Source organism: Schistocerca gregaria, unplaced genomic scaffold, assembly GCF_023897955.1.
Source record: "Schistocerca gregaria isolate iqSchGreg1 unplaced genomic scaffold, iqSchGreg1.2 ptg000228l, whole genome shotgun sequence".
Lineage (NCBI taxonomy): Eukaryota > Metazoa > Arthropoda > Insecta > Orthoptera > Acrididae > Schistocerca > Schistocerca gregaria.
In genome coordinates this window covers 67944-212122 of record NW_026061747.1, presented here as the reverse complement: position 1 = coordinate 212122, position 144179 = coordinate 67944, and positions in this window count along the sequence as shown.

The window sequence follows — 144179 nt, the reverse complement described above, 5'->3', positions numbered from 1 at the left end:
AGCGGAGGACGTCATCAAAACGAAGGCGTTTTTCGTTGCGGCGGAATCTTCTCACGGAATTTCAGTCATTAACTTTCTTCTCCGAACGTGAAAATATTTTGTTAACGCTGACCTACATAGGGAGAAACGATCATCATAATAAAATAAGGGAAATAAGAGCACGCACTGACAGATATACGTGTTAGTTATTCCACCACGCTGTTCGAGATTGGAATAATAGAGAATTATTGTGAAGGTGGTTCGATAAACCCTCTGCCAGGCACTTAAGTGTGATTTGCAGTCTACCCATGTAGATATAGATGTAGACAGTGGACGCTCATATCAATAAAAGTACCCCGTAACTCAACAGGAGAAAACGCAAAAATCACTGCATGAAGGATTATAATTAGTGTGTTTATGATATGTTGAAATGTCTGTGTAGAGTCGCTTCATAAGACTGTTGCCCTGTTTGATTCTGTTTGTCTGCAGTTGGTTCTACTAACTCTCCCAGAAGGACTGAGAAGTTTCAGTGATAATCTGACGTTAAGTGCAAGCCACTCGTTCTGCGCATCAGTATGTCAGTACTTTAAGTGATCCATTAATATTCCATGTGTATTCGTCCATTAGCCTCCCTTGTGTGACCAGGTCTTTTTATGTGTCTTTTCAGGTTTGTCTTGAGTTTGGTACTTGAGCTGCTTTTCGTCTGCTAGAAGCACAGGATAACCAATTTTGTACCTCTTACGTGGGCAAAGAGGTCTATCGGTGCTGTTCGACAGCTTCGTGGTTGTCAAGTTGGTATTGTCCGTTTCCCGTGTGGGCTTTCCATGCGCTCCGAGCCGAGCGGTGGCTGTCGGTGGATGTATGGCTCTGAGCGCTATGGGACGTAACATCTGAGGTCATCAGTCCCCAAGAACTTAGAACTACTTAAACCTAACTAACCTAAGGACATCACACACATCCATGTCCGAGGCAGGATTCGAACCTGCAACCGTAACAGTCGCGCGGTTCCGTACTGAACTCGGTGGATGTAGCTGTGCTCTTAAGTGAGCCCTCTCCTGCCAGTGATGAGATAGGTCGTAGCTTCAAACGCGGTCTTCATGCGTGGAGCCGTTCGGAAAAGCTCTTGGCCTGAATGAAGTGTTTCTATTACTTCTTGCTTTATATTGCTCTTGATAGGCAATGCTTGAGTCTATGATTTTGTCAGTGTCCGGAGTTTGCTTTGTTCCTTTCTACTATTGTGGTGTCAATGCGCTCTACGGGATATGGTTAGCCTGAGTTAATGTGCTTTAAAGCTTTGTGAATATGACAGAACTTGTGTTTTCCTGTATGTGCGATATTTCTTTTTATGTATTGTAGTTTATCACATGTTCTATTTTCTGCTGTGATCTCGAGTTGTCTTTATTCTGTGAGCGTTGCGCTCTATTACTGAATCTCAATAGTTTGTCCGTGTTATTTTAACTGATAAGTGATGGGTGAAGATTTGCGTTACTGCATTTCCGTGTTTTGTGGGAACGTGTAGCAGCTGCCTTTGTTTAATGATGGCTATATGTTTCTCGAATCATTGGGGCCTTCCGCCTTGATGGTTTTATTATGAATTCGGTGTGATTCATGATCTATTCGTTCATACAGTGGTGTACTCTCATTGATTTATACATTTAGCGATTTTCACTCACATCTGTTTGAAACAGTTGGATGTGCAACTCAGGTGACTTCTTTCCATGATGCTTGCGTGAATTCTCAGGTGGTGTATTTGCTGTAACAAGATGCTTCAATCGGTGTAAACCCTTTTGATGTTAGTGCATGCAGGCAATGCAGGTAATGTTCCTCTGAATTTCGTCGTTTTCGTGTGAAGCTTGATTGGATAACTGAAGTCATATGTTTCTGTTCCCTTTCCTCTCTTTTCCCTCACGTATGCATAGTTAAATTGCGCTATGTAATTTCTTCTTGCCAGATCAGATTAGTTTATTTCGTGTTCAGGCACAACTTAAGTATATCTACAGATTGTCCACCCATAATTCTTTGTGGCTATGTTTGAATAAATGTGTTTCATGAAAACTCAAATCGTGTGTCCTCTAACTACTTCAGAACGCACCAAATAGCTGCCAGACTTGCAACTCGATGCTCTTAACGGCTTCTTTCTTTGAAATATTAGCCTGATTTTTATATGCTGCACAAAAAGACAGTGATAACGAAGTACCCATAGAGAGGAATGAGTAGAACTAATGTGCCAAATTCACAATCCATTGATTAATTATACAGGTTCATTTAACGATGTTATGTACTATGGTTAGATTTAGTATTCCATTAACTGCATGCAAATTTTTTTTCCACTATGCTCAAACAACCTCTGTGCCGGTTGGTGAACTCACGAAGGGACTGAAGAGAAATTTAATGAGCCGAGGAAAGTGAATGAAAAGCTATTTGATGACTTAGAAGCTGCGAATCTTAAGCTCGAACGGAACGTGGAAAGTAAAGCGAATGACTTTAGAAGATGCTACGGGATGAAATAGCGATCGAGTTAGCGAAAACGTCGAGGGTCGTCGAGAAGCGTCTGTGAAGCTGAAAGCGAGCAGTTGCCGCTAAACAGAGTGCTCGAAGAACAGGAGAGCAGGGTTATGGCGACGTTCGTGGCTGTCCCAAAGTGAACGCGTAGAGCTACTGTCCCGAGCTGAGAGAGCGGCTGCCGGGCGTTTGGAAGCCACGAAGGGTCAGGCAGAGCAGAGAATCAGCGCGATACGTACTCTGTCTTTTGCTGCGCCCGAGTTCCTGTTCCTAAGAGCTGCCGAGAGCCGGGAGTTAACGTCGCAGAGACAGCGAGCACCAGTTCGGCCGCAGGCGGTGGCGATAAAGCAACAGACTGCCGGCTATTGTGAGCAACACCCAGGTTTGGTCCAGAGGGGACGATACGTAGCTCGTGACTTGAAGAAACGTGTGGCTCACCTCAAAGCAGGTTGTCCCGAAATTGAAGTAGACAGTTCCTGCGAATTAGTATGCACAGAGGACATTCTTGGCAACCGGAATCAAATAATAACTGGATCCTTTTACCGACCTCCCAATTCAGATGATACAGTAGCTGAAAGGTTCAAAGACGAGTTGAGTTTAATTTCAAACGCGTACCCGACTCATACAGATATAGTTCGTGGTGCCTTTAATCTATCCTCGATATGTTAGTGAAAATACATGTTTAATTCCGGAGGTACGCATAAAACATCATCCGAAATTTTGCTAAACGCTTTCTCCGACAACTATTTCGAGCAGTTACTTCATGAATAGTAAAAGGTTGTGAAAACCGCGCTTTACCTGTTAACTCGGAATAATCCTGAACTAGTAACGAGGATTAAAACGTATACTGGTATTATTGAACGTACCCAGACCCCCAAGTCCTCCACAAATAAACGAAATATATACCTGTTCAAAAAAGCACATAAAAATTCACATAACATCTTCCTCCACTCCTTCCACATTAATAATGTCACTGCAGACCAGATGTAACTTGAATGCAAAGAAATAGTATCGGCGGCAATTCAGAGATTTACACCAAATAAATTAACAAACGACGCAGTTCATCCTCATTGGTACGCCAAACGCGTCAAAACACTGTTGCAGAAACAACGAAACAAACATGCCAAATTTAAACGGAAACAAAATCTCCAACATTGGCGATCTTTTAAAGAGACTCGAAATTTAGCGCTGATTTCAATGCGACATGCTTATAATAGTTTTCACAACGAAACTTTATCTCCAAACCTGGCAGAAAATTCAGACAGATTCTGTTCGTATGTGAAGTATGCTAGCAGCAAGACACAATCAATGCCTTCTCTGCGCGATAGCAATGGAGATACTATCGAAGACAGTGCTGCCAAAACAGAGCTACTAAACACAGTTATCCGAAATGCCTTCACAAAGGAACACGAAGTAAATATTCAAGAATTCGAAACAAGATCAGGTGCCAACATGAGTAACGTCGAAGTAGATATCCTTGGAGTAGTGAAGCAACATGAATTACTTAATAAAGGCAAGTCTTCTGGCCCAGAGTGTATACCAATTAGGTTCCTATCAGAGTTTGGTGGTGCAAGTCATCGAGTAAAACAGAAGTGATTCCTGGCGTTCTCCAGGGTCCTTTGCTGTTCCTCATCTCTATAAACGAGTTGGGAGACAATCTGAGCATCCGTCTTTGATTGTTTGCAGATGACCCTGTCGTTTATCGGCTAATAAAGTCATCAGAAGATCAAAACAAATTGCAAAGCCATTTAGAAAAGGTATCTGGATGGTGCGAAAATTGGCAATCGACCCTAAATAACGGAAAGTGTGAGGTAATCCACATGAGTGCTAAACGTAATCCGTTAAACTTCAGTTACACGATAAATCAGAAAAATCTAAAGGCCGTAAATACCTAGGAATTATTATTACGAACAACTTAAATTGTAAGTAACACACAGAGTATGTTCTGGGGAAGGCTAACCCAAGACTGCATTTTACTGGCAGGAGACTTAGGAAGTGTAATACATTTGCTAAGGAGACTGCCTACACTATGCTTGTCCGTTATCTTTTAGAATACTGCTGTTCGGTGTGGGATCCTTACCACATAGGACTGACGGGGTGCATCGAAAAAGTGTATTGTCACGATATAGGGGAGAAAGTGTCACTGAAATGTTGGAGGCTTTGGGATGGAGATCATTAAAACAAAGGCGTTTTTCGTTGCAGAGGAAGCTTCCTACGAAATTTCAATCACCAACTTTCTCCTCCGAATGCTAAAACATTCTGCTGACGGAGACCAACATAGGAAGAAACGACCAGCATAATAAAATAAGGGAAACCAGACCTAGCATTGAAAGATATATATGTTCGTTTCTTCTGCGCTGTATACAAGATTGGAATAATAGGGAATTGTGAAGGTTGTCCGATGAAATGGCTCAAACGGCTCTGAGCACTATGGGACTCAACATCTGAGGTCATCAGTCCCCTAGAACTTAGAACTACTTAAACCTAACTAACCTAAGGACATCGCACACATCCATGCCCGAGGCAGGATTCGAACCTGCAACCGTAACGGTCGCGCGGTGTTCGATGAACCCTCTGCCAGCCACTTAAATATAATTTGCAGAGTATCCATGTAAATGTAGATGTATAGGGGCTGATCGAGTTGGAGCCTCAGGGAATAAAGTGCAAAGAGGGTCTCGGAAAGCGAGGATAAGTGCGATTACAGGGAAAGCAATGTTGCGGGAGGTTCTCGCGGCGGAGGACAGACCTTCGCGAGAGAAAAGCAAAGCTTCTGTTTTAAGCATTTCCTTTCACTACGTGAGTTTGAGTTGTTCCTGAACTCGGTTAACTGAATTCACCCTATGCCTGGTCGGAACTGTTCGAATTTGTGCTTTAACCAGTGTGGCCCAGCACACACAACTGAATTCGTGCGTTGTTTCTTAGCAAGGGAACCTGCCATGCCAATGAGGATCAGATCGCGGCGTTGTGAGACAGTAAGGGAATTTCGGCAGGCTTTCCTTTCAGCGCCGGGCGGAGTAGCCACGAGGTTTGAGGCGCCATGTCACGGATTGAGAGCCCTTCCTGCCGGAGGTTCGAGTCCTGCCTCTTGCATGGGTTGTGTGTTGTTCTTAGTTGGGGTTAGTGTAAGTGATGATCTCAGCAGTTTGGTACTTTAGGAATTCACTCACACACATTCCTTTCAGCCTACTAGTCGGAGGCTGCACGAGCCCACACAACACTATCGTAATACTCTTCCTTAAATATTCTGGATTTACGAGCGCCGCCCGTTTGCTCGAACACATGGTACAGGCTAATCAATTTTTATTTTATACGTTCGGAGCAGCAGAGCTGATCAGTATTTGCCTGACTATAATGCCAACCCACATGTGTCACATCATCCCAGCTGCCAAATGCAGCCGGCCGGTGTGGCCATGAGGTTCTAGGCGCTTCAGTGTGATGTCATTTGGTTAGTTAGGTTTAAGTAGTTCTAAGTTATAGGGGACTGATACCTCATCGTTTTGCAAAATGAAAGGATGATGTGGAAGCATTTAAAGCGGTGCAATAAGAGTTCGAGTACGATTTGGGGGAGTATCTGTCTAAGTATACGATCTAGTCACGCGGTGAGCAAACGCACGATTCCAGTTGCGGGCGCAGTCGAAAACCTAGACCAGAGTGACTGACTGTACGCGGCCACCCTAGTTCCTTTGGGAACAACTGGGGAATAGAAAAACGTAGGGTAAATCAGTACACGAATGAAGGGGCACACGTACGCGGTCACGAGAACCCTGGAAGCAGTGGGATCAAAAACCATTTTTATGCATTTCTGTCTGTAAAATATCGGAGTGTGCGTGCGGAACGATTTGAAGTGGAATGATCATATAAAATTAATTTTTGGTAAGGCGGTCACCAGGTTGAGATTCATTGGGAGAGTCCTTAGAAAATGTAGTCCATCAACAAAGGAGGTGGCTTACAAAACACTCGTTCGACCTATACTTGAGTATTGCTCATCAGTGTGGGATCCGTACCAGATTGGGTTGACGGAGGAGATAGAGAAGATCCGAAGAAGAGCAGCGCGTTTCGTCACAGGGTTATTAAGCGTGATAGCGTTACGGAGATGTTTAGCAAACTCAAGTGGCAGACTCTGCAAGAGAGGCGCTGTGCATCACGGTGTAGCTTGCTGTCCAGGTTTTGAGAGGGTGCGTTTCTGGATGAGGTATCGAATATATTGCTTCCCCCCGCCTATACCTCCCGAGGAGATCACGAATGTAAAATTAGAGAGATTCGAGCGCGCACGGAGGCTTTCCGGCAGTCGTTCTTCCTGCGAACCATACGTGACTGGAACAGAAAAGGGAGGTAATGAGAGTGGCACGTAAAGTGCCCTCCGCCACACACCGTTGGGTGGCTTGATCAGTATAAATGTAGATGTAGTAGCGACAACAACGGGCGGTCGTAGTGAGTTCGATTACGGGGCTGGAATCAGCTGAGTGGTGATAGCAATAACGGGTGGCGGTGATTTGGGAACAATTGGGGAATAGAAAAAGATAGGGCAAATCAGTACAGGAATGAAGAGACACGCGAACGCAATCACAAAACCCTGGAAGCAGTGGGATCAGAAACCACTTTAATGCCTTTCTGTCTATTTAATTATTCGGGAGCTGACCGTTTGGTTTTAAACTTTGTTTTCTGAGTTTAATTTGGTTGGGTAACCGTTGAGATTAAACTTAACATATACGTGGATGGACATGAGAAATGAAAGGTGTAAGTAGGCTGTTTAGGTTTTTATGTTGGTAACGCCACATAGCGCTCTGTATGAAAATCACTGATTGTGCTATGTGCAGTCTGTGGCTGGTTGGCATTGTTGAAATATTCGCTATTGTAGTGTTGGGCAGTTGGATGTGAACAGCGCTTAGCGTAGCGCAGTTGGAGGTGAGCCGCCAGCAGTGTTGGATGTGGGGAGAGAGATGACAGAGTTTTGAGAGCGGATGATCTGGACGTGTGTCCATCAGAGTAAATTTGTAGGACTGGATTTCTACTTAGTGCCTTCAATAGTGAGAATCTTTTATGTAGCTGGCAGTACTGGCGCTCGCTATATTGCAGTAGTTCGAGTAAGGAAGATTTTTATGAGGTTAGTGATTCGTGAAAGGTATAGGTTATTGTTAGTCGGGGCCATTCTTTTGTGGGGATTATATAAGTCAGATTGCGTTGCGCTAAAATATTGTGAGTCCGTTTAGTGATGATCAGAGTAAGTAAAGAGAAATGTCTGAGTACGTTGAGTTTTGCTCAGCTGTTTGAAAATCAAATAACGTAAAGGAGATTATCAGCACAATCATTCATAAATTTTTCTAAAGGGAGGTTTCAAAGGTTGCAATAAATTTTTCATCTATGATTATTACTTTACATATGAAATATTCTATTGCAGATTAATAAAAACGAATTTCTTTGAATGTTCCCAAAATAATGATTCAAGTTTTATTTTTATTCAAGAACTACAGCTGTTTGTACAAGAATGAAAATATAATTTTCCATCGAACTTAGCAAAGATTTTCACGTTGCACTGGATTTTTGTTTACTGGATATAGCCCGACTAGCTTTGAAGCATAAGACTATCTTTACTTTATGAATTCTTTTTTATATTTCTAAGCTCTCCTGAAGTATTATCCACTTTTAAATACACTTCACGTTATGTTCAGAATTTATCACTTTTTGAATGAAAATTTAAAAGAGCTGCAGCTTGTATCCACTTGTGAATGCACAAGATAAAATCTACTGTCTCTTTGTATTCTGCCTATGGAATGCTGTGAAAAGAAACACGTTTTTATTTTCGTTCACCTCTACATGTACCCTTTTTAGGATGTGGTCGTTATTGCGATGGTATATTTTAATCTGCCGCTGTTCCAGAATGCTCGCTCACGGTGCAGCTCCGTACTGCCAGCGATATCCAATAAAATGCTGGAAATTCTAAAATAAAATGGGTAATGTCCGGTGCGAACTTTGCAGTAATTGTGACAAACAGATTTTACTAGATAAATATATTTTAACAGAAACAATTAAAATCTTTACACACCGTTTACAATCCCAGCTACAAATGGCGTCGATCATCGACTTATGACAAATGAAGACTACGTAAGAGCCTAATGCAACGTTACGGGTTCCTCTTCCATTCAGTCTGTGCAGAAGGCAAGCGATTCTACTACAATATATTGCCAATTTATATCTTACCTAATTTTTGTACAGTCTTTGTCGTTTTTGATAACATATCCTTTCTTCTGTAGCGGTTTTCACATCCTCCGCCACAGATAGTATTTAACAGTCTTTGAATAATCATTTATAATAGCAAAATTCATAATTATCTTTTAAATGTCCTTTTGAAATACAATTAACAGAAATACATATAAATTATTTGTTGCAATGAACATTATACATCGAAATGTTCTTTTAACTTTCACTTTGGATGCATGCTGCCAGAGAACGTTACACCACGAAAGCAGAGACTGCTCATGAGGGGACCGTGAGCAGAATAGGAATGCCTTGGTGGGACCACCACAGTTGGAGAAAATCGAACCCGCTGATCCACAACATAATCCACTTAACGACAATGAGTGGCGGGAACTCTCGCGACAGAATGGTGCGGAACAGGACGGATCTCTGAGCAAGGTAAGTGCGAATGTTCTACACGTGGAAAAATCCAGCACACGGGACGATTTGTTACAGGAGGCTGCAGGCAGTAAGGTTTCAGCTTTTATGCCAGATATCACCACCTCTATTAGAGTATCAGTACCCAGAACGCACTTGATCTGCATCTGCCTGTGTTCTATTACATGTGAGGCAGTGTTTCGTAACTATGTGTGGCTACAGAGGCAGCGTGCAATATTTCTGCAAGGGACTTCTATCGACTTTTTGAGTACACGCCACACGGAGATGATGCTCTGTACTGGGTGAAACGAGGTCCTACACGATGCTACGACGTGCTCCGTGACTTTTGCTACTTCAGTGTCTAAATGTACCGGATGTCTCTCTTAAAAGTCTTCAGGCACATTTCTTCTGGTTTTTCAGTAGATATTTTAAATGTGTAGATGCAGTCAGTCCAAACGTGTACTGGTTATCACGTCGACGAAAGCTTAGGTTTGTTTCGGTTACACGCGAAATGCTGTTTGAAGCGGAATTTTATATTCTCATTCGTTAGAGCGGCCCGAGATTAGTCCAGCTTGGTATTCGTTTTAGCGATACGTATTAGCAGGAAAACTGGAAAACGGAGAGTGGCGGTAGCTATCAATTTGGGCCAGGGCCTTGTTGTCGCTGTTAGAGTATCGGTTATTCTTAGAGTTTTCCCGCTCCTGTTAATACAAATGGATGAAGCGAATGACGTTGTAGACTAGTTTGTGGCCCGTCCATCCGAATGGGTACGTGAAATTCCGCTTTGAAAATAAATTATTTATTTTTTTTTTAACGGGGAACAAACCGACGCTTTGCGGCGACAGTGGCACATCATGACAGGCGTAATGAACAGTATTAATTTCGACTGACTCCACCTACACATTCCAAACACGAAATCGAAAATATCTGTCGGAACACCAGAGCAAATGCGCCTCAAGACTCTTGGGTGGAATACCTACACAGGATATTGGAGAAATAGTGGCAAATATTTTGATAGGTGATACCAACCACAAGAACAAGAAAAAAAAACCTTGAACGTGGGTCTGGAAATGCATACTTTGTGAGATCTCTACACTTGTCCATAGTGGCTGAAGACGTTCGGGTGTGAATATGTCCGCCTGACACACAAGGTAGATATTAAATAAACAAGTGATGTATGGCCACAGGTGCTGCCCCCATGATCCGTGAACCGAGCGAGGTGACGCAGTGGCTTGCACACTGCACTCGCATTCGGGAGGACGACGGTTCAATCCCGCGTCCGTCCATCCTGATTTAGGTTTTCCGTGGTTTCCCTAAATCACTCCAGGCAAATGCCGGGATGGTTCCTTTGAAAGGGCACGGCCGACTTTCTTCCCCGTTCTTCCCTAATCCGATGAGACCGATGACCTCACTGTCAGCTCTCCTTCCCCAAACAACCGAACCCCAACCCATGATCCGTCAATAGCGTTCACTACTCTACGTGTCTTTCCGTATTGACGTACTCCAGTGTACACAAGTCTGAGCACTGGGTAATCTACAGGCAGTTGTGTTGCATGTACTATAGTTTTAGCGTTGTTAGTGTGTGTTATTTTGTAGTAAATTGCTTTTAACAATAAGTATGTATCGCATTTATTTATTCAGAGTATGGCATTTAAGTACATTTCAGAATTGCATCACGTTATTCTATATTACATGCTTTCACAGACAAACATCTAGTCCCTGTAAGTCATATCGCAATGTTTACTGTCACTGTGATATTTGTACTGCACTGTGCACGAATGGGTTGGTAAATTTTCCATTTCTCTTCTGCTTGTTAACAATGGAAGCGTACTACTCATAAAGTAACATGACGGATATAATTATCTCCTATGGGTTAGCAATTGGAAATAGGCCGTAAGCACGTTCCCACTACGCAGAAAAATACCCACGTTGCAGAGTACCATGCGATAAGTTGTTGACCCAAAGTTTTCTGCTTCTTAAGGACACGGATTTTCTAGCTTCCAAAAGACGAATAGTGGACCGAATGAGTCAGTTCACACACCTCAGATGCAGGAAGACATACCAGATTTGCTGGACGAAAGACGTGCAACAGCAGTGTGGGGATTTGGCGATTGACACCAACAGAAGGCATAAGTCATCCTGTTGTCCGGCTGGTACTGCTTGAGCTATTGCTGTATCCGTAACACCTTCAACACATCGAGGCACTAATGCCAGAGGACCACGATAGCCTATCATAGTTGTGTCACTGGCCCATACAGAAGCGTGCTGCAGGTCCACTGTTTTCGACGAAGAATTTATTTCTCTGATCCTGTGCGGTTCACAAAGGGTCGTGCTGTGAACTTCCATACACAGCACGTGTGGCCTTACGAAAACCCCTATGCTGCTGTACAAAGAGTACATCAACCTCATTTCTCCGTCAACTAATGGATAGACATTCTTGGTGATAAGTTACTAGGGCCATATATCCTACTCCAAACATTTAATGGAGCTCATTATCGTCAACTTCTTGTTAACATTTTGCTTACCTTGTCTGAGGAGGTACCACATCAGTAAAGACTACCGATGTGGTTTATGCATTATGTCACATTTCATCTGCAATGTGTGTGAATATCGGATGCTGACGCTTCATGTCTTTTGGAATGGTTGGGGCGGAGGGGGCACACCTTGGTCCCCTGTTCCCTCGACTTCAGTCCTCTGTAGTTTTGGTTATGGGAACAGTTCAAGGCGTTAGTCTTGCAGTACCACATGTATGTGAAATTAGAAATCGTTACCAGAGTCGGAGACTATTTAGACTCTGACAAATCCCTTTAGATACAGTTTTGATATACATAATACAATGGAAATATGCTACTTGAAATTTGGCCTTTACATGAGGTCCTAAGGTGAACAATTTGTATAAAATTACTTAATAACTGTATTTTAAAAACAATTAATAATGCAAATCAAATGAAAGGAACACTAAATTCTTTAAATGAAATTCAAGTAAAAAATGAACTGGTGATTTATTGCAAAAAGTCTTCTTCGTACACAAGAAAACCAATAGACTAACTGTCTATCATGTTAGACTAATACTGACAATCAGCAAAAGCATAATGTCCAGGGAAGGATAATGTGTTCACGCTGCACATTCCCTCCACGATGTTGAGGCGGAATAAATAAAAAAATTAAATTTCTTGGTTTTTTGTAAAGAGGAAAAATTGTGGACATGGAATTGTAACTTCAGAATTTTTGAAAGGCCTTTCTCTTTTTACGGGCCGCATTGACCAGCTTGAATGCGGACAAATTCAGTGCTGCGTGAAATATGCCTGTAATATAATTTACCATTCCGATTAATTACATTTTTGAATTCTACGTCACTGTTGATTTAATCAGAGTTCTCACCTTAGACGTAGAATTAGTCCTTCTGCCACAATATTAATTCATTAGTCGCCCTCGATGTTCTTCTCTTTGTTGACCGTGTGTACCTTCCTAAGTCGGCATCGGTTCACTTCACGAAGACGGTGGAAACCAAGGAAATACAATGCTACGTCACTTTAAAAAATAGTGAGAAGTATCGAAGTGTTACGAAAATTATTTATTCACAAGACAACAAGACTTGCTCTGCTCGTCGCACAAATCATGATTACTAACAACATGGCTGCCTTTCCGCACAGTCCGAAATTACGTCCGTCCTCCACAAGGCAACAATCGAAAGTGTCTCTCAGCTCCTTCTTGGAGTATGAAACAAAAGAGAATCCAATTTGAACATTACAGAGATTATATTCTACATCCCTCTCAATTTGATCTTTGGCGCAGCCTTTGAGGTGTTGTATGTCTCTGCGTCGGAATGTGTCATTACAATGTGAATAAACCCTACGAATCTGAATTTTACTATGTAGTGGTTCCTTGTCGGGACTAAAATGAAAAGAACCTCTCTTCGTATCCGGAATCTTACGGTACTGCTGTGGTGTACAACTATAAAATGGTAATCTCCCAGGCAAATTGGTGCCGCTACAATGTTCTCACCAATCACTAGCCATCTCGATCTACATCCACATCTACATCGATACTCTGCTAATTACGTTGAAGTGCCTGGCAGAGGGTTCTTCGAACCACCTTCAAAATTCTCTATTCTCCAAATGTCGTATAGCGCGCGGAAATAACAAACACCTACATCTTTTTCGTACGAGCTCTTCAAATGGTTCAAATGGCTCTAAGCTCTATGGGACTTGACATCTGAGGTCATCAGTCCCCTAGACTTAGAATTACTTAAACATTAACGAACCTAACCACACACACACATCCATGCCCGCGGCAGGATTCGAACCTGCGACCGTAGCAGAAGCGCCGTTCCAGACCGAAGCGCCTAGAACCGGTTGGCCACAGCGACCGGCTGTACGAGCTCTGACTTTCCTTATTTTATCATAGTGATCGTTTCTTCCTATCTAGATCGGCGTCAACAAAATTTTTTCGCATTCACAGGAGAAAGCTGGTGACCGGAATTTCGTGAGAAGATTGCTCCGCAACGAAAAATGCCTTTGTTTTAATAATCTCCATCACAAATCCTCCATCATTTCAGTGACACTCTCCCCCCTATTTCGCGTTGATGCAAAACATGCTACCATCTTTGCACTTTTTCGATGTACCTGCTAATAAAACGCAGTGTTGGGTCAGCCTTCCCCACATGATTTTCTGTGTGTTCCTTACAATTTAAGTTGTTCATAATTGTAATTACTAGGTATTTAGTTGAATGTATGGCCTTTAGATTTGACTGATTTATCGTGTGACGGAAGTTTAACGGATTACTCTTAGCACTCATGTGGATGACCTCACACTTTTCGTTATTTATGGTCGTTGCAATTTGTTTGCCGGCCGGTTTGGCCGTGCAGTTCTAGGCGCTACAGTCTGGAACCACGTGACAGCTACGATCGCAGGTTCGAATCCTGCCTCGGGCATGGATATGTGTGATGTCCGTAAGATAGTTAGGTTTAAGTAGTTCTAAGTTCTAGGGGACTGATGACCACAGATGTTAAGTCCCATAGTGCTCAGAGCCATTTATCTATTTCTTTGCAATGTGTTTTGATCTTCTGATGACTTTATTAGTCATCTGCAAACAACCTAAGCGACTGCTCAGATTGTCTCGCAAATCGTTTATACGGATAAGGAACAGCAAAGGGCCTGTAACACTAAGATGTGTGCGTCAACACGAGATCTGCGCCCCCATGGAACTTGTGGACCGAGTTAAGTTGTCAGGACGACTTCCCAGTGCGGAACACCAGAATGATCGCCCCCCCCCCCACCCCCTTCAGCGATCGAGCACGAGAAGTCTCCTCTACCCAAGAGTGTTCGATCATCCACATCCAACTCCTCAGTTTGGGCCGTCATGGCAACAAGCATGTCAGGTAAAACGTTATGTACTTCTGTCCAATGACAGCAGTCGAATCAGAGCCTTGTATAAACAACTCAGAATTTCCAACAAGCCAAGCAAACGCCGCTGGAACCCCACCAGGTCAGGTTCACACAGCAGCAGGCCGCTCCTCGTCAAGAACTGGTCAGTTCTCTCCAGATGTTACCGGGTAAGACACTGAGCGTCAAATTCTGAGCTTCCTGGTGTCGTGACTCGTGACGTCACTATGTGTGCCACTGGATGTCAGACTCGGAAAAACTTTCTTCTTCAAGGCGTGAAAATGACTGTAATGCGTGAGTTATTGCCGGATTTGTTATGCGCTCTGTATGTGCTTTCACCCTGCTCAGACAGCAGCTGGTATAGATTTTACGCTTGTGAGGGTATATATACGTTGTTATGTGGCTAGCGGAGCTTGTGGACTGGCCCTGTTCGATTTCCTTTACGTACATTTATGTAATTCGAAAATCTGTGCCCAGACATCAGTTTACTAAAACAACGTGACAATTTTAAAAAACGCAAAAATGTTAATTCTAAAAAAAGGGAGATATTTTTCCGGCTCAGTTAAATACAAATCTATTCATAAGTATTTGAGTTTCATATTGAAACAGTGTCGAGGTTAGAACCTCATATTCAGCATTTTTTTTAATTGTATGAATATTGTATTTTTTTGTCAACTGGAAATACTGAATTATAATATTCTAATGAAAATACGATTTTATTTGAGTCAAATCAAATAAATTAAAATTTGATTCAGACATGTGAAATGACTTGTCTATACTAATAAAACTCCCAGAAAGAATATCACTCTGCAGCAGAGAGTGCGCTGCGATGAAACGTCCTCTCAGAACTAGAATAATCTGCCAGAAGGTTCCATCAGTAATACTGGTGCGCTTTATATGTTCGCTTCTCCATGTAATGGAGAAAAAAGAATTACTCGACATTCACAGTGACTAGAGTATGTACAAAAAGGGCAATCAATACACATTTGCAGTTGACCAGCAGATCGTTCTGCACATACAGTCTATCCTTTTGAATTTTTAAGTACTAGAATCTATTTCTGTGAAGGATGCTTATCACGATATTTATTTGCTCTTTCACTTTATTCACATGAACTCTGAGAGTTTTATGTGGCTATATTATTTTGTTTCTGCAAACATAATTCGTTCCACCAAAATAGCTGGAAATCCCACAGCAGATCAGTTCCAGTCATTCCACGAGTAAGGAGGTACACGGCTCGTCTTGTCTGTAATTCAACCATGCCTAGACGGTCAATACCGTATTCTATCGCGTCCGCATTGTTACTTCGTGCCAAGAAGGTCTCTCAAGAAGGGAGGGGTCAGGCGTCTCGGAGTGAACCAAAGCTATGTTGTTCGGGTATGGAGGAGATACACAGAGAGAGAGGAAATGCCTCGTTCAGACCGTCCAAGGACTACTACGGCAGTGGATGACCGTATCCTACGGATTATGGCTCGGAGGAACTCTGACAGCAACCCCACCATGTTGAATAATGCTCTTTGTGCAGCACAGGACGTCTTGTTACGAATAAAACTTTGCGCTACAGGCTGCATGATGCGCAACTTCACTTCCGACGTCCATGGCGAAGTCGATCTTTGCAACCACGACATTTTGCAGCTCGGTACAGGTGGGCCCAACAACACGCAGAATGGACCGCTGAGGATTGGCATCACGTTCTGTCCACCGATGAGTGTCGCATGTGCCTTCAACCAGACAATCGTCGGAGGAGGATGAATGCCTCAAGATACACTGTCCAGCGAGTGCAGCAAGGTGGAGGTTCCCTTCTCTTTTGGGATGGCATTATGGAGGGCGGACGTACGCCGCTGGTGGTCATGGAATGCGCCGTAACGGCTGTACGATACGTGAATACCACCTTCCGACCGATAGTACAACCATGTCGGCAGCATATTGGCGAGGCATTCGTCTTCATGGACGACAGTTCGCGCCCCCATCGTGCACATCCTGTGAATGACTTCCTTCAGGATAACGACATCGCTCGACTAGGGTGGCCAGCACCTTCTCCAGACATGAACGCTATAGAACATGTCTGGGATAGATTGAAAAGTGCTGTTTGTGGAAGACGTGACGCACCAACCACTCTCAGTGATCTACGCCCAATCGCCGTTGAGAAGTGGGACAATCTTGACCAACAGTGCCTTGATGAACTTATGGCTAAAATGCCACTACGAATACAGGCACGAATCAATGCAATAGGACGTGCTACTGGCTATTAGAGGGAGAGGTGTGTACAGCAATGTTGACCACCACCTCCGAAGGTGTCCCTGTATGGTGGTACAAGATGCAATGCCTGACTTTCATTAGCAATAAAAAGGGTGCAAAGGATATTCATGTTGATCTCAATTCCAATTTTGTGTACAGGTTCCGGAGCTCTTGGAGCCGAGGTGATGCGAAACTTTTTTGATGTATGTACATTTTTACTTTGTCTGTACAGAACTGTATACACTGTTAGCGTAAATAGCGCTAGGGAGGTGCATTATAGATTCAGTAAGCGTACAATACTTCAAAACTCGTTTACTACCTCATTTTCCGCAATTTGATCTTACGTTCTTGCCTCAGTGTCAGAGGTACAACAACAGAGTTTGCGCTTGGCTGTCATCCATTCGTATGTTCCGCTACATTTTTGGAGAGAAACCCGGTTGCCGCACAGTCGCGGCGTTGGCCTCCCCCCCCCCCCCTCTCTCTCTCTCTCTCTCTCTCTCTCTCTCTCTCTCTCTCTCTCTCTCTCTCTCTCCGTCTCTGGTGCCGACTCGCTGAGTGTGACACCTAGCGGCAGCACTGGGTACCTTTGGCGCGACGTCGCGAGTCACAATCCCAGAAAGCTAAGGAATTAACGCCGGGTCTTGAGACTCAGACCTGCTAGCCGCCAGTAGCGCACGCAACACCAAAGATCCCACCCTCCTCCAAACGGCGCGTGACCCCTGCGGGCCCCTATGTAGCTGCCCTGCCGGACTTATAACCGGGGACTCAATGCTCTGAGCGGTGAGCAGGCTGTCCCTCCCTTATTCCCATTGTTGTGTGCCTCGGATGTTCTACAACTCTTGGGGAAACGAACTCCGAGGTTCCCACGAATTCTCTCAGCTGAAGTGATGTATGTTAAGACACACAACCTCTGGAATTTTTATCAGGCACAATAGTGAAAATCAAGTATATTAATGAGAGTTTAATAAAGTGATGAGAATCGTGTTCCAGCATTTCTCCGTCATAAGGAGCGGATGGTGTTAGTTTATCAATGGATGGAGCAACCCAGATTGCTTGTAACATTTCAGCCGACGCCACGCCGGTCAATGATACCCAGACACTACAGGATCGCGTCTTCGACGCAACAACGAGCAAGCGTATTTCGGTTAGTGCGTGATCTCTTAAGCTGAGGATCAGAGCGATACATTGCCATTGGAGGAACGTCACGTTGAGCACCTCATATGAGAAATGTCATTAACGGATATCAGGATGGACGGCTCCTATGGACAAGTGTGCAGATCACAGAAAGTATGCGTTTCCCGATCCACGTTATAACATCCCAGCTTCCTCAACCAAATTATAACGTCCCAGGACTTTCTGCACCAAATTATAACTTTTCAGCTCCTCAACACCAAGTTAAAACGTTGCATTAGGAGGCGTCTGCTTCGTGAAAAAGGTCTTGAGTTCATATTGACGACAACAAGTAATTCTTCATTACAGACGTTTATTTACAAGCAGAACTGACAGACTTCACAGACTCAACAACTGACTCTCCGAGCTAACCGCACTGCATATCCGAACTGGCAACTGACAACTCCTAGGTGTATTAATATCTTTCCAAACAATGAGAGTCTTTGATAATGTTTTGTTTACAATACGATAGCAATTCACGACTTAAAACTAAATTAGACATCACAGAATTTTAGTACAGATTAAAGTAAGTAAAAGGATCAGTACATATAAATTCTTACAAGCATAATTTCCAAATAGATTTTATAACATTTTTCTACCAGCTTCTGGATAACCTTCACCAGATTTGTACCGGTGTTTCCAGAAATATCTTGACATTTGATTCTGGATATTTCTTGAGTGATTTAGAACAACTATTTATATGTAAAATGATTTAAATCGTGTTTCAAAACGTAAATAAATCTTTTTAGCAATATTTCTTGATACAAATCGTCTTTCGAAATCAGGTTATGAAACGGTTTTCACAAGTTTTCGTATTTTTGCTATCATAATATAGAATTTCTCCATTGAAAGTTCTAGAAGTGTGCATTATACGTTCATTTACAGACTTTCTCTTTAGCTGGTGAGTTTTTAAAAGTATCTTGTCCATATTATACGAAATAATTTAGCTCAAAACTGATAATTTATACTATTAATCAGAACTACAGCAAACAGTGAGTCTTTCTTTTACAAAATGAAATATAATTACAAAATTGAATGAAAATAGGTTACTACCACTAATATATATTTACATTAATTCTATTTTTGTTCTTTCTGTTCAAAATGTCCTAATATTGACACAGTACAATATTTAAACATCACCAAAGTTTCCCTTTACATTTTGCATATCTGTATCGACATCCCCTAAAAGTCTACAGTATCGAATACTTCAATATGTCCCAATATGTCCTGTAATGTTACACAACCCCCCCATCAGCACTTCCACGTGAAACACGGAAGGGTTGATGTCCTTACATTACAAAACAGAAAAGTTTTACACATATCTTTGGTGTCTTCTTTCTTGAAGACCGGTGATCTTCTTTCTTGAAGGTCGGTGATCTTCTTCCTTAAATGTCGGTGTACCTCAATGCCGCACACTGTATTTCAGTCTCATCTTCACAGTCCGTATGGTTTCCATATACACTGCATGCTATCACAGGCTGCAATAGCACAGTCCGCTATGAATATACAGCACACAGTGGTCAAACCCAGTTAAACATTAGCAAAAGCATTTAATAGTTTGTGCACCGGTTTTTAAGGACACAGAAATTTGAATTCTCTAAAGTCTAATTACTCAAGAAAATTTACTCTAAATAATTTCTTAAAGCTAAGAGAGGATAGACTGACAGGTGGAGAAAATTGATTATACAGGATCACAGAATAAGTGTGAGATGCAATGCCAGAATACGAACATGAAATATGACAATTGCATAGCTAGGGGACCTAGTGCTCGCCAAACACTTAGCACACAAAGAATGTATGCTCCCCTGAGGAATCAGATAAATACAACATAACAAAGTATACAAAAATATCCTGGTAAGATTACATATAAAAGTCTATAGACATCTATTATCTAAAATACTTTTTACATTTTTTTAGACAATTTCAGTTCGATCACGTTTCGTAGGCCAAACAGTCTGCCAGAATTTGGATAGACTAGACGGTAAGCATTCGGATGAGGATTGTCCTGAATCTTGAAAGGTCCAATGTATATGTCAAAAAACTTTTTTAATTCACCACTGATGGCTTTAGACTTCTCTTGTGTTTCAACAAGGACCAAGTCTTCAATTTTAAATTGAGTAGGCTTCAATCTTTTGTCATGTCTACATTTCCTCTTATCACCTTGAGATTTCATGGTCTTTCTCACTATTTCCTCTCTCTCTTGAGTACTTCATGGTTTGCAGACTGGAAAATCAATGAAATCACTAATTGGATGTGGTGGTTTGCTATTATACTGTATTTCATACGGCGAAAACACTAATGCTGTAGGCTGTTCACAACATCTTCGAATTTCTCAACATAGTCAATCCAACTAGCATGATCAGTATTGCAGTAGGTTCTAAAGAATCGCCCAATTTCCCTCATGTATCTCTCCGGATGGTTTCCTGACAGATGATAAGCTGAAATAAGAATGTGACTTATATTTTCATCTTCAACAAAATCTTTCCATACTCCAGAAGTAAATTGAGTCCCATTGTCTGATAAGATTTTCTGAGGTTTTCCAACCCTGCCAAAATAGTCTCCTCTGATTTTTGAAATAATGCTCTTACTGTTTGCCTTGCGAAGAGGGTATGACTTAATGAATTTTGAAAAAAACATCAACCATAACAAAAATGTAGCAATAGCCTCCTCTGGTCTTTGGTAATGGTCCATATAAGTCGACAGCGACAAACTCGTGTTGTTCTTTCGGTAAGATGTTTTGAATCAATCCTCGACAAGTTTGGTTGGATACTTTTACTCTTTGGCACCTGTCACAACCCGTTAAAATTTTTCTAACCCTCCTGGCTATGTTGTTAAAGTAAACATTTTCTTGGATTTTCTGGATACACTTTTGAATCCCACAATGACCAAAACTTTCATGAATGTACTTGATGAGTACATTGATGTACTATTCAGGCCAACATAATTTCCATACATCGCTATCTACACTGTTTCTCTTGAATAGAATCCCTTTGTAGATTTTGTAATAATCTCCCACTTTTTCATGTCCCTTTTTCCCTAATTAACTTTTGACCAGTTTACAGTTCTCATCGTGTTTCTGATTCTGTTGGATGTCATTACAAATGTCTCTGATTTCTTGTTCATTGTCCACCCCTCTTAAATACATAATTTTGAATTCTTTTTCACATTCCCCACTGTCATCTTCAAAGTCAGCCCCCACAGGTAGGCTAGATAAAGCATCAGCAACTACATTATCGGGTCCTCTAAGATATTTGATTGAGTAATTAAATTGTTGTAACAAGAGTGCCCACCTGGTAATCCTTCCATGATGCAACCTACATTCTTCAATATAAATTAATGCCTTATGGTCTGTGTAGACAACTACCTGGTTTCCCAATAAACAATTTCTGAATTTAGAAAATGCCCAGTAAATGGCCAAAAGCTCTTTCTCGGTAACAGTGTATTGCCTCTCATGTTTTTTCAAGGTTCGACTAGCAAAAGCAGTAGACCTGTGTTCTATTTTCCCATTTATATTTACTTCTTGGAAAAGGTGAGCACCTAGGCCATAATCACTACTATCTGCCATAATGCAAAAAGGTAAACTTAAATCAGGACGGTACAAAATTTTACTGTTACATAACTGTGTTTTTATTTCTTCAAAAGCAGCTTCACATTCCTGATCCCAAACCCACATTGCGTTTTTCTTCAGCAATCTGTTAAGACTTGGAGCATTTAGAGCTTGGGTACTAATGAACTTTCTGTAGTAACCGCACATCCCGAAAATTGACTTGAGTTGTTTCTTGGTTTTTGGAATTGGGAATTTTGCAATTGCCTTGAGTTTTTCAGGATCTGGCAAAATACCTTCCTCAGAAATACTGTGCCCCAGAAACTTCAATTTTTTCATACCAAACTTACATTTAGATAATTTAAGTGACATTCCCCCTTTCCTTAATCTATTGCAAACCTCCCTCAAAGTATTAACATGTTCTTCCCAAGTTTCTCCAGTGATCAAAATGTCATCTACATACACAGTTAATTTTGATAAAAGATCTTTTCCCAAAACAAAGTCAATTGCTCTAATGAATTCGGCTACTGAGACATTCAGCCCAAATGGTACCACACAATACTGGTAACATCTTCCCCCATACAAAAAGGCAGTATACTTTTTGGAATCATTTTCTAATTCTACTTGGTGAAATCCTGGTGTGAGATCTAAACTGGTCATGTATTTCATTCTTTCAAATTTATGAAGTAGTTCGTCTATATTCTCGAGATGATCGGTCTCTCTTTCCACATACTTATTTAGGTGTCTTGAATCTAGTACAAGCCTGACACTGCCATCACGTTTTGCAACCACTACCAAAGGATTATTGTATTGGCTCTTACTTCTCTCAATGATGCCCCACTCTTCCATCTTTTGAAGTTCCTTTTCTACATCTTTTCTCTTTGCAATGGGTACACTATAAGGTTTTATAAAGAATGGCTCATGTGGTTTTAACCTGAGTTTACATTGGTAATTCTTTACTCTGCCAGGTCTATCATCAAAAACATCACAGTAATTCCACAATAATCTCTCTAACTCTACCTTCTGTTCTTGGTTCAAATTATCTGATTCCCGTAATTTTTCTTGAAGTATATCCCCATATTCTCCATCATCATAATCCTCAGTAATTTCCTCTACACAATAACCACTGTCTTTAGAAAATGTAACGTCCCTAATTTCAATTCCCTTATGAGCACAGTTTTGAACCGACATGTCAGTACTGGAACATACTCTCGTCTTAGGATCAACAAAGGTAAACAAACTCTTTTCCCAATCAAATGCTGCATTAGCTTTTAATATCCAGTCCATACCCAACAGTACATTCTCATTTAGGTCACTTATTACAGGACATCCTTGAGTAAACTGTACATCATTTATACTGAAGGACAACAACATCTTTCTATTAACAATTTTGCTCAGTTTGCCAGTAATGCCTCTAATTTTTATTCCAACAACTGGTAATTCTACAAAGTCAGGATCATGGTTAATTATATCTCTTAATTTGCTTGAAATGGCACTAATTGGACTCCATGTGTCAATCAAACAATATCCTTCCCAACCTGCAGCTTTAATTTTTATGTATGGACAACCCATAGTGGTGTTTTCCCTTTCTTCCTGTTCTTCATACAAAAGATCTTCTGCTATCTCATCATACCTCTGTTCCATATTTAGGTTTTCTTTATTAGGCAATACTTTCTTCAAACTTCTAGGTCTACTGTAATTTACTGGAATGTCTGGATTACTATTTAACTCACTCACATCCTGACTAGTACCCCGTTTGATGATTTCATTAGGCTTAAAAGCAGAAACTGGTTCACAAATTTCCCTTAATTTGATCTTAACATCATTGTCATCACTGTAATCTTTAAATTTGTCCCAAACAAATTTCAAAATAATCACAGATGCATCAGCACAATCAACCCCCCTGTCTCCCGATGTATTACTAAGCTGAACTGGCACAATCTGATTCTCATGTGGAATGTAGTTAGAGTTCCTGGCACAACTATTCTCAACACTATTGCTTATAACATCCTCCTTAAACTCAACATAAACTATTCCATCCAATTCACCATCAAAATCTTCTAGTACATAATCACCATTAGCCTTAACATCAACATTATCATCATCATTGCCTGAGCTTACACTACAAACACTACTAGTATCACCAACATTACTCACAACACCATCTTCACCAACCACATCCACATGAATATCAGACTTTCCAGAAACTTCAGTATGAACATCATTATGACAACTTACATCTAAAATATCACCACACATAAGTTTGTACAATCCAAAATTATCAAAGTTATCCTTACCTCTCATTTCAGCATTAGGTGCTTCTTCTTGATTATATAAATTTGCAATTATATCATCTTCTAGGCCTACTTCATCAACGGTAGCCTGGTTCCTATTACAGTTGTTTCTAGTATTTTCTCTGATGACATTCCAAAATTTCCTGTCAAATTTAATTTTTTCATTACCTCTATCTACAGATCGATCATAGCATACTGTCTATACCGGTTAGGTCTCTGATTATAGTGCTGTCTGTTCCGGGTGAAATTAGCCTGATTTTGAAAATTCCTTGCCCCAAACTGACAGACTCGCAGTGGAGCATTTAGTCGTTTAAAGGCCTATGTCTGTCGTTTACCTGCCTCGGGTTACCTTCTCTCATGTCATTACCCCAGGACCTGTTTCGATTTTCCCATTCTCTGTTTGAATTAAAGTGCTGATCATTCCTACCAAAATTTCTTCTGTCATTGCTATTATAATTATCCCTGTTGTTGTTAAAGTTTCTTCGTTCACTATTACTGTTATTATTTGCACGGTTCGGTTCCCACCCTCTGTGTGATGAACCTACAAAGTCGTTGAATGTGTTGTTTTGTTCAAAGGCTCTATCAAGTTTGTCCACATATTTCAAGAATTGTTCTATGGACTCATCTGGACCATATACTAAACCCCATTGTACTCTTTTCGGAAGTCTCCGGTTTAGAGCATCAATCTGAGTTAGCTCATCAAATGGCTTATCCAGATGCACTAATTTTTGCAACTGTTTCTCACAATAGGCTTTCATTGACCCATCAGATTCTCTGTAACTAGGACCATTCAAGAATTCACTTTTGATTCGAGCTTGCTCAGTTTCAGACCAAAATTTGGTTAGAAAACATTTTTCGAAATCTTCAAAGGACATTTCCGCATAACAATTCTGATTGGCCCACGAAAGCGCCTCACCATCAAGTAATTTCTTTACAAATTTTATCTTAACACTATCTGTCATTATGGACGTGAACTGCTCCTTGCAGAATTGCATGAAGTCTTTTGGGTGTATATTCTTGTCACCGGGATAAGTTTTAATTGGAAAATTTCCCCATATCCCATTACAACTATTACTAAAACCTTTTTGAAACATAGTTTCTTATATTTCTACAAATTTTCTGTCTGCAGTTTTTTCGACATTACCTACTCTACTACAAATTTCTGTGACCTTTTTGTCCGTATCAGATTCCGTATCAGATATGAAAGATTCAATTTCGTTTTCAAAAAATCGTTTTGTCTGGTCAAATTCATTTCTCAATTGAGAATTTTCCTCATTTACAAAATCAACAACTTTTTTTAAGTTTTGACTGGTTATTTGAAATTTCGTTACTTAAATCAGTTTCAAGGACAGAAATTTTGAACTCAACCGTGTCCACACGACAACTAACTTCTTTTTGGTTTGACTCAAAAGTAATTCGCCATTCTTCGAGAACCTGATTAGTGTGAGCAATCTGTTCTGTATTTGAGTTTATTTCTGATTTTAAATCACACACAGTCTTCGAAATCGACCTGTCCATCTGTTGTTGTGTCTGTTCAATTTGTTGACGTAATTCGGCACGAGAATCGTCCATCTTCGAGTTTAACTCTGAAAACATTTGTTTTAACATTTCCAACATTCCTACACTGTCAGAAGCTCTTTCCCTAATAGGTGTACTCGCTACACCGCTGTCAATACTGAAATCTGCGTCTTTTTCCATTATTTTAGGAAGCAGTTACTTATCTTAGTGTCCGTCGGCGGTCGTTGGTGTCCGTGTTTTGCGAAATTTCTTCAATTCCAGGATGGTTTCACTCGGTTGATTCACTTCTCTTCTTGTGACCCCAGAATCGACGTATTTACTTCTTGTGATCCCAGAAGAGACGTATTTTATTTTGAAGAATCACTGGGTGGTCGTCAAATCGTCTGCTTCCTCCACCAAATTAAAATATCCCAGCTCCAGCGCCTCCACCAAATTATGACATCCCAGCTTCCTCAACCAAATTAAAACGTCCCAGGACTTTCTGCACCAAATTATAAAATTTCAGCTCCTCAACACCAAGTTAAAACGTTGCATTAGGAGGTGTCTGCTTCGTGCAAAAGGTCTTGAGTTCATATTGACGACAACAAGTAATTCTTCGTTACAGACGTTTATATACAAACAGAACTGACAGACTTCACAGACTCAACAACTGACTCTCCGAGCTAACCGCACTGCATATCCGAATTGGCAACTGATAACTCCTAGGTGTATTAATATCTTTCCAAACAATGAGAGTCTTTGCAATGTTTTGTTTAGAACACGATAGCAATTCACGACTTAAAACTAAATTAGACATCACAGAATTTTAGTACAGATTAAAGTAAGTAAGAGGATCAGTACATATAAATTCTTACAAGCATAATTTCCAAATAGATTTTATAACATTTTTCTACCAGCTTCTGGATAACCTTCACCAGATTTGTACCGGTGTTTCCAGAAATATCTTGACATTTGATTCTGGATATTTCTTGAGTGATTTAGAACAACTATTTATATGTAAAATGATTTAAATCGTGTTTCAAAACGTAAATAAATCTTTTTAGCAATATTTCTTGATACAAATCGTCTTTCGAAATCAGGTTATGAAACGGTTTTCACAAGTTTTCGTATTTTTGCTATCATAATATAGAATTTCTCCATTGAAAGTTCTAGACGTGTGCATTATACGTTCATTTACAGACTTTCTCTTTAGCTGGTGAGTTTTTAAAAGTATCTTGTCCATATTATACGAAATAATTTAGCTCAAAACTGATAATTTATACTATTAATCAGAACTACAGCAAACAGTGAGTCTTTCTTTTACAAAATGAAATATAATTACAAAATTGAATGAAAATAGGTTACTACCACTAATATATATTTACATTAATTCTATTTTTGTTCTTTCTGTTCAAAATGTCCTAATATTGACACAGTACAATATTTAAACATCACCAAAGTTTCCCTTTACATTTTGTATATCTGTATCGACATCCCCTAAAAGTCTACAGTATCGAATACTTCAATATGTCCCAATATGTCCTGTAATGTTACAACGTGTAATGGATTTTTTTTTCTTGTTTTGGTGGACAGTCCCACCTCTCGAAATATTCGACACTTTACACTACAGGTTGAAAGAAGAGTGACGAACATAAGATGCCTTCAATATTTATTAACGTTGTGGGTGGTTCTCTTGATTTATGCTAACTTTTTTCCACCCTACGCCTAGATCTGGTTTTGTTCCCTGCATATAAAATTATATGCAAGCGTTTCTATCGCACCAGAAAGGATGGAGGAGGTTTGATGTAAGATCTATTCGTGGTTTCTCCCTTATCGAAATGGTTTCCCATAAGAATCCAAGCTACATCGTTAGCCTCGTGGCTATTGAGGTTGATCCTCAAAAAAACGTAGTACTAATAGTTCAATCCAGAACGGTTTAGGTAGCCTAATGGTAGTTGGGTATAGCTGTGTGGTTGGTATCCGAACAGACATCCGAAGTAGTGTGGCGGTAATGCTTCAATCTGTCCGAAAAACAGTTCCAGCTTTATAAATGTAGCCAGAAGTGTATCGTGGATAATGGAGTTGATCATGAAGACCGATTAAAGTATTTTCCTAATATATTTTGTTGCCCTTATTTTATAAAACCATTCGGTGGCTTTCTAAGAGGTACTTTGTGTTAGGAGTACGAAACGTAAATAAAATTACATTTTCACACGTTTTACTTCAGGCAGAATGAGGTAATAAAGCCAGTCGATACCTATCGTATAGTGCAACGACATAGTTGCTTACTGGCTGAGTATTTTTCAAGAGATCCTCTCACACAGACTGGTAATTTACACTGTTTTTAAGAGACACTCCGAGTGCGCCGTATCAGTCACTCTTTAACCTGTTACGTAAGGCGATTCGTTCCTGCTGTTATCTTTTGCGTGTATTCAGTCCCACAACCAATAACCGTGCATTCGGGCGGTAATCAGTTATCGGTGCGTTATTGTAGTCTAAAAACTGAATCCGTTATAGTAACTCTTTTGTTTACTCACTCGGGGTCCCACCGTTTTGTACACAACTGAGGTGAGAAGTAGTTGTGACGTTCTCTACGGCGACATCAAAAACCCATTCTGAGGTGGTGCCGTCGAAAGCGTAAACCGAAGCAATCGGTCTGGATTCGAATACATCTTTCGAAAGCGAGTACAAAAGAATATTATCACAGGACTTTACAAACAGGTTTTTCAGAAATACCTACCAGTTCACTTACTTAAATTATTTAATATTGCAACGCGTTTCGAGCTATCACCTCTTTATCAGGCAAAATATGACAAAACAAAAAACATTCAAACAGAATGGACATAGACCTTAATGCAAGTATTTTTTCAGTCTTGTCGTTTGTTGTGGCTTTCCTGCAGAGAAAGTCAAATAGAAGCCGTATGAGAGCGCGTTTACTTCGTTTTCTTGTCTGTAGATGAATACTGGAGCACTCCGTTCATCAGAAAAGGCTGCCGTCTTGTGGCCACTGTGGCTTTAAATTGTAAGCACACCACGTAGCTCACTAGGAAAACATGAATAACTGATCTGGCTACTTCAGTATTATGGGCTTAATTTGTATTATTAGTTCACTTTTCTCGGACATGAGCAGACATCCACAAGTAGCAAATAATGTGACCGTGGCTTCCAAGTTAAGGTTCTTCGGTTAATCACAAGGCGTCTATTTCGGTAATAATCTTGCTGGCATTTCGATGATCTTTCTTGGGATTTCTTCATGATTCATTACATTCTTGCACGTGCTACCTTTTTATAGTTTTATGCACAGTGAGATATAATATCTAGCGATTTTAAAAAGCGAGTGAATCAAGCTGCGTCGGATAGAGGTGGAGGGGATAGCTTCAGTTACGTTTGACGCGAAATAGCATTTAGTCATAATGGAGCGTACACTGTCAAAGCATTTTTATCAAAACGGTAGTTCGTACCAGCTAGCACGTCGTGCAATCCGCAACCACTTCAGCGTTAATCGAAATTGGCCGCTGCACCTGCCTGGGCGATTAAAATGTGGCTGGGGAACATTGAGGAGACGGCGCCAACTGGGAGACCAAAAACTGTGCGCTCGCCTGAAAAACATCGAACGTGTACGCCAAATGAAACGCGTATAGCACGTGTGATTTGACACGACACTACAGCGCGACACGCACGTGCCGCACGAGTCGAGCGGCTGCAGTGCATATTGCGACACGTACACCGTACTTAGCACGCGCCGACTGGCGACGCTCTGCGCTGACAGAACCGTAGGGCGCGCACCTTTTTATCTTTCTCTAATAATTTACAGAAACTATTCACTGAAAATATTTGATTTTTTTCCGTACTTGTGGCTTTACGTGTGAACTTCTTGGCCAAGTGCCTATCATCTGGCTAATAGTCATGCTTACTGTGATCTACACATTTTAGTAAGTCACTACGCAAAACTCAAAAAGTTTGCAATGAAAAATAGAGGGCGCTATGATTTTGCGTTCGGTGCGTATTACACCATATGTTTATGAGTATGAAATTCAGCTAACATATAAAATTTTTGTTTAGACTTAGGAGGAGGTCTCCATCTGTCTTCGATTTCGAGAAAATGGATCCCATGTAGAGCATTCACTCCCAATCTTACGCCACGGGAATGAAATATTCCTACATCACTGGTATTTCCTAAACCGCTCGAGACATCGAAACAAGATTTTGGTGAATGATGACACAAGGAAGAGAGTACTTTGCCACGCCGGCCGGTGTGGCCAAGTGGTTCTAGGCGCTTCAGTCTGGAACCGCGCGACCGCTACGATCGCAGGTTCGAATCCTGCCTCGGGCATGGATGTGTGTCATGCCCCTAGGTTAGTTAGGTTTAAGTAGTTCTAAGTTCTATGGGACTGATGACCTCAGATTGTAAGTCCCATAGTGTTCAGAGCCATTTGAACCATACTTTGCCACGTCGTAAACACACTGAGCTTTCTTATCTATCACGGTATATCAGTAGTTACACTTCCCTATTTATTTTTTTTTTCATTCCACTGTCTATTTTTTTTAGAGTTATCGACAGCTAGTGAGACAAGAGTGTCCTAATATGAAAGTAAACATGAAATTTCTTCTCTTATGTTGCCACAAACCGTCACAATGAGTTTTTTGGTAAGATATTCGGCTCTCTGGTCGCCAATTACTTGTTTAATAAGACAGATTTCTAAAACAGTGTGTCACAATAACTGGTGCAAAAATGAGTTTATCCAAATCATATTGTGTTTTGGCAAAAGAAGTGCTCTCAAACCCTTCAACAAGAGAAGTGTGGCCGTTACTCGCAAATGGTATTGCATCTTCGAATGAGAAGAGGTTAACAGCTCACACGAAAATAAATCGCTAATTCTGTTGGAATTTTTGTTGAATCCCACAACCCATTTTATTTTTAACACCAGCGACTGAAATGGAAACTTACCAAAGGAGTTTTATTCCTTTTCTTTATCTGAGCAATAGCAAAGTAATGAAGAGCGTGGTCTTCAGGCGGGATACCACGCACACTACTGATGACGGTTCCTCACCAACGCCTTGCCAAACTGACAGTCCGTGGTTCGCGAATAAAATAGTTGTTACTGAGAAAAGTAAACAACTGATACGTGGCACAACACAATGGCCAGTGTATCGTCAGCAGCTGGGAATAAATCGCGCGACAGGATTGTGGAAGCCAGCAAGTGTGCTTTGTGAGAGGAAGAGTTCACATCGTTCCGAAAACATTGTCACCATTACATTTCTACATATCACCACACTCTTTCAGGGTATTCCTACTTTTATAATAGTACCGACCACTAATTCCTTTGTGTAGCCTGTTGTGTAATTAGTTTATTAATGCTGATAGCGTGTATGCAACCACTGAAATACTTTTCCTCGTCACGACGAGCCGATTAAAACATCGTTATTTACGAGGGCTTCTCGACTATTTCGGGCTTGCAATGGAAATGTCACGTCCACATGTACGAATTATAACGTCTCTTATTAGACCCATATCCACATGATGATATGAAGTACGTAAGTTTTACTATCTCGGACGCTTTTTACCAGGAGCGCAAAGGGGTCATACCTGTGGAAATTATGCCTTTCCGACTTTTTGTAATGGATCGCAGAGATACTTCAGCATAAGAGGCAGCAAGTAGGTAACCTTGTTTTACTTTCCTGTCTTGCTTCTAGATGACACGATTTTATAATATTCCTTACTTCCTTATTCACTACCCTCACGGTAAATCGTCTGTCCCTTCTTACGTTCTGAAAAAATTGTGGAGGCAGACGATATACTTTCAGTGGCTAATGGCTCACCGGTTATTGAACTGTGCATTGGGTTTTTTGACAAAGAATAAACAAAACAAAAGAACTGTACATATGTATGTAAATGAAAACTATTACGTGCTAACGAAAATGGACGGAGCGCTTAAACAGCGAAAAAAAGAACACTGCTCAGTGATAGAAATCTTCAGTTTACATTACAGGCCGTACTCTTCGGATGGACAATACTTCCACTGCCCGTATGCGCCATGCCGAAGTGAGTATATGGCAGAACTGCCCTCCCGCTCCCCGCCTCACACATCCGTCAGTACCCGCGTGACGCGCGGCGCGAGAAACTGCGCCGCTACCACAAAGCCGCGCGACCTGGCGCAGGCGCGTGTCGCGTCCCAGTCGCGTCGCGTCGCAGTTTGCGCGGTCACATTTGAACCTGTGAAGTTGCAAAAGCGCGCGCTGCGCTGCGCCTAGCCTTTAGAGTTGCCATTGAGAGACACACTCGTCGCTCAGTTCGCCGGCACAGCGCTACACTTGGGATTTCAAAGAGAACGGTAGGAAGGATTTTACCCCAGGATTTGCACTTTCACCCCTACAAAATCTAAACGGTACAGGTCCTTAAGGGAATAGATTATGTGATCCGCAGCCGCTTCTGATTAAAAGTTTTGGTCATGATTATTCGGGACCAGGACATTGTAAACCGTTTGTGGATGAGGGATGAAGCTCACTTCCGTCTCTCCAGTTATGTGAACAAGCAGAACTTTCGATTTTTCAGTGACGTTAATACTAGAGAACTGCATCAGCAACCACTGCACTGGGCAAAAGTTACTGTGTGGTTCGTAATGTCTTAAATTAGGGATCATAAGGCCAAACGATTTTTAAGTTGTAACAGTGACTTCGCAGAGATACGCTAGTAAGCATGAATATTGTCAGTCGTTTGTTTCCAAAGATATGGCCTCCCGAAATGGGTACATTGCATGGCCCTCTCGTTCACTGGACGTCACATGTTTGTGACTTTTTCTTTGGGGTTATCTGAAGCGGAAAGTTTAGCAAGATAACCCACCTCGAACAACTGAAGCCCTGAAAGAGTGGATGCGACAGGAAGTGTGATGAGCCAGTACAAGGTCTGGCTGGAGGAATGCGTGCTTCTAAGCGGACGCCATAATAAGACAGTTATCTTGAAAAAGTAACTGAGGAGGAGGAGGACATTAGTGTTTAACGTCCCGTCGACAACGAGGTCATTAGAGACGGAGCGCCAGCTCGGGTGAGGGAAGTATGGAGAAGGAAATCGGCCGTGCCCTTCAAAGGAACCATCCCGACATTTGCCTGAAGCGATTTAGGGAAATCACGGAAAACCTAAATCAGGACGGCCGGAGACAGGATTGAACCGTCGTCCTCCCGAATGCGAGTCCAGTGTGCTAACCACTGCGCCACCTCGCTCGGTGAAAAAGTAACTGACGTTTTTCTGTTACAGAAAACACTTTTTCGTATATTTTAAGATTATGAAATAGAAAAAGTGTCTTTATTTAACAGCTTTTCAAAAATCGCTCTTTATTATGCCTCACCCTGTAGTTGAAACTTTCTTCTTCATTTAGCTCAGGAGGCCCTCAGCTTTAAAAGAATTTATTGTGTCGTAAACACAGTACTATTTCAATATGCTATACGAGCTTATTTTAGGAAAGACACACGGGAAATATATAGTGGTAAATGCGAAAAACAAATACAGAACTAGTTCTCTCACAAATGTTATGACTACTCTTATTTTTTATTTGGGGGACTTACGAAATCTGAATATTTTCGTAGTCTCCATGAAATAGCTGTGTTAATCTTAGATAACGGTGGGTGTGATTAACGTCTCTGACTGGTGGTGTGGAACTGTCTCAAGTGAAGGACAGAAGGAATTGGGTTATTCAGATACACACAGTAGACGATTGTAACTGCACTGTTTACGTGGAAAGAACCCACACATATTACAAAAAATTGATGTATGTACGTATGTGGCACATCTCCCCCTAGACCACTGGACTGATATGGACCAAAGTTTGTGCACATACCCCTTACTGACAGGTAACAATCATAATTCAGGAGGTGCGGCATCATAAACGATGAGATGCATGAAAATCAGCCGCACCATGCCTGATGTTGAAATTTGCTTCTGTACTACTAACTCTATTCGTAACAAATTTCACAGACATTCGCAGCGAAAGGCACATACAAAACTATATCATGATGCTACACATGATTCGGGAGATCCGACGTCATGAACACCAAGATGTGTGAAGAACTGCCGGAGTGTGCCTAATGTTTATATTTATCCTTGCTGCTCACTCTGTTAGCAACATATTTTGCTGACGGTATCGACATACGCCGCTGAATGCGCCTACATGAATGCATCGTTTTAGGACACTTTACTGCCGAGCCACTCGTGCAGTCGAGTAAAGTGACTCCAGGCAGCGCTTTTGGCAGCTTTCAACTATGAGGCGCAAACGGTTGTAGGCCTCGCCACAGAGGCGTGCAGATACTCGAAGCAGCTGTGCCAAGCGCATCATCCCACGCCGAGCCTACTGGCAGGTGTGCGTGCAAGGTTCCTCGTTGTGGAAAACTAGCAAAGTGAACACCCCGACCGACAGTGCCGGCTGTCAGCTAGTGTACAATAAAAACATTATGACAGGTGACAGACTTACGTCATTCAACAGTCTCTGGTCAATGAATTAGTTCTTTCTTATGATCTTAATGAATTATTGTCAATGTAAACAACAAGACACCAACAGAGATAGTGATAAATGGTTCAAATGGCTCTGAGTACTATGGGACTTAACATCTGAGGTCATCAGTCCCCTAGACCTAGGGTAGTTATGTTTAAGTAGTTCTAAGGACAGCACACACATCCATGCCCGAGGCAGGATTCGAACCTGCGACCGTAGCAGCAGCGCGGTTCCGGACTGAAGCGCCTAGAAACGATCGGCCACAACGGCCGGCAAAAGCGATAAATGAGGTATTAGTGAAAGATACTGGCTTATTAACATGGCTTGCTTCAAAGTTTCAGAAAATGTAACTGATTCGAATATTTGACTAACGTAAAGCCTACCAAAATCGGCTGTATAGTTACGTTCATAGTCTGCATATAACTTTGCGGTGCACGGCCGTTGACCCTGATAACAAAGTGCGAGTGCACCGCCCTCGTGGATAACATTGCGCCCCCTAGAGTGTGCAGCTGGAACACTGATAGAGGCAGAACATTCCCATTCGTCTGGTGCGCTCTCAAGTGTCATTGATACCTTCTCTGACAATGATCTCTTACCTTCGCCATCAAAATGGCCTACCTCACTGGGAACGCATTTCTGGCCATATATCCGCATGACCTTTTTTGCTCCTTTTGCTGTGGAAGCTGTGATCTCTGTATCTTGAAACAATACAAACCAAGGTAAAATCGAAATCACTATCTCTCGCCAATAAATAAACGATCTCTATAATCATACAACACGAGCGAATTGTGTTAAGTAACTGATCGTTCATTTTGGCCGCTGTGCACAACGCAAATACCGTCTCCTTGCGATGAACAGCTTACGAATACAAGAGGCTATATTTATTATTTGCGGGTCGCCTTCCCCTCAAAAACAGGAGGACAGTAAGTGACCTTGAAATTCGGCGACGTTCCTGGGTGCATTACGTGCTTCCACTTCTGGCCATATCAGGGTACGACGAGAATTCTCCATATAATCGTTCCGATGCGCTCACGTGTTATGTTTTGGAGAGGCATACCGTTGGTTGGGCAAATTGATCATGGTACACTCGCAGGTCAGCGGCATTGTGACACTGCATTCGTTTCCCATGCGTATCTTTTCAGGCTGTATGCGACCCTCACTGTACTTTTAAGGACGACAATGCGTGATCGCATCGAAAGCACTGGTGTAGGAGGTCTTTGAATGAGTGCATGTTCGGCAAACTTAAACCCCGTGGGCCACGTCGTTATGCATTGGGGATGCATACCGCAGCTCGCCTACATAGTCCAGCGACCATCCAGAGTTTTCAGTCAAACTTGTTGAGGAATGGAACGCTCTACCACATTTCCTTACCAACCTCGTGCCCAGCTTGGGAGCTGGTTACAGAGCACGCACAGCTGTGTTTGGTGATCACATGCTTTATGGAGAACACGTTCCGCCTTTTGCAATGTGACTACTGTCTTTGAACAAAAACGTCAGTTATGTTCGTATCATTGCATGTTTCTTTGTTACCATCTGTACCATGCAGCAGCAATTATTTCTATTTTGCTTGACAGTGACACAACATGTGAAAGTTACTTTGGCCCGGAGTTTCGCAAAGCACTATAATCGAAAACGAAAAAGGTCTGTCGGGGTCTATTGGGGTGAAGTGAGACCACGGGGGCTGATTCCATACCACTGTGGCGGCTGCTTTATTGTATGAAGGACAGAATTTAGTTGAAAGTACTTGATCTTCATTTCTCGAGTATATGCTGAAGATTAAAGTTAATCGCATGTGAACCGGTACTTTCAGAGACTAAAATAAAGAGCTCCTGCAAACGCTATTTACTATTCTAAAGAAATGTGACTGGGATCCTAGAATACGAAACTGACTACAACTGTATGTAAGCAATATCTGTTTCTGGTGCTCCATTTATGACAATATGAGAATAGGGGGGGGGGGGGGGGGGCATAGGATAGTGTACCTACAAACACATCTTCTTTCTTGGTCGGTGTTTCAGTTAGTCACCGATTTTAGAACTATATGAAGCAACGCGTACTAGAGGACCCGGTAAGTAGTTCCTGGCATTTTCGACTGCTGCTGTTGTGGGGCCTGAGGTTTTGTTTTCTGCAGGGTTTGCAAATATAACGAGTTCTACATATTTAGTGTTGTGTAATATATTAAAGATATTTGGAGGATACTGTCTGTTCTATGGTTAAAGAATTTTGTGGTGAATAAAATATTGTTAAATTTTGACTAGTTACATAACGTGTGGATGAATAAGTTATAGTTCGTGAGTCACAAACCATCTCGTACCTTCAAACGGAAGACCTTGCACCATGGAGTATATGAGATTTGCAAAAGAAGTAAGTTTATGTAATGTATTAACGAAGTTACCAGTCTCGAAAAGGGAAATTTGTGATAGCTGCAACAGCTTCTATTTCAGATCGTTGTTAACTTCTAACTGGTTTTTGATAAAACGATTGATTTCGCTTGCTGATTATTCTTGTGTAGTAGAGTAATAACGTAAGACATTTCTCATAGAGAAATACACTACTGACAAAATTTTTTCTCGATTGCAGCGATTTGAACTGATATTTGTACATAGGAACATGACCATGTTGTATCTTGGAACAGTCTCTCATTTGTCAAAAATCTTACTTTTCCGGAGTAGTTGTAATTTCAGAAAGAAGGTGCACCACTCCTAAAGTGAATGCTGTCATTTCAAAATAGAATAACAAAATGGAGTAAAGGTCTATTAAAGTGTGAAAGTCTGAAGTGTGTTCCACGGTAAAACACTTTTCGCTAATAATTGTCAAAACTAAGAACAGACACAAAACGCTGTCCAAGCATATAAACGATCGATAGTCGAACAAAAAATCTGAATGCCAGGTGTTCGGACAAACTTCTAGGACTTGTAGAAGGGAGACAGGAAAGAATATTTTGAGTACAAACCCATGCCCAGGAATGTACCGTTTCAGTTCTACAATGGTTTCAACTTCGATTTTTAACTCATCCACTTCTGTTTGAGGGATTAAATTACGCATAAGGCAATACAAAACAATTCGAAATGAAACATAACGGAACACCTGTTTATCACTTAAGCACATTTGTTTGTGTTAAGACTCCTCGCCCTGTCCATCTGTCACCATATCGTTTGTTCAGATGTCTGCGAACTGCACGATACAAGCGAGTTGGTGCATCATCATGCTTAAACCACATTTCCTGATGGGCAATCAGTGGCACAACTTTCAAGAACGGCCCCAATATCTTTTGTAGAAACATAAGATATGCAAGACCAGTTAGAGTGGAAGGAGGTACGGCCCAGTTACACGACAGTCTGGAATGCCTGCCAACAAACAAATATCCAACAGGCACCGAAGCCTCGGAATGTGCTTAGCATGAGGGTTTTTGGCTGCCAGACATGGCTGTTTAGCGAATTCAGAACACAGTCCCTCCCCAGTGAACTCACATTTGTCTGTGAACAGGAGTAGTTGGGTAAGGAAAGGATCAGCACATTTTGTTAGCGCAGGTTGCCTACATCAGGAGCAAGCATACATTCAGTGGAAAACCTATTGGTCTCTTTTGATTGACAAGTCCTTAACTTACTATTTTGCTAAGTGGATTATGACCATCTGAGGATAATCCGTCATTCCAAGAAACCCTCCACACTCCTCCCTTCCCTCTCTTTCTCCCCACTTCTCCTCCTTCTCCACCACCCCTCTGGAAATTGTCTCGCAATGCAAGCACACTTATGATATGGACCCATTTGACTAATTAATTAAAACGACCAATTAATTAGCCCCTCCCTATTTGAGACACCCCCAGCAGTTCCCCTCCCCTCCCCTCCCCCTCCAGGAATTTGTCTAGAAAGAGACCCAATTGATTGGCTAGCAGGTGGAAAATTGATTGCAGTGTATGGAATATTGTTTAACCCTTTATTTGGCAGTGTTGCTTTCAAGCAACATCACATTTACCTTAGCCTTATGGGACAACAAACTCTTCCCAGTGCATTTTACTGGCATTACTGCCTCCAGGCAACATTCCTTTACACACTACCAACGCCAGTTTTTGTAATAGCTTAAGGTTTTCCACACGAGATAGCAGTTTGTGCAGTGGTGTTACAGAGATCTCCTCGTGTGAGCAACAGAGGTGTCTTATTTTGGTTCTAAAAGAGTGGATTTAAATAGATTGAAGAAAAACTGCTAAGATTACTGGCAAGATATACCCAGAGGTAAGTTTACAGCAGAAATATTTCAATCTTTGTTTGGAAATACGTAAGTAGTATAAAACTGTTATGTTGCCTGTGAGCAACATTGCCTATAGTTGGGACATGTGCCATTAGTATATTACACATGTTTACGGTGTGACAGAGAAGATATTTTTATTTTTACTGGCTTTTTAGCAATGGATTCCAGAATATTTTATGGAATCGAAAAAGCGAGAGGAATAGTAGTTCCACTAGAAGACCCGGCTTTGTCTGATCTAAGTGAATCTGAAGACACTGAACTCGAAGCTTTGGCAGGCTGTAGTGATTCCAGAGCGTCAATATCAGTTCCATAACCAAGTTATACCAGACACTGATTCTGATTTAGGAAGTGAAATCTCAGAAGCTGAACATGTGCAAGGACCTTCTGCAGTGAATCCTTCTAGTGCAAGTGGCAGTCAAGTGAAAAAGTAAATTACAAAAGCAGTCACTTACATGTGGGTAAAGGAAGATACAACTGCTAGGGCAGAAAGTCTCTCTCCTGTGTTTTCTGATGAAGGCAATACACCACTGGGTTATTTCAGAAGATTCTTTGATTCAGAACTAATTGACATAATTGTGCAGGAAACGAACTTAAACTCTGACCAATGAACTACACGTCAGTAAACAGCAATATAAATTAAATAGAACAATTTTTCGGTGTTCTGATATACATGGGTCTTGTTTCTATGTCTTAGTAGACTGACTATTGGTCTCAGTCAATGAACTGTGAAAAATTCACCAGCATTTTCAGTTTGAAGCGCTTTCAGAAACTCCGCCGATACCTGCATTTTACGAGCAATGAGAATGCTGTGAACTGTTCTGAAAGACTTTTGAAAATAAGACCTGTTCTTGAGTCAATTGTATAGAACTGCCGTGAGCAGAAACAAGAGTCGGCATTTTCTACAGATGAGAAGATGGTTGCATATAAAGGTACAAGAGCAGGTAATTTGCGCCAATATATTCAAATAAGCCACACAAGTGGCGTTTTAAGATTTTTGTTCGTGCTGGTGTGTCTAGAGTTGTCTATGATTTTCTTCCCTATACTGGCAAGGGGATGATAACTGATCTTGCTGATGACGTGAAAATAATGGAATTGGAATACTTTTATTTTGACAATTTATTTTGCAGCCTTGAACTTAAAACATACTTAAAAAACATCAAAACATTGAGTCCATGGGCACCATAAGGAAGAACTGAATAAAGAACTGTCCTCTACATGACGAGAAGCGGTTACTGAATGACGAGTCAGCTATGACTACAGGAAGGACAGTCACTCAGACCTCATTTTAGTAAGGTGGGCAGGCTATAAAATCGTGACACTTGCAAGCTCGTTTTTTGGTGTCCAACCACTCTCAACAAGAAAACGATGGGACAGCAATCAAAAAAGAATTGATGTGCCCTGTCCCAGTAATGTACGTCAGTACAACAAGCACATGGGAGGAGTTGATCTTGCTGGTAAGCTGATAGAGCTCTACAGAGTACCAATGAAAACTAGGCGATGGTACATGAGATGGTTTAGATTTATTCTAGATCTGAGTGTTTTAAATGCTTGCCTGCATTTTTCGAAGAGAATCTCTGGACAAAAAGACCTCATCAAAGTCATTTAGGGCAGATACTGCCAATGGTTTGATATTTTCAGGTAAAAGTAAAGTAGGAAGACCTTCAACAGACAAACCACCACCATAAAAGAAGAGGAGGAAGGCAACAGCTCCGACTGTTACACAAGATGTCCGATTTGATAATACGGAGCATTGGCCTGTATACGGTCCCAAAGGTCGTTGTCGTTATTGTCCGTCTGAATATTCTACAGTCATGTGTTCCAATTGCAATCTAGTATTGTACTTCGATCCAAAGAGGAACTGTTTCCAAAAATTCCATTGCAAGAGGAACAAGAAGGGAAAATGAAACAGTTCTATTACACAGCAGGAATGCATAAATGTGTTTATAAATTAAATTATTCACGTACGGCAAACATTTTGCTTCAGGTTATCGGCAAACTCCTTTTTCCTATAATATGTATAAGTGTGATCTACTGCTGGCAATGTTGCTTGTAAGCAACGTTTCATAATTTTCATAATTTTTGTCAAAAATTTCTAAGACTGACTGAATTGTATTTCTTTAAGTATAATAAATAGATATAAGCACTTAATTTTTTTTTTATTTTCACCATTTGCCAAATAAAGGGTTAAAAAGTTTCTCATACACAAGACAATGTGTGAAAGATTCTTTATTTAAACAATTTAAGGGATACAAGGCAGTGTATATCATATAGTTCATTTATTTACTTTAAATATTTAAATACACAAAATTCCATTCCCTACAAATTCTTTGAGGGTGAGAAGATACTTGGTATATTAAACAACTTCGAAATTTTTTTTTAGCCCACACTCCCAAACACTTCAGTGGGCTTGTCATTCCACGTATTACTATATGTGGAGGCCACGCTACCCCTGCTCAGGTCCGTGACTGGCCACTATGAGAGCAGACGTTGCAGTAATCCCCAAACAAAAGAGCTTCTGATGGTGGCTGTCCTTTATTATTTGATTGCTGAGAAATTCCTGTTCAAGCACATGCGCACTCTCTCTTTCCCCTATCCCCCACTCTCTCCCTCCACCGCCCCCTCCTCACAACCGGTCATGTCCTGTAGTGTAACACTGCTAGGACTGCATTCACCATTGGCCATGGTCGGATCGAATCACACACAAAGCAGCATTTACCTAGTAAACCCCCTGTGGATTTCTTAGAGTGACGTAATATCTCCATCAGATTGATTGTCTAATTAATTAAATCGATGCCCTTCGTGTGGGACAGTTTTCCGTTGCTTTCTATTGGTGGATTACTAGGATTAGAATATTTGATGGGATTCGATCCTACAGCTTCCCAATTTCCGAACCCTACTGTTATTTTTTCCCGTTGCCTCCTATTGGTGTATACTGATACAGTTAAGTCATTTATAGAAAGTCCATTAAGCTGGAGGTAGCTGAAAATTTCAAATTTCAGCTCAGCTGCATGCTGTGTCCATAGAAAATCTGTGGAGATTTTGGACTGGTATGTGTGCTCGCAATAAAGCAACAACAATAAATTGATTAAACGGGGATTGGATATTGCGATTGGATTTTTAAACCTTTGTAGAAATCCTAAATTGGTTCTCTCCACTACATTCGGAAGGAGGAGGAGGAGGAGGAGGAGAAAGGGTGTGTTAGGGGATAGGACAAAGACACAGAAAATACCACAATCCAGGCCGTAGCAGTAGTTGTCATGGCCAGATGTTGGATATCGCTGAAATACATCCTGAATGCACATGCCCAGTGTCCACACGTCACTCGCCAATCTCCTCATGAGCAACCAGCGCCAACGCTCAGAGGTCGGACGGCCGTAGCCAGTTTGGTGGACGCGTGTGTCCGCCAGAGTGCACCACCCTGACGTGGAGGGCGTCTGGAAGTGATTGGAGTGGTAGGAATTAGGATGTTATCAACACGTTCATTGCCAACACTTGGCAGTTATCGATATTGAATGACTCAATTTTCCAAGGGGAATACATGCAACACATGCGATCACAGAGACAGCCCAATGCACACTGTGTATTAGTTTGCTGTTTAGCTATCGAAAGGGCACTGTGGCTGGGACTTACACCTGTAGCTGTGTGCAATAACCGACTAGCTGGCCTACTGGAACTTTTCGTTGTAACCACCGATTGCCAGAAAAGCCCATTTGTTCTGGCCACATGCCTCCTCTGGCACACGACTCACATTCGAAACCACGTCGTCCTAGGAAACCAGCAAAATTTATTTATCGCTGTAATTAGAATTAAATATTACACTTGCAGCCCTAATCTCATAACATTGGACACCGACTCTGGAAATATCCCCCTTATAATTGGGTACAGTTTAACACATAAAATGCTTCATCCTCCTTGGGGGTATTGGTGCATTAGTACAATGGACATCCAGCTCACAAAATAGTTTGATTGGGGTGATCATGTGCCATCACTGTGGATTTTTAGAGTATAAAAGGAGGTGTGATAGGAGCAATCGTACACCTTGCATGTTTATTATTACTGGAGAATCTAGACAATATTGGTTGTTGTTTTGGTCTTCAGTCCTGAGACTGGTCTGATGCAGCTCTCCATGCTACTCTATCCTGTGCAAGCTTCATCATCTGCCAGTACCTACTGCAACCTACATCCTTCTGAATCTGCTTAGTGTATTCATCTCTTGGTCTCCCTCGCCGTTTTTTACCCTCAAAGCTGCCCTCCGATACTAAATTGGTGATCCCTCGGTGTCTCAGAACATGTCCTACCAACCGATCCCTTCTTCTAGTCAAGTTGTGCCACAAGCTCCTCTTCTCCCCAATTCTATTCAATACCTCCTCATTAAGTATGTGATCTACCCATCTAATCTTCAGCACTCTTCTGTAGAACCACATTTCGAAAGCTTCTATTCTCTTCTTGTCTAAGCTATTTATCGTCCATGTTTCACTTCCATACATGGCTACACTTTTTCAGAAACCACTTCCTGACATTTAAATCTATACTCGATGTTAACAAAATTTTCTTTTTCACAAACGCTTTCCTTGCCATTGCCATTCTATATTTTATATCCTCTCTACTTCGGCCATCATCAGTTATTTTGCTCCCCAAATAGCAAAACTCCTTTACAACTATAAGTGTCTCATTTCCTAAACAAAAATCCCTCAGCATCAGCCTCGTTTTGCTTTTGTTGATGTTCATCTTATACCCTCCTTTCAAGACACTGTCCATTTTGTTCAACTGCTGTTCCAAGTCCTTTGCTGTCTCTGACGTTCGCCGATGACATTGTAATTCTGTCAGAGTTTTTATTTCTTCTCCATGGATTTTAATACCTACTCCGAACTTTTCTTTTGTTTCCTTCATTGCTTGCTCAATATACAGATTGAATAACAACGGGGACAGGCTACAACCTTGTCTCACTCCCTTCCCAACCACTGCATGCCTTTCATACCCCCCGACTCTTATAACTGCCATCTGCTTTCTGTACAGATTGTAAATAGCCTTTCGCTCCCTGTATTTTACCCCTGCCACCTTCAGAATTTGAAAGATAGTATTACAACCAACATTGTCAAAAGCTTTCTCTAAGTCTACAAATGCTAGAATCGTAGATTTGCCTTTCCTTAATCTTTCTTCTAAGATACGTCTTAGGGTAGGTATTGCCTCACGTGTTCCAACATTACTATGGAATCCAAGGTGATCTTCCCCGAGGTCGGCTTCTATAAGTTTTTCCATTCGTCTGTAAAGAATGCACGTTAGTATTTTACAGCTGTGACTTATTAAACTGATAGGTAATTTTCACATCTGTCCACGCCTGCTTTCTTTGTGATTGGAATTATTATATTCTTCTTGAAGTATGAGGGTATTTCACCTGTCTCATACCAAATGGTAGAATTTTGTCAGAACTGACTCTCCCAAGGCTGTCAGTAGTTCTAATGGAATCTTGTCTACTCCCGGGGCCTTGTTTCGACTCAGGTCTTTCAGTGCTCTGTCAATCTCTACACGCAGTATCATATCTCCTATTTCATCTTCACCTACATCCTCTTCGATTTCGATAATATTATCCTCAAGTACATTGCCCTTGTATAGACCCTCTATATACTCCTTCCACCTTTCTGCTTTCCCTTCTATGCTTAGAACTGGGTTTCCGTCTGAGCTCTTGATATCCATGCAATTGGTTCTCCTTTCTCCAAAGGTCTCTTTAATCTACCTGTAGGCAGTATCTATCATACCCCTTGTGTGATAAGCCTCTATATCCTTACATTTATAGTCTAGCCATCCCTGCTTAGTCATTTTCCACTTGCTGTCGATCTCATTTTTGAGACGTCTGTATTCCTTTTTGCCTGTTTCATTTATTGCATTTTTATATTTTCTCCTTTCATCAGTTAAATTGAGTATTTCTTCTGTTACCCAAGGATTTCTACTAGCCCTCGTGTTTTAACCTACTTGATCCTCTGCTGCCTTGACTATTTCATCCCTCAAAGCTACCCATTCTTCTTCGACTGTATTTCATTCCCCCATTCCTGTCAATTGTTCTGTTATGCTCTCCCTGAAACTCTGTACAACCTCTGGTTCTTTCAGTTTATCCAGGTCTCATGTCCTTAAATTCCCTCCTTTTTGCAATTTCTTCAGCTTTAATCTTCATTTCATAACCAATAGATTGTGGCCAGAGTCCAAATCTGCCCCTGGAAATGTCTTGCACAAATATTGGTAATATAAGTTATATCGAAATAGGTATGATCTTTAGCAGCACGAATTTAAATGTTGTGGTGCCCTAACAGACGATGGAGGGAAGACAGGGGTTTAAGGTCAGTCTACAAGTTCTGAATGGTGAGAAGTAAATGCCGGCAGACAAATATCCAGTGAAGGGAGGTTGATGATTTGGATCAGCGTCAAACGGTGTCACAGGGCATATACAAGAGATGCAGATGTTGAGACTCGATACTTGCAGCAGGGGTCTGATTAGCACATTTGATTTGTGTTCAGACTATCTATTACACTGAATGCTAATTCTAAACATTAGAAAAAGCAAAGGAGGCGATTTGTTGCACAACACAAGTCAATATCTAAAGCCACGGGAGCTGCACTACATGAGTCTGCAGACAGCCTCTCTCATGGATCATATCAGCACATGGAATTGTTTTTCAACGGCTGGCGCGGATGATGGATGTAGTGGAGTCTCATACAGGTACTAATCGACTGCTACTATATTTTTAATGATCGGCCTATCCAAAATTCATGCATGTGGACCATAAGGGAAAGGGCAAGTCTTGGGATTTTTAATAGTTTGGTGTACAATAAACGCAAATATTCTTGTAGAATATCAGACAGTACATGGGATGTCAGCACTACGACCACACCTATGGGAAACTTTGACGAAAAATTGAATAACGCATTATACGAGGTTTTTCTCGAATTTTACCGATTTCATCACGAAATACTGATGTGAAATACGTTGAAATTGAGGGAAATGCGATAAAATATGTAAAATCACGAAAAACTAGTTAAATATACAAAATTAGAGAAGAATGCCATGAGATATGAAGCTAGCGAAATCAATAGGACTGCATATTCTGGATGAGGGTGGTAGAATGGCGCCACATAAAGACACCTTAATAGCGGAGATGGCAATATTATCGTGCACATGAGCAATACAACCTAAAATCGAACCATGACATCTGTGTGCAAGAGGAAGGTTACAAGGGGCAATGGTAAACTGTAGGACTGTTACACATTCTCTGGCACTGCCTGTAGTGCTTATTTCCTTGTAAGATGTCGCTGTTCCTTCGTATGCATTTTTGCCTGCTGACGACCATTTTATGGGACTGTTGTGAAAAGATCACAGTTTCAGAACTGTAATTGGCCTTCATACTTTTACAGAGGTGTATGACACCAGGTGTTTACAAAGTTGGAGTGTTTGTTTTACAAAGAATTAATGCCTTCTTTGGCGTGATAAGTAGTAGTTTTATCACCTTACAGTGCGTCACCATAGTTCACCATAAAGAAACTCACAGGAAGAATGTATATCATGCGCTTTATTGCACTGGAATATTAACAGCGTTGTATTCCAGACGACTCAGAAGTCACAAGCAGCACAGCTCTAGCAATATAGCGTGTTTAATGCAGGACCATGTAGCCCTTGGAATGTGTTTATGTTCCACGATCATTTCTCTCTTTCTGATACCTTACTTGTATGGGCGCCAAACACAGGACCAATAATTTGGAATATTTTATATGAATCTACTGTGCTACCAGTTCTAAACTACATTCGTCTGGAGCTCAATCATGCACAAATTTCTTCTTTACGATCATCTGTTATATCATCACAACACTTTCATATCTATCATACACCGATAAGGGGTGCTAACCTCTTCGACATGTCTGCATCTGGAGATGCGCTGTGAGTACGATTGGTGTAGAATAGTCTCCCTGAACACCTGTTACGGATTCAGCTCTCTCTGTTCCTTCACGAGACCTGGGGTTTAATGGGTATAATAACCTCCTACTTCTAGTCAGTTGAAAATGAAATAGGAGACAGTTTTTAGGGAGGATTGGTCAAAGACAGTGCAAGGAGACCTTTCAATATCCAACTTTATCTAATGAATGCAAGAATAGTCTGTGACCCACATCCACGCAGCGAAAGATGGGCAATCGTAATACTAAATTACGCAGTATGATCAAACTGCTAGAAATATGTAGATAACCTAACTTCGTAAGTAGAGATGCTGTCTGGTCTACTTTGTGCAGTACATCCATTCATCGATAATTCTTGTACATATGCACCAGTCATCTATCTACATTCGCAATGGTACTCGAAAAGTAGAGGGGGGGCAGTTTAGTGATGATGCAGAACCTGGGAAACATGCTACCATGTCACTGGTCAGCGTTGACATTATGGAAAAACTGATAATATTGCTGAAATTGATAGCACCATCAACTGTGGTGCTTATTACAGTGCATCGGTGGCATCTTTTCCATCTACTGGTACATGGTTGGTTACCACATAATGATTGACCGACTCCACCTGTTTGAGAGGGAGAGACTCTTTATGAGAGCAACACGTTCCAGGGATGACCAGCACTGATTCCTTATATTGCAGCTATGTACGTGATATCTGTTTCAATCATAATGGAACACCAAGACGTCTGCTACCCCCATCACTATTGAAGATGAGATTAAATGTACAGGTCATCACCTCTGTATAGCTGTTTGGAAACGCTCCACAATGCCGCAAACTCTTCCAGTTTCCACATGTTGCGATGTTTTCCACATTTTTGTCAGTAAGAAACACCGCCTCTCTCTTATTTCAACCATCCTGTGTGCTGTGAGAACAGCATCATAGTTTACACCATGCAATGTCCAGCTTTCTGTGAGAGCCAATGGATCGAAATGTGTTTATGTCGGTTTAACACCTGACACAGACCTTGAAGTCATGGTGGATAAAAAAAAAAGGTATGGCGGTGTACAAAGCTGCAGACATATACTACTTCGATGTGTTACAGCGGAAAGCAACATATCAAACAAAGGCCCAATGACACTCTATTTTAATTGATAATCTGTGGGATATGGTGGTCCTACAGTGCAGGTCCTGAAGCGACTTCGATCACTGGTTACCTGCTCCAGTCGAGCAGTACCTGTATATTTTCAGTAGGATCTCCACATAGCACACAGACGGTACTTGTTTTTGACATATCGGATAGAGGAACACAGTAACACCTTATCAAATTCTCTATTGGGTGAGAGTGAAGTTTTTATAGCTCATAGTTTCTTTCTATTGGATGGTACAAAATAACGAAGATAGAGATAATGTTTTCGTGACAGATAGAAATGCACCCTGAGGGATGCTGTGCGCTAAGTCCGCCGCTGGCGGCCGGAGTGGCCGTGCGTTCTAGGCGCTACAGTCTGGAGCCGAGAGACCGCTACCGTCGCAAGTTAGAATCCTGTCACGGGCATGGATGTGTGTGTGATGTCCTTAGAACTAATTAAACCTAACTAACCTAAGTTCTAGGCGACTGATGAGCTCAGAAATTAAGTCGCATAGTGCTCAGAGCCATTTGAACCATTTGTAGTTTGAAAACATCCCTCAAAGCTGTAGCAAAATCATTGTCCATCTTCTAGTTGACATATTATGTGGAGTCTACCTAACTTTCCTCATAAACACTACTGTAACTGCTGGTACTGTCTTTCCTACTAGCTTGTGTCGCAGGAGAAAGCTTTGTTTGGCACTGGCTTTACACATTGCACACGGTTAGCACAGCTACGACAAAATGTTCCCATTTCCACCAGACGGTAAAAAGATGGTCCCGTTGCATTAACTCAGCTCTCCGTGTTTGTCTCTCCAACTTCGGCTCAGTTACGACTCAAACTGTGATGACCACATGGACAAGGCTGCAGTGAGATCGTGGCAGAGACCGAGGGAGAGTTACAAGGTGCAGAGGGACTGATTAAAATCACGATGGAGTTTTGCCGTACAGGGTCCTTAGCAGACAGGATCGAAAGAGGTAACTAGTTTTGAGACAGGAGAGTGCCGTGAATATAATCTACCAGTGGCTGTAATCATGAAAATGTGAATCTCGTGTCACTGTGGCCTCCCGTCGGGTAGAGTGTTCGCCGGGTGCAAGTCTTTCTACATCTACATTCATACTCCGCAAGCCACCTGACGGTGTGTGGAGGAGGGTACCCTGAGTACCTCTATCGGTTCTCCCTTCTACTCCAGTCTTGTATTGTTCGTAGAAAGAAGGATTGTCGGTATGCTTCTGTGGGGGTTCTAATCTCTCTGATTTTATCCTCATGGTCTCTTCGCGAGATATACGTAGGAGGGAGCAATATACTGCTTGACACTTCGGTGAAGGTATGTTCTCGAAACTTTAACAAAAGCTCGTACCGAGCTACTGAGCGTCTCTCCTGCAGAGTCTTCCACTGGAGTTTATCTTTCACCCCGTAACGCTTTCGCGATTACTAAATGATCCTGTAACGAAGCGCGCTGCTCTCCGTTGGATCTTCTCTGTCTCTTCTATCAAACCTATCTGGTGCGGACCCCACACTACTGAGCAGTATTCAAGCAGTGGGCGAACAAGAGTACTGCAGCCTACTTCCTTTTTTTTCGGATTGCATTTCCTTGGGATTCTTCCAACGTATCTCAGTCTGGCATCTGCTTTACCGACGATCAACTTTATATGATCATTCCATTTTAAATCACTCCTAATGCGTACTCCCAGATAATTTATGCAATTAACTGCTTCCAGTCGCTGACCTATTTTGTAGATAAATAAGGGATCTATCTTTCTATGTATTCGCAGCACATTACACTTGTCTACATTGAGATTCAATTGCCATTCCTTGCACCATGCGTCAATTCGCTGCAGATCCTCCTGCATTTCAGTACAATTTTCCATTGTTGCAACCTGTCGATACACCACAGTATCACCTGCAAAAAGCCTCAGTGAACTTCCGATGTCATCCACCAGGTCATTTATTGTGAAAAGCAACGGTCCTATGACACTCCCCAGCGGCACACCTGAAATCACTCTTACTTCGGAACACTTCTCTCCCTTGAGAATGACATGTTGCGTTCTGTTATCTAGGAACTCCTCAATCCAATCACACAATTGGTCTGATAGTCCGTATGCTCTTACTTTGTTCGTTAAACGACTGTGGGGAACTGTGTCAAACGCCTTGCGGAAGTCAAGAAACAGGGCATCTGCCTGTGAACCAGTGTCTGTGGCCCTCTGAGTCTCGTGGACGAATAGCGCGAGCTGGGTTTCAAACGACCGTCTTTTTCGAAACCATTGCTGATTCCCACAGAGTAGATTTCTAGTCTCCAGAAAATACATTGTACTCGAACATAATACGTGTTCCAATATTCTACAACTGATCGACGTTAGAGATATAGGTCTATAGTTCTGCACATCTGTTCGATGTCCCTTCTTGAAAACGGGGAGGACCTGTGCCCTTTTCCAATCCTTTGGAACGCTTCGCTCTTCTAGAGACCTACGGTACACTGCTCCAAGAAGGGGGGCAAGTTCCTTAGCGTACTCTGTGTAAAATCAAACTGGTATCCCATCAGGTCCAGCGGTCTTTCCCCTTTTGAGCAATTTTAATTGTTTCTCTATCCCTCTGTCGTCTATTTCGATATCTACCATTTTGTCAACTGTGCGACAATCTAGAGAAGGAAGTACAGTGCAGTCTTCCTCTGTGAAACAGCTTTGGAAGAAGACATTTAGTATTTCGGCCTTTAGTCTGTCATCCTCTGTTTCAGTACCATTTTGGTCACAGAGTGTCTGGACATTTTGTTTTGATCCACCTACCGCTTTGACATAGGACCAACATTTCTTAGGATTTCTGCCAAGTCAGTACATAGAACTTTACTTTCGAATTCATTGAACGCCTCTCGCATAGCCCTCCTCACACTACCTTTCGCTTCTCGTAATTTTTGTTTGTCTGGAAGGCTTTGGCTATGTTTATGTTTGCTGTGAAGTTCCCTTTGCTTCCGCAGCAGTTTTCTAACTCGGTTGTTGTACCACGGTGGCTCTTTTCCATCGCTTACGATATTGCTTGGTACATACTCATCTAACGCATAGTGTACGATGGTTTTGAACTTTGTCCACTGATTCTCAACACTATCTGTATTTGAGACAAAACTTTTATGTTGAGCCATCAGGTACTTTGTAATCTGCTTTTCGTCACTTTTGCTAAACAGAAAAATCTTCCTACATTTTTTTAATATTTCTATTTACGGCTGAAATAATCGATGCAGTAACCGCTTTATGATCGCTGATTCCCTGTTCTGCATTAACTGATTCAAATAGTTCGGGTCTGTTTGTCACCAGAAGGTCTAATATGTTATCGCCACGAGTCGGTTCTCTGTTTAACTGCTCAAAGTAGTTTTCAGATAAAGCACTTAAAAAAATTTCACTGGATTCTTTGTCCCTGCCACCCGTTATGAACGTTTGAGTCACCCAGTCTGTATCCGGCAAATTAAAATCTCCACCCAGAACTCTAACATGGTGGGGAAATGTACTCGAAATGTTTTCCAAATTATTCTTCATGTACTGAGCCCGGGGTCCTATAGAGACGTCCAATTACGATGTCTGAGCCTGCTTTATCCTTGACCCTCACCCAAATCATTTGACAATTCGGATCTCCGTCAATTTCCTTCGATACTATTGCACTTCTTATCGCTATAAACACGCCTCCCCGTTCACTGTCCAGCCTGTCTCTGCGGTATACATTCCAATCTGAGTTTAGGATTTCATTACTGTTTACGTCTGGTTTCAGCCAACTTTCTGTCCCTAGTACTATATGGGCGCTGTGACCGTTTATTAATGAGAGCAGTTCTGGGACCTTTCTATAGACGCTCTTGCACTTTACTATTAGCACATTAATATTGTTATTCCCTGTTGCATTTTGCCTACTCCTACCTTGCCGCGTCTCAGGAGGCGTCTTGTTGGGCCTAGGGAGGGAATTCTCTAACCTAAAAACCCCCATGTGCACTCCACACGTACTCCGCTACCATTGTAGCCGCTTCCGGCCTGTAGTGCACGCCTGACCTATTCAGGGGGACCCTACATTTCTGCATCCGATAGCGGAGGTCAAGAAATTTGCACCCCAGCTCTCCGCAGAATCGTCTGAGCCTCTGGTTTAAGCCTTCCACTCGGCTCCAAACCAGAGGCCGCGATCGGTTCTGGGAACGATACTACAAATAGTTAGCTCAGATTCCGCCAACCGCCTGTACGAACTGAGGATGACCTCTCAACCCAGACGGCAGGAGTCATTCGTGCCGACATGAGCAACAATTTGCAGTCAGGTGCACCCAGTGCTCTCTATCGCCGCCGGTAGGGCCTCCTTCACATCTCGGATGAGACCCCCCGGCAAGCAGAGTGAACACTGGCCTTCTTCCCCGACCTTTCCGCTATTTTCCTAAGGGGCTCCATCACCCTCCTAACGTTGGAGCTCCCAATAACTAATAAACCCCTCCCCCCGTGTGCCTGCTCGGACCTTGCTGAAGGAGCAGCCACATGTCCACTCACAGACAGAGCGGGTGATGCCACACGGCCAGCCTCCACATTGACCCTCCGCCTCGTGCACCGCGAACGCCACTGAACCCGCCACTCCCCTTGCGGAGAGGGTGGCCCAACCGCGCCCGGTACCCGAGAAGATATCTTGACAGCAGGGACAGTGGGTGAAGCATGTAACACCTGGGGTGTACCTTGAGACGCTCCAGACTCCCCACTGCCGCTACACTGCGAGGTAGCAGCCTGAAAACGGATGACCGCGGCCATCAACACGCTCAGCTGTTCGCGAAGAGTGGCCAGCTCCTCGTGCGTCCGTACACAGCAGTCACACATCCTATCCATCCTAAGGAATTAATTTACTGAAGAGACTTAATAAACTTTTAACTAGACTGCTAATTCACTAAAGGCGGCTGATTATTGACTAAACTGTGATTGCTAGCCACTTCTTGTAGAAAACAATGAAAATAGCACTACCCGTCTCTGGACTGTATTGAAAACAAACACTAGCACTACTGGCACTATGGCTCACTAAAGGGACTCTCTCTGACTGTATTCAAAACTAACACGAAATCTATGGAACACTATTAATAGCAGTCGACAATTAAAGCTTCCTAAAAGAAAAAACACACGGTAAAAGAAGTGACAAGTAAGAAAAATACAGTTAATACTTAAATAACGTAGCTCGCTGCACAGCAGACGTGAAGCAGACGGCGGTTAGGACGACATTTTCGGTTTGACGCCACTTCGACGAGTTGCGCGTCGATGGGGGATGAAATGATGATGGTTAGAACAACACAACATCCAGTCCCTGAGCGGAAAAAATCTCCAGTCCAGCCGGGAATCGAACCCGGTCGCTTAGGATTGACATTCTGTCGAGCTGACCACTCAGCTACCGGGACTGGACGCTGTAATCATTAAGACAACGCGATAGGATGCACCCAAAATATGTGGCTGAATGGTACTAAATTCCAGACAGCATTTCTGGCTGAAAGCTTGACACTAAAGACCTGAGAAGTCATGGGATTTTATACATATTTTATGAGGTCCATCTAGTGATGCATTTTTAAGTGATTGCTCATATAACATACCATCCACTGTATGTGATCATTCTCAATCAACCATCAACCTCCCCTATAACCACGTGGATATATCGCAGAACCTCTGTTACACTGTATACATACTATCGATATAGAAGACGCTACAAATACTGTTTGTTAGTGTGACAAATACGTAGCAGCTGCAAGAAGCAGTTACAAATATTGGACTAGTACCATGTTTCTTAGCTGCATCACTTTCTAAATTCGGTGATAGTGTTGATTTTATTACGGGCTTACATTGCTAGCAATGTGCACCTACACTTTCGGTCTGTTAATACAGAAACCGCAATCACTATCCACGTTCAATATCTTGGTATTTGTGCGGAAGACTACTTTATTCAGAAGCACTAGCATACCTCGATTTATAAGGAAGGTATACTTTTCAGCATGGATATCGTTGTTGATACTTGGGTGTCTGTAGAACGAAGACCGATTTTTATGCGGGGTTACAATAACACGGTCTTTGCGATCGTGTTTTTAATATCTGGTAGCTCATAGGACGATTATGCCTCTCTTCCTAAGACACACATGCAAGGTAAACAAATGAGGCATGTCGATCCATTGCGGTTTTCCACTGAATATTGCTTGGAGCCACCAGCATTCAGTTACTGGCAAAGTATTGTACTTAGTAGGCGGTGTGAATGGCAGGATTATAAAGCTAGTTTTGGGGGTGTGAAGTGACTGTGGTTATTGTTTCAACATGTACAAAGAAAACGGCTGTGTCCAGTCATAAGGGAGATATGGGTTTGACATGGGGGATTGCAGTTTCAAGGCATCGATAGCCATAAGGAGGTGCCCAGTCATAAGAGGGTTATTGATATTTCCAGAGCCACAGTCTTCAGGAGGAGGTGTTTCTGTTACTTCGATCTCTTTTTAATGTTATCAGGTTGGGGCTGCAATCGAACTATGTGATTGTAATTACAGTGATAAATACGTCGCTGGTTTCCTAGGACGACAAAGTTCGTCATGAGAAGCACGTGGCAGAGGTAGCCTGTGGCCAGAACAAATGGGTTTGCTGGCTAAAAGCTCTTGCGAGTGGTAGAGACAAAGAAAAGTTCAGGCCAGCGGACTAGTCGTTTTTTGCGCGCAGCTGCAGGACAACTCCCGGCGATTATGCACTCTGGATAGCTGAATAGCGAACTGATACTCAGTACGAGTTGAGCTGTCTTTTCGATCGCGTGTGTTGCATGTATTCTCCATGGACAATTGAACAATTCAGTATTGATCACTGCCAAGTGTTGGTCCTGAACGCATTGATGAAATACGAAGTCCTACAACTCAATTATCCCTGGACTCCGCGCATGGCTTGGATGGTGCATTCTGGTATACACGCACATCCATGGCTGCTACAGTTTTCTCTGGCCTCTGAGCGTTGGCAATGGCGGTGTACGAGGGGACAGGTGCGCTGTGTGTGGACGATCAGGAGGTGGTTTAAGTGTGTCAGGTTTAGTGCTTCTCAATACATCACAGTGATCTCTGTCTTTCAGTGGTATTTGCTGTTGTCTCTATCATATCAGGCAGTAGACCCTTCCTTCTCGTTCTCCTCCATCTCCATCTCATTGTAGCACCAGTACAAACCCTCCACAGATTGTTTATAGACATAGCGTGCAACTGAACTGAACTTCGAAATTTTCAGTTACCTTCAACTTAATGGACTTTCTACCAAATGACGTAACTGTACTAGTATCGACCGATAGGAGGCAAGTGAAAAAAATAACAGTAGGGTTTGCATACTGGGAAGTTGTAAAAATGGCTGTGAGCACTATGGGACTTAACAGCTCAGGACATCAGTCCCCTAGAACTTAGAACTACTTAAACCTAACTAACCTAAGGACATCACACACATCCATGCTCGAGGCAGGATTCGAACCTGCGGCCGTAGCAGTCGCGCGGTTCCAGACTGAAACGCCTAGAAACGCTCGGTCACTCCGGCCGGCTGGGAGGTTGTAGGATAACATCCCATCAAATATTCCAGTTCTATTATCCACCAATAGGAAGCAAGGAAAAACTGTCCAGAAAAAGGGTATCGATGTAATTAATTACTCAATCAGTCTGATAGAGTGCGGGAATATTTCCAAGACATCCACACCTGGGGTTTACCAGGTAAATGCTGCTTTGTTTGTGGTTTAAACCAACAATGACCAACGGTGCGTACAGTCCTGGCAGTGGCACACTACATGACGTGACTGCTTGAGAGAGAGAGAGAGAGAGAGAGAGAGAGAGAGAGAGAGAGAGAGAGAGAGCATGTGCTTCAACAGGAATTTCTCAGGTATCAAATATCGAAACTTTGCCACCAGCTGAAGCTTTTGTTTAGGGATTAGTGCAACTTCCGCTCTGCCAGTAGCCAGTCATGGACCTGAGTGGGAGTAGTGCAGCCTCCGCATGAAGAAATAGGCGAAATGGCCAGCCTCGCGAACTGGTTGGAGGTGTGGTCGCACAGTGCTATGAGGCTGATGAAAAGGATTTTCAACAGTGTAATAACGCTTGGTGAGTTATGTTGATGGAATTCCTTGCACAATTGGGATAATAAAGCGCCACAATTGTTTAAATATTCCGAACTACATTGTCACCATCAAAATTTTCCAAGCTCTCGTAAACGACGGCGAGAAATATTTACAGAAATTCTAAATAATTCTAATCATTCTAATATTTCAAATATTTCCCCCTATGAGTGAATATAAATTGGTTCAAGAATCATGAAAGAAGGTTGTACACATGGAAGAAGCTTAGAGATACTAGAAGGTATCAGATAGATTATATAATGGTAAGACAGAGATTTAGGAACCAGGTTTTAAATTTTAATGACAAAAAAAAAGTTCAAATGGCTCTGAGCACAATGGGACTTAAAATCTGAGGTCATCAGTCCCCTAGAAATGCGAAATAAATAAACCTAACTAACCTAAGGACATCACACACATCCATGCCCGAGCCAAAATTCGAAACTGCGACAGTAGTGGTCGCGCGGTTCCAGACTGTAGCACCTAGAACCGCTCGGCCACTCAGGCCGACAAATTGTAAGGCATTATCAGGGGTAGATGTGGACTCTGACCACAATCTATTGGTTATGAATTGCAGATTAAAACTGAAGAAACTGCGAAAAGGGGAGAATTTAAGGAGATGGGACCGTGGATAAACTGACTAAACCAGAGATTGTACAGAGTTTTAGGGAGAGCATAGGGGCACAATTGACAAGAATGGGGGAAAAGAAATACAGCAGAAGAAGAATGGGTAGCTCTGAGGGATGAAGTAGTCAAGGCAGCAGAGGATCAGGTAGGTAAAAAGACGAGAGATGTTAGAAATCTTTGGGTAACAGAAGAAATATTGAATTTAATTGATGAAAGGAGAAAATATAAAAATGCAGTAAATGAAGCGGGCAAAAAGGAACAGATACGTCTCAAAAATGAGATCGGCAGGAAGTGCAAAATGGCTAAGCAGGGATGGCTAGACGACAAATGTAAGAATGTAGAGGGCTCATCTCACTAGGGGTAAGATAGATACTGCCTACAGGAAGAAAGGAGAAAGGAGAACCACTTGCATGGATATCAAGAGCTCAGATGGAAACCCAGTTCTAAGCAAAGAAGGGAAAGCAGAAAGGTGGAAGGAGTATATAGAGGGTCTATACAAGGGCAATGTAATTGAGGACAATGTTATGGAAATGAAAGAGGATGTAGATGAAGGTGAAATGGGAGATATGATACTGCATGAAGAGTTTGAAAGAGCACTGAAAGACATGAGTCGAAACAAAGACCCGAGAGTGGACAACATTCCATTAGAACTACTGACAGCCTTGGGAGAGCCAGTCCTGACAAAACTCTACCATCTGGTCAGTAAGATATATGAGACAGGCGAAATACCCTCATACTTCAAGAAGAATATAATAATTCCAATTCCAAAGGAAGCAAGTGTTGACAGATGTGAAAATTACCGAACTATCAGTTTAATAAGTCACGGCTGTAAAATACTAGCACGAATTCTTAACAGAAGAATGGAAAAACTGGTAGAAGCCGAACTCAAGAAACATCAGTTTGGATTCCGTAGAAATGCTGTAACACGTGAGGCAATACTGACCCTACGGCTTATCTTAGAAGAAAGATTAAGGAAAGGCAAACCTACATTCCTAGCATTTGTAGACTTACAGAAAGCTTTTGACAGTGTTGACTGGAATACTCTCTTTCAAATTCTGAAGGTGGCAGGGGTAAAATAAGGGGAGCGAAAGTCTATTTTCAATTTTAACAGAAACCAGATGGCAGTTATAAGAGTCAAGGGGCACGAAAGGGAAGCAGTGGTTGGAAAGGGATTGAGACGAGATTGTAGCCTCTCCCCGATGCTGTTGAATCTGTATGTTGAGCAAGTAGTAAAGAAAACCAAATATAATTTCGGAGTAGGTATTAAAATTCATGGAGAAGAAATAAAAACTTTGACAGAGTTACAATGTCATTCGCGAACCTCAGAGACAGCAAAGGACTTGGAAGAGCAGTTGAACGGAATGGACAGTGTCTTGAAAGGAGGATATAAGATGAACATCAACAAAAGCAAAACGAGGATAATGGACTGTAGTCGAATTAAGGCCTGTGATGCTGAGGGAATTGGATTAAGAAATGAGACGTTTAATGTAGTAAAGGAGTTTTGCTATTTGGGGAAAAAAATAACTGATGATGTTCTAATTAGAGAGGATATAAAATGTAGACCGAGAATGGCAAGGAATGCGTTTCTGAAGAAGAGAAATTTGTTAAAACCGAGTATAGATTTAGAAGTATTTGTATGGAGTACGTGGACGATAAATAGTTTGGACAAGAAGAGAATAGAAGCTTTCGCAATGTGGTGCTATACAAAGATGCTGAAGATTAGTTGGGTGGATCACATAACTAATGAGAAGGTATTGAATAGAATTGGGGAGAAGAGGAGTTTGTGACACAACTTGACTAGAAGTAGGAATCGGTTGTTAGGACATGTTCTGAGGCATCAAGGAATCACCAATTTAGTACTTGAGGGCAGTGTGGAGGGTAAAAATCGTAGAGGGAGACCAAGAGATGACTACACTAAGCAGATTCAGAAGGATGTAGGTTGGGGTAGGTGCTGGGAGATGAAGCAGCTTGCACAGGATAGAGTAGCATGGAGAGCTGCATCAAATCAGTCTCAGGACTGAAGACCAAAACAACAACAACAAAACGTGAGTGATTACAATGACTACTGTTAACCAGCTGCCCCACACTTTGCATAGACCCTCTACATACTCCTTCGACCTCCCACCTTTCCCATCTTTGCTGAAGACTGGTTCTCCATCTGAGATCTTTATATTCGTACAGCTGCTTCTCTTTGTTTCCCGAATACCTCCTTAACTTTCCTGTAGCCTAATTCACAGAACAATTTCGGTCGAGTGGTAAAAAGTGAAACAAATGCCTGAAATGGCATCGGCTTTTATTGAAATACTCCAATACTAAATACTCCAATACTAAATTGGTGATCCCTTGATCCTACCAACCGATCCCTTCTTCTAGCCATGTTGTGCCACAAACTTCTCCCCAATTCTATTCAATACCTCCTAATTAGTTACGTGATCTACCCATCTAATCTTCAGCAATCTTCTATAGCACCATATTTCGAAAGCTTCTATTCTCTTCTTGCCCAAACTATTTATCGTCCATGTCTCACTTCCATACATGGCTACACTCCGTACAAATACTTTCAGAAAAGACTTCCTGACACTTAAATCTATATTTGATGTTAACAAATTTCTCTTCTTCAAAAACGCTTTCCTTGCAATTGCCAGTCTACATCTTATATCCTCTCTACTTGGACCATCATCAGTTATTTTGCTCCCCAAATAGCAAAACTCCTTTACTACTTTAAGTGTCTCATTTCCTATTTTAATTCCCTCAGCGTTACCCGACGTAATTCGACTACATTCCATTATCATCGTTTTGCTTTTGTTGGTGTTCATCTTATATCTTCCTTTCAAGACACTATCCATTCCTTTCAATTGCTCTTCCAAGTCCTTTGCCCTCTCAGACAGAATTACAATGTCATCGCCGAACCTCAAAAGAAAAATTCGGAGTAGGTATTAAAATCCATGGAGAAGAAATAAAAACTTTGTTTACTTCATTGCTTACTCAATATACAGATTGAATAACATCGGGGAGAGGCTACAAACCTGTCTCACTCCCTTCCCAACCACTGATTCCCTTTCATGCCCCTCGACTCTTATAAATGCCATCTTGTTTCTGTACAAATTGTAATTAGCCTTTCGCTCCCTGTATATTACCCATGCCACCTTCAGAAAGTCAAAGAGAGAAAACTTTTGACAGTGTTGACTGGAATACTCTAAGGAAAGGCAAACCTACGTTTCTAGCTTTTGTAGACATAATCTATTTTCTAAGATAAGTCGTGGGGTCAGTATTGCCTCACGTATTCCAATATTTCCTAACTGATCTTCCCTGAGGTCGACTTCTACCAGTTTTTCCATTCGTCTGTAAAGAATTCGCGTTAGTATTTTGCAGCCATGACTTACTAAACTGATAGTTCGGTAATTTTCACATCTGCCAACACCTGCTTTGTTTGGGATTGGAATTATTATATTCTTCTTGAAGTCTGAGGGTAATTTCTCTGTCTCATGCATTTTGGTCACCAGATGGTAGTTTTGTTAGGCGTGGCTCTTCCAAGGCTGTCAGTAGTTCTAATTGAATGGTGTCTACTCCCGGGGCCTTATTTCGACTTAGGTCTTTCAGTGCTTTGTCAAACTCTTGATGCAGTATCATATCTCCTATATCAACTTCATCTACATTTTCCTCCGGTTGTATGATATTGTCCTCAAGAACACTGCCCTTGTATAGACCCTCTATATACTCCTTCCACCTTTCTGGTTTCCCTTCTTTGCTTAGAACTGCGTTTCCATCTCAAATCTTGAAATCCATGCAAGTGGTTCTCTTTTCTCTAAAGGTCTCCTTAATTTTCCTGTAGGCAGTGTCTATCTTTCCCCTAGTGACTATCACGACAGCTGTCCCGCAGAAATATGTGGACGGCAATCAGCGCAAAGCGTGTGGCACGTGGTGTCCACTCACAAGCAAATATTCTGTTAGGCCAAATTATGGCAATGGTATGATGCACACAGGAGTAAAAAACAAACCAGTTTGAGATGGGCTATAGTACCGTGTATACACGTATTCTGGGTCTGGTGCACGAGCCATGGACTACTTGGGTTGAGCTTAACGTGAGCTACTGATGTGTTTGGCTTTATTTAGGGCTGTCCACATGTTTCGCTTTCGTTCATAAGTACAGTGTGCCTGGTGGTTCATAAAGAAAGTTAGCTTCACTCCAGACTTACGTCCATTGTTATTCCGTGGTCACGTGATAGGACGACATGCTCATATCACTGAGGACTGTATGCCCTCAAAATGCACTCCTGTGAGAACATCATTTACCGCATTCACCAGCTAGTAGACATTGTAAATAGATTTCATTTGCCGGTTACTTGTTTACTCTTTTGTGCAGAGTCAATGTATTTATGGCAAACAAACCTCATCAAGTTCCATCGCCATGACATCACTTTATCCTTGTCCCTCAACACAGTACAAGTGTACAGCAATAAAGCTAGTTCACTGCGCAACTGGCATGTGAGCAACAATATTAGCCTGTTCCGTCTTCACTGGTGATCCAGATGTGATCTGTGCATAACATTTGGTGAAGAACTTTCGCTGATGTCTGTGACATGGAACCATGAGGTGACAAACCATCGAGTTTTTTGTAATAAGCCTCTACATCCTTACATTTGTCCTATAGCCATCCCTGCTTAGCCATTTTGCACTTCCTGTCGATCTCATTTTTGAGACGGTTATATTCCTTTTTGCCCGCTTCATTTACTGCATTTTTATATTTTCTCCTTTCATCAATTAAATTCAATATATCTTCTGTTACCCAACGACTTTTACTAGCCCTCGTCTTTTTACTTACTTGATCCACTGCTGCCTTCACTACTTCATTCCTCAAACCTACTCATTCTTCTTCTACTGTATTTGTTTGCCCTATTCCTCTCAATTGTTCTCTTATGCTCTCCTTGAAACTCCTTACAACCTCTGGTTCTTTCAGTTCATCCAGATCCCATCTCCTTAAATTCCCACCTTTTTGCAGTTTATTGAGTTTTAATCTACAGTTCATAACAAATAGATTGTGGTCACAGTCCACATCTGCCCCTGGAAATGTCGTACAATTTAAAACCTGGTTCCCAAATCTCTGTCTTATAATTATATAATCTATCTGAAACCTGTCAGTATCTCCAGGCCTCTTCCATGTATACAACCTTCTTTTATGGTTCTTGAACCATGTGTTAGCTATGATTAAGTTGTGCTCTGTACTAAATTCTACCAGGCGGCTTCCTCTTTCATTTATTACCCCCAATCCATCTTTACCTACTACGTTACATTCTCTCCCTTTTCCTACTGTCGAATTCCTGTCACCCATGACTATTAAATTTTAGTCTCTCTTCACTATCTGAATAATTTCTTTTATTTCATCAATTTCTTCGTCATCTGCAGAGCTGGTTGGCATATAAACTTGTACTACTGTAATAGGCGTGGGCTTCGAATCTATCTTGGCCACAATAATGCGTTCACTATGCTGTTTGTAGTAGCTTACCCGAACTCCTATTTTTTTATTCATTATTAAGCGCACTCTTGCTTTATCCCTATTTGATTTTGTGTTTATAACCCTGTATTCACCTGACCGGAAATCTTGTTCCTCCTGCCACCGAACTTCACTAATTCCCACTATCTCTAACTTTAACCTATCCATTTCCCTTTTTAAATTTTCTAACCTACCTGCGCGATTAATGGGTCTGACATTCCACGCTCCGATTCGTAGAATGCCAGTTTTCTTTCTCCTGATAACGACGTCTCCTTGAGTAGTCCCCGCCCAGAGACCCGAATGGGGGACTATTTTACCACAGGAATATTTTACCCAAGATGACGCCATCATCATTTAACCATACAGTAAAGCTGCATGCCCTCGGGAAAAATTACGACTGTAGTTTCCCCTTGCTTTCAGCCGTTCGCAGTACCAGCACAGCAAGGCCGTTTGGGTTAGTGTTACAAGGCCAGATCAGTCAATCATCCAGACAGTTACCCCTGCAACTACTGAAAAGGCTGCTGCCCCTCTTCTGGAACACACGTTTGTCTGGCCTCTCAACAGATACCCCTCCGTTCTTGTTGCACCTACGGTACGGCTATCTGTATCGCTGAGGCACGCAAGGCTCCCCACGAATGGCAAGTTCCAAGGTTCATGGGGGGGGGGGGGGGGGCATGTACCATATAGCCATGGAATGAGAGCAGATACACGGGACATTGATCTATGAAGTGACTACAGAAAACGGCGTCCGTCACGCCACGCAGAGAGACATAAGCAATGCATACTTTACCCCTTATTCTCACCTGTACACGAGGACGAGATCTGATCAAGAGATCATTAGTGTTGTCGCTGGTTTGACACACGCAGCGGTTACTCCGGAACTCCAACAGGAACTGCTAGAACCGGTGACTGAAGAAGAAATGTTGGATGCCATAGGGAAAGGGCCACCCAATGAGCTACTAGGACCGGATGGGTTACCTCTGGAGATTTATAGGACGTTCCAGAGACTACTGGTGCCCTATTGGACTACTATATGTCAAGAGCTCATGACAATAGAGGCGCAACATCCCGCTGCATTTGTGGAAGGTACCACCATCCCAATCCGTAAACCTCACGGAGGTTCACGTACTACAGTCTACCGACCATTGACTTGGTTGAACCGTGATACGAAAAACTTCACGCGTCGAGTGGCAGCTCGAATTCTGCGTACGACATCCCGTGTCCTATCAATGGATGAGTCATCGATAAGTGGGACGCATAATATCCGCTCCGCCCTGTGCCGCTGATTGCCCTCGCTAAGGTGCGTCGCGTATCGGGAGCTCTGGCTGCGATATTCGTCAAGCATTTGATTACGTCAGTCATACGTACTAAACTGCTGTTCTTCAGAATAAGCATTACCCCGACGCTTCCTCCGAGGTGTTACTCGTCTCCTACGTGGCGCAACAGGGAAAGCGCTTGTCAACGTTAGACTGTCGAACACCTTGTAAATTCGTCGCTGTGTTACACAGGTACGCCTATTATGGACAATACTGTACGCCTTAGCATTAGAACCTTTGTTGTGCGGGCTGCGACACGGCCTCACGGGTTTTTCTCTTGGTGGCTTCTTTTTTAGGTGCACTGCGTATGCAGATGATCTGATGTTACCTCTTCGTGACGAACGTGATGTTCGCAAAGCATTGGATTGGTTAGCCACTTCGAAGCTTCGAGATGCCGTGTAAATGTACATAAATCAATGGCTTTGAACACTGGCGTGGGATGACACCTGCGAGGGTGGCACTGCTCGATAAAATCCGTTGTCTCGGTATCGACTTCACGGACTACATCTCACTCACGACCACCATCAATTATCGGAGTCTCTTGCAAGTGCTGGGCTTGTGGATCTTCGTCTTCGTGTGTAGGACCTACATCAATGGACCGAATATGTTAACGTCTATCGGGCATCACGAATTCCGCACGTAGCGCAAACACTACCGATGCCTAAACACATAGCTCGGAGCATCGTGGCCGCATTCGGTTCCTTTGTCAGCGTTGGAATGATATTAAAGGTTCGATATTACTCCGTCACCCTTCCAAAAGAACGGGCCGGTCTTGGCCTTGTCAGTGTTCACTATCGAGAAGTATTTCTCTTTGTTAGTTTGCACCGCAGGCTTTTTCGACGATGACCGACCAGCCTCACCGGCCTACTGACGGATGGCCTGGCACCGTGTTCCCTTGACCCTCAGGTCAGACACGGGTGCCCTTTTCCTGCTTTGGCAGGCTTTACCTGGAGTACGGCAACCTCCCCGTCTCTCGCTTACCAACAGCCAGTCACCTGCCGCACACTACTTCGCCGCCGGTCGTTTAATGTCGTCGAATTGACGTGTCCTACCGTGCACTGGAACGTAGTATGGTGCTCTGTCAACGCGGTGACGCTCGATCCTGGTGTACGTTCGACCTGGTATTCGAGGGACTCTCCATAGAACCCATCTTGCAGATTCGCCTTATGTGTGAACTGTAACGTCTAGAATACAGACCAACACCGGCTCCGTTGTGGGCCAGTGGAAGAGATATGGTGTTTTGAGCGTCAAAGTCTGGCTCTCGTTTTACGTATGTCGCCCTCTTATGCCGATTCCCGCACTGTACTCTACCCGGACGATGTTTACTATCCGAGGACGAAACACAACGCTGTCACGTCGATACAGTGCATGTACTACAGCTATTAAAACATCGATATCTAAGCCTCTTGTGGCGGTAATACAACACTAATGCTGTAGGTAGATAATAAATTTAAACAAATTTAAAGAAATTAATACAAATTTATAGAGATTATATTCGAAGTGAATTGGAAACACGATACTAACTCCCATCGGGTGCTAGAGCAAATTTCGTGAACAGAGTGGATGGTTGTAGTGCTATAATCGTTTAAATAAAGATTTATGTCTAGTTCATGTAATACAGTTATTCATATCTCAGCCTGTTATGGCGGTAGCATGAAACTAATGCTGTAGATAGGCAATAAATTTATAAAAATTTGAACAAATTATATTCGAATTTAAAGGAAACACCATACTAACTCTCATCAGCTGCAAGAATAAACTGTTAGAGCAAATTTCGTGAACATTCTCAAAGACGGTGGCGAACACACTTGATGGTTGTAGAGGTTCTAATTGTTTAAATAAGGACTTATGTCCAGTGCAAGTAATAGAGCTATCGATATCTTAGCCTCTTATGGCGGTAACACGACACTAATGCTGTAGGTACATAATAAATTTAAACAAATTATATCCGAATTGAATGAGCAGGCTCTAGTGGAGGCAACACAACACTAACTCCCATGATTTCTGGGAATAAGCTCTTAGAGGCAGTACCACAATCCTCTTGGAAAATGCACGTTAATTTCACTCTAACTGCTTAATAAGGACTTATGTGTAGAGTTGAATGATTTCATGTAACATACCGACAACCTATATCTCAGCCTCGTGGTGGTAACACACTAATGCCGTAGGTAGATAATAAATTTAAAGAAATCTAATCAAATTTAAACTTATTTAAACAAATTTATAAAAATTATATTCGAATTGAGTGACAATATCATAATAACTTGCATCAGCTGCAGGAGTAAGCTCTTAGAGGAAAATTCGTGAACATTTGACAAGAGCATGGCGAAAACACTTGATAGTGGTACTACCTCTAATGGTTTAAATAAAGACTTATGCCTACTTCCTAGGAAGAGTTGACTTAGGTTAGTGGAAATAGCCAATTCTTTCCCGCCATTTTTTTAGGTTAGTAGAGGTAGCGCAATTGAGCTATCTTCCCTCCAAAAGCCACCATCTTGGATAACGGTAATCGTGTCATCAGCTAACATCAATCGCGTCATCAGTTGCCCCACTACTTGAAGTTACTCATTCTGAAACACTAAATTTTGAAAGTAACGTTAAATGTTATGCAAAAAAAGACGTTCAGTAACCTCAGTGTAACTTAATGCAAAATTTAGAAAACGGGAAGCATTTATTTTTTACTATTGAAAGATTGAACTGAATTACCTTTAAGCATATGAGAAATCGGTTTCACTTTTAAAATAACAACAATCAAATAAATACCAAGGTAGCAGAAGTCACTCTCTAAGGTTGATACAGAGTAAATGAAATAGCGCTCTCTTAATTTATATTGTTGTAGCCTACAGTCCTGAGACTGGTTTGATGCAGCTCTCCATGCTACTCTATCCTGTGCAAGCTTCTTCATCTCCCAGTACCTACTGCAACCTACATTCTTCTGAATCTGCTTGGTGTATTCATCTATTGGTCTCCCTCTACGATTTTTACCCTCCACGCTCCCCTCCAACACTACACTGGTGATCTATTGATGTCTCAGAACATGTTCTAGAAATCGATCCCTTCTTCCAGTCAAGTTGTGCCACAAACTTCTCTTCTCCCCAATCCTATTAAGTACCTCCTCATTAGTTATGTCATCTACCCATCTAATCTTCAGCATTCTTCTGTAGCACCACATTTCGAAAGCTTCTATTCTCTTCTTGTCTAAACTATTTATCGCCCATGTTACACTTCCATACATGGCTACACTCCATACAAATACTTTCAGAAACGACTTCCTGACACCTACATCTATACTCAATGTTAACAGATTTCTCTTCTTCAGATAAGCTTTCCTTGCCGTTGCCAGTCTACATTTTATATCCTCTCTACTTCGACCAACATCAGTTATTTTTCTCCCCAAATAGCAAAACTCCTTTACAACTTTAAGTGTCACATTTCCTAATCTAATACCTTCAGCATCACCCGACTTAATTCGACAACATTCTATTATCCTCGTTTGGCTTTTGTTGATATCATCTTTTATCCTCCTTTCAAGACACTATCCATTCCGCATAACTGCTGTTCGTAGTCCTTTGCTGTCTGTGAGGTTTGCCGATGACATTGAGATGAAATAAAAACTTTGATAGTATTACAATAGATTGTAATACCTACTCCGAATTTTTCTTTTGTTTCCTTCACTGCTTCCTCAATACACAGATTGAATAACATCGGGGCGAAGCTACAAACCTGTCTCACTCCCTTCCCAACCACTGATTCCCTTTCATGCCCCTCGACTCTTATAACTGCCATCTGGTTTCTGTACAAATTGTAAATAGCCTTTCGCTCCCTGTATATTACCCCTGCCACCTTCAGAAATTGAAAGAGAGAAAGCTTTTGACAGTGTTGACTGAAATACTCTAAGGAAAGGCAAACATACGTTTCTAGCACTTGTAGACTTAATCTATTTTCTAAGATAAGTCGTAGGGTTAGTATTGCCTCACGTATTCCAATATTTCTACGGAATCGAAACTGATCTGCCCTGACGTCGGCTTCTACTTTGTTTTTCCAATCTTCTGTAAAGATTTCGCGTTAGTATTTGGCAGCCGTGACTTATTAAACTGACAGATCGGTAATTTTCGCATCTGTCAATTCCTGCTTTCTTTGGGATTGAAATTATTATATTCTTCTTGAAGTCTGTGGGTATTTCGTCTGCAGATGGTAGAGTTTTGTCACGACTGGCTTTCCCAAGGCTGTCAGTAGTTCTAATGGAATGTTATATACTCCCGGGGCCCTGTTTCGACTCAGGTCTTTCAGTGCTCTCTCAAACTCTTTACGCAGTATCGTATCTCCCATTTCATCGTCATCTACATACTCTTCCATTTCCATAAAATTGTCCTCAAGTACATCGCCCTTGCATAGACCCTCTATATACTCCTTCCACCTTTCTGCTTTCCCTTCTTTGCTTAGAACTGGGTTTCCATCGGAGCTCTTGATATTCATGCAGTTGGTTCTCTTTTCTCAAACGGTCTCTTTAATTTTCCTGTAGGCAGTATCTATCTTCCCCCAAGTGAGATAAGCCTCCTCATCCTTACATTTGTCCTGTAGCCAACCCTGCTTAGCCATTTAGCACTTCCTGTGGTTCTCATTTTGAGACGTCTGTATTCCTTTTTGCCTGCTTCATTTTCTGCATTTTTATATTTTCTCCGTTCATCAATTAAATTCAATATTTCTTCTGTTACCCAAGGATTTCTGCTAGCACTTGTCTTTTTACCTAATTGTCCTCTGCTGCATTCACTATTTCATCCCTCAAAGCTACCCACTCTTCATCTACTGTATTCCTTTCCCCCATTCTTTCAATTGTTCCCTTATGCTCCCCTGAAATTCTGTACAACCTCTGGTTCAGTCAGTTTATCCAGGTCCCATGTACTTAAATTTCCACCTTTTTGCAGTTTCTTCAGTTTTAATCTACTGTTCATAACCAATAGATTGTGGTAAGAGTCCACATCTGCCCCTGGAAATCTCTTAGACTACACAACGGTAAGATACAACTTAAAACCTGGTTCCTAAATCTCTATCGGATACCTGCTAGTATCACCAGGATTCTTCCATGTATACAACCTTCTCTTACGATTCTTGAACCAAGTGTTGGCTTTGATTAAGTTGTGCTCTGTGCGAAATTCTACCAGGCTGCTTCCTCTTTCATATCTTACCCCCCATCTACATCTACATGACTACTCTGCAATTCACATTTAAGTGCTTGGCAGAGGGTTCATCGAACCACATTCATTCTATCTCTCTACCATTCCACTCCCGATCAGCGCGCGGGAAAAACGAACACCTAAATCTTTCTGTTCGAGCTCGAATTTCTCTTAATTTATTTTGATGATCATTCCTTCCTATGTAGGTTTGGCTCAACAAAATATTTTCGCATTAGGAAGAGAAAGTTTGTGACCGAAATTTCGTAAATAGATCTCGCCGCGACGGAACATGTCTTTGCTTTAATGACTTCCATCCCAACTCGCGTATCATATCTGCCACACTCTCTCCCCTATTACGCGATGATACAAAAGGAGCTGCCATTTTTTGCACCCTTTCAATGTCCTCCGCCTATCCCACCTGGTAAGGATCCCACACCGCGAAGCAATATTCTAACAGAGGACGAACGAGTGTAGTGTAAGCTGTCTCTTCAGTGGACTTGTTGCATCTTCTAAGTGTCCCGCCAATGAAACGCAACCTTTGGCTCGCCTTACCCACAATATTATCTATGTGGTCTTTCCAACTGAAGTTGTTCGTAATTTTAACACCCAGGTACTTAGTTGAATTGACAGCCTTGAGAATTGTACTATTTATCGAGTAATCGAACTCCAGCGGATTTCCTTTGGAACTCATGTGGATCACCTCAGACTTTTCGTTATTTACCAACTGCCACCTGCCGCACCATACAGCAATATTTTCTAAATTGCTTTGCAACTGATACTGGTCTTCGGATGACCTTACTAGACGGTAAATTACAGCATCATCTGCGAACGACCTAAGAGAACCCAGGTCATTTATATAGATCAGGAACAGCAGAGGTCCCAGGGCGCTTCCCTGGGGATCACCTGATATCACTTCAGTTTTACTCAATGATTTGCCGTCTATTACTACGAACTGCGACCTTCCTGACAGGAAATCACGAATCCAGTCACACAACTGAGACGATACCCCATAGGCGCGCAGCTTGATTAGAAGGCGCTTTTGAGGAACGGTATCAAAAGCTTTCCGGAAATCTAGAAATACTGAATCAACTTGAGATCCCCTGTCGATAGCGGCCATTGCTTCGTGCGAATAAATAGCTAGTTGCGTTGCACAAGAACGATGTTTTCTGAAACCATACTGATTACGTATCAATAGATCATTCCCTTCGAGGTGATTCATAATGTTTGAATACAGTATATGCTCCAAAACCCTACTGCAAACCGACGTCAATGATATAGGTCTGTAGTTAAATGGATTACTCCTACTACCCTTCTTGAACACTGGTGCGACCTGCGCAATTTTCCAATCTGTAGGTACAGATCTATCGGTGAGCGAGTGGTTGTATATGGTTGCTACGTAGGGAGCTATTGTACCAACGTAATCTGAAAGGAACCTAATCGGTATACAATCTAGACCTGAAGACTTGCCCATATCAAGCGATTAGAGTTGCTTCGCAACCCCGAAGGTATCTACTTCTAAGAAACTCATGCTAGCAGCTGTTAGTGTTTCAAATTCTGGAATGTTCTGTTCGTCTTCCCTGGTAAAGTAATTTCGGAAAACTGGGTTCAGTAAGTTCGCTTTACCTTCACAGTCGTCGGTAACAGTACCATCGGCACTGCGCGACGAAAGTATTGACTGCGTCTTGCCGCTTGTGTACTTTAGATACGACCAGAATTTCTTCGGATTTTCTACCAAATTTCGAGACAATGTTTTGTTGTGGAACCTATTAAAAGCATCTCGCATCGAAGTACGTGCCAAATTTCGCATGTCTGTAAATTTTAGCCAATCTTCGGGATTTCGCATTCTTCTGAACTTCGCATGCTTTTTCAGTTGCCTCTGCAATAGCGTTCGGCCCTGTTTTGTGTACCATGGGGGATCCGTTCCATCTCTTACCAATTTATGATGTATGAACCTCTCAATTGCTGTTGCTACTATATCTTTGAATTTGAGCCAAATCTCGTCTACATTTCCGTAGTCAGTTCGGAAGGAATGGAGACTGTCTCTTAGGAAGGCTTCTAGTGACACTTCATCCGCTTTTATTTGGCGTTTGTTTCTGGTGGATTTGGAAGAAATGGCATTGAGCCTAGCTACAACGACCTTGTGATCACTAATCCCTGTATCAGCCACAAACAGTCCAGAGCTAATAGCATCATGACTAAGAGGTCAAGTGTGTTTTCGCAACCATTTACAATTCATGTGGGTTCGTGGACTAACTGCTTGAAACAATTTTCGGAGAAAGCATTTAGGACAATCTCGGAATATGTTTTCGCCAACCACCGGTTTTGAACAAGTATTTTTGCCAACATAACGAGGGAAGGTTGAAGTCCCCACCAACTATAACCGTTAGAGTGAGGGTATTTATTTGTTACGAGACTCAAATTTTCTCTGAACTGTTCAGCAGCTATATCATCGGAGTCTGGGGGTCTGTAGGAGGAGCCAATTCAGTTGTTAAGTATAACCACCACACATACGAATTCGCACTGAGTACCTACTTCGGCTTCACTACAAGATAAACCACTACTGACAGACACAAACACTCCACCACCAATTCTGCCTAATCTATCTTTCCTGAACACCGTCTGAGACTTTGTAAAGGTTTCTGCAGAACTTATTTCAGGCTTTAGCCAGCTTTCTGTACTTATAACGATTTCAGCTTCTGTGCTTTCTATTAGCGCTTGAAGCTCAGGGACTTTCCCAGCACAACTACAACAATTTACAACTGCAATTCCGACTGTTCCTTGATCCAAGCACGTCCTGTATGTGCTATGAAACCTTTGACATTGCAGCCCTCCCCGTACTTTCCCGAGGCCTTCTAACCTAAAAAACTGCCCAGTCCATGCCACACAGCCTCCGCTACCCGTGTAGCCGCCAGCTTAGTGTAGTGAACTCCTGACCTATTCAGCGGAACCCGAAACCCCACCATCCTCTGACGCAAGTCAAGGAATCTGCAGCCAACACGGTCGCAAAACCGTCTGAGCCTCTGACCCTCAGACCCTCCACCCGGCTCTGCATCAAAGGTCCGCAGTCGGTTCTGTCAACGATGCTGCAGATAGAGAGCTCTGCCTTCATCTCGTAAGCAAGACCGGCAACCTTCACCAAATCAGATAGCCGCTGGAATCCAGAGAGAATTTCATCAGATCCAAAGCGACACGCGTCATTAGTGGCGACATGTGCCACCACCTGCAGCTGTCTGCACCCTGTGTTCTTCATGGCATCCGGAAGTACCATTTCCACATCAGGAATGACTCCACCCGGAATGCACATGGAGTGCACACTGGATTTCTTCCCCTTCTTATCCGCCATATCCCTAAGGGGCCCCATTACGCGCTACTACAAACAACATAGTGAACGCATTTTGTGGCCAAGATAGACACGAAGCCCACGTCTACTACAGTAGTATAAGTTTATATGCCAATTAGCTCTGCAGATGAAGAAATTGAAGCAACTGAAGGCCTATCCATATTCAGCTACTATGTTTCTTCTCCCCCTTTTCTTACTACCGAATTCCAGTCACCCATGACTATTAAATTTTCGTCTCCCTTCACCATCTGAAGAAATTTATGATGAAATAAAAGAAATTATTCAATTTCTTCGTCATCTGCAGAGCTAGTTGGCATATAAACTTGTACTACTGTAGTAGGCGTGGGCTTCGTGTCTATCTTGGCCACAATAATGCGTTCACTATGCTGTTTGTAGTAGCTTACCCGAACTCCTATTTTTTATTCATTATTAAACCTACTCCTGCATTACCCCTATTTGATTTTGTATTTATAACCCTGTATTCACCTGACCAGAAGTCTTGTTCCTCCTGCCACTGAACTTCTCTAATTCCCACTATATCTATTTGTAACCTATCAATTTCCCTTCTTCAATTTTCTAACCTACCTGCGCGATTAATGGGTCTGACATTCCACGCTCCGATTCGTAGAATGCCAGTTTTCTTTCTCCTGATAACGATATCCCCTTGAGTAGCCCCGCCCGGAGATCCAAACGGGGGACTATTTTCCACCGGAATATTTTACCCAAGAGGACGCCATCATCATTAAGCATACAGTAAAGGTGTATGCCCTCGGGAAAAATTACGGCTGTAGTTTCCCCCTTGCTTTCAACCGTTCGCAGTACCAGCACAGCAACGCCGTTTTGATTAGTGTTACAGGGTTAGATCAGTCAATCATCCAGACTGTTGCCCCTGCAACTACTGAAGAGGCTGCTGCATCTCTTCACGGACCACACATTTGCCTGGTCTCTCTACTGATACCCCTCCATTGTGGTTGCACAAACGGAACGGCTATCTGTATCGCTGAGGCACGCAAGCCTCCCTACCAACGGCAAGGTCCATGGTTCATGTGGGAGATTTATATTGTATCTGTAGTTATTTGTTTTGCCAGCGAAACTTACTTTGCTGTAAGTAGCTTCTGTTAAGCAATACAACAATGTAGTTACTAAGGCAGAAAATTTAGACTGAAACTGGTCAGTATGAAGTATACGAAACTAGCAGTAAATATTTAATCAGTTTTGATATTCCTATGACACTCGACGATTGCATGGAAAGGAAAGGGACCCTGCATGGTAATAATGTATGAGGACAATGCAACACAGATGTCCTAGAAATTTTAACTTTTGCAAGTTATTATTCAAGTTATTCACACTCTGTGAATGAAATGTTGCTGGTTGAAGCCTCTCTACACTACAATGTTTGTCAATTAACAGTCCTTCGATATTGTAGCTGTGCGGATGACAAGTATGTAGCCGACGACAATGCGGAGCTGCTGTTGCTGCTGCTGCTTGATGAGAGGAACCCCGAGTCGTCTCCAGAGCCACGGATACTTACGGGACAGGCAACAGTTGAAACTGCAGCTTCCCCCGCCGGTCCACTCCTACCGTGCTCTCAGTAATCGCAGGTTAACGAGTGAGGGATGTCTACACTGGCACGAGTATAGGTACACACCGGGTCGGCCGGAGCGTTCAACAAGCACTTCCGCACTCTTTCATGACACAAACTGCTCTGCCTCCCATCTGCACGCCACGCGACAGAGGCTCTCCATGCGCAAAGATAAACATCGGTACAGCTATTATCATTTCGTCTTTGCTATTGATACATCTCAATAAAGTTCCCTTGGCTATTACCCGGCAATTTATAATACTTCTATTATAATTACAATCAATTATATACAGTCAAATTTTTATTTAATACGTAATCGAAGTATTGATGTATTTAGTTTCTGTAGTACAGCATATAGCATCAGAATCAAGAGTATAGTGCAAGATATCAACGAAAATTAAACGGCGAAAATTTTGGATGTTGCAGACGGTACTTTGTCTGCATTTTTGGTGTTATACCCTCTATGAGACATGTGTATATTGATGATTACCCGGTACACGCCTGATCACGTGGTACCGTAGACATGCCAGAAAATGGAGAGACACCGAAATCCATTGCAAATAAATACATAAAAAACCACATTTAGACGTCAACTGCTAGGAGTCTCACGCGTACATCTGAAGGACTATCTCATGTATATATGTTTGAGGGAATCCCATCATTCCCAGAGTGACAGGTAGGTATGGCAACTCGCCGGACAATGATGTGACCGCCCAACATTCACCAAGCTTTTGTATGCACAGAAAGGACCTCCACTTGCTTTGCCTGTAAGTTAGGACGATAATTGCCCGTGGATGATACTGAGGCCAAGAAGATTTACTAATCATCAGGATACAGTGGTTGCGAATGCTGAGAGATATCGTAAACCAACCATTAACCTGGAAAGGAATCGTTTTACATTGACAATCTTTTTGTGAAATACGTCTTTTTTATGTGTGTGGCAAAGGCATTGCCCAACCGTAAGGGAAGCTGCTAAGAAGTAATTCAGCTGACTGCTTGTAGAATCCTATCTGGCTAATCAAACGTAAAGAAACGACCACGGTGTATAAAGTGCTCGGAATACTGCTGCATCCAGTAACTGACCTGTGCTGATATTTCGTCCGAGACTTCTTCGTAGCCGTAATATTCTTCACAGATGTCAGCATCTTCCGAATTGCTGTTTTATATTTTTTATTGATGTCAGAGTATGTGTTACTCGATACATATATCTCGCTTACTAAGTGGAATGGTGCTACGAAGGTAAGTTCACCCAAAGTTTCAAGAATTCTGAAGGAATTTCGTCTACTACAGCTGCCTTCTTTTGATTTATGTGTTTCAGTGCTCTTCGGCAGCTGCTGTTGTTATAACGTCAAAACTCAGAGATTGAAAAATATTCCCGTTACGAGCAATACTATCGCTGAAATGGGTAGTTTGAAGCCCGAGAAGTTGTCAGATACTACCCTACGCCTTGTACTGTTCATGAACGCCTGCAGTTCAGCGGGGCAACCTCATGGCTGGATGCACGTTCCCCTCACGCTGCGGCATCCCGTCACACCGGTAAGCTCTGCGGACTGCCGTGTCTCATGCAGAAAAGGTATTTGTCTGGTGCATAAGTTCTAACGTAACACAGACGTTTATCAATAATACATTCTCCTTCTCTATTTAAAACAATCTGTCAACGCTGGAGTACGTTTTATATTCCGCGACTGTGGAAATCACGTGGTTTTGAGGCGAAGAACTCGTCGAGCCATGTTCATAGAGCATCTTCATTGGAAAGGGAAGTTCCTTCAAGGTTGTATCTGTGTTTGAGGACACCAGATCAGCTGAATAACGTGGTTGCGGAAGGACTCCCCAACACAACTCCCGTATAGTGTCTTCCCTCAGCCTAGCAAAATGCGGGTGGTCATTATCGTGGAGTAGCATCACTTCACGCGGTCTTCCTCCTTGTCGTTCTTGGATTGCGTCTGCAAAACGTCTCGGTTGCTGAGAATAAACGTCAGTAGTGATGGTTACACTTCGGGGAAGCAATTCGTAGTGCACCAGATGCATAACATCATCTTTTGTAGATGATTACAGGTCGTTGTTCGGGGAGTTGCTGCTTTGCTGGGCTCAACCATTCCTTTCGTTTCCCTGTGTTAGCATTGTTGTTGTTTGCTGTCTTCAGTTCTGAGACTGGCTTGATGCAACTCTCCATGCTACTCTATCCTGTGCAAGCTTCTTCATCTCCCAGTACCTACTGCAACCTTCATCCTTTTGAATCTGCGTAGTGTATTCATCTCTTGGTCTCCGTCTAATCTCTTGGTCTCCGTCTACGATTTTTACCCTCCACGCTGTCCTCCAGTGCTAAATTTGTGATCCCTTGATGCCTCAGAACATGTCCTACCAACCGCTCCCTTCTTCTTGTCAAGTTGTGCCACAAATTCCTCTTCTCCCGAATTCTATTCAATACTTCATCATTAGTTATGTGATCTACCCATCTAATCTTTAGCATACTTCTGTAGCACCACATTTCGAAAGCTTCTATTCTCTTCTTGTTCAAACTATTTATCGTAATGTTTCACTTCCATACACGGCTGTCGTGCGGTGGCGTTCTCGCTTCCCACGCCCGGGTTCCCGGGTACGATTCCCGGCGGGGTCAGGGATTTTCTCTGCCTCGTGATGACTGCGTGTTGTGTGCTGTCCTTAGGCTAGTTCGGTTTAAGTAGTTCTAAGTTATAGGGGACTGATGACCATAGATGTTAAGTCCCATAGTGCTCAGAGCCCTTTGAACCATTTGAACCATACATGACTACACTCCATACAAATACTTTCAGAAACGACTTCCTCACACTGAAATCTATACTCGATGTTAACAAATTTTTCTTCTTCAGAAACGCTTTCCTTGCCATTGCCAGTGTATATTCTATATCCTTTGTACTTCGACCATCATCAGTTATTTTGCACCCCAATAGCGGTACGGAGTAGTCATCGCCGGTGTTGTTCACGAGCCAAGCAATGATGCACATGTGGTAACCTGCTGATTTTGTGATTTTGGCTTAGGGCATGCGGCACCCGTACTCTTGATGTTTGAGCCTTTCCCATTGCACTTAAATTCGTACGGTGGTGAAATAATTGCAGTTTACCACATTTACCAGCTCTCGAGTACACTCGCGTGGATCATTGTGGGTTCATGAGTGTGAACGACTTCCATTAAACAGCGAAATCATTAACGTCAAAACGATCCTCCTTAACAAGAGAAAACCACTTCCTTAGAGTTCTCTGTCCAATAGTATTATCCCCACACACGGTGCAAATGTTTCTGGGTGCCTCCGCTGCTGTAGCTCCTCGAATGAACTCAGACCGTGTAAAATGTCGGAAATGTTCCGATTTATCCTGTTTGTACTCCATTTTGTAGCGTCGACAGCTCCACTCACTATCTTCAGACACAAAATTTCAACATGTAAACTCAGATAGCAACAGTGAACTAACAATAAAAACTGACAATCGTTAAATAAACCCATAGCAACCTGAATACCAGCTGACAAAAAAAAAAAAAAGCTGTGAACTTCTGCACCAGCCTAATAGATACATATTTTCAAGTGAACCTAGGATTTCAGACTTAATTTTTTTGTTTTAGAGCGATTGTATCAGGACGCTAATTATGGACAAAGTATGGTCACAAAATATCGACATAATATTTACACATGACTTTGACATAACACAAATCAATATTTTGCACATTTTGCGCCATTTTCTGGAGCATCTATGTTCCTCTACATCCGCATTATGTACAAACCAGCAGAATTTCTGAGATTTATAGTAGTGTTGCAAAACAATAACTATGATGTATAAGAAAACACAATTAGTTACTTCAGACATTTTTTGAGTACACCCTGTGGTCCATAGCATTCTACTTAAAGCTCCTAAAGCATCTCGCTAACACTAGGCAGATATGAGACATCGACGTGACAATTCTAAACACTGCGTATGACTTTAGTATGACAGCAACGAAAGATTTAAGTTTTTCTCAGTTACCCTGATTTATTTAAAGAAGTTAAATCGTTTTCGCAAAACTAGGCCTCACGCTGGTCTATTTGCTTCCTCATTTGGTCATATCCTACTCTTTGTTTCGAACAATTTATAGAGAATCATATTTTCGTTACACTGAAAAATTTGACCAATGAAATACACAGACAGCATTCCGCTCTAGGCAAAAGCACGCCAAAAAAAGAAACTAAAGTGTAGCCTGTATAGAAACAATAACTGTTGTACGTTCTCGCTTCCCACGCCCGGGTTCCCGGGTTCGATTCCCGGCGGGGTCAGGGACTTTCTCTGCCTCGTGATGGCTGGGTGTTGTATGCTGTCCTTAGGTTAGTTAGGTTGAAGTAGTTCTAAGTTCTAGAGGACTGATGACCATAGATGTTAAGTCTCATAGGGCCCAGAGCCATTTTTTGAATAAGTGTTGTAGAATTAAGGAACATGTTTTATGTGGAAGAACTGCGATGTTTTTGGAAAATGAATATCTCTTCTATAAAAGTCAACATTGACTTATCAGGATGGCAACGTGAGAAGGCAGTATTGAATACCGAAAAGAATTGTCAGCACCATTGCTCTTTGCAACGTATGTGAGCCGTGGCTGGCTGGATGAGTGCCTTGTTTTTTAATCATTTGTTGTAGCCCAGTGGTTACCGCAATAACGTTGCTGTCTTCTCTCCGTGAGCCGCAGTAGCAGTGTGTATCGATACTAGTACTGCTGTACTATGTCTGGTGTGGCGGATATGTTTTCCGGGTGTGCTGTGTGTGACAGTCGGTCCGTTGGGTCAGAGCAACGAGGAAGTCTCTGTGGCGCGTGGTCAGACCGGAGCCGCTGGCGGCGTGCACGTGCGGTTGGAGTTGTGAGGCACTTCTTGCGAGGGTTACGAAGTTCGTCAGCCACCGAAACTGGACACTAAAGTTGAGTGCTCACTTAACCTACTATCAAGCCTCAACTGCTATCACATCTCTTGGTTTGATCCTGGTTGTCACTTTCTGAGAGATCCACGCGAGCAACAACGTGTGTGCGTTCAAGTCGATTAGAATTGCAGCCGTCTTCCTGTGTGGTGTTAAACTTCATTAATGAAGGAATGACTTAAATTAAGTGTACCAGAGGTATCTCCTGTGTTGTGGCCGTTGACGTTCCAGTGACCTAAAGTGGTTGTTGACGTAGTTTCTGGCAGTGTATTTTCCACATCGTGTTGGTATTGTACAGCACAGCGTGTAGTGTGACAGCTGAGGTGTTGGTAGTTTTGGGCGTTTATTCTCATTTGGCTTGATTGGCCACCAGTATCCGGAACGTTGTGCGATTGACATCTTGTTGTCGTTTTGCTGTTCAGGTGCAGTAGAACTGATGTTGTTGGTTGGTTCCTCGGCTGGCTTTTTGTTGGGTTGCCTTTTGATTAAGAAGTTGTCGGTCTGGCTGCCTGTTTCACCTAAAAGTGCGTTAGTTACTTCCCCAGGTTGGAACCTTCTGAGCGCCGCTCCTTGTGTTTTACAGAGTGATTTCCTTTTTAGTCTTAAGTACTGTGTGTGGCCTTCAGCGGAGTTTTTGCTTATTGAAATTTCAAGGCTTTTCTTCTTAGGCCTTAAGGCGTAAAAAAGTTTCTTGACTGGTATGTGGCCTTCAGCCGAGTTTCAGCCTTTCAAAATTAAAATTGCAAATTCCTTGTGCCTAGACATTAAGCCGTAAATTGGTTTCAAGTAGGTATGTGGCCTTCAGCTGAGTTTTCAGCCTTTTCAAATCAAGAGTTGAAAATTTTGTCTAGGTTTTAAGCCGGAAGAAATATTTTGTAGTTTTTATGTGGCCTTCAGCCGATTTATCAGTTAAAGCCCAGACAAAGAAATTTCCAATTTTTAATTTTAAGACGTGAGATTATTTGGGTTTCGTATGTGGCCTTCAGCCGAGAGTTATGTGAAGCATTTTAGGATAAAGACTTTATCCTATTTTAGTTGAAATTCAGAATCTCTTCCTTTAGGCCTTATGTCGTAAAATTGTTTTCTCCATGATGTGTGTTTTAATCACTATTAAATTAAAAATTCAAAATCCTTGTCTTGCCCTTAAGTCATAAGATTGTTATTTTTTAATATGAGGCCTGCAGCAGAGTTTTACACGAAGTATTTTGAGATCAGGCCTTCAGCCTTTTCAAATTGAAAGCTCTTCTTCCCAGGCAAAATCCGTAAAATTGTTTTGTTGAAATGCGGCCTTCAACCGAGTTTTCAGCCAATTTAAATTAAACTTTGAAAATCTTTGTCTCGGCCTTAAGCCGCGAGACTATTCTTGATTAACGTGAGGCCTTCAGCCGCGTTATATGGGATAACATTAAAGCTAAGGCTTTCAGCCTATTTATATTGAAGATAAAAAATTCTGAAGAAGTGAAACCGCCAGAAGAACTCCTGTACCTTGCTTAGGCCTTGTGCCTTGGATTTTCGATGTGGCCTTCAGCCGATCTAAATTAAATCAAAGGAGGTCTTTCGTTAAAACCTTGAGAGTTTTGATTCTTGCTTGTCTGATTGTGTGTTTTAAGAAATAAATTTTGTATGATGGTGTGCAACTGACAGTAACATATTTTGACCTCTTTCCACAAATATAACCGCATCCGCTCCGTCCTGCTAGCCCAGGGATTTCACTGGTAGCAGAGCGTGGTTACGTTTGTGTTCTTGCCATTTCAGTTACTGTTAGTTTCAATTATATTTCTGTTCTGTGACACCACATTGTTTTGGGTGTTGATTGTTTCAGGTGTATTGTAATGGCGGTCAGTCAGAGTCCGGGGATCGGCCTGCTCAGGAACATCTTGTTTACGAGTTGGAAATAAGGCGCCAAGCTACTGAGAGCAGTGATCCGGATTTAGTGGCCCGTTTAGGTGCTGCCGTTTTTCAGCCGGTTGACGTCACGCCGGCGGTGTTGGGTGAGACAGGAGCGGCCACTGAATTTTTGTTGAAGGCTGTTAGGGGCCTTGTGGACACTATTTGCGTTTTGGAAGGCACTCAACCTAGTGCCAGTCTATTGGATACGGTGTAGGCCCAGTTAATGTATTTAACAAATCGGAAAGCGGATTTGGGCATGTTAGCTTTGGAAGATCACCATAAAAAATTAGCCGCCGAATTGGGCTCTTTGGTTAGTGCATTGCAGTTTAATGTTACGTGTTTAGATTTGGTGAGAAGAGGATTGAGGAGCGGAACTTGCTGTGTTCGGGAGAGGGCGAGAGCCTGCCCGGGATGGTACTGTTACGTCCTCGGTGAAGTTAGACGCAATGTTTGCCAAGTTGCCTAATCCTCTCGTGATATTACTGAATTAGTCGTGGAGTGGCTTGAACAGGTCAAAAAATTATTACGGTTGTCGGTTCGTCTTGAACTTTATGCTTCTCCCTTTCGTGGTTCCACACCAAGTAATTTTGTCACTGCCGTACCTGTTAGCTAGAAGTGAGTTGCAGAACCTCCTCTTCCGAGCCATGACTGAAGTGTTCTCCTTACAGCAATTGAGGGAGCTCGTCATTAGGCAGAGATTGACCACCGGAGTTCGAAAACAGCTTGAATGTCGTTACATTTGGGAGATGCAGCGGGATAAAGAGCAGTTACATCAGTATGTGGACAGAGTTCAGACGGCGTCCTTGGCTTTGTTAATCGATTTGCCTGAACAACAGCCGGTGTCTATTGTTCTTAGGGGAATGCGCGTTGCGGATAAGTAGCACTATGTTTTCCGTAATCAGCCTTCAGCTTGGGAAGAACTCCGTGCCGCGGTTGTAGCGATATGGGCGTTGCCGCTTGGATACGATGTATGTCACGAAGTTAAGGGGCAGGCCACCGGCGCTGGCAAGGGAAATTCCGAAGTGTCTGCATCCGCTGAAGCCGTAAAACTGGAACCCCGGGGTTGTTTCAGGTGCGGCAGCACGGCTCACTTGGAGCGCTCTTGGATTCAGCCTCGCGCTCTCAGAGCCAATAAATGACGCCGGACTGGGCAGCTATCTCGTGATCGAGCCTTTAGACGCTGGCGTACCCGTGTTGTCGCTCCCTCTTCACCGCCATCGCCTTACGTTGGTTCTCGAGTAGGTGGCGAACCGATCTGTGCTCTTTCCGATTCTGGTAGCTCATTTTCATTATTGTGCTTCGAGTGGTTTTTGGAAGTTGGTCATTTTACGAAACTTCGGTCGGTGCTTTCTCCGGTGCAGAGATGTCGGGTGGCCAATGACCAGGTGTTGCCTCTGCATGATTGGGTCCGAGGGAGTATATCGATGGGGGATTTTTCCTGGCCCTTGTCATTAGCCTCGGTCAAGGAGCTGCCGGTCGATCTAATTTTGGGATGTGATTTCAGTAAATACTGAGTTATTCTTGGATTATTCTGGGCACACCTTTTTCTTTAAGTTAGCTCCTGTGGAGAAGTTTCTACATCTACATCCATACTCCGCAAGCCACCTTATGTTTCGTTTTATAAGTGCGCTAAACGTATTGTGCATCGAAATGCAGATGCATTGGCCGTTCAGGATGTGGCTAATGAGTTTGATCTTACCCATCTCTCGCCGCATCACGCTTCTCAATTACGGGATTTGTTACAGAGTTTTCCTGAGCTTCTTAGTGATAACTTGAGTGTCACTAATGTTCTTAATTACCATATCCTTCTATCCGACGATAGTCCTGTCAGGCAGCCCCCACGTCGCCTCTCACCTCCTAAGGTGAAGATACTGAAGGCGAGAATATCACAAATGCTCCAACAAGGAGTTATTACGCCTTCTACATCTACTTATGCTTCCCCCATATGCCATGTTCCCAAGGATCAGGAGCACTATTTCAGACCTGTGGTTAACTACCGGGTGCTTGAACACTAAGGTTGTCTTCGAATGTGCCTCTGCCTCTGATCTGCATAACTTTTACCTGGTTTGCATGTACTAATTGGTTTACTGTTCTTGGTTTGAACCAAGCCTGTTGTCAGATTCCATTAGCTGAAGAATGTAAACATGTTACTGCATTTTGTACTGATTGGAATCTGTTTGACAGAGTTCCTTTTGGTTTGGCAACTCGTTTGCTGGATAATATCCTTAGGGACTTGAAATTAGTGTTTGCCTATAATTATTTGGACGATTTAGTCATCTATAGCTGTTCGTTTCAGTCCATTTGGATCATATCCAGAAAGTTCTTTCGAGGTTTCAGGGAGCCGGGCTGACTGTTAAACCCAGTAAGATGACATTAGAAAGGCAGCAGGTGTTCTTCTTAGGTCACCTAGTGTCAGGTCAGAGTATTCGCATCGAACAAGAGCGAACTAAGACCATACGGGCGTTGCCTCCGCCTACTGATAAACGCGGAATTGCTAGGTTCATAGGCATGTTGAACTATTTTAGGCGTTTTGTCCCTAATTTGGCTTAGTTGGCCGCGACCTCAAACGAACAGTGCCGGAAGAGAGTGCGTTTTGAATAAGGACCTGTCCAGGAGCCCGCGTTTGAGTATATTAAGGCAGCTGTAGCCAATCGTCCATTTCTAGGAGTACCATACTTTAATAAAAGGTTTATTGTCCAAAATGACACATCTAATGCTGGTATTTTAGCCGTAAAACTGGCCGTAGTGCCAGATGAGAGGTACGCATTTAATTTGAAGTTAAACACGTGAGAGACACTGAAAATATCCTTGCGGATGTCCTCAGCCGGTAGTTCGCCGAATCTACACCTAGTGAGGGAACCCGGGAGACAGATGGAGGCAGGATTGGGAGAAATTCCTCTTTAGTTTGATGTCGCTCAGCGTCGGGATCAGGACCCTATTTGGCTGGGGAACTGTCGCATGAGTATATTATTAACAGTTGCATTCTGCGTAAAAGGGTCGGGCATGCGAAGCAGTTAAAGAAGTTTGCCAGTAGCTCTGGTGCGCCCGGTTTTTCGGTACTTTCATGATTCGTTGGTGGGTAGCCACTTATAAGTTCCTAAGACTCTGAAAAAAGTCAAAGCCTCTTGGCCCTCCATGGAGCGAAATGTCAGAGAGATGGTATAGCAATATCGGCTGTATAATGTAGTCAAACCCAAGAATGCTCTTCAACAGGGTTTGCTGAGCTCTGAGCGCGAGTCCTGTCCTACGCACAAGCTCTATATCGATTATCTAGGACCCTTTCTTCGTACTAAGAAAGGTCATCGATACGTGTTAGTTACTATTGATGCGTTCTCCGGATTCACTTGGCTCCTTCCGAGCCGTAACGTCACTGCTACCACCACTATTTCTCATTTAACTAAAGTTTTCATTGTTTTTGGCCCCCCTAAGAAAATTGTTAGCGATAATGCGCCAGCCTTCCTTTCGGCTCCTTTCAAGGCGTCCTATTTTCAGAACGGTGTCAAGCATATCACGACTGCGTCGTATTATCCGCAGGCATGCTTTACGGAGAGGGTTAACCGAAATCGTAAATCCGCTTTGATTTCAGAAAACGCCTAGTAAGTGGGACTCTAGTCTTCCTTGGCTTAGTTTTGCTTTTAATACCACCAATCATGAAGCCTTGGGAGCTACTCCCGCCTCTTTGATCCTTTCCTATCCTGTTAATTCCCCTTTTTAGAACTTGTGGGGAATTCAAGATCTAGTTCCTCAAGTCATCAATGAAAACTGGAACCGTGCCAGACGTAATATACTCAGGGTCCATAATAATCAAGGTGAGCGTTACAATCGTAATCGGCGAACCTTTAGAGGGAGGCTAGGAGATCAGGTCTATGTCCGTAGTTTCCCCAGTAGGCACCTGCGTGTCTGAAATATGAGTAAATTTACTCCTCATTTTCTGGGGCCTAGCACCAATTTGTTCATTTTAGGCCCGGTGAATCTGCTGGTTAAGGATAACCATTCCGGTAACCAGTACTGGGTTCACCTTAGCCAGGTTAAATCCAGTTAGTTAGTCTGATGGTTAAGTAGCCCCCCCCCCCCCCTTCCAGCATCGTGTTTGTTTGAGGGCGGGAGGTTGAGCCGTGGCTGGCTCGTGTTATGCTTCCCATTAAATCTTGGTTTTGGTTGATATTCTGTGATTAGTCTCTCGTGGTTATGCTGTTATCCTCTCTCTCCGTGAGTCGCAGCAGCAGCGCGTATCGATATTAGTACCCTTGTACTATCTATGGCATCGCGCTTATAGTTTTCCGACTGCAGCGCGTGCGGGTAATGCTCCGGTCCTTTTGCCTCAGAAAGTCTACAAGGAAGAGCTATGTGGTCTACTTAGTTCTGGTGCATACCGGAAGATTAACAAAGATCCTACTATCAAGGTGACAGTATGGACTGCTGCCTTGCTGAACGCTTCATCACTACCAAAGGAAGTCAAAAGAAGTACCACCGAGATATTATGGTCTTCCTAAAGTTCACAAAATGTCTAAGTATGAGAGTGTAGAGGTCTATGAGACCTATAACGAGCGCTATTGGTTCACCGACGTATTTTTCTGCCAAACACTTGACTTCCTAATTAAAACAATTGGTAGGAAAATGGAGTCACCACATTCGTAATTCTATGGATTTTATTCAGAGACTTAACACGTCAAAACTAACTAGCACATCATTATTATTTAGCCTGACGTTGCTGTCATTATGCACCGGTACCTTTAAAGGACTCTTTCTCTTATCAGCCAACATCTTGATACGAACATTACGGCCTTATTTGAACATGTGCTTTTATCATCTTATTTCCAGTTTAATGGTGAATTTTATGAGAAGATTGATAGTTAATAAAAATTTGCGGGTTTCCAGCCGCGTCGGGTGGTTAAAATCCCACGGGCTTTCGACCGAGCTCTCCCCGGTCATTCTCAAGTGGTAAGACTGACTGCTGTGTCGTCGTGGCCGCGTCGTTATACAGCCGCACTGCTGGCTGTGACGTCACTGGTGCTCTCTTCCACACCATATATGATCATGTTTTCATACCGCGTTCATCGCGCCCGTTTTAACATCGCGATAGCCGGGTCCCAGGCTGTGCTGAGTTGCAAACATCCGCCCTTGTTGATGGTGTTTTCAGCGGTTTTTATTTCAATAGCTTCTTTTATGACGCTATCGCAAAATCCCTCCGCTTTCATAACGACAGATGTTTCGTCGAATAGAATTCGGTGTCCATTTTCTAAGGCGTGTTCTTCCACGGCTGATTTTTCTGGATAGCGTAGGTGTAAGCACCTCTCGTGTTCCTTTCCGACGTTGCTCTACCATGCGTACTGTTTGGCCGACGTAGTAACAGCCACACTGACATGGTATCTTGTACACTCCAGGCGTTCTTAGCCCTAGGTAGTCCTTCACAGGCCTTATGAGCTGACGAATTTTTGCTGGGGGCCTGAACACCGATGAAATGTTATATCTCTTCAGGAGTCGGCTAATCTTTCCCGACACTGTACCACAGAAAGGCTAAAACACAAGTTTCTTGCTTTCTTCTTCGGTGGTGTTCTCTTCTCTGTTGGTGTGTTTCTTGCGTGTCACGCCAGATATAGCCTGGACACCTGTCCGTGGCTGTACCCGTTTTCCGGAAGACGTTTCGGATGTGGCTCAGTTCTAGTGGCAGATTTGCTGCGCCTGGGACGACTTTAGCACGATGGACGAGGGTATTCAGAACGCCACGTTTTTGTGCCGGATGGTGGTGGCTGAAAGCGTGCAGATACTGATCTGTGTGTGTGTGTGTGTGTGTGTGTGTGTGTGTGTGTGTGTGTGTGTGTGTGTCCGTTTTCTGTAGACACTGTGGCTGAGGGGCCCCTTGGTTTTCCGTCGAATGAGGACGTGAAGCAAGGGCAATGTACCCTCTGTTTCGACTTCCATCTTACACTTGATGTGGCCGTGAATGCTGTTCAGGTGTTCCAAAAATTCACGACCATGGAGCTACATGATGAAAGTGTCATCGACGTAACGCTAAAAGCAACTTGGTTTAGCTGGAACCGTGTCCAAGGCGAAGTCTTCAAATTTTGCCATAAAAAGTTTGGCTATGGATGGAGCCAGAGGGCTTCCCATAGCTACGCCGTCCAACTGGTCGAAATACTGGCCGCCATGTAGGAAGTACGACTATGTCACTGTGTGCTTAAACAGTCCCACAATTGTGCTATCAGATAATTGGGAGAGGAGATCTATACAGTCTTTGACCGGAACACGTGTAAACAGGGAGACCACACCAAAACTAACCATCAAATCTCCTTGACTAAGACGCAGTTGTTTAATTCTGTTGAGAAAGTCGACGGTGTTCTTGATGTGATGCACACAACGAAACACATGCGGTGCAAGGAGGCTGGTCAGGTGTTCTGCCAGTCTATAAGTGGGTGACCCAATGCTGTTCACAATGGGACGAAGAGGAGAATCCGGTTGTGGATTTCTGGTAGTCCAGAAAGCGTAGGTGGTCTCGGCGCCTGAGGGAGGAGAGTCTTAATAACGCCCTCTTCCAGCATTGACTGTTTTAGAAGCTCTGATGTCTTCCTCATTATTCTTGACGTCGGGTCCCGTGGCAGTTAACGCTATATATCCTCTTCAAGCATTAACTGAATTTTGGCATCGTAGTCAGCTTTATTTACAATGACGGATGCATTGCCCTTGTCGACTGGCAGAAACACGATGAGTGCGTCGTTGCGGAGTGCGTGAAGACCATTGCGTTTAGCCCTAGTCAAGTTAGACCTCGGTGGTTTAGATTTTGAAATGATGCGACACGTTTCGCGATGAATTTCGTCAGCATTCTCACTAGGCATCTTACGGATTGCTTGTTCAACCCCACTTATATCATCACAGACAGGGATGCTCTGAAGCGCTGGTGCGAAGTTAATACCTTTCTTAAGCGCCGAAATGGCACCCGCATCGACCTCTTTCTCCGTCATATTGATGACAGTTCCTTCTGTTGATTTCCGTTCTGCACCGTGTTGTTGTTAAGAAATCCGCGCGAACTACCCTTTCTGTTTCTCTGTGGCCTTCTTTTGCTGTGGTGGCCGCGTCGACCCACTCAAAATCTAATTGTGAGAGTACCTCTGTCAACTGCAGATGTATAGCCAGCAGTTCGCGACCTTTTAAATCCAGCTGCCGCCTGGTGAAGTGTATCGTTTCCCGCAACAGGGCAGAGCTGGCTGAACGGTAGATTCACCTGGCTGCCGAGGTAAATCGTGGAATCGCGTTCTCATCTCGACAGCGTAGCAGGAAGGCTAGAGAGCTTAACAGGTTAGCCTTCTTCCCAAGCAGGTTCCCTAGGCGCCACGTTTCCCCCCCGTAGAGGTACGCCATGTATGAATGCGTGGTTTCGTGGCGATATGAATTAATAAGATTTTCTCGGGCTTCCAGCCGCGTCAGGTGGTTATAATCCAACGAACTTTCGACCGAGCTCTCCTCGGCCACATCAAGGACGATCTAAATCTTAGAACGCTTCGAGTGTACAAGATACCATGTCAGTGTGGCTGTTACTACGTCAGCCAAACAGTACGCATGGTAGAGCAACGTCGGGAAGGAACACGAGAGGTGCTTACACCTACGCTATCCAGAAAATTCAGCCGTGGAAGAACACGCCTTAGAAAGTGGACATCGAATTCTATTCGACGAAACATGTCGATATGAAGGAGGGATTTTGCGATAGCGTCATAAAAGAAGCTATTGAAATAAAAACCGCTGAAAACACCATCAACAAGGACGGAACCCGACTATCGCGATGTTAAAACGGGCGCGACGGACGCGGAATGAAAACATGACTATATACAGTGTGTTACAAAAAGGGACGGCCAAATTTCAGGAAATATTCCTCACACACAAATAAAGAAAAGATGTTATGTGGAGATGTGTCCGGAAACGCTCAATTTCCATGTTAGAGGTCATTTTAGTTACGTCAGTATGTACCCTACTTCCTCTATTCACCTCCAGTTGGCAAAATAGAAGGAAGGTAATGTTGACTTCGATGTTTGTGTTGACATGCGACTCATTGCTCTACAGTACTAGCATCAAGCACATTAGTACGTAGCATCAACAGGTTAGTGTTCATCACGAACGTGGTTTTGCAGTCAGTGCAATGTTTACAAATGCGGAGTTGGCAGATGCCCATTTGATGTATGGATTAGCACGGCGTAATAACCGTGGCGAGGTATATTTGTATCGAGAAAGATTTCCAGAACGAAGGTGTCCCGACAGGATGACGTTCGAAGCAATTGATCGGCGTCTTAGGGAGCACGGAACATTCCAGCCTATGACTCGCGACTGGTGAAGACCGAGAACGACGAGGACACCTGCAATGGACGAGACAATTCTTCGTGCAGTTGACGATAACCCTAATGTCAGCGTCAGAGAAGTTGCTGCTGTACAAGGTAACGTTGACCACGTCACTGTATGGAGGGTGCTGCGGGAGAACCAGTTGATTCCGTACCATATACAGCGTGTGCAGGCACTATCAGCAGCTGATTGGCCTCTACGGGTACACTTCTGCGAATGGTTCATCCAACAATGTGTCAATCCTCATTTTAGTGCAGATGTTCTCTTTACGGATGAGGCTTCATTCCAACGTGATCAAATTGTAAATTTTCAGAATCAACATGTGTGGGCTGACGAGAATCCGCACGCATTTGTGCAATCACGTCATCACCACAGATTTTCTGTGAACGTTTGGGCAGGCATTATTTGTCGGTGATGTCTTGATTGGGCCCCATGTTCTTCCACCAACGCTCAATGGAGCACGTAAATATGATTTCATACGGGATACCCTACCTGTGCTGCTAGAACATGTGCCTTTACAAGTACGACACAACATGTGGTTCATGCACGATGTAGCTCCTATACATTTCAGTCGAAGGGTTCGTATGCTTCTCAACAACAGATTCGGTGACCGATGGACTGGTAGAGGCGGACCAATTCCATGACCTCCACTCTCTACTGACCTCAACCCTCTTGACTTTCATTTATGGGGGCATTTGGAAGCTCTTGTCTACGCAACCCCGGTACCAAACGTAGAGGCTCGTATTGTGGACGGCTGTGATACAATACACCATCCTCCAGGGCTGCATCAGCGCATCAGGGATTCCATGCGACGGAGGGTGGATGCATGTATCCTCGCTAACGGAGGACATTTTGAATATTTCCTGTAACAAAGTGTTTGAAGTCACGCTGGTACGTTCTGTTGATGTGTGTTTCCATTCCATGATTAATGTGATTTGAAGAGAAGTAATAAAATGAGCTCTAACATGGAGTTAAGCGTTTCCGGACACATGTCCACATAACATCTTTTCTTTATTTGTGTGAGGAATGTTTCCTGAAAGTTTGCCGTACCTTTCTGCAACACCCTGTTTGTCGAGGAAGAGAGCACCAGTGACGTCACAGCTAGCAGTGCGGCTGTATAACGACGCGGCCACGTCGACACAGCAGTCAGTCTTACCACTTGACAATGACCGGGGAGAGCTCGGTCGGAAGCTCGTGCGATTTTAACCGCTGGAAGCCTGAGAATATTTTATTAATTCATATCGCCGAGAAACCATGCATTCATACAAGATCGATGGTGTTGTCATGGGACGCCCCCTCTACCCTCTGGTAGCTAATTTATTCATGGAAGACTTCGAGGACAAGGCACTGCACTCAGCAAGTTTTAAACCAACGGTCTTCTGGAGGTACGTGGACGACACATTTGTGGTATCGACGCACGGGATGAATGAATTACATCGATTTCTTGAGCATTAGAATTCCATCCATTCTAGTATCAAATTTACTATGGAAATATAAAAAAACGTCTACCTCCCATTTTTGGATGTTGTCGCTCGCCGTAAAGTTGATGGCACATTAGGACACGCCGTATACCGGAAACCAACGTATACAAATCTAAATGTTCATGCCAGTAGCTGCCATCACCCTTCACAGACCGTATGTGTTCTTAAGACCTTAGTGCATAGGGCACACTGTATTTCCTATAAAGACAATTTGCAACAAGAGCTCACATACCTTAAGAGCATTTTTAAATCGAATGGATTTTCTCCGCAACAAATTTGTAGAGCATTCAATGTAAAACCTAGGAAGAAGATAGTAATTCTTTCAAATCTAGTACTTTTTTGCCGATGTGGGTGTATTCTTGAGAAATTCTGTGTTGTGGTGGTCTTTCACCCCCCCCCCCCCCCCATCCCCCCCAACGAAGACTGCTGCAGCTTTACTCTGTGAAGGACGATTTACAGCTTCGAAAAGCGGGTGTGTATCAGATTTATAGCGGAAATTGTGAGAAATCGTACAGAGATCAAACAACACGCACCGTTCATGAGAGATGTGTAGAGCATCGAAGATACAAACGCTTATTACAGCCAGACAAGTCAGCTGTGGCCGAACATTGTCTTGGTACAGGTCATTCCATGAATTACAGTGATGTGAATATTTTAACATCCACGTCTTCCTTTTGGGAATCTGCCGTCAAGGTATCGAGATGAGAGCAACTAATAATTTAATAAACAGAGATAATTGTTTTAATTTGGGCAAAGCATGGAATCCGGCTCTTGGGGTAATTGAACTGCAGAGAAGTCGTCACGGTGTCACCGCCGCCGATCATACATCGATAAGCGAATCGAATGTCTGTACGCCTTCGCCACAGGCGGTGCATGTATAAGCGTATTTCTTTGCCGCCGACCAACATCTCTCAATCGCATGCGCAGTACCGCCGCGGTGGAGCATCTAAGGCCGCGCTTGGCATCTTGTCGTCAGTCTTATGACTCACTCTGAGGATGGCCGGACGATACGCGGCCGAAATATCAGCGGAGGAAATTTTATTTGCGCGGCTGCGTGCCCAAAATTTAATGGACTGTTCATTACACCGCGAGAAATTGAAAATGGACAGTGGTTATGAAGTTTTTTAAGTGAGAAACTGAGGAAAAATAGGGAGGAAACGTTTATGAAAAAGCACATCGCCGATTCAAAAATGAGCTTGTAATGTCTTCACTTACGTTGTACTATATCCCACAGTATGTCTCGTTTCACCAGCTATCGATGCCCCTTAATAATTACATTGTTTCATCGTATAATGCGGTCAATAATTAAGTTTTGCATGTTAACCATACGGCAAAGCACTCTTCTCTTTGCGTGCTGTCATTTGCGAAAATCTTGTTTCCATATCTCAAACCGTTTGAGATGTGAGGAATGTTGAGAATATCTCATTCTGGCTTTTTCGCTGGCTCGGACGGTTGCAGATGAGTGCGCTACATCAGATTAATTTTTCCGTCATTGGTGACTGAGACTTCCACCAAAGTCTAAAGAAAAATTCATTATCTCAGCTGAATTTTATACGCGGCAACATATTATGTAATGTGTACCAAACGCAAAATCTTAGCAACCCCTATTTTCTATTTTAAACTTTTTCATATTTCATGCAATGTCTTACTTAAATCAAAGTACCATAATAACTGTCACCATTAACGAAATGATGGGCACGTGACACGAAGCTGGCATATAAAGCTATAAGTAGGGAAAAAAGATTTTTTTTTTTACGGAATAGTGTCTGTAAAATCGTTTGAGGAAGAACGCAGGGCGTGTGGCTCGCTTCTGCCATCGCAGTGTGTCGCCAGCCGGCTGGAAGTGGCCAGACAAGGTCGGCCCCGCCTAAAGAAACAAATGAAATCGCTCAGTAACTGTTCCCTGCGCATCGGCCACTGTATCCAGCACGGATTCCACCATCTGCCACAGCATATTACACGGCTTGCAAGGTATAGGGTAGATGTGGACCAGTGATTTTCCACAGCTGCCACTATGCTCTGTATGTAAGTAAAGATTTTACAACGGGTTTGTCGTTCAGAAATCGCATTTGAGTGTTGTTTGTTTGTGGGAAGACTGTGTGACACCTTGTGTACGAAGGGGAAACGTCTACCAGCACTTACCAAAGTCCGAGACTGCAGTTTGTCGTTACGCTGCTCGCGCTGTCACGTGAATACGGTGCCCATCGGTTCGCGAGGGTCACGTAGGCTGTTAATGGCCCTACGTGACTAGCGCCTGAGAGGCTCGACGTGCTGTTTGGTTGGCTGTGCAGGACCACACAGACACACCAGGTTCCCTGTGTCATGGAACGCAGCGAGCTCACTGGTGGCCAGAAGAGCGCCCTCACGGACAGTGCGGCGACGTCCAGCGACAACTGCTGTCGAAGCCCACATCGACGCGGCAGGAGACCGAGGCGGCCGACAGTGGAACTCCCAACAAGGAGACTGGACATACCAAAGTGGCACTATGTCGTCATTGCAGACGAGTCCCAGTCCTGTGTACAACATCACATTGGACGTATCCATGCATGCAAGCTCTGAGGAGGACGAACGTTGCCAGACTGCTTTCGTCATCTTCTCATGGGCTCATCATCTGACTTGTTGGTATGGGGTACCACTGGGTAAATAAGATGATCGCGTCTTGTCCACACAGATGGTAATTTGGACTGTACCTATCACATTTCTGGCGCCTTAAGGACGGTGGCTATGACCCTTCTCCGAGATCTTCGTGACATTATCTTTCAACACATTACACCAACATCGCATGTTTCCCATGCTGTGCTGACCTGTGCCGCACACCGGAGTATATTTACCGAAATTATGGCCAAATGGCAAAAATGGACGTTTGGTCAACTATTGTAGCAAGTACATGAAAGGTTCTCGGTTCACTTGCCTCGTCAAATTTTCAGAAAATTCCACGCTTTCGATGATACCCTCCACCATCGTCGTCAGGGACTAAAACTGGCTGTCGTGAACTGGCAAGGTTCCCTCTTTCATACTCATAGGAAGGCATCTGATTTGCTGGATTACGTCACGGTGGAGCATACAGATGTGTTGCCCCCCTACGTAGATAGATTTTGCTTGCAATCTAGCGCTGCATGCAGCACCATCTATCGCATCAGGCTGTGAACTGCGAGAAGTAAGACAATAAACTAACGTGCAATTGAAAAGAACTTTGCGAGAGGCCTGGGACAATCACCTGCTGTGATCGGTAACATTAGACAAGTGAACGTAGCAGAACCAACCTAGATTACACACACTAACATACACTTCTCAATACGCACATATATAACACAGTACATAGCTATAATTAGTTTGAAGGCGCATTTAAAAATTGCGAGAAAAGTATGGCAAACTAACTACATATGGAACAATCACACACGTGACGAGCAATTCGGTGCCCTAGTAGAAGCAGTCCTGTCATCACGTCACCAGTAAAATCGTTACAGCAAATTAAGGGTATCACACGAATCTACTTTGAAATTTTCAAGTACAAAAGGTTAAGAACTTGTGGTAAGTGGCATGGTACAAACTGAAAGACAGGCACACAAACTAACAAATGCATGCCGAGTCATCCCAGGCACCTCTCTATGGACGGCAGTGGAGTAGTTTAGGGGTATTCACAACTACAGTTAACCTAGTAGTGAAAGGGAGTGCTTTAAAGGTTTGAAACTATCAAAAATAATTTTGGCCAGGATTTCGGTACATGTAATCCACTGTTGGTTGGTTGAATTGTTGGAGGGCACCAAACAGCAAGGCCATCGGTCCCTCACATTATGGAAGGATGGGGAAGGAAGGTGGCTATGCCCTTTCAGAGGAACCATCCCGGCATTTGCCTGGAGCGATTTGGGGAAATCACCGAAAACCTAAATCAGGATGGCGGAATGGGTTTGAACCGTCGTTCTCCCTAACTAGAGTCCAGTGTGGTAACCACTGCGCCACCATGCTCAGTATATAATCCTCTTTGCGTCGATACAGAGCGTTCCAGACTGTTGCTTTAAACAGACACCAGAAACACTGGCTACGAACTGTGCAGAGACAGCCACAACAGGGGGTGAAACCCGTGTAGGGGCTACACGTAACACGACTTCGGTTCGCTGTCAGGCCACTTGCAGTGCTGCAAGTTTATTAATGCATCATGTCGCTTTCTTATTGGATGATCTTTAGGTTCTGTGTTTGTTTTCGTTCCGTAGTGAACGGAACTTAACAGAAGCTCGTTTCAAATCATTGTGCTTCTCATTCCTTATTGTGTGCTTTGCACTCTTTGAGTTACGTTGTAAGTATGTTTCTCATATTCTGATTGAGCTCTGTTGACATCAATAATACTGGGTCGGGTAAATGAGTCCATATTTTGTTGTTCATATAAAACAGAAGTTGGTTTCTTCACATGATGTTCTGAGATTTATGATTTTTGTTACCACTTACGAATCTGTGTGTTAACTACGCGATTTAGACAATTGTTAAGAACGCCGCTTTTATTATACTTTATGTGGTGTCACCGCCAGACACCACACTTGCTAGGTGGTAGCCTTTAAATCGGCCGCGGTCCGGTAGTATACGTCGGACCCGCGTGTCGCCACTATCAGTGATTGCTTACCGAGCGCCGCCACACGGCAGGTATAGTCTAGAGACTCCCTAGCACTCGCCCCAGTTGTACAGCCGACTTTGCTAGCGATGGTTCACTGTCTACATACGCTCTCATTTGCAGAGGCGACAGTTTAGCATAGCCTTCAGCTACGTCATTTGCTACGACCTAGCAAGGCGCCATATTCAGTTAATATGAATGTATTCTGAACAGATAATATTGTGAATCATGTACCGTCAAGAGCGACGTTCATCATTAATGGATTAAAGTTAAGTATCAAAATAATTACGTCGGCTTTCTGAATTCTAATTCCTTGTCATGTTCCAGATCTGACGTCAGTATAGTTCTTTCCTCCTCACGCCAGCCTGCGTGAGCTAAAACGCGTGCATTTCGGCCTCCTCTTGTAACACGGTGTTGGCTCTTCTGCCAACACAACACTTTATATCTGTTTACATACGTGCCCTGTACTTTCACGCTTTTAATGAAGAACTCCATCTTAGCGGGTGTCGACAGTATTGCTATTCCACATTATTACATCTGTTGCGGAACTTGTATCTAATTCTGCATTGAGTGCTGTTGCTTCTCGTCACTGGATGCCATGCGTTTCACAATGGCTCGAAGAGTGTCCATGTAGGTGTAGATGTCTGTTTCGTAGTCTCAGTAACTAGCAAATGTTTTCACACGTTATTAACAGGCAGTTCAGATAGTGCATTTTAGCAGAAGTCAATGAAAATTTTGGTGGAGTACGAAAAACGAATGGGAACAAAAATAACAAAGGATACGAAGAGTACACTAACAATGGATTTCAATCGAGGTTCTTAAGCTGTAACAAAAATACGTGAGTCTGCAGAACACCGCGAGACAAAACCAGCGTCCTTTAGCATGCAACAAAAACAAATACAGAAGCATTTAGTTCACCCTATAATACGGATGTCAGCAAAAATTAAACAGAGTACGAGCAACGTATTTGCAATGCAATTCAAAGACTGCAATACACATAGAGAGGTCCTCAAGTGGTTTGAATGGCTGTGAGCACTATGGGACTTAACATCTGAGGTGACCAGTCTCCTAAAACTACTTAAACCTAACCAGCCTAAGGCCATCACACACATCCATGCCCGAGGCAGGATTCGAACCTGCCACCGTAGCGGTCGCGCGGTAGAGATGTCTTAATCGGGAACATAATTTCAACTCGATTACAGCCAAGCGGTAGAAATTGCATTATTCGGTTTTAAAATAAATGCACTTTGGCACCAGACCCACTCATATAAATGAAAAATATTATCATATAGTACTCGCATTTTGCAGAGCAAGAATACAGATTATCACGTCATATTTCCCCGAATTCAAAGTTCACCGCCAGGTCATTTGGAGCGCTAGTGTCGGTTTCTGCGACCGTACCTTAACATAGTCGCTACTCTTGTGATATTTTGGTATTCTGTGTGGCGGATCACCACCCTCCATTCAGTACGATACAGAGTCGTATCAGCGTGGAATGCCTCGCGGCACCCCTGTCTGTCACACGAGCTTAGTTCGACTCGATGTGCTGCCGCTTGTCACTGCCTGATGTAGCTTCACTGTCTATTAATTTTCGAAGCCTGAATGAACAAAAAATTAAGTACTCTAACTAGAAGAGAAACCAGGCATTGAGCAAGTATTTATTTCTTCTAGTCTTCCGTTATTCCATCTCTTCCTCCCGCTTCACTCTGTCCACCTTCTTCCCCCCTTTCTCTAGCCATCCTCTCTCTCTCTTTATCCACTCTTCTCTCCCGTCCCTCCTTTATCCACGGCCTCCACACCTCCCCTGTCTCTTGCCATCTCGTCCCCTCCCCTCTCTCTGTCCATTTCCTCTCTTCTGCTGTCCATGTCCTCCTCCTCCTCCCCTCGTCACTCTCCACGCTATCACGCTCACCCCAGCAGGAAGCTGGTGGTTTTTAGCTCCTCATTCTAGACAGCGACTAATATGTGTGCCAAATATGACTGAAGTCGTTCCAAGGATTAGGATGAGCATTTTACCGCTAGTTTGCTCGTATACGTACACGTCACCTAATTTCAGACAAATTTCGATCATATTTGTATACATATTTCACCTGTATGCCTAGCGAATTTTCACCCTGCTGTTGTGTTTTCATATAGCTAAATGTTTATGACGTCGTATATCCTGAAATATGTGTTGTACAAAAAGATAATTTTCCAGGTACATCCAGCAGTATACGTGGCCACTATCTGCGTAATGCGTTGTGAACACAGTTGGCAGTAAAGAAGTAATAAATTAAAACGTCACACATCATCTGACAGTTTCTCGCGCATCTCACTGTTTATGACGTAATATCTCTTGAACTATTTGTTATATACTTATATATTTTTGTAGTTACGTTGAGCGGCATATATGGATGATGTTTGCGACTAGAGTTGGTTTCAAATAAGTGATAAATTAAAACGTCATGCATAATCTGAACGTTTTTCACTCATGGTTCAGGAGACATGTCAAATACTGAGATGAGTTGTAGAATTATATATTGTAGGTACATTCAGAGACAAATGTGGATATTGTCTGTAAAAAATGTTGCGAATAGAATAAGTAGCAACTAAGTAATAGATTTAAACGTCTTGCATGATATGGTAGTTTTCCACGCAGTCAGTGTTTATGAAGTCTTGTCGCCTAAACTACACTCCTGGAAATGAAAAAAAGAACACATTGACACCGGTGTGTCACACCCACCATACTTGCTCCGGACACTGTGAGAGGGCTGTACAAGCAATGATCACACGCACGGCACAGCGGACACACCAGGAACCGCGGTGTTGGCCGTCGAATGGCGCTAGCTGCGCCGCATTTGTGCACCGCCGCCGTCAGTGTCAGCCATTTTGCCGTGGCATACGGAGCTCCATCGCAGTCTTTAACACTGGTAGCATGCCGCGACAGCGTGGACGTGAACCGTATGTGCAGTTGACGGACTTTGAGCGAGGGCGTATAGTGGGCATGCGGGAGGCCGGGTGGACGTACCGCCGAATTGCTCAACACGTGGGGCGTGAGGTCTCCACGGTACATCGATGTTGTTGCCAGTGGTCGGCGGAAGGTGCACGTGCCCGTCGACATGGGACCGGACCGCAGCGACGCACGGATGCACGCCAAGACCGTAGGATCCTACGCAGTGCCGTAGGGGACCGCACCGCCACTTCCAAGCAAATTAGGGACACTGTTGCTCCTGGGGTATCGGCGAGGACCAATCGCAACCGTCTCCACGAAGCTGGGCTACGGTCCCGCACACTGTTAGGCCGTCATCCGCTCACGCCCCAACATCGTGCAGCCCGCCTCCAGTGGTGTCACGACAGGCGTGAATGGAGGGACGAATGGAGACGTGTCGTCTTCTGCGATGAGAGTCGCTTCTGCCTTGGTGCCAATGATGGTCGTATGCGTGTTTGGCGCCGTACAGGTGAGCGCCACAATCAGGACTGCATACGACCGAGGCACACAGGGCCAACACCCGGCATCATGGTGTGGGGAGCGATCTCCTACACTGGCCGTACACTTCTGGTGATAGTCGAGGGGACACTGAATATTGCACAGTACATCCAAACCGTCATCGAACCCATCGTTCTGCCATTCCTAGCCCGGCAAGGGAACTTGCTGTTCCAACAGGACAATGCACGTCCGCATGTATCCCGATCCACCCAACGTACTCTAGAAGGTGTAAGTGAACTACCCTGGCCAGCAAGATCTCCGGATCTGTTCCCCATTGAGCATGTTTGGGACTGGATGAAGCGTCGTCTCACGCGGTCTGCACGTCCAGCACGAACGCTGGTCCAATTGAGGCGCCAGGTGGAAATGGCATGGCAAGCCGTTCCACAGGACTACATCCAGCATCTCTACGATCGTCTCCATGGGAGAATAGCAGCCTGCATTGCTGCGAAAGGTGGATATACACTGTACTAGTGCCGACATTGTGCAAGCTCTGTTGCCTGTGTCGATGTGCCTGTGGTTCTGTCAGTGTGATCATGTGATGTATCTGACCCCAGGAATGTGTCAATAAAGTTTCCCCTTCCTGGGACAATGAATTCATGGTGTTCTTATTTCAATTTCCAGGAGTGTAAATGTCGTTCCACGATGTAATTTTCTGCTACATTCAGAGCTATAGGCGAATACTGTCTGCATAAAAAATTTTCCACGACAACGTTAGCAACAAATACCCAATTAATTAAAACGTCACTTGCCAAGTGAACAGCAACACTGTAGTAAGCGACATTTTTTTTGTTTTCAACATTTTTTGGTGTTATGAGAAAGAAAAAGTTTCCTAAAGATTTGAAATTATGTGTCAAGTTTATTGCAAGTCTGTAAGTGATCTGAGCTACAAATGCTGGATGACTGAAGAGTGGGTGTTCTCGCTCGTGGGCTGCGCTGGTTTTGCACTCCCACCCCCCACCCCCAACGCTTGTGGTCCTTACCACCACAGTGCTCCTTTCCACTCAGTAAATGATACGTGCACCAAGTTTGGTTGAAATTCGTCCTGTGGTTTAGGCAGAGGTGTGGAACGAACATACATACATACACACACATATACATACAAACATGTATATAATTTGTGTGAAGTACACAGTGAGAAGATTTAGTTATTTACTCTCCTTCCAGTGCAGTTTTAACACTCTCAATACCAAGCCATTTTCAGTAACGTGTATTACCAAAGAGAGGGCGGCGGGGGGCTACTTTGTACCCACCGTAAAGAATTTATAAAATAAAAACGTTTCATTACTTGTTTTTACATTGCGTTATGAACATAATCAGGATCCAGTACCTCAATATGTCTTATAAAATGCATTTTTGAAAACAGTTTTAACCTTTCACTTACTTCACTTCTAAGTTAAGTAAGTCTAATTATCTTGAGAAAAATTAGTAATAAAAGTCGTTATAATACTATTGAAGTGCACTTTACTATAATTAAAATAGTTACAAATACCTGACGTAATATAGAAATATATGTTATGTACATAACATAGTGTCGTGAGAGTAATTATTCACGACTTTCTTGGGCTTGGAACATACAACAGTTTTTTGCTGTTTTGCACATATGTACATCTTACAATTGTGGCAGACTATTATTGTTTTGTTCACTTTGTTGTACTTTTCTGCTTTTGAAAGGCTTTCACTAACACACAAAATACATCTACCTTTACCTCCATGAGCTTCCTTTGCACCGTAGTCCTGCTGGATTTTCCTCTGAGAATACCCTCCATTCTTGAAACTACAGGCTTTGGCAGTCCAGAAATATTTTTAGCCCTTTCTTCAGTGTATGGTTTCGCGAGCTGTAGTCCAAGTTCTTGAAGAATAAGTCGTCACTTACTAGGTTCTTCTTATCCCAGTCCGGCAAGTTCAACAAAAATAGTGTAGACCTATTCACCACTGCTATGTACACAAGAGTACAGAAAAGAAATAGCGCCCACCTTCTTGTAGCTCTCTTAGTTGAATATTTCCTCACCATTGGATCTATCGTGTCAACGCCACCTTTAGTCTCATTATAGTATAAATTTATGATCAGATGATAGAAATAGCAGATTTCTTTTGGGTTTTTTACGGGGGATACAATTGTGATTGGAATATTTCCAACACTAATATGTAATTCTCGTCTTGAGATGTCTCTCAGTTCTTGAGGTATGTGTTTCCAATTAGCTTGTAATGTTCCCACGAGAGTCAGCTTGTGATTCCTCTATAGATCTTCGGCCAAATCAATTGAAGTGTAATATCTATATGTGGTGACCTTTCTCACTGAATTATGTATAGGAACTTTCAGGCGTTTGACCACAGCTGCAGCGGAATTTGAGTGCTGTGTACCATTATTTCTTTTCCCAGCATAAGGCTCCGTGCAGATAACATATCTGGTTTTAGCGTCTGTGAGCATGCGTGTAAGTACACAGTATTTACCATGCTTTTCCTTCACGAAGACCTTGACGGGACACCTGCCACGGAACAATGGAAACTTTTTATCAATAACAGTGTGCATCCCAACAGAATAATATTTTGGACAAAATTCATTCTTTTTATCAAAAACTTCTTGTATTGCAGCAAACTTATCACGTTTATTGCGATCGCTTCGTGACTCTCTGTGATCAAATCTTACTACTTTAGTAAGCTGCTCCAATCTGGTACGACTTGTAGCAGTATAAACAAACGTTCCTTAAGTAAAGAACCATAAATCTGTAAATGATGACTTACTGTCGCTTTCCTTCCCCATTATAATAAATAGTCCTATATACGCCATGAACGCAGGTCTGTCTGTCTGTCTGTCGGTCTGTCTTGGGTATTTTCTGCCTCAATGCTTCTTGATTGGTATGCTTTATTATGATGTTGACAATTTCTGGAGACAAAAACTCTTCAAATATGTCTGTTATTGTTCCTAGTTTACCTTCGTCTCTTATGCCTTCTCTTTCTTTCACTGTGTTTTCTGCTACTCGTCTTCTAATTTGACGTGGTTTGGAGGTATAAATTTTTCCAGTGCTTGTAATATCCTTGTCACTAACCTCGCAAACTGCGACGTCATCAGTTTCAGGTACCCAGAGTTCATCATCAGCTTCTGTAAGTGCTCTATCACTGTCCACATCCTAGCGCACAACACAATCCTCTTCAGGTCCACTCACTACAGCTTCAGTTTGATCAGATTCCATTTGAGAAGCCGTAGCTTCTTCCAAAATCTGTGATATTTCTCCATCAGTAAGTGAATGTCGACAAGTTTTGAAGCACAGTTGTATTAAGACTGAACTAAGTGCCACTGAACAGGAAACAATAAAGAAACAAAGGGAAATGAATCATTGTTGGGACTATTGTTGCTATCAGTCCAGAGAAATATAATTTCCATGTGTTCTAAGGTCATATAATGCTGTTATTTGTGGAGTAAGACAAACATTGTGGGAAGTCTCATCTACTACCAAGGGGGTAAGACATTATGACCACCTCCCTTCAACCTTAAATTTCGGATTAATCTTAAACGAAAAATGTAAAACAATCATAAAATCTGTAAGAAGATTTCATCAAAGACAACAAACAATTTTTACAAAACTTAAGAAAATAAAGTACCCGAGTAGATTTCAATATTTTCAAAAGGTGGGTACAAAGTACCCCCCGCCCCCCCCCCCCCCCCCCTGGTAATGCGAGTAATGCGAGTATTGCGAGGGTTACTGGTCAAGACTGTAAGTGATTAGGATTTCCATTACTATATTTGACCGATATACTACTAACTCGCAAAAAAGAAACGATATTGCTCGCATTACTGACAATTTTTTTTAACGAACATTTTCTGAGTGTGTCGTTTTTGACCTGCGATAGCGCCACTACGCCATCACAAAAATTGCATCAAAACTGATAAAGTGGACCAACAATTTCTTGCAAACGTGTTCTTACGGTCTATAGAGAAATTTCAAGTAGCGCTTCTGACACGAAAGAAACGACAATGATGTCCCGATACCGGATACGCTCCGTTGCTGTAACCTGCTCTGGGGCAGACGAGAGGACCTTGCTGAATTGACCTCTGCCACTTCCTTCATACCTACCGCTGTTCAAGGTCAGTGTCGCACGTGTACTTCCTTGCGTACGTATAGTACGACACAGTTCTCAAAAAAGGTTGAAATATCGCCTTTGCTTAATATACTCGGAAGTTCTGTAACCTTCACAGAACTCTTATAGTTATCTTCTTAATATATTCCTCCGCAAGTGAGTGTGCAGCGAAATGATTGGCCCGTGTCACGCACACGGCGCCTTCAACCATACCGCTAGAAAATAGACTGAAGCACCAAAGAAACTGGTATAGGCATGCGTATTCAAACAGAGAGGTATGTAAACAGGGAGAATACGGCGCTGCGGTCGGCAACGCCTACGTAAGACAAGTGTTTCGCGCAGTCGTTAGACCTGTCAAGGCTGCTACAATAGGTCATGATTGTGAGTTTGAACGGGATGTTACTGTCCACGCACGAGCGATGGGACACAGCATCTCCGAGGTAGCGAAGAATTGGGGATTTTCCCGTACGAGGATTTCACGAGGGTACCGTGAATATCAGAAATCCGGCAAAACATATAATTCCCGACATCGCTGTGGCCGGAAAAATATTCGGCAAGAACGGGACCAACGACGACCGAAGAGAATCGTTCAATGTGACAGAAGTGCAGTCCTTTCGAAAATTGCTGCAAATTTCAATGCAGTTGGAGTGATATGGGACCCCTGATACGTCTAGATACTACTCTGACACGTTCCTAAGCATCCTGTCTGATCACCTGCATCCGTTCACTTTCATTGTGCTTTCCGACGGACGTGGGCAATTTCAGCAGAACAGTGCGACACCCTACACGTCCAGAATTGCCTCAGAGTGGCTCCAGGAACACTTTTCTGAATTTAAACACTTACGTTGGCCACCAAGGTGCGCAGCCACGAAAATTATTGAGCATATCTGGGATGCCTTGCTACGTGCTGTTCAGAAGAGATCTCCACCCCCTCGTATTCTTATGGATTTATGGACAGCCCTGCAGGATTCACAGCGTCAGTTCTCTACGGCATTACTTCAGACGTTAGTCGAGTCCATGCCACGTCGTGTTGCGGCACTTGTGTGTTCGTGGGGGACCTACACGATATTAGGCAGGTGTACCAGTTTCTTTGGCTCTTCAGTGTATATTACCATCGGATTGGCAGTTCTAACATAACATTTGCGTGTGGTACGTGACTCACATTGTCCCTTACATACTCACTTCAACGAGAGACACAACGGGCGTTAGTGACTACTTAAATATGCAACAGTAGTTTTAATAACCAACTTACAACAGAAATAGAAATAATTTTCCTGCAATTTTCTAGAAATTTCTCCCAGTAAAATAGATTAATGCCCGCTGTACATGTATTTTGATTGTTTTTTTAAGAAGAGTTGTTATTGCTTGTTTTTCCTGTGAAGAGGAGCCTTTTTCTTGTTGTCTTCCAGAGTAATTTGTTATAACTTCCTTTCTTCGCGTGACGATGTTTAACAATTTCGCGATGAGGAGTGTTACTTCACAGTTTATTCCATTCTTTTGCATGAAGAAGTTGTTTCTCTGCTTTTCACGAAGCAGCTCACCTTGTACAAAGACCAGGTTATAGTTTTGAGAGGGTTACTTAAGCATTCTGGAAGAGGAATCAGGTCGAATCCTGTGAGGAAAATACCGTTACGAGCTACAAGCCTCCATCAACTTAGGAATTCTTTTATGGTGAGCGTAAGACGGAGCTAAATGGGAAAAGTAAAAAGGAGCGTAGCTGTGATTCGAATCTTGCTAGTAGCAATGTCTATTTTTAGTATTTATGTTTCACATTTATTAACAAATGAAAATGTTATTAACTGACATTATCTCATAGTCTTTAATGATAATAAAATCTCTCCATTTCGAATTACTGACCGCGTAAAAATTTGATATAGAGAGGCGAAATGCGTTTATTAAATAAGAAAGTTGTACATCAACAACGTAGTTCAATCTCTAGAAATGAAAATAGGGTTTATTTTGTATCTGATGTTTCGCATTTTTGTACCCAATAAATTTTAAAAAGGACGTTATTTTTATTAAAAAATATGATTCGATACTTGATAAGAAACGTTTCCATATCATCACAAATTCGGTATTTAAATAAAAGTAAAAGTGGATGCTAATAGCGAAATTGGAACTAACGATTTTACGCTTACAGGCCTCTACGAAATGGCTCTGAGCACTGTGGGACTTAACATCTGAGGTCATCAGTCCCTTAGAACTAGGGTTAGTTGGGTTTAAGTAGTTCTATGGACATTACACACATACATGGACAAGGCCTTTACACTATGCATTTCAATGCCAGTGAATACGTTAATGGTAATAAATTTTTTGTACGGTACTTAATAATGAAGAGAATTCTTATGATATTCAAGAGCGATATATTCGAGGTGTTTCTTATTTAATTGTGTCGTATTTCGTTAGAAAGTTGCTATCCCAACACAAACTTTAATATCCCGTTACGCCAGTGCTATGCAGCCTTCCTTACTTCTTTGCCTCTGGAGGTTTACAGGAGGTACGAAGAGTCTGAGAACCATGGCGCCCTGATTGCTTCCCACTCTTCAGCTCTAAGGCGTGCAGGGCTGCAGTGCTGCCTGTGACTTCCAATGTGCACTCACATTAATGTGAACATCTGTCGGATGACTTTGCGGCTAAGAGTGCTGGGAGACGCGTGGGAAGAGAGTCGCTGAGTTTCTGGAAGGTACCGGCAGGGATGTGGAGCCGTGCCAAGTCTACAGCCGTGGCCAGCCTGGCTACTTGTCTCAGCTGAGCAAGCATGGAACGAGCAGCCCCATCCAGCCACTCTTTGAAACCACTCGTACACTGTGAGCTGTGTGACTCGTTGCATTGTCCTGCTGGTAGATGCCATCGCGCTTAGGAAAAACAAACTGCATGTAGAGGTTGACATCGACGCATATTTGTGTTGATCCACTGTGGTTTCCAGAATGACAAGATCATTCAAGGAATTTTGTGTCGTCTTGTTGTCACTGTAGACTTGTATTGTGGGAAGCAAGGAGAGCATGTTGTTTGGTGGCCAGTATCCTCTTCTATAACAAAAAGTGCATGGGTGTATTAACAGGGTTCTTTACTTATAAGAACAAGAAGTTACTTAAGATGGCCGACTTTTACTTCACACAAGACCTGGACTATGCACACTATTCTGATGGCTAGGTACTGACTGTGAGCTAGAGGCTGAGCTAACTGCGATTTCGACTCCCATTAGGCTGTGACTGATGACTCAGTTCGTTGACTCACTGGACGCCTGCTGACTACCCCCTCTCCACCCCAAATCTGCGGTGGCGATCTAAATACTGGAGGTCGAGAGGGCGCTGGCGGCGCATTGTTTGCGAGTGTGTCTTTGGCCTCTCTCCCGATAGGCTCGCTTGCTCCGGTGACTACAATCAATCTTCTCACAACCTCTGTGTCACCTGCTGTGCTGGCGAGATCTTATGCCAGCACATTACCTCCCCCCCCCCCCCCTCCCCCCGAAATGGCACACCGTTGCCGTGTAGTGAGGCAGTTAATGACAATGGGGAGGGAGGCACGATGCTGGACGTAGAGATGAGCGAGGAGCCGTAGCTGTGGAGAATGGCGTGCTTCTGGCTGTACCCTGCCTTGTGGCTTGTGAGGCAACAGCAACGCACTCCAGAAAACTGCTGCCAGGCCGCACATCCAGGCCTAAGGGCGTGTCCTGGGGCGACGAGGGCGACGGCGATGCTGATGCCATGTCCACCTCCATTGGGTCGGCGAGCGGGTACGGTCAGGGCGAGGGCGTATCGTCCATCTGTTCCTTGGTGGCACCAGCGGGCATCTGCGATGGCCGTGCGCCCCTGTGAGGCAGTGAACATGGGGGAAGGAAAGCAGCAGAATGGTGGAGAGATGACACGCACGAATTTGGTTCTGATGGCGGCGGTGCAAACCATTCGGAGCTGCAATCAAATATGTAAAGAGCCAATGCGTTCCTGAACCACGCCTCTTGCACCAGCGCTCACTGTTGCCATAAACAGTACAAAAAAAAAAACAAGATTACGCGGCACGAAGCGGTACCTAAGGCCCATTCGCGGCACCGGGTGCTGTGGTGGGTGTAGCAAGTGAAGCACTGACCTATGGCTGCGGCCGTGCAGAAGTTCCGGCAGTGATGGTCCGTCTCGTGGGTGTGAGCGATAGGAGGTGGAAAAGAGTTGCAGCGCCTGTTCCGAATTAGAATCTTAATAATTTAACAATAAAACACCATTCCGAGGTTTTTAATTTAAACTATTAATCAGATTTTATTCTGTATTATAGTAAATGTGTAGGTGGTGAGAAGCTTGGCCACTGTTGTTTGCAAGTCCGTATGAAGCGATCTGCTTGTCCGCTGGTCTGCGGGTGAAACGGAGCACTTGTTAGATGACGAATGCCGTTTCGTTCACAAAACTGTTCAGGGTTTGCCATGAAAACGTTCCCAATACCACAACGCTCCCGCCTCTGGCCTGGACTCTTCTGACGACTGTTGCCGGGTGTTTTCTTTTAGATGTTTCTAGCCATACGCGCCAGCAGCCGTCAGTCTAGTGGACCATAAAAACGGGAACCACGTGATGAGGCCATCTGCTGCCACTGGGTGGACGTCCAATTACGGTACTGGGCTGCGAATTCCAGCCTCTGTCGACGACGAACAGCGGTCAGCATGCTGACCTGAAGCGGGCGCCTGCTGTAGAGGTTCAGACACAGCAACGTGTGGTGAACGGCCGCTGAGGAGACGCAGTCGGCAGCCCCTCGGCTAAGATGGGCGGCCAGCTGCTCAACAGCTGCTCGTCTCTTCGGCCGTACACGTCTCCACAGCCATCATTCACTCCTGTCATCTGTGGGGCGCGCTGCACTAAACTTCCACTGGCGCCAGGTTTGGTTAGCGCCGTCTTACCGTTGACTTCATGCTTCAGCCACGGTGACAGCGAACAATTTTTAAACTTAGCCCTTTCTATCCCTGGCTCGAAAAACAATTGTCGTGCCCTTTTGGTCGCCAATTCAGTTTCTCCTTTTCCTATCAACGACTGCACCGTTTTCCGCGTCCCCTGACACGCTATGCGTACACCCTCCACTGCTAGAGCTGCACTTGCTGTCTGTGAGTGGTTACTGCATGTGTGACGCTATTTCAGTGATTACATAATCATGTCAAGTTACAAAGAACTTGACAGTATGAGCCCATTTATCAGTTTGACGTTGCGCTCCTTCTCTCCTAGCTGCCATGCACTGATTCGGTTGAGGAAGATGCCATAAGGTCAGTTTACCCCGGAGCCACTGCGCTGAAACAGTTTATTTGGCGTCTTCAGTCCCCAATACTCGGTCTATGTGCAATCTTGAGATGCAGATCTCCAATCTAAATGTACATGTGCACCACTGCAAACATTCTATTTTCAGTTGGTCATCCTGCTAAGATGCAGATGTGCTAATGCCGTCTACATTATTTAATGGGACCCACATAGCAAGTCTTTCTGTTCAGTACGGGACGTTGGCCAGCAGAGATGTCTATTGAGGCAATGGAGGACTGCAGGATAGGTGTGCTGAATCTGCAAATATCTTACATTAGGTGTCAGGTTACCAACTTGGGAATGCTTGGTAAACACCCCCCCCCCCCTCCCTATTCCCCGAGAACCAGTGAGAATTGATTAAAGTCCCCAGAGTAGTCATCGAGGCAACTTTGTCATGTGACAAAGGTGACGACAACCGGCTCACTTACTCTCCCCTCTAAGCAATGAGGATCAAGCATTACCTCCTCCCCTCTTTTATAACTGGGAAACTTGAGTGCGAGGGGTTACTCCAGAGCTGTAAAGCACTGGGGGGGGGGAATCAGCCAATGGCTATTTGTTTGTAACGAATTACGTTAAGTCATGTCACTTGAGTTATATTTGTTAATACCAGTATTATATAATTAGAGGCACCAGCGGATGCCGCATCCAGGAAGTACTCTCATTATTCCATATTTTTTGTAGTTTTCACCCATTTTCATATTTTTTTGTGTATTCCTCAGTTTTACGTATTTTTCTTTCTTTTTCTTATTGCTACCAGATTTTCCACAATTTTACGTATTTTCCACCACACTTTTCCCGGCGTCACGTCGCCATTGTGACTCTATCTGCCAATCACAGTCCAGCGTGGTTCTGATTTACGGATCACTGCTAAGCCACCACTCCATTACTAGTGTGTGTGTTACGTCATAGTGTTAGAAATGAAGAAATTGGTAGAAATAGTGACGTCTCGTCTAATACATAATAAAGAATTTCTAACCAAAGATATTCTATGTATAACAAATACCACACTGTGATACATAAATACCAAATACATCGTCAGATTGTGTGATGTCATAGCGATATTTTGATGCTTCCAATCAAAGCTACTGTGTTTGTACAACAGCACTACAAAATATGCCTCTGGAGAGGTGAGCAGTATCTGCAACAAACCTACCTAATGAACAGCACATCACCTGCAGGATGGTCCTCCACTCAGAGACCCAAGGAAACTGAGTTTTGTCATTTAATACTAACATGGCATTCTGAGTCATATGTTTCTTCATTTCAAGTATTTCCAGGTGGATCATCCTTTTGATATTCTTTACAGAATGTAAAATCTTACAATCAACATAATTTGAGCGATTAGTTTTCTGTTATCAGATAATTAGCAAAGGTTTAACCTTTCTTTCTTAATCTGTAGTTTCTCTCATGTTCAGATAACCTAAGTTATTGGTCTGCCGCTGTGGTTGCCCCGGTTGCCGCCCGCAGTGGGGCTGAGCCCTCGCCTGTGGTTGATTGGGAGGTCGTTCCAAGGCCTGGCAGGCAGCGAAAGGCGTCCCCGGAGGCTGATCAGAAAGCCTCCCCGGTGTGTCTGACAAACCGGTTTCAGGCACTGTCTCTGGCTGAGCCAGATGCAGCTGCCTGCCCTATTTCAGAGGATCATTGTCAGCCTTCAAGGTCCGGGCAATCGCAGAGGGTGGGCTTACTGGTAGTTGGGAGCTCCAATGTTAGGCGCGTAATGGGGCCCCTTAGGGATACGGCGGCTAAGGAGGGGAAGAAATCCAGTGTGCACTCCGTGTGCATTCCGGGAGGAGTCATTCCTGATGTGGAAAGGGTCCTTCCGGATGCCATGAAGAGCACAGGGTGCAGCCAGCTGCAGGTGGTGGCACATGTCGGCACTAATGACGTGTGTCGCTTTGGATCTGAGGAAATTCTCTCTGGATTCCAGCGGCTATCTGATTTGGTGAAGGCTGCCGGTCTTGCTTACGAGATGAAGGCAGAGCTCACCATCAGCAGCATCGTTGACAGAAACGACTGCGGACCTTTGGTGCAGAGCCGGGTGGAGGGTCTGAATCAGTGGCTCAGACGGTTTGGCGACCGTATTGGCTGCAGATTCCTTGACTTGCGCCATAGGTTGGTGGGGTTTCGGGTTCCGCTGAATAGGTCAGGAGTTCACTACACTCATCTGGCGGCTACATGGGTAGCAGAGGCTGTGTGGCGTGGACTGGGCGGTTTTTTAGGTTAGATGGCCTCGGGAAAGTGCGGGATGGGCTGCAATGTCAAAGGGTGCTTGGCAAATACAGGACGTGCTTGGATCAAGGAACAGTCGGAATTATAGTTGTAAATTGTTGTAGTTGCGCTGGAAAAGTCCCTGAGCTTCAAGCGCTAATAGAAAGCAGAGAAGCTGATATCGTTATAGGTACAGAAAGATGGCTAAAGCCTGAAATAAGTTCCGCAGAAATTTTTACGAAGTCTCAGACGGTGTTCAGGAAAGATAGATCAGGCAGAATTGGTGGTGGAGTGTTTGTGTCTGTCAGTAGTGGTTTATCTTGTAGTGAAGTCGAAGTAGATACTCCGTGCGAATTGGTGTCTGTGGAGGTTATACATAACAGCCGAATTAAGTTAATAACTGGCTCCTTCTACCGACCCCCAGACTCCGATGATACAGTTGCGGAACAGTTCAGAGAAAGTTTGAGTCTCGTAACAAATAAATACCCCACTCATACGGTTATAGTTGGTATGTTGGCAAAAATACTTGTTCAAAACCGGTGGTAGGCAGAAAACGTCTGCCGAGATTGTCCTAAATGCTTTCTCCGAAAATTATTTCGAGCAGTTAGTCCACGAACCCACGCGAATTGTAAATGTTTGCGAAAACACACTTGACCTCTTAGCCACAAACAATCCAGAGGTGATAGAGAACATCATGACTGATACAGGGATTAGTGATCACAAGGTCATTGTAGCTAGGCTCAATACCATTTCTTCCAAATCCATCAGAAACAAACGCAAAATAATTTTATTTAAAAAAGCGGATAAAGTGCCACTAGAAGCCTTCCTAACAGACAATTTCCATTCCTTCCGAACTGACTATGCGAATGTAGACGAGATGTGGCTCACATTCAAAGATATAGTAGCAACAGCAATTGAGATATTTATACCTCATAAATTGGTAAGAGATGGAACGGATCCCCCGTGGTACACAAAAAAGGTCCGAACGCTGTTGCAGAGGCAACGGAAAAAGCATGCGAAGTTCAGAAGAACGCGTAATCCCGAAGATGGGCTAATATTTACAGACGCGCGAAATTTGGCACGTACTTCGATGCGAGATGCCTTTAATAGGTTCCACAACGAAACTTTGTCTCGAAATTTGGTAGAAAATCCGAAGAAATTCTGGTCGTATGTAAAGTACACAAGCCGCAAGACGCAGTCAATACCTTCGCTGCGCAGTGCCGATGGTACTGTTATCGACGACTGTGCCGCTAAAGCGGAGTTATTGAACGCAGTTTTCCGATCTTCCTTCACCAAGGAAGACGAATGGGGTATTCCAGAATTTGAAACACGAACATCTGCTAGCATGAGTCTCTTAGAAGTAGATACCTTAGGGGTTGCGAAGCAACTCAAATCGCTTGTTACGGGCAAGTCTTCAGGTCCAGATTGTATACCGATTAGGTTCCTTTCAGATTACGCTGATACTATAGCTCCCTACTTAGCACTCATATACAACCGCTCGCTCACCGATAGATCTGTACCTACAGATTGGAAAATTGCGCAGGTCGCACCAGTGTTCAAGAAGGGTAGTAGGAGTAATCCATTTAACTACAGACCTATATCATTGACGTCGGTTTGCAGTAGGGTTTTGGAGCATATACTGTATTCAAACATTATGAATCACCTCGAAGGGAACGATCTATTGACACGTAATCAGCATGGCTTCAGAAAACATCGCTCTTGTGCAACGCAGCTAGCTCTTTATTCGCACGAAGTAATGGCCGCTATCGACAGGGGATCTCAAGTTGATTCCGTATTTCTAGATTTCCGGAAAGCTTTTGACACCGTTCCTCACAAGCGACTTCTAATCCAGCGGCGGAGCTATGGGGTATCGTCTCAGTTGTGCGACTGGATTCGTGATTTCCTGTCAGGAAGGTCGCAGTTCTTTGTAATAGACGGCAAATCATTGAGTAAAATTGAAGTGATATCAGGTGTTCCCCAGGGAAGCGTACTGGGACCTCTACTGTTCCTGATCTATATAAATGACCTGGGTGACAATCTGAGCAGTCCTCTTAGACTGTTCGCAGATGATGCTGTAATTTACCATGTAGTAAGGTCATCCGAAGACCAGTATCAGTTGCAAAGCGATTTAGAAAAGATTGCTGTATGGTGTGTCAGGTGGCAGTTGACGCTAAATAACGAAAAGTGTGAGATGATCCACATGAGTTCCAAAAGAAATCCGTTGGAATTCGATTACTCGATTAATAGTACAATTCTCAAGGCTGTCAATTCAACTAAGTACCTGGGTGTTAAAATTACGAACAACTTCAGTTGGAAGGACCACATAGATAATATTGTCGGGAAGGCGAGCCAAAGGTTGCGTTTCATTGGCAGGACACTTAGAAGATGCAACAAGTCCACTAAAGAGACAGCTTACACTACACTCGTTCGTCCTCTGTTAGAATATTGCCTCGCGGTGTGGGATCCTTACCAGGTGGGATTGACGGAGGACATCGAAAGGGTGCAAAAAAGGGCAGCTCGTTTTGTATTATCACGTTATAGGGGAGAGAGTGTGGCAGATATGAAACACGAGTTGGGATGGAAGTCATTACAGCACAGACGTTTTTCGTCGCGGCGAGACCTTTTTACGAAATTTCAGTCAACATCTTTCTCTTCCGAATGCGAAAATATTTTGTTGAGCCCAACCTACATAGGTAGGAATGATCATCAAAATAAAATAAGAGAAATCAGAGCTCGAACAGAAAGGTTTAGGTGTTCGTTTTTCCCGCTCGCTGTTCGCGAGTGGAATAGTAGAGAGATAGTATGATTGTGGTTCGATGAACCCTCTGCCAAGCACTTAAATGTGAATTGCAGAGTAGTCATGTAGATGTAGATGTAGATGTACCACAGATCTACCTGACTCACAAGCAGTACTGTGGAGAAGTATAAGTTAGTCACTCTATACACAACACTCATTGCCAGTATTTCTCGGTGACATAAGCAAAGTGATACTTTCCTATGTAAACAATCTACATCTCATCAACTTTGGATCTTATGCATTTATAACATCCTCGAACTCAGTTTGAATTACCTTTGGCAATAAGACCGGAGCTCATTAAGGCGATTAAAGGGCAATCACCACGCAGCATTGCAAGAGAAGATCTCAATGAATTCTCGGTTCCACAAAACCAATTACAGCAAAATAAGCATCTCCGGTTTAAAGACTATGAGACTAGCCGACAGAGATTTTCCAAGCCCTTTATAGCTCCTAGGTCTCCGTGAGACACCCTATTGTAGTGCAGAAATGAAGCAGTTGCTGAAGTGAAGCACATCCTGTTCATCAAAGAGAACTACTGACGGATGTGTTATGGAAAAATGTTCTTCTCCCCGTGTCCAGTGAAACTCTGTTGCGATCATGAGTAGTTGCCATCTACGATCACTGTTTGTAGGTAATGTCTAGTAAAGTCATTAGAAGATCGAAATCGGTTGCAAAACGATTTAGTAAAGATATCTGTATGGTTCGAAAGTTGGCAGTTGGCAATTAGCGCAAAGTTATGAAAAGTGTGGGGTTATCCGCAAGAGTGCTACTAGGAATCCGTTAAACATCGGCTACACGATAAATCAAATCTAAAAGCCGTAATTTTAAATTAATACCTAAAAATTACAGTTACGAACTACTTAAGTGGAAAGAAGAGAGAGAAAATGATGCGGGGAAGACAAACCAAAGACTGCGTTTTTTTGGCGGAACAGTTAGAATATGTAACAGATCTACTGATGAGTCTAGCTACACTGTGCTTGTCCGTCTCCTATCGAAATACTGCTGCGCGGTGTGGGATTGTTACCAGATGGAATTAACGGAGTACATCGAGAAACTTTAAAGAAGCGCTGCTCGTTTTGTATTAATATGGAATAGGGGAGAGAGTGTCACTGCATGATACACAGTTAGGGGAGGACGTCATCAAAACGAAGGCGTTTTTCGTTGCGGCGGAATCTTCTCACGGAATTTCAGTCATTAACTTTCTTCTCCGAACGTGAAAATATTTTGTTAACGCTGACCTACATAGGGAGAAACGATCATCATAATAAAATAAGGGAAATAAGAGCACGCACTGACAGATATACGTGTTAGTTATTCCACCACGCTGTTCGAGATTGGAATAATAGAGAATTATTGTGAAGGTGGTTCGATAAACCCTCTGCCATGCACTTAAGTGTGATTTGCAGTCTACCCATGGAGATATAGATGTAGACAGTGGACGCTCATATCAATAAAAGTACCCCGTGACTCCACAGGAGAAAACGCAAAAATCACTGCATGAAGGATTATAATTAGTGTGTTTATGATATGTTGAAATGTCTGTGTAGAGTCGCTTCATAAGACTGTTGCCCTGTTTGATTCTGTTTGTCTGCAGTTGGTTCTACTAACCCTCCCAGAAGGACTGAGAAGTTTCAGTGATAATCTGACATTAAGTGCAAGCAACTCGTTCTGCGCATCAGTATGTCAGTACTTTAAGTGATCCATTAATATTCCATGTGTAATCTAGCCCCATATTTATAAAGTTCGTCCATTAGCCTACCTTGTGTGACCAGGTCTTTTTATGTGTCTTTTCAGGTTTGTCTTGGGTTTGGTACTTGAGCTGCTTTTCGTCTGCTAGAAGCACAGGATAACCAATTTTGTACCTCTTACGTGGGCAAAGAGGTCTATCGGTGCTGTTCGACAGCTTCGTGGTTGTCAAGTTGGTATTGTCCGTTTCCCGTGTGGGCTTTCCATGCGCTCCGAGCCGAGCGGTGGCTGTCGGTGGATGTATGGCTCTGAGCGCTATGGGACGTAACATCTGAGGTATCAGTCCCCAAGAACTTAGAACTACTTAAACCTAACTAACCTAAGGACATCACACACATCCATGTCCGAGGCAGGATTCGAACCTGCAACCGTAGCAGTCGCGCGGTTCCGGACTGAACTCGGTGGATGTAGCTGTGCTCTTAAGTGAGCCCTCTCCTGCCAGTGATGAGATAGGTCGTAGCTTCAAACGCGGTCTTCATGCGTGGAGCCGTTCGGAAAACCTCTTGGCCTGAATGAAGTGTTTCGATTACTTCTTGCTTTATATTGCCCTTGATAGGCAATGCTTGAGTCTATGATTTTGTCAGTGTCCGGACTTTGCTTTGTTCCTTTCTACTATTGTGGTGTCAATGCGCTCTACGGGATATGGTTAGCCTGAGTTAATGTGCTTTAAAGCTTTGTGAATATGACAGAACTTGAGTTTTCGTGTATGTGCGATATTTCTTTTTATGTATTGTAGTTTATCGCATGTTCTATTTTCTGCTGTGATCTCGAGTTGTCTTTATTCTGTGAGCGTTGCGCTCTATTACTGAATCTCAATAGTTGGTCCGTGTTATTTTAACTGATAAGTGATGGGTGAATATTTGCGTTACTGCATTTCCGTGTTTTGTGGGAACGTGTAGCAGCTGCCTTTGTTTAATGGGGGCCATATGTTTCTCGAATCATTGGGGCCTTCCGCCTTGATGGTTTTATTATGAATTCGGCGTGATTCATGATCTATTCGTTCTTACAGTGGTGTACTCTCATTGATTTATACATTTAGCGATTTTCACTCACATCTGTTTGAAACAGTTGGATGTGCAACTCAGGTGACTTCTTTTCATGATGCTTGCGTGAATTCTCAGGTGGTGTATTTGCTGTAACAAGATGTTTCAATCGGTGTAAACCCCTTTGATGATAGTGCATGCAGGCAATGCAGGTAATGTTCCTCTGAATTTCGTCGTTTTCGTGTGAAGCTTGATTGGATAACTGAAGTCATATGTTCCTGTTCCCTTTCCTCTCTTTTCCCTCACGTATGCATAGTTAAATTGCGCTATGTAATTTCTTCTTGCCAGATCAGATTAGTTTATTTCGTGCTCAGGCACAACTTAAGTATATCTACAGAATGTCCACCCATAATTCTTTGTGGCTATTTTTGAATAAATGTGTTTCATGAAAACTCAAATCGTGTGTCCTTTAACTACTTCAGAACGCACCAAATAGCTGCCAGACTTGCAACTCGATGCTCTTAACGGCTTCTTTCTTTGAAATATTAGCCTGATTTTTATATGCTGCACAAAAAGACAGTGATAACGAAGTACCCATAGAGAGGAATGAGTAGAACTAATGTGCCAAATTCACAATCCATTGATTAATTATACAGGTTCATTTAACGATGTTATGTACTATGGTTAGATTTAGTATTCCATTAACTGCATGCAAATTTTTTTTCCACTATGCTCAAACAACCTCTGTGCCGGTTGGTGAACTCACGAAGGGACTGAAGAGAAATTTAATGAGCCGAGGAAAGTGAATGAAAAGCTATTTGATGACTTAGAAGCTGCGAATCTTAAGCTCGAACGGAACGTGGAAAGTAAAGCGAATGACTTTAGAAGATGCTACGGGATGAAATAGCGATCGAGTTAGCGAAAACGTCGAGGGTCGTCGAGAAGCGTCTGTGAAGCTGAAAGCGAGCAGTTGCCGCTAAACAGAGTGCTCGAAGAACAGGAGAGCAGGGTTATGGCGACGTTCGTGGCTGTCCCAAAGTGAACGCGTAGAGCTACTGTCCCGAGCTGAGAGAGCGGCTGCCGGGCGTTTGGAAGCCACGAAGGGTCAGGCAGAGCAGAGAATCAGCGCGATACGTACTCCGTCTTTTGCTGCGCCCGAGTTCCTGTTCCAAAGAGCTGCCGAGAGCCGGGAGTTAACGTCGCAGAGACAGCGAGCACCAGTTCGGCCGTAGGCGGTGGCGATAAAGCAACAGACTGCCGGCTACTGTGAGCAACACCCAGGTTTGGTCCGGAGGGGACGATACGTAGCTCGTGACTTGAAGAAACGTGTGGCTCACCTCAAAGCAGGTTGTCCCGAAATTGAAGTAGACAGTTCCTGCGAATTAGTATGCACAGAGGACATTCTTGGCAACCGGAATCAAATAATAACTGGATCCTTTTACAGACCTCCCAATTCAGATGATACAGTAGCTGAAAGGTTCAAAGACGAGTTGAGTTTAATTTCAAACGCGTACCCGACTCATACAAATATAGTTCGTGGTGCCTTTAATCTATCCTCGATATGTTAGTGAAAATACATGTTTAATTCCGGAGGTACGCATAAAACATCATCCGAAATTTTGCTAAACGCTTTCTCCGACAACTATTTCGAGCAGTTACTTCATGAATAGTAAAAGGTTGTGAAAACCGCGCTTTACCTGTTAACAAGGAATAATCCTGAACTAGTAAAGAGGATTAAAACGTATACTGGTATTATTGAACGTACCCAGATCAACAAGGAATAATCCTGAACTAGTAACGAGGATTAAAACGTATACTGGTATTATTGAACGTACCCAGATCCCCAAGTCCTCCACAAATAAACGAAATATATACCTGTTCAAAAAAACACATAAAAATTCACATAACATCTTCCTCCACTCCTTCCACATTAATAATGTCACTGCAGGCCAGATGTGACTTGAATGCAAAGAAATAGTATCGGCGGCAATTCAGAGATTTACACCAAATAAATTAACAAACGACGCAGTTCATCCTCATTGGTACGCCAAACGCGTCAAAACACTGTTGCAGAAACAACGAAACAAACATGCCAAATTTAAACGGAAACAAAATCTCCAACATTGGCGATCTTTTAAAGAGACTCGAAATTTAGCGCTGATTTCAATGCGACATGCTTATAATAGTTTTCACAACGAAACTTTATCTCCAAACCTGGCAGAAAATTCAGACAGATTCTGTGCGTATGTGAAGTATGCTAGCAGCAAGACACAATCAATGCCTTCTCTGCGCAATAGCAATGGAGATACTATCGAAGACAGTGCTGCCAAAACAGAGCTACTAAACACAGTCATCCGAAATGCCTTCACAAAGGAACACGAAGTAAATATTCAAGAATTCGAAACAAGATCAGGTGCCAACATGAGTAACGTCGAAGTAGATATCCTTGGAGTAGTGAAGCAACATGAATTACTTAATAAAGGCAAGTCTTCTGGCCCAGAGTGTATACCAATTAGGTTCCTATCAGAGTTTGGTGGTGCAAGTCATCGAGTAAAACAGAAGTGATTCCTGGCGTTCTCCAGGGTCCTTTGCTGTTCCTCATCTCTATAAACGAGTTTGATTGTTTGCAGATGACCCTGTCGTTTATCGGCTAATAAAGTCATCAGAAGTTCAAAACAAATTGCAAAGCCATTTAGAAAAGGTATCTGGATGGTGCGAAAATTGGCAATCGACCCTAAATAACGGAAAGTGTGAGGTAATCCACATGAGTGCTAAACGTAATCCGTTAAACTTCGGTTACACGATAAATCAGAAAATCTAAAGGCCGTAAATACCTAGGAATTATTATTACGAACAACTTAAATTGTAAGTAACACACAGAGTATGTTCTGGGGAAGGCTAACCCAAGACTGCATTTTACTGGCAGGAGACTTAGGAAGTGTAATACATTTGCTAAGGAGAATGCCTACACTATGCTTGTCCGTTATCTTTTAGAATACTGCTGTGCGGTGTGGGATCCTTACCACATAGGACTGACGGGGTGCATCGAAAAAGTGTATTATCACGATATAGGGGAGAGAGTGTCACTGAAATGTTGGAGGCTTTGGGATGGAGATCATTAAAACAAAGGCGTTTTTCGTTGCAGAGGAAGCTTCCTACGAAATTTCAATCACCAACGTTCTCCTCCGAATGCTAAAACATTCTGCTGACGGAGACCAACATAGGAAGAAACGACCAGCATAATAAAATAAGGGAAACCAGACCTAGCATTGAAAGATATATATGTTCGTTTCTTCTGCGCTCTATACGAGATTGGAATAATAGGGAATTGTGAAGGTTGTTCGACGAAATGGCTCAAATGGCTCTGAGCACTATGGGACTCAACATCTGAGGTCATCAGTCCCCTAGAACTTAGAACTACTTAAACCTAACTAACCTAAGGACATCGCACACATCCATGCCCGAGGCAGGATTCGAACCTGCAACCGTAACGGTCGCGCGATGTTCGATGAACCCTCTGCCAGCCACTTAAATATAATTTGCAGAGTATCCATGTAAATGTAGATGTATAGGGGCTGATGGAGTTGGAGCCTCAGGGAATAAAGTGCAAAGAGGGACTCGGAACGCGAGGATAAGTGCGATTACAGGGAAAGCAATGTTGCGGGAGGTTCTCGCGGCGGAGGACAGACCTTCGCGAGAGAAAAGCAAAGCTTCTGTTTTAAGCATTTCCTTTCACTACGTTAGTTTGAGTTGTTCCTGAACTCGGTTAACTGAATTCACCCTATGCCTGGTCGGAACTGTTCGAATTTGTGCTTTCTCCAGTGTGGCCCAGCACACACAACTGAATTCGTGCGTTGTTTCTTAGCAGGGGAACCTGCCATGCCAATGAGGACCAGATAGCGGCGTTGTGAGACAGTAAGGGAATTTCGGCAGGCTTTCCTTTCAGCGCCGGGCGGAGTAGCCACGAGGTTTGAGGCGCCATGTCACGGATTGAGAGCCCTTCCTGCCGGAGGTTCGAGTCCTGTCTCTTGCATGGGTTGTGTGTTGTTCTTAGGTGGGGTTAGTGTAAGTGATGATCTCAGCAGTTTGGTACTTTAGGAATTCACTCACACACATTCCTTTCAGCCTACTAGTCGGAGGCTGCACGAGCCCACACAACACTATAGTAATACTCTTCCTTAAATATTCTGGATTTACGAGCGCCGCCCGTTTGCTCGAACACATGGTACAGGCTAATCAATTTTTATTTTATACGTTCGGAGCAGCAGAGCTGATCAGTATTTGCCTGACTATAATGCCAACCCACATGTGTCACATCATCCCAGCTGCCTAATGCAGCCGGCCGGTTCTAGGCGCTTCAGTGTGATGTCATTTGGTTAGTTAGGTTTAAGTAGTTCTAAGTTATAGGGGACTGATACCTCATCGTTTTGCAAAATGAAAGGATGATGTGGAAGCATTTAAAGCGGCGCAATAAGAGTTCGAGTACGATTTGGGGGACTATGTGTCTAAGTATACGATCTAGTCACGCGGTGCGCAAACGCACGATTCCAGTTGCGGGCGCTGTCGAAAACCTAGACCAGAGTGACTGACCGTACGCGGCCACCCTAGTTCCTTTGGGAACAACTGGGGAATAGAAAAACGTAGGGTAAATCAGTACACGAATGAAGGGGCACACGTACGCGGTCACGAGAACCCTGGAAGCAGTGGGATCAAAAACCATTTTTATGCATTTCTGTCTGTAAAATATCTGGGAGTGTGCGTGCGGAACGATTTGAAGTGGAATGATCATATAAAATTAATTTTTGGTAAGGCGGTCACCAGGTTGAGATTCATTGGGAGAGTCCTTAGAAAATGTAGTCCATCAACAAAGGAGGTGGCTTACAAAACACTCGTTCGACCTATATTTGAATATTGCTCATCAGTGTGGGATCCGTACCAGATTGGGTTGACGGAGGAGATAGAGAAGATCCGAAGAAGAGCGGCGCGTTTCGTCACAGGGTTATTAAGCGTGATAGCGTTACGGAGATGTTTAGCAAACTCAAGTGGCAGACTCTACAAGACAGGCGCTGTGCATCACTGTGTAGCTTGCTGTCCAGGTTTTGAGAGGGTGCGTTTCTGGATGAGGTATCGAATATATTGCTTCCCCCCGCTTATACCTCCCGAGGAGATCACGAATGTAAAATTAGAGAGATTCGATCGCGCACGGAGGCTTTCCGGCAATCGTTCTTCCTGCGAACCATACGCGACAGGAACAGAAAAGGGAGGTAATGAGAGTGGCACGTAAAGTGCCCTCCGCCTCACACCGTTGGGTGGCTTGCGCAATGTAAATGTAGATGTAGTAGCGACAACAACGGGCGGTCGTAGTGAGTTCGATTACGGGGCTTGAATCAGCTGAGTGGTGATAGCAATAACGGGTGGCGGTAATTTGGGAACAACTGGGGAATAGAAAAAGATAGGGCAAATCAGTACAGGAATGAAGAGACACGCGAACGCAATCACAAAACCCTGGAAGCAGTGGGATCAGAAACCACTTTAATGCCTTTCTGTCTATTTAATTATTCGGGAGCTGACCGTTTGGTTTTAAACTTTGTTTTCTGCGTTTAATTTGATTGGGAAACCGTTGAGATTAAACTTAACATATACATGGATGGACATGAGAAATGAAAGGTGTAAGTAGGCTGTTTAGGTTTTTATGTTGGTAACGCCACATAGCGCTCTGTATGAAAATCACTGATTGTGCTGTGTGCAGTCTGTGGCTGGTTGGCATTGTTGAAATATTCGCTATTGTAGTGTTGGGCAGTTGGATGTGAACAGCGCTTAGCGTAGCGCAGTTGGAGGTGAGCCGCCAGCAGTGTTGGATGTGGGGAGAGAGATGACAAGAGTTTTGAGAGCGGATGATCTGGACGTGTGTCCATCAGAGTAAATTTGTAGGACTGGATTTCTAGTTAGTGCCTTCAATAGTTAGAATCTTTTATGTAGCTGGCAGTACTGGCGCTCGCTATATTGCAGTAGTTCGAGTAAGGAAGATTTTTATGAGGTTAGTGATTCGTGAAAGGTATAGGTTATTGTTAGTCGGGGCCATTCTTTTGTGGGGATTATATAAGTCAGATTGCGTTGCGCTAAAATATTGTGAGTCCGTTTAGTGATGATCAGAGTAAGTAAAGAGAAATGTCTGAGTACGTTGAGTTTTGCTCAGCTGTTTGAAAATCAAATAACGTAAAGGAGATTATCAGCACAATCATTCATAAATTTTTCTAAAGGGAGGTTTCAAAGGTTGCAATAAATTTTTCATCTATGATTATTACTTTACATATGAAATATTCTATTGCAGATTAATAAAAACGAATTTCTTTGAATGTTCCCAAAATAATGATTCAAGTTTTATTTTTATTCAAGGACTACAGCTGTTTGTACAAGAATGAAAATATAATTTTCCATCGAACTTAGCAAAGATTTTCACGTTGCACTGGATTTTTGTTTACTGGATATAGCCCGACTAGCTTTGAAGCATAAGACTATCTTTACTTTATGAATACTTTTTTATATTTCTAAGCTCTCCTGAAGAATTATCCACTTTTAAATACACTTCACGATATGTTCCTAATTTTGAATGAAAATTTAAAAGAGCTGCAGCTTGTATCCACCTGTGAATGCACAAGATAAAATCTACTATCTCTTTGTATTCTGCCTATGGAATGCTGTGAAAAGAAACACGTTTTTATTTTCGTTCACCTCTACCTGTACCCTTTTTAGGATGTGGTCGTTATTGCGATGGTATATTTTAATCTGCCGCTGTTCCAGAATGCTCGCTCACGGTGCAGCTCCGTACTGCCAGCGATATCCAATAAAATGCTGGAAATTCTAAAATAAAATGGGTAATGTCCGGTGCGAACTTTGCAGTAATTGTGACAAACAGATTTTACTAGATAAATATATTTTAACAGAAACAATTAAAATCTTTACACACCGTTTACAATCCCAGCTACAAATGGCGTCGATCATCGACTTATGACAAATGAAGACTACGTAAGAGCCTAATGCAACGTTACGGGTTCCTCTCCCATTCAGTCTGTGTAGAAGGCAAGCGATTCTACTACAATATATTGCCAATTTATATCTTACCTAATTTTTGTACAGTCTTTGTCGTTTTTGATAACATATCCTTTCTTCTGTAGCGGTTTTCACATCCTCCGCCACAGATAGTATTTAACAGTCTTTGAATAATCATTTATAATAGCAAAATTCATAATTATCTTTTAAATGTCCTTTTGAAATACAATTAACAGAAATACATATAAATTATTTGTTGCAATGAACATTATACATCGAAATGTTCTTTTAACTTTCACTTTGGATGCATGCTGCCAGAGAACGTTACACCACGAAAGCAGAGACTGCTCCTGAGGGGACCGTGAGCAGAATAGGAATGCCTTGGCGGGACCACCACAGTTGGAGAAAATCGAACCCGCTGATCCACAACATAATCCACTTAACGACAATGAGTGGCGGGAACTCTCGCGACAGAATGGTGCGGAACAGGACGGATCTCTGAGCAAGGTAAGTGCGAATGTTCTACACGTGGAAAAATCCAGCACACGGGACGATTTGTTACAGGAGGCTGCAGGCAGTAAGGTTTCAGCTTTTATGCCAGATATCACCACCTCTATTAGAGTATCAGTACCCAGAACGCACTTGAGCTGCATCTGCCTGTGTTCTATTACAGGTGAGGCAGTGTTTCGTAACTATGTGTGGCTACAGAGGCAGCGTGCAATATTTCTGCAAGGGACTTCTATCGACTTTTTGAGTACACGCCACACGGAGATGATGATCTGTACTGGGTGAAACGAGGTCCGACACGATGCTACGACGTGCTCCGTGACTTTTGCTACTTCAGTGTATAAATGTACCGGATGTCTCTCTTAAAAGTCTTCAGGCACATTTCTTCTGGTTTTTCAGTAGATATTTTAAATGTGTAGATGCAGTCAGTCCAAACGTGTACTGGTCATCACGTCGACGGAAAGCTTCGGTTTGTTTCCGTTACACGCGAAATGCTGTTTGAAGCGGAATTTTACATTCTCATTCGTTAGAGCGGCCCGAGATTAGTCCAGATTGGTATTCGTTTTAGCGATACGTATTAGCAGGAAAACTGGAGAACGGAGAGTGGCGGTAGCTATCAATTTGGGCCAGGGCCTTGTTGTCGCTGTTAGAGTATCGGTTATTCTTAGAGTTTTCCCGCTCCTGTTAATACAAATGGATGAAGCGAAAAACGTTGTAGACTAGTTTGTGGCCCGTCCATCCGAATGGGTACGTGAAATTCCGCTTTGAAAATAAATTATTTTTTTTTTTTAACGGGGAACAAACCGACGCTTTGCGGCGACAGTGGCACATCATGACAGGCGTAATGAACAGTATTAATTTCGACTCACTCCACCTACACATTCCAAAAACGAAATCGAAAATATCTGTCGGAACACCAGAGCAAATGCGCCTGAAGACTCTTGGGTGGAATACCTACACAGGATATTGGAGAAATAGTGGCAAATATTTTGATAGGTGATACCAACCACAAGAACAAGAAAAAAAATACCTTGAACGTGGGTCTGGAAATGCATACTTTGTGAGATCTCTACACTTGTCCATAGTGGCTGAAGACGTTCGGGTGTGAATATGTCCGCCTGACACACAAGGTAGATATTAAATAAACAAGTGATGTATGGCCACAGGTGCTGCCCCCATGATCCGTGAACCGAGCGAGGTGACGCAGTGGCTTGCACACTGGACTCGCATTCGGGAGGACGACGGTTCAATCCCGCGTCCGTCCATCCTGATTTAGGTTTTCCGTGGTTTCCTTAAATCACTCCAGGCAAATGCCGGGATGGTTCCTTTGAAAGGGCACGGCCGACTATCTTCCCCGTTCTTCCCTAATCCGATGAGACCGATGACCTCACTGTCAGCTCTCCTTCCCCAAACAACCGAACCCCAACCCATGATCCGTCAATAGCGTTCACTATTGTACGTGTCTTTCCGTACTGACGTACTCCAGTGCACACAAGTCTGAGCACTGGGTAATCTACAGGCAGTTGTGTTGCATGTACTATAGTTTTAGCGTTGTTAGTGTGTGTTATTTTGTAGTAAATTGCCTGCAACTATGGGTATGTATCGCATTTATTTATTCGGAGAATGGCATTTAAGTACATTTCAGAATTGTATCACGTTATTCTATATTACATGTGTTCACAGACAAACATCTAGTCCGTGTAAGTCATATCGCAATGTTTACTGTCACTGTGATATTTGTAATGCACTGTGCACGAATGGGTTGGTAAATTTTCCATTTCTCTTCTGCTTGTTAACAATGGAAGCGTACTACTCCTAAAGTGACATGACGGATATAATTATCTGCTATGGGTTAGCAATTGGAAATAGCCCGTAAGCACGTTCCCACTACGCAGAAAAATACCCACGTTGCAGAGTACCATGCGATAAGTTGTTGACCCAAAGTTTTCTGCTTCTTAAGGACACGGATTTTCTAGCTTCCAAAAGACGAGTAGTGGACGGCATGAGTCAGTTCACACACCTAAGATGCAGGAGGACATACCAGATTTGCTGGACGAAAGACGTGCAACAGCAGTGTGGAGATTTGGCGATTGACACCAACAGAAGGCATAAGTCATCCTGTTGTCCGGCTGGTACTGCTTGAGCTATTGCTGTATCCGTAACACCTTCAACACATCCAGGTACTAATTCCAGAGGACCACGATAGCCTATCATAGTTGTGTCATTGGCCCATACAGAAGCGTGCTGCAGGTCCACTGTTTTCGACGAAGAATTTATTTCTCTGATCCTGTGCGGTTCACAAAGGGTCGTGCTGTGAACTTCCATACTCAGCACGTGTGGGCTTATGAAAACCCCTATGCTGCTGTACAAAGAGTACATCAACCTCATTTCTCCGTCAACTAATGGATAGACATTCTTGGTGATAAGTTACTAGGGCCATATATCCTACTCCAAACATTTAATGGAGCTCATTATCGTCAACTTCTTGTTAACATTTTGCTTACCTTGTCTGAGGAGGTACCACATCAGTAAAGACTACCGATGTGGTTTATGCATTATGTCACATTTCATCTGCAATGTGTGTGAATATCGGATGCTGACGCTTCATGTCTTTTGGAATGGTTGGGGCGGAGGGGGCACACCTTGGTCCCCTGTTCCCTCGACTTCAGTCCTCTGTAGTTTTGGTTATGGGAACAGTTCAATGCGTTAGTCTTGCAGTACCACATGTATGTGAAATTAGAAATCGTTACCAGAGTCGGAGACTATTTAGACTCTGACAAATCCCTTTAGATACAGTTTTGATATACATAATACAATGGAAATATGCTACTTGAAATTTGGCCCTTACATGAGGTCCTAGGGTGAACAATTTGTATAAAATTACTTAATAACTGTATTTTAAAAACAATTAATAATGCAAATCGAATGAAAGGAACACTACATTCTTTAAATGAAATTCAAGTAAAAAATGAACTGGTGATTTATTGCAAAAAGTCTTCTTCGTACACAAGAAAACCAATAGACTAACTGTCTATCATGTTAGACTAATACTGACAATCAGCAAAAGCATAATGTCCAGGGAAGGATAATGTGTTCATGCTGCACATTCCCTCCACGATGTTGAGGCGAAATAAATAATAAAATTAAATTTCTTATTTTTTTGTAAAGAGGAAAAATTGTGGACATGGAATTATAACTTCAGAATTTTTGAAAGGCCTTTCTTTTTTTACGAGATGTATTGACCAGCTTGAATGCGGACAAATTCAGTGCTGCGTGAAATATGCCTGTAATATAATTTACCATTCCGATTAATTACATTTTTGAATTCTACGTCACTGTTGATTTAATCAGAGTTCTCACCTTAGACGTAGAATTAGTCCTTCTGCTACAATATTAATTCTTTAGTCGCCCTCGATGTTCTTCTCTTTGTTGACCGTGTGTACCTTCCTAAGTCGGCATCGGTTCACTTCACGTAGACGGTGGAAACCAAGGAAATACAATGCTACGTCACTTTAAAAAATAGTGAGAAGTATCGAAGTGTTACGAAAATTATTTATTCACAAGACAATAAGACTTGCTCTGCTCGTCGCACAAATCATGATTACTAACAACATGGCTGCCTTTCCGCACAGTCCGAAATTACGTCCGTCCTCCACAAGGCAACAATCGAAAGTGTCTCTTAGCTCCTTCTTGGAGTATGAAACAAAAGCGAATCCAATATGAACATTACAGAGATTATATTCTACATCCCTCTCAATTTGATCTTTGGCGCAGCCTTTGAGGTGTTGTATGTCTCTGCGTCGGAATGTGTCATTACAATGTGAATAAACCCTACGAATCTGAATTTTACTATGTAGTGGTTCCTTGTCGGGACTAAAATGAAAAGAACCTCTCTTCGTATCCGTAATCTTACGGTACTGCGGTGGTGTACAACTATAAAATGGTAATCTCCCAGACAAATTGGTGCCGCTACAATGTGCTCACCAATCACTAGCCATCTCGATCTACATCCACATCTACATCGATACTCTGCTAATTACGTTGAAGTGCCTTGCAGAGGGTTCTTCGAACCACCTTCAAAATTCTCTATTCTCCAAATGTCGTATAGCGCGCGGAAATAACAAACACCTACATCTTTTTCGTACGAGCTCTTCAAATGGTTCAAATGGCTCTAAGCTCTATGGTACTTAACATCTGAGGTCATCAGTCCCCTGGACTTAGAATTACTTAAACATTAACGAACCTAACCACACACACATCCATGCCCGCGGCAGGATTCGAACCTGCGACCGTAGCAGAAGCGCCGTTCCAGACCGAAGCGCCTAGAACCGGTTGGCCACAACGACCGGCTGTACGAGCTCTGACTTCCCTTATTTTATCCTAGTGATCGTTTCTTCCTATCTAGATCGGCGTCAACAAAATATTTTCGCATTCAGAGGAGAAAGCTGGTGACTGGAATTTCGTGAGAAGATTGCTCCGCAACGAAAAATGCCTTTGTTTTAATAATCTCCATCACAAATCCTCCATCATTTCAGTGACACTCTCCCCCCTATTTCGCGTTGATGCAAAACATGCTACCATCTTTGCACTTTTTCGATGTACCTGCTAAAAACGCAGTGTTGGGTTAGCCTTCCCCACATGATTTTCTGTGTGTTCCTTACAATTTAAGTTGTTCATAAATGTAATTACTAGGTATTTAGTTGAATGTATGGCCTTTAGATTTGACTGATTTATTGTGTGACGGGAGTTGAACGGATTACTTTTAGCACTCATGTGGATGACCTCACACTTTTCGTTACTTATGGTCGTTGCAATTTGTTTGCCGGCCGGTGTGGCCGAGCAGTTCTAGGCGCTACAGTCTGGAACCACGTGACCGCTACGATCTCAGGTTCGAATCCTGCCTCGGGCATGGATATGTGTGATGTCCCTAAGATAGTTAGGTTTAAGTAGTTCTAAGTTCTAGGGGACTGATGACCACAGATGTTAAGTCCAATAGTGCTCAGAGCCATTTATCTATTTCTTTGCAATGTGTTTTGATCTTCTGATGACTTTATTAGTCGATAACCGACAGCGTCATCAGCAAACAACCTAAGCGACTGCTCAGATTGTCTCGCAAATCGTTTATACGGATAAGGAACAGCAAAGGGCCTGCAACACTAAGATGTGTGCGTCAACACGAGATCTGCGCCCCCATGGAACTTGTGGACCGAGCTAAGTTGTCGGGACGACTTCCTAGTGCAGAACACCAGAATGTTCGCCTCCCCTCAGCGATCGAGCACGAGAAGTCTCCTCTACGACGATCGACCCAAGAGTGTTCGATCATCCACATTCAACTCCTCAGTTTGGGCCGTCATGGCAACAAGCATGTCAGGTAAAACGTTATGTACTTCTGTCCAATGACAGCAGACGGAACAGAGCCTTGTATAAACAACTCAGAATTTCCAACAAGCCAAGCAAACGCCGCTGGAACCCCACCAGGTCAGGTTCACACAGCAGCAGGCCGCTCCTCGTCAAGAACTGGTCAGTTCTCTCCAGATGTTACCGGGTAAGACACTGAGCGTCAAATTCTGAGCTTCCTGGGGTCGTGACTCGGGACGTCACTATGTGTGCCACTGGATGTCAGACTCGGAAAAACTTTCTTCTTCAAGGCGTGAAAATGACTGTAATGCGTGAGTTATTGCCGGATTTGTTATGCGCTCTGTATGTGCTTTCACCCTGCTCAGACAGCAGCTGGTATAGATTTTACGCTTGTGAGCGTATATATACGTTGTTATGTGGCTAGCGGAGCTTGTGGACTGGCCCTGTTCGATTTCCTTTACGTACATTTATGTAATTCGAAAATCTGTGCCCAGACATCAGTTTACTAAAACAACGTGACAATTTTGTAAAACTCAAAAGTGTTAATTCTAAAAAAGGGAGATATTTTTCCGGCTCACTTAAATACAAATCTGTTCGTAACTATTTGAGTTTCATATTGAAACAGTCTCGAGGTTAGAACCTCATTTTCAGCAGTTTCTTTAATTGTATGAATATTGTATTTTTTTGTCAACTGGAAATACTGAATTATAATATTCTAATGAAAATACGATTTTATTTGAGTCAAATCAAATAAATTAAAATTTGATTCAGACATGTGAAATGACTTGTCTATACTAATAAAACTCCCAGAAAGAATATCACTCTGCAGCAGAGAGTGCGCTGCGATGAAACGTCCTCTCAGAACTAGAATAATCTGCCAGAAGGTTCCATCAGTAATACTGGTGCGCTTTATATGTTCGTTTCTCCATGTAATGGAGAAAAAAGAATTACTCGACATTCACAGTGACTAGAGTATGTACAAAAAGGGCAATCAATACACATTTGCAGTTGACCAGCAGATCGTTCGGCAGATACAGTCTATCCTTTTGAATTTTTAAGTACTATAATCTATTTCTGTGAAGGATGCTTATCACGATATTTATTTGCTCTTTCACTTTATTCACATGAACTCTGAGAGTTTTATGTGACTATATTATTTTGTTTCTGCAAACATAATTCGTTCCACCAAAATAGCTGGAAATCCCACAGCAGATCAGTTCCAGTCATTCCACGAGTAAGGAGGTACACGGCTCGTCTTATCTGTAATTCAACCATGCCTAGACGGTCAATACCGTATTCTATCGCGTCCGCATTGTTACTTTGTGCCAAGAAGGTCTCTCAAGAAGGGAGGGGTCAGGCGTCTCGGAGTGAACCAAAGCTATGTTGTTCGGGTATGGAGGAGATACACACAGAGAGAGGAAATGTCGATGACATGCCTCGTTCAGACCGTCCAAGGACTACTACTGCAGTGGATGACCGTATCCTACGGATTATGGCTCGGAGGAACTCTGACAGCAACGCCACCGTGTTGAATAATGCTTTTCGTGCAGCCACAGGACGTCTTGTTACGACTCAAACTTTGCGCTACAGGCTGCATGATGCGCAACTTCACTTCCGACATCCATGGCGAAGCCGATCTTTGCAACCACGACATTTTGCAGCTCGGTACAGGTGGGCCCAACAACACGCAGAATGGACCGCTGAGGATTGGCATCACGTTCTATCCACCGATGAGTGTCGCATATGCCTTCAACCAGACAATCGTCGGAGACGTGTTTGGAAGCAACCCGGTCAGGATGAACGCCTCAAGATACACTGTCCAGCGAGTGCAGCAAGGTGGAGGTTCCCTTCTCTTTTGGGATGGCATTATGGAGGGCGGACGTACGCCGCTGGTGGTCATGGAAGGCGCCGTAACGGCTGTACGATACGTGAATACCACCTTCCGACCGATAGTACAACCATGTCGGCAGCATATTGGCGAGGCATTCGTCTTCATGGACGACAGTTCGCGCCCCCATCGTGCACATCCTGTGAATGACTTCCTTCAGGATAACGACATCGCTCGACTAGGGTGGCCAGCATCTTCTCCAGACATGAACGCTATAGAACATGTCTGGGATAGATTGAAAAGGGCTGTTTATGGAAGACGTGACGCACCAACCCTCTCAGGGATCTACGCCCAATCGCCGTTGATAAGTGGGACAATCTTGACCAACAGTGCCTTGATGAACTTATGGCTAAAATGCCACTACGAATACAGGCACGAATCAATGCAATAGGACGTGCTACTGGCTATTAGAGGGAGAGGTGTGTACAGCAATGTTGACCACCACCTCCGAAGGTGTCCCTGTATGGTGGTACAAGATGCAATGCCTGACTTTCATTAGCAATAAAAAGGGTGCAAAGGATATTCATGTTGATCTCAATTCCAATTTTGTGTACAGGTTCCGGAGCTCTTGGAGCCGAGGTGATGCGAAACTTTTTTGATGTATGTACATTTTTACTTTGTCTGTACAGAACTGTATACACTGTTAGCGTAAATAGCGCTAGGGAGGTGCATTATAGATTCAGTAAGCGTACAATACTTCAAAACTCGTTTACTACCTCTTTTTCCGCAATTTGGTCTTACGTTCTTGCCTCAGTGTCAGAGGTACAACAACAGAGTTTGCGCTTGGCTGTCATCCATTCGTATGTTCCGCTACATTTTTGGAGAGAAACCCGGTTGCCGCACAGTCGCGGCGTTGGCCTCCCTCTCTCTCTCTCTCCCTCTCTGGTGCCGACTCGCTGAGTGTGACACCTAGCGGCAGCTCTGGGTACCTTTGGCGCGACGTCGCGAGTCACAATCCCAGAAAGCTAAGGAATTAACGCCGGGTCTTGAGACTCAAACCTGCTAGCCGCCAGTAGCGCACGCAACACCAAAGATCCCACCCTCCTCCAAACGGCGCGTGACCCCTGCGGGCCCCAATGTAGCTGCCCTGCCGGACTTCTAACCGGGGACTCAATGCTCTGAGCGGTGAGCAGGCTGTCCCTCCCTTATTCCCATTGTTGTGTGCCTCGTACGTTCTACAACTCTTGGGGAAACGAACTCCGAGGTTCCCACGAATTCTCTCAGCTGAAGTGATGTAAGTTAAGACACACAACCTCTGGAATTTTTATCAGGCACAATAGTGAAAATCAAGTATATTAATGAGAGTTTAATAAAGTGATGAGAATCGTGTTCCAGCATTTCTCCGTCATAAGGAGTGGGTGGTGTTATTTTATCAATGGATGGAGCAACCCAGATTGCTTGTAACATTTCAGCCGACGCCACGCCGGTCAATGATACCCAGACACTACAGGATCGCGTCTTCGACGCAACAACGAGCAAGCGTATTTCGGAGAGTGCGTGATCTCTTAAGCTGAGGATCAGAGCGATACATTTCCATTGGAGGAACGTCACGTTGAGCACCTCATATGAGAAATGTCATTAACGGATATCAGGATGGACGGCTCGTATGGACAAGTGTACAGATCACAGAAAGTATGCATTTCCCGATCCACGTTATAACATCCCAGCTTCCTCAACCAAATTATAACGTCCCAGGACTTTCTGCACCAAATTATAACATTTCAGCTCCTCAACACCAAGTTAAAACGTTGCATTAGGAGGTGTCTGCTTCGTGCAAAAGGTCTTGAGTTCATATTGACGACAACAAGTAATTCTTCATTACAGACGTTTATTTACAAACAGAACTGACAGACTTCACAAACTCAATAACTGACTCTCCGAGCTAACTGCACTGCATATCCGAACTGGCAACTGACAACTCCTAGGTGTATTAATATCTTTCCAAACAATGAGAGTCTTTGACAATGTTTTGTTTACAATACGATAGCAATTCACGACTTAAAACTAAATTAGACATTACAGAATTTTAGTACAGATTAAGTAAAAGGATCAGTACATATAAATTCTTACAAGCATAATTTCCAAATAGATTTTATAACATTTTTCTACCAGCTTCTGGATAACCTTCACCAGATTTGTACCGGTGTTTCCAGAAATATCTTGACATTTGATTCTGGATATTTCTTGAGTGATTTAGAACAACTATTTATATGTAAAATGATTTAAATCGTGTTTCAAAACGTAAATAAATCTTTTTAGCACTATTTCTTGATACAAATCGTTTTTCGAAATCAGGTTATGAAACAGTTTTCACAAGTTTTCGTATTTTTGCGATCATAATATAGAATTTCTCCTTAGAAAGTTAGAGAAGTGTGCATTAAACGTTCATTTCCAGACTTTCTCTTTAGCTGGTGAGTTTTTAAATGTATCTTGTCCATATTATACGAAATAATTTAGCTCAAAACTGATAATTTATACAATTAATCAGAGCTACAGCAAACAGTGAGTCTTTCTATTACAAAATGAAATATAATTACAAAATTGAATGAAAATAGGTTACTAACACTAATATATATTTACATTAATTCTATTTTTGTTCTTTCTGTGCAAAATGTCCTAATATTGACACAGCACAATATTTAAACATCACCTAAGTTTCCCTTTACATTTTGCATATCTGTATCGACATCCCCTAAAAGTCTACAGTATCGAATACTTCAATATGTGCCAATATGTCCTGTAATGTTACACAACCCCGCCATCAGCACTTCCATGTGAAACACGGAAGGGTTGATGTCCTTACATTACAAAACAGAAAAGTTTTACACATATCTTTGGTGTCTTCTTTCTTGAAGACCGGTGATCTTCTTTCTTGAGGGTCGGTGATCTTCTTCCTTAAAGGTCGGTATACCTCAATGCCGCACACTGTATTTCAGTCTCATCTTCACAGTCCGTATGGTTTCCATATACACTGCATGCTATCACAGGCTGCAATAGCACAGTCCGCTATGAATATACAGCACACAGTGGTCAAACCCAGTTAAACATTAGCAAAAGCATTTAATAGTCGGTGCACCGGTTTTTAAGGACACAGAAATTTGAATTCTCTAAAGTCTAATTACTCAAGAAAATTAACTCTAAATAATTTCTTAAAGCTAAGAGAGGATAGACTGACAGGTGGAGAAAATTGATTATACAGGATCACAGAATAAGTGTAAGATGCAATGCCAGAATACGAACATGAAATATGACAATTGCATAGCTAGGGGACCTAGTGCTCGCCAAACACTTAGCACACAAAGAATGTATGCTCCCCTGAGGAATCAGATAAATACAACATAACAAAGTATACAAAAATATCCTGGTAAGATTACATATAAAAGTCTATAAACATCTATTATCTAAAATACTTTTTTACATTTTTTTGTACAATTTCAGTTCGGTCACGTTTCGTAGGTCAAACAGTCTGCCAGAATTTGGGTAGACTAGACGGTAAGCATTCGGATGAGGATTGTCCTGAATCTTGAAAAGTCCAATATATATGTCAAAAAACTTTTTTAATTCACCACTGATGGCTTTAGACTTCTCTTGTGTTTCAACAAGGACCAAGTCTTCAATTTTAAATTGAGTAGGCTTCAATCTTTTGTCATGTCTACATTTCCTCTTATCACCTTGAGATTTCATGGTCTTTCTCACTATTTCCTCTCTCTCTTGAGTACTTAATGGTTTGCAGACTGGAAAATCAATGAAATCACTAATTGGATGTGGTGGTTTGCTATTATACTGTATTTCATACGGCGAAAACACTAATGCTGTAGGCTCTTCACAACATCTTCGAATTTCTCAACATAGTCAATCCAACTAGCATGATCAGTATTGCAGTAGGTTCTAAAGAATCGCCCAATTTCCCTCATGTATCTCTCTGAAGGGTTTCCTGACAGATGATAAGCTGAAATAAGAATGTGACTTATATTTTCATCTTCAACAAAAGCTTTCCATACTCCAGAAGTAAATTGAGTCCCATTGTCTGATAAGATTTTCTGAGGTTTTCCAACCCTGCCAAAATAGTCTCCTCTGATTTTTGAAATAATGCTCTTACTGTTTGCCTTGCGAAGAGGGTATGACTTAATGAATTTTGAAAAAAACATCAACCATAACAAAAATGTAGCAATAGCCTCCTCTGGTCTTTGGTAACGGTCCATATAAGTCGACAGCGACAAACTCGTGTTGTTCTTTCGGTAAGATGTTTTGCATCAATCCTCGACAAGTTTGGTTGGATACTTTTACTCTTTGGCACCTGTCACAACCCGTTAAAATTTTTCTAACCCTCCTGGCTATGTTGTTAAAGTACACATTTTCTTGGATTTTCTGGATACACTTTTGAATCCCACAATGACCAAAACTTTCATGAATGTACTTGATGAGTACATTGATGTACTATTCAGGCCAACATAATTTCCATACATCGCTATCTACACTGTTTCTCTTGAATAGAATCCCTTTGTAGATTTTGTAATAATCTCCCACTTTTCATGTCCCTTTTTCCCTAAATAACTTTTGACCAGTTTACAGTTCTCATCGTGTTTCTGATTCTGTCGGATGTCATTACAAATGTCTCTGATTTCTTGTTCATTGTTCACCCCTCTTAAATACATAATTTTGAATTCTTTTTCACATTCCCCACTGTCATCTTCAAAGTCAGCCCCCACAGGTAGGCTAGATAAAGCATCAGCAACTACATTATCGGGTCCTCTAAGATATTTTATTGAGTAATTAAATTGTTGTAACAAGAGTGCCCACCTGGTAATCCTTCCATGATGCAACCTACATTCTTCAATATAAATTAATGCCTTATGGTCTGTGTAGACAACTACCTGGTTTCCCAATAAACAATTTCTGAATTTAGAAAATGCCCAGTAAATGGCCGAAAGCTCTTTCTCGGTAACAGTGTATTGCCTCTCATGTTTTTTCAAGGTTCGACTAGCAAAAGCAATAGACCTGTGTTCTATTTTCCCATTTATATTTACTTCTTGGAAAAGGTGAGCACCTAGGCCATAATCACTACTATCTGCCATAATGCAAAAAGGTAAACTTAAATCAGGACGGTACAAAATTTTACTGTTACATAACTGTGTTTTTATTTCTTCAAAAGCAGCTTCACATTCCTGATCCCAAACCCACATTGCGTTTTTCTTCAGCAATCTGTTAAGACTTGGAGCATTTAGAGCTTGGGTACTAATGAACTTTCTGTAGTAACCGCACATCCCGAAAATTGACTTGAGTTGTTTCTTGGTTTTTGGAATTGGGAATTTTGCAATTGCCTTGAGTTTTTCAGTATCTGGCAAAATACCTTCCTCAGAAATACTGTGCCCCAGAAACTTCAATTTTTTCATACCAAACTTACATTTAGATAATTTAAGTGACATTCCCCCTTTCCTTAATCTATTGCAAACCTCCCTCAAAGTATTAACATGTTCTTCCCAAGTTTCTCCAGTGATCAAAATGTCATCTACATACACAGTTAATTTTGATAAAAGATCTTTTCCCAAAACAAAGTCAATTGCTCTAATGAATTCGGCTACTGAGACATTCAGCCCAAATGGTACCACACAATACTGGTAACATCTTCCCCCATACAAAAAGGCAGTATACTTTTTGGAATCATTTTCTAATTCTACTTGGTGAAATCCTGGTGTGAGATCTAAACTGGTCATGTATTTCATTCTTTCAAATTTATGAAGTAGTTCGTCTATATTCTCGAGATGATCGGTCTCTCTTTCCACATACTTATTTAGGTGTCTTGAATCTAGTACAAGCCTGACACTGCCATCACGTTTTGCAACCACTACCAAAGGATTATTGTATTGGCTCTTACTTCTCTCAATGATGCCCCACTCTTCCATCTTTTGAAGTTCCTTTTCTACATCTTTTCTCTTTGCAATGGGTACACTATAAGGTTTTATAAAGAATGGCTCATGTGGTTTTAACCTGAGTTTACATTGGTAATTATTTACTCTGCCAGGTCTATCATCAAAAACATCACAGTAATTCCAAAATAATCTTTCTAACTCTACCTTCTGTTCTTGGTTCAAATTATCTGATTCCCATAATTTTTCTTGAACTATATCCCCATATTCTCCATCATCATAATCCTCAGTAATTTCCTCTACACAATAACCACTGTCTTTAGAAAATGTAACGTCCCTAATTTCAATTCCCTTATCAGCACAGTTTTGAACCGACATGTCAGTACTGGAACATACTCTCGTCTTAGGATCAATAAAGGTAAACAAACTCTTTTCCCAATCAAATGCTGCATTAGCTTTTAATATCCAGTCCATACCCAACAGTACATTCTCATTTAGGTTACTTATTACAGGACATCCTCGAGTAAACTGTACATCATTTATACTGAAGGACAACAACATCTGTCTATTAACAATTTTGCTCAGTTTGCCAGTAATGCCTCTAATTTTTATTCCAACAACTGGTAATTCAACAAAGTCAGGATCATGGTTAATTATATCTCTTAATTTGCTTGAAATGGCACTAATTGGACTCCATGTGTCAATCAAACAATACCCTTCCCAACCTGCAGCTTTAATTTTTATGTATGGACAACCCATAGTGGTGTTTTCCCTTTCTTCCTGTTCTTCATACAAAAGATCTTCTGCTATCTCATCATACCTCTGTTCCATATTTAGGTTTTCTTTATTAGGCAATACTTTCTTCAAACTTCTAGGTCTACTGGAATTTACTGGAATGTCTGGATTACTATTTAACTCACTCACATCCTGACTAGTACCCCGTTTGATGATTTCATTAGGCTTAAAAGCAGAAACTGGTTCACAAATTTCCCTTAATTTGATCTTAACATCATTGTCATCACTGTAATCTTTAAATTTGTCCCAAACAAATTTCAAAATAATCACAGATGCATCAGCACAATCAACCCCCCTGTCTCCCGATGTATTACTAAGCTGAACTGGCACAATCTGATTCTCATGTGGAATGTAGTTAGAGTTCCTGGCACAACTATTCTCAACACTATTGCTTATAACATCCTCCTTAACCTCAACATAAACTATTCCATCCAATTCACCATCAAAATCTTCTAGTACATAATCACCATTAGCCTTAACATCAACATTATCATCATCATTGCCTGAGCTTACACTACAAACACTACTAGTATCACCAACATTACTCACAACACCATCTTCACCAACCACATCCACATGAATATCAGACTCTCCAGAAACTTCAGTACGAACATCATTATGACAACTTACATCTAAAACATCACCACACATAAGTTTGTACAATCCAAAATTATCAAAGTTATTCTTACCTTTCATTTCAGCATTAGGTGCTTCTTCTTGATTATATAAATTTGCAATTATATCATCTTCTAGGCCTACTTCATCAACGGTAGCCTGGTTCCTATTACAGTTGTTTCTAGTATTTTCTCTGATGACATTCCAAAATTTCCTGTCAAATTTAATTTTTTCATTACCTCTATCTACAGATCGATCATAGCATACTGTCTATACTGGTTAGGTCTCTGATTATAGTGCTGTCTGTTCCGGGTGAAATTAGCCTGATTTTGAAAATTCCTTGCCTCAAACTGACAGACTCCCAGTGGAGCATTTAGTCGTTTAAAGGCCTATGTCTGTCGTTTCCCTGCCTCGGGTTACCTTCTCTCATGTCATTACCCCAGGACCTGTTTCGATTTTCCCATTCTCTGTTTGAATTAAAGTGCTGATCATTCCTACCAAAATTTCTTCTGTCATTGCTATTATAATTATCCCTGTTGTTGTTAAAGTTTCTTCGTTCACTATTACTGTTATTATTAGCACGGTTCGGTTCCCACCCTCTGTGTGCTGAACCTACAAAGTCGTTGAATGTGTTGTTTTGTTCAAAGGCTCTATCAAGTTTGTCCACATATTTCAAGAATTGTTCTATGGACTCATCTGGACCATAAACTAAACCCCATTGTACTCTTTTCGGAAGTCTCCGGTTTAGTGCATCAATTTGAGTTAGCTCATCAAATGGCTTATCCAGATGCACTAATTTTTGCAACTGTTTCTCACAATAGGCTTTCATTGACCCATCAGATTCTCTGTAACTAGGACCATTCAAGAATTCACTTTTGATTCGAGCTTGCTCAGTTTCAGACCAAAATTTGGTTAGAAAACATTTTTTCGAAATCTTCAAAGGACATTTCCGCATAACAATTCTGATTGGCCCACGAAAGCGCCTCACCATCAAGTAATTTCTTTACAAATTTTATCTTAACACTATCTGTCATTATGGACGTGAACTGCTCCTTGCAGAATAGCATGAAGTCTTTTGGGTGTATATTCTTGTCACCGGGATAAGTTTTAATTGGAAAATTTCCCCATACCCCATTACAACTATTACTAAAACCTTTTTGAAACATAGTTTCTTGTATTTCTACAAATTTTCTGTCTGCAGTTTTTTCGACATTACCTACTCTACTACAAATTTCTGTGACCTTTTTGTCCGTATCAGATTCCGTATCAGATATGAAAGATTCAATTTCGTTTTCAAAAAATCGTTTTGTCTGGTCAAATTCATTTCTCAATTGAGAATTTTCCTCATTTACAAAATCAACAACTTTTTTAAGTTTTGACTGGTTATTTGAAATTTTGTTACTTAAATCAGTTTGAAGGACAGAAATTTTGAACTCAACCGTGTCCACACGACAACTAAGTTCTTTTTGGTTTGACTCAAAAGTAATTCGCCATTCTTCGAGAACCTGATTAGTGTGAGCAATCTGTTCTGTATTTGAGTTTATTTCTGATTTTAAATCACACACAGCCTTCGAAATCGACCTGTCCATCTGTTGTTGTGTCTGTTCAATTTGTTGACGTAATTCGGCACGAGAATCGTCCATCTTCGAGTTTAACTCTGAAAACATTTGTTTTAACATTTCCAACATTATTACACTGTCAGAAGCACTTTCCCTAATAGGTGTACTCGCTACACCGCTGTCAGTACTGAAATCTGCGTCTTTTTCCATTATTTTAGGAAGCAGTTACTTATCTTAGTGTCCGTCGGCGGTCGTTGGTGTCCGTGTTTTGCGAAATTTCTTCAATTCCAGGATGGTTTCACTCGGTTGATTCACTCCTCTTCTTGTGACCCCAGAATCGACGTATTTACTTCTTGTGATCCCAGAAGAGACGTATTTTATTTAGAAGAATCACTGGGTGGTCGTCAAATCGTCTGCTTCCTCCACCAAATTAAAATATCCCAGCTCCAGCGCCTCCACCAAATTATGACATCCCAGCTTCCTCAACCAAATTATAACGTCCCAGGACTTTCTGCACCAAATTATAACATTTCAGCTCCTCAACACCAAGTTAAAACGTTGCATTAGGAGGTGTCTGCTTTGTGCAAAAGGTCTTGAGTTCATATTGACGACAACAAGTAATTCTTCGTTACAGACGTTTATATACAAACAGAACTGACAGACTTCACAGACTCAACAACTGACTCTCCGAGCTAACCGCACTGCATATCCGAACTGGCAAAAAAAAAAAATGGTTCAAATGGCTCTGAGCACTATGGGACTCAACTGCTGTGGTCATTAGTCCCCTAGAACTTAGAACTACTTAAACCTAACTAACCTAAGGACATCACACACATCCATGCCCGAGGCAGGATTCGAACCTGCGACCGTAGCAGTCCCACGGTTCCGGACTGCGCGCCTAGAACCGCGAGACCACCGCGGCCGGCCGAACTGGCAACTGATAACTCCTAGGTGTATTAATATCTTTCCAAACAATGAGAGTCTTTGCAATGTTTTGTTTAGAACACGATAGCAATTCACGACTTAAAACTAAATTAGACATTACAGAATTTTAGTACAGATTAAAGTAAGGAAGAGGATCAGTACATATAAATTCTTACAAGCATTATTTACAAATAGATTTCATAACATTTTTCTACCAGCTTCTGGATAACCTTCACCAGATTTGTACCGGTGTTTCCAGAAATATTTTGACATTTGATTCTGGATATTTCTTGAGTGATTTAGAACAACTATTTATATGTAAAATGATTTAAATCGTGTTTCAAAACGTAAATAAATCTTTTTAGCAATATTTCTTGATACAAATCGTCTTTCGAAATTAGGTTATGAAACAGTTTTCACAAGTTTTCGTATTTTTGCGATCATAATATAGAATTTCTCCATTGAAAGTTCCAGAAGTGTGCATTAAACGTTCATTTACAGACTTTCTCGTTAGCTGGAGAGTTTTTAAAAGTATCTTGTCCATATTATACGAAATAATTTAGCTCAAAACTGATAATTTATACAATTAATCAGAGCTACAGCAAACAGTGAGTCTTTCTTTTACAAAATGAAATATAATTACAAAATTGAATGAAAATAGATTACTAACACTAATATATATTTACATTAATTCTATTTTTGTTCTTTCTGTGCAAAAGTCCTAATATTGACACAGCACAATATTTAAACATCACCAAAGTTTCCCTTTACATTTTGCATATCTGTATCGACATCCCCTAAAAGTCTACAGTATCGAATACTTCAATATGTCCCAATATGTCCTGTAATGTTACAACGTGTAATGGATTTTTTTTTTCTTGTTTTGGTGGACAGTCCCACCTCTCGAAATATTCGACACTTTGCACTACAGGTTGAAAGAAGAGTGACGAACATAAGATGCCGTCAATATTTATTAACGTTGTGGGTGGTTCTCCTGATTTATGCTAACTTTTTTCCACCTTATGTCTAGATCTGGTTTTGTTCCCTGCATATAAAATTATATGAAAGCGTTTCTATCGCACCAGAAAGGATGGAGGAGGTTTGATGTAAGATCTATTCGTGGTTTCTCCCTTATCGAAATGGTTTCCCATAAGAATCCAAGCTACATCGTTAGCCTCGTGGTTATTGAGGTTGATCCTCAAAAAAACGTAGTACTAATAGTTCAATCCAGAACGGTTTAGGTAGCCTTTACGGTAGTTGGGTGTAGCTGTGTGGTTGGTATCCGAACAGACATCCGAAGTAGTGTGGCGGTAATGCTTCAATCTGTCCGAAGAACAGTTCCAGCTTTATAAATGTAGCCAGAAGTGTATCGTGACTAATGGAGTTGATCATTAAGACCGATTAAAGTATTTTCCTAATATATTTTGTTGCCCTTATTTTATAAAATCATTCGGTGGCTTTCTAAGAGGTACTTTGTGTTAGGAGTACGAAACGTAAATAAAATTACATTTTCACACGTTTTACTTGAGGCAGAATTAGGTAATAAAGGCAGTCGATACCTTTCGTATAGTGGAACGACGTAGTTGCTTACTGGCTGAGTATTTTTCAAGAGATCCTCTCACACAGACTGGTAATTTACACTGTTTTTAAGAGACACTCCGAGTGCGCCGTATCAGTCACTCTTTAACCTGTTACGTAAGGCGATTCGTTCCTGCTGTTATCTTTTGCGTTAATTCAGTCCCGCAACCAATAACCGTGCATTCGGGCGGTAATCAGTTATCGGTGCGTTATTGTAGTCTAAAAACTGAATCCGTTATAGTAACTCTTTTGTTTACTCACTCGGGTCCCACCGTTTTGTACACAACTGAGGTGAGAAGTAGTTGTGACGTTCTCTACGGCGACATCAAAAACTCATTCTGAGGTGGTGTCGTCGAAAGCGTAAACCGAAGCAATCGGTCTGGATTCGAATACATCTTTCGAAGCGAGTACAAAAGAATATTATCACAGGACTTTACAAACAGGTTTTTCAGAAATTCCTACCAGTTCACTTACTTAACTTATTTAATACTGCAACGCGTTTCGAGCTATCACCTCTTTATCAGGCAAAATATGACAAAACAAAAAACATTCAAACAGAATGGACATAGACCTTAATGCAAGTATTTTTTCAGTCTTGTCGTTTGTTGTGGCTTTCCTGCAGAGAAAGTCAAATAGAAGCCGTATGAGAGCGCGTTTACTTCGTTTTCTTGTCTGTAGATGAATACTGGAGCACTCCGTTCATCAGAAAAGGCTGCCGTCTTGTGGCCACTGTGGCTTTAAATTGTAAGCACACCACGTAGCTCACTAGGAAAACATGAATAACTGATCTGGCTACTTCAGTATTATGGGCTTAATTTGTATTATTAGTTCACTTTTCTCGGACATGAGCAGACATCCACAAGTAGCAAATAATGTGACCGTGGCTTCCAAGTTAAGGTTCTTCGGTTAATCACAAGGCGTCTATTTCGGTAATAATCTTGCTGGCATTTCGATGATCTTTCTTGGGATTTCTTCATGATTCATTACATTCTTGCACGTGCTACCTTTTTATAGTTTTATGCACAGTGAGATATAATATCTAGCGATTTTAAAAAGCGAGTGAATCAAGCTGCGTCGGATAGAGGTGGAGGGGATAGCTTCAGTTACGTTTGACGCGAAATAGCATTTAGTCATAATGGAGCGCACACTACTGATGACGGTTCCTCACCAACGCCTTGCCAAACTGACAGTCCGTGGTTCGCGAATAAAATAGTTGTTACTGAGAAAAGTAAACAACTGATACGTGGCACAACACAATGGCCAGTGTATCGTCAGCAGCTGGGAATAAATCGCGCGACAGGATTGCGGAAGCCAGCAAGTGTGCTTTGTGAGAGGAAGAGTTCACATCGTTCCGAAAACATTGTCACCATTACATTTCTACATATCAGCACACTCTTTCAGGATATTCCTGCTTTTATATTAGTACCGACACTAATTCCTTTGTGTAGCCTGTTGTGTAATTAGTTTCTTAACGCTGATAGCGTGTATGCAACCACTGAAATACTTTTCCTCGTCACGACGAGCCGATTAAAACATCGTTATTTACGAGGGCTTCTCGACTATTTCGGGCTTGCAATGTACGAAGTATAACGTCTCTTATTAGACCCATATCCACATGGTGATATGAAGTACGTAAGTTTTACTATCTCGGACGCTTTTTACCAGGAGCGCAAAGGGGTCATACCTGTGGAAATTATGCCTTTCCGACTTTTTGTAATGGATCGCAGAGATACTTCAGCATAAGAGGCAGCAAGTAGGTAACCTTGTTTTACTTTCCTGTCTTGCTTCTAGATGACACGATTTTATAATATTCCTTACTTCCTTATTCACTACCCTCACGGTAAATCGTCTGTCCCTTCTTACGTTCTGAAAAAATTGTGGAGGCAGACGATATACTTTCAGTGGCTAATGGCTCACCGGTTATTGAACTGTGCATTGGGTTTTTTGACAAAGAATAAACAAAACAAAAGAACTGTACATATGTATGTAAATGAAAACTATTACGTGCTAACGAAAATGGACGGAGCGCTTAAACAGCGAAAAAAAGAATAATGCTCAGTGATAGAAAACTTCAGTTTACATTACAGGCCGTACTCTTCGGATGGACAATACTTCCACTGTCCGTATGCGCCATGCCGAAGTGAGTATATGGCAGAACTGCCCTCCCGCTCCCCGCCTCACACATCCGTCAGTACCCGCGTGACGCGCGGCGCGAGAAACTGCGCCGCTACCACAAAGCCGCGCGACCTGGCGCAGGCGCGTGTCGCGTCCCAGTCGCGTCGCGTCGCATTTTGCGCGGTCCCATTTGAACCTGTGAAGTTGCAAAAACGCGCGCTAAACTTGGGATTTCAAAGAGAACGGTAGGAAGGATTTTACCCCAGGATTTGCACTTTCACCCCTACAAAATCTAAACGGTACAGGTCCTTAAGGGAATAGATTATGTGATCCGCAGCCGCTTCTGATTAAAAGTTTTGGTCATGATTATTCGGGACCAGGACATTGTAAACCGTTTGTGGATGAGGGATGAAGCTCACTTCCGTCTCTCCAGTTATGTGAACAAGCAGAACTTTCGATTTTGCAGTGACGTTAATACTAGAGAACTGCATCAGCAACCACTGCACTGGGCAAAAGTTACTGTGTGGTTCGTAATGTCTTCAATTAGGGATCATAAGGCCAAACGATTTTTAAGTTGTAACACTGACTTCGCAGAGATACGCTAGTAATCATGAATATAGTCAGTCGTTTGTTTCCAAAGATATGGCCTCCCGAAATGGGTACATTGCATGGCCCTCTCGTTCACTGGACGACACATGTTTGTGACATTTTCTTTGGGGTTGTCTGAAGCGGAAAGTTTAGCAAGATAACCCACCTCGAACAACTGAAGCCCTGAAAGAGTGGATGCGACAGGAAGTGTGATGAGCCAGTACAAGGTCTGGCTGGAGGAATGCGTGCTTCTAAGCGGACGCCATAATAAGACAGTTATCTTGAAAAAGTAACTGAGGAGGAGGAGGACATTAGTGTTTAACGTCTCGTCGACAACGAGGTCATTAGAGACGGAGCGCCAGCTCGGGTGAGGGAAGTATGGAGAAGGAAATCGGCCGTGCCCTTCAAAGGAACCATCCCGACATTTGCCTGAAGCGATTTAGGGAAATCACGGAAAACCTAAAGCTGGACGGCCGGAGACGGGATTGAACCGTCGTCCTCCCGAATGCGAGTCCAGTGTGGTAACCACTGCGCCACCTCGCTCGGTGAAAAAGTAACTGACGTTTTACTGTTACAGAAAACACTTTTTCGTATATTTTAAGATTATGAAATAGAAAAAGTGTCTTAATTTAACAGCTTTTCAAAAATCGCTCTTTATTATGCCTCACCCTGTAGTTGAAACTCTCTTCTTCATTTAGCTCAGGAGGCCCTCAGCTTTAAAAGAATTTATTGTGTCGTAAACACAGTACTATTTCAATATGCTATACGAGCTTATTTTAGGAAAGACACACGGGAAATATGTAGTGGTAAATGCGAAAAACAAATACAGAACTAGTTCTCTCATAACTGTTATGACTACTCTTATTTTTTATTTGGGGGACTTACGAAATCTGAATATTTTCGTAGTCTCCATGAAATAGCTGTGTTAATCTTAGATAACGGTGGGTGAGATTAACGTCTCAAGTGAAGGA